We start from the raw sequence: 129,984 nt of genomic DNA on the forward strand, positions 1-129,984 counted from the left end.
AACTAAAGTGCAGGGGAGCTGGAGTATCACTGATCTAGTTCTTTAGGTAATATTATACACCCCTCTCCCAACTCCACCCACCCCCTTATCTGCAAGTTCAGGAATAATTGTTAAGGGCAAAGAACTCTCACATTTAATTTCCAAATTGATTTCTTTTATTGCCATTCAAAATCAGAGCACTCTGTAAGTTTCCAAAGGAAGTGACAAATGAACAGTTAAAGTCCTTCCACTGGTAGTTAGGAGGAGGCGTCTGTCTCTTATGTAGATCCAGAAGAATATGACCACCGAGTTTGGGCTGGTCATAGGCCAGTGTAAGAATCAAGGAAACATTCCTATCGCAGGAGGCTTACAGCACCACAAGTGGTCTGTGCTCTGGAAGCTGCCCCATCACATTAGGAGCTGGAATTTTAGACTGATTTTAAAATTTGGTGTGAAAAATTCAAGCAGACAGCCTTGTTTAAGTATAAATAAATATATTCATTCCCTGGACTTCTATCTCCCAGAATGTTCTCAAAACCTGCACATTTTATTGAAATAAAAGTGACAGTGAAATACACGAATGCTAAGGGTACAATTTGACAACTTTGACAAAGGTATACACCTGTATAGTCAATGCATCAATCAGGATATAATGGAACATTTCCATGGCCCAGAAAGTTCCTTCATGTACCCTTACAAGCAGTCCTTACCTCCTTCCACCCCAAGACAGATCCACCGTTAACGCTTTCTATTCGTGGGGTATTGTCCGTACTTGAAATTCCTATCAATGTCAGTCTTTTGTATCTGGCTCGGCATGTTTCTGTTATTGCATTTCAGCAATTCATTCCTTTTTATTTTCTAGTAGTAGTCCATTTTATGGACATCCTGTATGCTTACCCATCTGCCAAGAGATGGACATAGGGGCTGTTTCCAGCTTTGGCTATAGTAAGTAAAGCTTCTGTGGACATCAGTATGCAGGTTTTAGGAGACATGTTTCCATTTGTCTTAGATAAATACCTAGAAATAAAATGGTGGGTTCATAGAGTAAGTGTATGGTTAACCTTGTAAGAAACTGCTAATCAAGCCTTTTAAAGTGGTTGCACCATTTCCACTGCTCAGCTGTATATGCAGTCTGTATTCTCACCAATACTGGGTCTTGTTGGGCTTTTGAATTTTAGCAGTCCTAGTGGGTATATAATGGTATTTGCATTGTGGTTTTGAACATACCTGTTTAATTTTTAATTTGCATACAGTGAAACTGACTTTATTTTGGTGAACAGTTCTGAGTTTTAATGTATGTTATAGATTCATATAGCCACTGACACCATCAGGATACAGAAGGGTTCTATCACCTGAGAAAAGCTCCCTCCTGGTCTGCCCCTTCATAGTCATAATCTCCTCCTACCCCAGCCCCTGGTAACCACACGTGTTATGTCCCTGCCTATGATTGTGCCTCTTCTGGAATGTAATATAAATAGAATTATGCAGTATGTATGCTTTTAAAACTGGCCTCTTTCAGTCAGCAGGATACCTTTAAGAGTCATCCATATCCATATCCAATCTTCATTTTCAACTTTTGGCATTTATAAAAGTTCAATAAACGTGTAAAGGCAGTTATGTGAACACAAGGTACATTTCTTTATGGTAAATACATAGGAGGGGGATCGTTGGGTTGTACGATAAGTGGACACGCTAACTTTATAAGAAGCTGCTAAACTGTTTTGGACTGGCTGTGCCATTTGCATTCCTGCTGGCACGGATTCAAGGTCCAGTCACACTGCAGTCACCAAGCATGTGGTGGTGGTTTTATTTTGCTCCTTCTAGTAAGTGTAGAGCGGTAACTTCCCATAGTTTGAGTTTACACTTCTCTAACTGCTAGTGATAATTGAGCCTCTTTCCGTACTTACTTGCCCTTTGTAGGTGGCCTTGGGTGGAAAGTCTGTACAAATATTGTGTTCATTTTAAAAATTGAGTTTTCTTACTATTGAGTTTTGATAGTTTTTTTTAATATATTCTTGATTGAAGTCATTTATTTGATAAATGATTTGTAAATATTTTTTCCTGATGTAGGGCTTTTTCCCCCCATTTCTGTAACTGTTCTTCTCAGAGAAAAAGTTTTCGATTTTGATCTAGTCCAATTTACTTTTTCATGGTTCATGCTTTTGGTGTTATATCTAAGAACCTTCACCTAATCCATGATGACGGTTTCCTGTCATCCTGTCTTATAGTTTTATATTTTACATTTAGATCTGTGATCCCTTTTGAGTTAATTTTTGTATAAAGAGTAAGTGATAGTTCAATTGGAGTATATATATGTGTCCAGTTCCTATTCCTTTTGTTGAAAAGACTACCTTTTGTATTATTTTTTAACATTTGTCAAAAATTAGTTTCCCATGTTTTTGTGGGTCTGTTTCTGGACTCTATTCTGTTGCACAGATTTGTGTGTCTCGCCTTTCTCCAATATACACTGTCTTGATTGCTGTAGCTTTAGAATCATTCTTAAAGTTGGGTACTGCAAGTCTTCCAAATTGGCTCTTTTTCAAATTATTTTGGCTATTCTAGTTTCTTTGCTTTCCTGTATATGACTTCTTTGTTTTTTAGTTTTTATTGAATTTATTGGGGTTACATTGGTTAATAAAGTTCTGTAGGTTTCAAGCATGCAGTTCTGTCACACATCATCTGTATATTGTATTGTGTGTTCACCACCCTAAGTCAAGTCCCCTTCTATCTCCCTTTTACTCTCCTGTACTCCCCCAGCCCTTTCCCTCTGGTAACCACCATGCTATTATCTGTGTCTATGAGGTTTTTGTGTGTCTGTTTTGCTTAATCCCTTCACCTATTTCACCCAGCTACCCTGCCCCCTTCCCCTCCGACAGCTGTCAGTCTATTCTCTGTATCTGAGTCTGCTTCTATTTTGTTAATTTTGTTCATTAGATTCCACACGTAAGTTAAATTATTTGGTACTTGTCTTTCTCTGACTGCCTTATTCATTTAGCATAATGTTCAGTGTTCTCTAGGTCCATCCTTGCTGTTGCAAAGGATAAGAGTTCCTTTTTTTTTTTTTTTACAGCTGAATAGTATTCTATTGTGTAAACGTACCACACTTTTTTATCCCTTCATTTCCTGATGGACTCTTGGGATGCTTCCAGGTCTTGGCTACTGTAAATAATGCTACAATGAACACAGGGTACATATATTCCTTCAAATTGGTGTATCAGGTTTCTTTGGATGTGTTCCCAGAAGTGGAATAGCTGGATCATAAGGCAGATTCATTTTTAATTTTTTGCGGTGACTCCACACTGCTTTCCACAGTGGCTGCACCAGTCTGCATTCCCACCAACATCCTTGCCAACACTGTGTATTTATTAATTTATTGATGATAGCCATTCTGACAAGTGTGAGTCAATATACCATTGTGATTTTTTTTTTAAGATTTCATTTATTTATTTTTAGGGAGGGAGAAGTACATTGATGTGAAAGAGAAACATTGATTGGCTGCCTGTCTTATGGGCCCTGACCAGGAATAAAACCCGCATCCCGGGCGTGTGCCTCAGTGGGGAATCAGACCAACAACCTTTCCCTTTGTGGGATGGTGCCCAGCCGACTGAGCCACACTGGTCAGGGCTCCCTGTGATTTTAATTTGCATCACTGATGATTTGTGACATCGAGCATTTTTTGTATGCCTGTTGGACATCTGTATGTCCTGTTTGGAGGAGTGTCTGTTCAGGTTCTTTGCCTACTTTTAAATAGGATTGTTTGGTTTTTCATTGTTGAGTTGTGTAAATTTTTTATGAATTTCCTTATACAATTTAGAATCAAATATCTGTCTATAACCAATCCTCCTGAGACATATTTTTTATTTTAGAATCAATTTGTCTACAAAAAAAGCCACCTGGAATTGTGCTAAATCTATGTATCAATTTGGGGAGAACTGACATCTTCACAGTATTGTCTTCTAGGCCATGAACATTGCTTATCCAAGTGGATTCTTTTTTATCAATAACAATTTGTATTTCCCATGTACTATACATACAATATATAATGTAGTTTTGTTCATGTTTTGTTAGTCCTTAAGCGCAGTATTTTTGTTATTGCAGTGGCTATTGCCTAAATATACAGAAGTACAAATGATTTTTGTATATCAGTGTTTCATCTTGAGACCGTGATAGAATTGTAACTTAGGATTTTCTACATATACAATCACATCATCTGCAAATAAAGGCAGTTACATTTTTCTTTCTGACAACCTTTATGCTTTGTATTTCTTCCTTGCTTACAGTATGATATTAAATAAGAATAATGAGAATGAACACTGTTGCCTTGTTCCTATCATAAGGAAAAAGTGTTGTCTTGCACCATTAAGTTTAATATTAGTTTGAGGAAGTCCCTCCTGATAGTTTTCTGAAAATTTTTATCATGAATTTTGTGTTTATAATTTTTATTTATTCTTTAACATTTTTTAATTGTTCAAGCACAGTTTTCTGCCTTTTACCCCCTCCCCATTTATCAAATGCTTTTCTGCATATAATGAGATGATTTTCGGGTTTTCTTTCTGTTAATAGAGAATTATGTTTATTGACTTTTCACTATTCCATTGCATTTCTTGCATAAATCCTGCTTGGTTATCATGTACTAACCACTTTATATTGCTGGATTCAATTTGACATTTCACAAAATTATGTGTCTATGTTGATGAGCGATACTGTCTTATTGAGTTTTTTTGAATTGACTTGTTGTAACAGGGTAATCTTGACCTCATGTAGCATGAATTGGAAGTGTTTCCTCTTCCATTATTTCCTGAAGAGTTTGGTTGGGTAAGATTGGTATTATATTTTCCTAAAGTGTTTGAAAGAATTTAGAGCTCTAGAGTAGCAGTTTGGGCCTGGAGTTTGTCGTTGTTGTTAATGGAAAGGTTTTAGTTACAAATTCAATTCTTTAACTGATACAGGGTTATCAGACTTTCTATCCTCTATTGTGCCAGTTTTGGTAACTTTGTATTGGTATAAAGTTGTTTATAATAGTCCCTTGTTAGTCTTTTAATGTACTTGTATATATATAATCTCTAATGTTCCTTTTTCACACACACATTGATAATGTGCCCTCCTTTCTCTTGTTTAGACTAGATGTAGTCTTAACTATCTTACTAGCTCTGTTTAAAGACCAGTATTCGTTCCATTGACTTTCTCGATTTTTGATCCCCTTTCTTTGCTCCATTGGTTTCTGATTTTATCTATATTATTTCCTACCTTCTTTGAATCTAATTTCCTTTTTTCCTAATTTCTTAACATGAAAGCTTAGATCACTGATTTAAACCTTTCTTCTTTTCTGTTACAAGCACTTAAACCTATAAATATTCCTTTAGGGTTTCACAATGCGTTTCAAGATTTTTGATATATTATGGCTTATATTTAGTTGAAAATATTTTAATTCCCTTGTGATTTCTTTTTTGCTCCATAGATTATTTAGAAATGTGATAGTTTCCAAGTATTTGGAAATTTTCTGGATATTTTATTATTGTGTTTATTTCTTTTTAAAGATTTTGTTTGTTTTTAGAGAGAGGGGAATGGGAAAAAGAGGGGGAAACATAGATGTGAGAGAAATAGGAATAGGTTGCCTCTTGAACACCCCCAACTGGGGACCAGGTGTGTGCCCCGACCAGGAATTGCACCAGTGGCCTTTTGGTTTGTGGGACAATGCCCAGCCCACTGAGCCACACCAATCAAGGCTACTATCTTTTATTTCTAATTTAATTCTGTGGTGATTGGAAAGTATATGTTGAGATTTCGAGCCTTCAAAATCTCTGGAAACCATCGTGTAGTCTATCTTAGTGAATATTTTATATGTATTTGACAAGAGCGTGCATCCTTCAGTTGCTTGGTAGTCTTCTGTAATGTCATTTATCTCAAGTTGAATCACAGTGTTGTTAAAAACTTGAATTCCTTATTTTTACCTTTGGTTAATTTATCAGTTCCTGAGAGTGTAATGTTTCCATTTTCCCCTTTAGTTCTGTCAGTTTCTCCTCACATATTTTGAAGCTCTGTCATTAGTTCCATACACATTTATGACTGCCATGTCTTCCTCACTGACAAATAAGATGGTAGTCATCTTGAAGTCAGCCTTGTCTGATATTCCTACAATCACACCAAACTTTCAATGCTTCCTGCTTTCATAATGTATCCTTTCCAACCCTCTTGTTTGCAAACTGTATATTCGTTCTTAAATTACATCACTTATAGGTACCAGATAGTTGGACTATTTTAACTAAACTTTATTTTTCAGAGTAGTTTTAGGTTCACAGCAAAACTGCGCAGGAAGTAGTCCCATCACCCTACCCTCCCAGCCTCAGCCACCATCACATCCCCCTCGAGTGCCACACTGTTACCATCAGGGAACCCACACTGACGTGCCCTGACCACCCCAGGTACATCCATAGTTTTCACTATGATTCACTCTTGGTGTTGCACATTCTCTGGATTTTGATAAATGTATAATAATACGCACCCACCATTGTAGGGTCATACAGTTAATTCACTGTCCTAAAAATCCCCTCTGCTTCACCTCTTCAACCCTCCCCCCTTTCTGATCCCTGGCAACCACTGGACTTTTCACTGTCCAAACTTACTTTTTCCAGAATGTCATATAGTTGGAAAGATTGGCTTTTAAAATTTAGTAATACACATTTAGGGCCTCTCATTTTTCCATGGCTTGTAACTCATTTCTTTTTGTCAGTACATAATATTCCCTTGTCTGGATGAATCCATTTAGCCATTCACCTGCTGAAGTACACTTTGGTTGCTTCCAAGTTTTAGCAATTATATAATAACTACTAAAAACATCCGTGTCTAGGTTTTTGTATGTATATAATTTTTCAATCCATTTGAGTAAATACCAAGAACAATTGCTGGACTGTATGGTAAGAGTGTGTTTAGTTATGTAAGAAACTGGCAAACTTATCTTCTGAAGTGGCTGTACAGTCCTGCATTCTCAGCAGCAGTGAATGAGAGTTCTGTCATTCTGCATCCTCATTAGTATTTGGTGTTATCAGCGTTTTAATGGATTCTCACCATTCTAATAGTATGTAGCAGTATCTCACTTGTTTTAACATGCAATTTCCTAATATATAATGTTGATCATTTTCTCATGCTTATTTGCCATCTGTATGTCTTTTTGGTGAGGTGTCTCTTCAGATCTGTCAGCTAATTTTTAATCAGTGTTCTTCTTCTTGAGCTTTAGGAGTTCCTTATATGTTTTAGCTAACAGTCCTGTATCAGATATGCTTTTGCAAATATTTTCACCCAGTTTGTGGCTGTCTTTTCATTTTCCTGAGAGTATCTTAACACAGAGCAGAACTTTTAAATTTTGATGAAGTCCAATTATCAATTATTTCTTTAGTCAATAGTGCATTTGGTGTTGTATCTAAAAGGTCATTGTCAAACCTGAGGTCATCTAGATTTTCCTAGATTTAACTCCTAAATGTTGTCTTCTAGGAGACTTACAGTTTAATATTTTTATATTTAGGTCTGTGATTCATTTTGAGTTAATTTTTGTGGAGGGTGTAAATCTATATTCCTCTTTTTTTTTTTTACCATAGATGTCCAGTTGCTCTAGCACCTGTTGAAAAGACAATCTAGATCAGTTGGCTCTGTTTTTGTGGGTTGGATCTTAACTTTTAAATGCCTTTTAATTCAAATTTAGTCCATTTCCTTTCATATAATTTTTACTATATATGGGTTTAAGTGGGCCACTTTGCTGTTTTAAGATTGTATAATTTTTTTTCTTCCTATGTTTCTCCTTTCCTGTCTTCTAGTTTAAATGTCTAATTTCTCATTGTTTTTATATCATACTTATCTTTTTAGTGGTTTCTCTGTTCAGTTTTTAAAAACCCTCCTCCCCCCATTTTCACATTACATGTATGTATGATTTTATATTCAAGTTCACTAATCCTTTCTTCTACAATATCTAATAGCTTGTAAGAGTTTACTTTTTTATTTTATACTTTCTATCCTTATGAGATTCTTTATTCATGCCTTATGAGAATTTTTCCTGTATGTTCTTGAATATATTTAAAAAGCTTCTTTAAACTGCTGTTATGAAATGGCATATTATTGTGTGGTCTGTTTCTAATGACTGTTTTTTTCCTTGATCATGGGATACAGTTTTCTGCTTGTTACCTTAGCTAGTAATTTTATTGTATGATGAAGACTGTGGATAATACTTTGTAGGAATCTGGATCATGTCATCTTCCTTTAAATGGCATTGAATTGTATTCTCTACTAGAATAGGACTATTTATCTGAATGTGGTCCAGTATGGATCATGGGCTGGCTGCCTGCTTTTGTTAAAAAGAGTTTTACTGGAACATAACCATCACTCACTCGTTTATACATTGTGACTGCTTCTGCAAAACAGCTGAGCCCAGTAGTTGAAACATAAACCATACAGCTCACAAACTTCAATTATATACTTTGTGCCCCCTTAAGAAAAGTGTGCCAACCCCTGCCGGTACACTTCTCACATTTCTACTACGGAAGTGTTCAGTGGGGCCTTCCCATCTGGGCTAGCTTGAAACTCCAAGGGTTCCCCAGCCCTGTCTTAACTTCTGGTGTCACTGGTCAAGTTTAAGTCCCAGAGCATGTAGGTGATCTTTTGCTGGGTCTTAGATACTTTTCCTGTACATGCACATCTCAGCCTCAAATAAGTACTGTTGATGAGACCTCATGGTGAGACCTCTGCCTCCCTCCCCACAGCTCCCTTTTCTCTTGAACTGTATTGTATATACATTCCTTCTGCTTCAGTAACCCAAACTACCTCTTCAGTTCAACAGAACTGCCGCTCTGCCTGGGCTCATCCTCCCCTTGATTATGCCAGAAGATGCCCCCAGGCAGAAAGGATGATTGATTGTGGCCTTTAACGTTGTGTCTGCCATTTCTTGGGGACCACTCCTGTGCTGTCTGTTGTGCAATGCCTGAAAATACCTGCTGTGGATGGGGAAAAAAATGGGTTCCGTGGAAAACTACCTCACAGAGTGGTCTGATCATAAATTAGTAACTGGGCAGATCATGCCCCAGTCTTCAAGTTCTTTACCGAAAGGCTTCCCTCTTCCTTAAGCCCTGTCCGTTGTTTTTGTGCACCTAAAGTAACACACTTTTGAAATGCCCCTTTCAGACCCTCCTTCTACATCATGCGAGAGGTCGTCCAATCCCAGCCTTGCTTTCTCCCACCTTCATGTAATCTTCCTCATACTCCCTTCTTAATCTCAAGTGCATAACAGAAACTGCAAAACTTATTCTCATGCTCTCCCCAGGATATGTCATCAGTCTCCTCCAAATGAGCTCCTATAAAAATTCTCTATAGGTTTGGACATTTTTTACAGTGGCACTGCCCACATATATTTTGTTCAGGCTTAAAGCTGGTTTTGGTGAGAGGGCAAATTTGACACTAGTTACTTTGTTATGGTATGATAAAAACTGCTTTTGCAAAACCAAACATCTCAGAAAAGATTCTTCTATTCATGGCCTTTTATACTGACAGTCACTGAATTTTCTAAGTAATGGTTTTCAGGTTAACTATGTCCAATTCCCTTAATCATCCCACAAAGTACAAAACAGATACTAAGTAAGTCATTACAGGTTGATAAAGTACAACCAGGACAGTTCTTGTCCTCAAGTTCAGTCTATAAACAAGACAAACATCACACTCCCTTGTTCTACCTTTGATCTCTGGAGCGTGTAGCCTCAGGGCACATGGAACCAAAGGTCATAAATAGCAGAAGGCCAGATTGCTTTCTACTCCCCATATCCTCCTTATTAAGGGTCTAAGTGAGAAATGAATGTATTATGGGAGAAATGAGGTAGAACCCTGAAAAAATTAAATTCACGCTAATTTTTACCTTAAGATCAGTCAGTGGTTTCAGAAAATAAGTCAACTGAGTTGAGTTATATTTTTTGAATTTTTATAGCTATGTCTTTGACCTAAAAACTAAGATATAATCATGGACCATAACCTTTTCATAGATTTCACCCAGGGTTTCTTATGTCTAAACCTCTATCCAGTAAAGTTTGCTTTGTATTGATTTAGTTACCCTAAGTCCTATCATAACAGAAATCCATTCAGGGATTAACAACCAGTTGGGAAGCTTAGAAGACACATCACAAGCACTGAAGTAGCCTACTTACCTTGAGAGAAAATCATCTAGACCTGTAAAGAATTATTTTTAATTGTATTGTATTGATTATGCTATTACAGTTGTCCCAATTTTTCTCCCTTTGCCCCCTTCCACCCAGTACCCCCAACTCCCTCGGGCAATTCCCCCACCATTGTTCATGTCCATGGGTCATGCATGTAAGTGCTTTGGCTGCTCCATTTCCTATGCTGTACTTGACACCCCCACGGCTATTCTGTGACTACTTGTTTGTACTTCTTAATCCCCTCACCTCTCACTCTCTCCAACACCTTGACCTCTCATCTCCTTATCTTTAAACTTTGGCCTTTTAATTATGATGTGTCTTGGAATGGGCCTCTTTGCATTTATCTTGTTTGGGATTCTGTGCTTCCTGGACTTGAGTATCTATTTCTTTCATTAAATTAGGGAAGTTTTCTTTCATTATTTTTTCAAATCAACTTCCAATTTATTGCTCTTTCTCTTCTGCTTCCGGCACCCCTATGACGTGAATGTCGGATTGGTTAGAGTTGTGCCGCAGGCTGCTTACACTATCCTCATTTTTTTAGATTCTCTTTTTTCTTGTTCTGATTGTTTTGTTTGCTTCCTTATATTCCAAATCATTGATTTCAGTTTTGGCTTCATCCATTCTACTGTTGTCTCTCTGTAAATTGTTCCTTATTTCAATTAGTGTATCCTTCATTTCTGACTGCATATTTTTTATGCTGTTCAGGTCCTGAGTTCCTTGAGCATCCTTATAAACAGTGCTTTGAACTCTGCCTCTGATAGTTTATTTCCATTTCATTTAGTTCTTTTTCTTGAGTTTTGATCTGTTGTTTTGGCAGCCTCTCTGTATTTGCTTCTATGTATTAGGTAGAGCTGCTTTGCTTCTATGTCTTGGTAGTGTGGCCTAATGTGGTAGGTGTTCTGTAGGGTCCAGTGGCACAGCCTCCCCTCTTATCCATAAGCTGGGTTCTCAAGGTGTGCCCTTCATGCGGGCTGTGTACACGCTCCTCTTATAGTTGAGCCTTGGTTGCTGTTGGCAGATCAATGGGAGGGATTTACCCAGGCCAGTCAGCTGCAAGGACTGGCTTGTGACCATTGACCACCAATCTGTGCTCGATCAGCTGTGCAGGGGCAGGATGGTGGTGTTCCTGTGCCATCTGCAGCTGTCCGCTGGCTCCTGGGGTTTCCTGGGTGATTGCAGGCCAAGAATCAGCAGCCCCCACCTATGCTTTGTCCTGGGCAACCCTGCCTGAGCTATATAGCAATCTTAGATGGCTGCTACTTCTGCGGGGCTTGGAGATTTATAGGCAAAGCCATGCTATGAATCTAGGCTGGTGGTTTCAGGCTTGGGGCTCACTGAGGCCAGCTGCTGCTTGTTTGAGAGGATTTAGGAAATTGTAAAGCATGAGCAAAGGCCATTCATATGGAAAAGCAGCTTGGGTGGGTCCATAAATTGGCAGGGGTGGAGTCTCTGGGGATCTCTAAGGCAGGTCAAAGGGTATTAGCCAAGTTGATGAAATCTTAGATACAGCTCCAGTCTGCTGGCTCTGGTTGGGGAGGGCCCAGAAAAGGGAAAATGGCCTCTGCTTGCCTTGATGCTGGACACCTCAGCCTCCCCCTGCACACAGCCGGTGCCCCTCCATTTGCCACCCCGTGTCCAGAGCCCAGAGGAAGTGAGTCTGAGTAGGTGAGTCTGTGTGTGGTTTCTTTAAGAGGAACTGCTTGGGGCTCCAGCTCTTTCTTCCACCAACTGAATCCCTGCTGGTTTTTACAGCTAGAAGTTATGGAGACTTACCTTTCTGGCACTGGAACCCTGAGCTGGGCAGCCTGGTGTGGGGCTGGGATTCCTTGCTCCCTAGATATCCCTCCTGGACTTTTATCCACCACACATGGGTGTGGGCAGACTGTGCCCTTCCTACCAGTCTGGACCAGTGTGGTTTCTTCAATTCTGTAGTTGTCAGACTTCCATTCAACTCAGTTTCTGTCAGTTCTGAGTGATGGTGGTTCTGTATTTTAGTTGTAATTTTGTTGTGGTTGTGCGAAGAGGCAAGCCATGTCTGCCTATGCCATCATCTCCAGATGATGAACTTTCTCTCGAAAGTTCTCGAGAATTTTTATGAATTTGAGCCAAAGCTGACAACAAATACCTGAAAGTAAAATCTCAAATGCTCCAGCAAATAAGTTTGAAGTTTTTTTAAGCATTTGAAATGAAAGTAAGAATGTAAGGACAGATGTTACATGAGGGTGGGTGAAAGCAAGGCAGGATCTGGATGACAAGATTATGAACTTTCTCAAGGGTGCTTACACCTTCCAGGAGTAAGCAAATTACTTCTGACATTCAAAGGTGTGTTAACTTAGATGTACAAAAACAATTAACAGGCCTACTTAAAAACTTTTCAATAAAGAAGTTATAGGCCTGGGTGTGACTACCTACCTTACCTTCCCAGTTAGGAATTTATGGTTTACTATAGCACCCCTATTTTGTCACTATGTCAAACAAAATTGAGAATGAGTTGTTAGCCCTGACTGGTGTGGCTCAGTTGGGTGTTACCCTGCAAAGCGTGAGGTCGCCAGTTCAGTCACTAGTAGGGCACATGCCTGGGCTGCAGGTTCAGTCCCAGGTCAAGGCACGTACAAGAGGCAACCAGTCAATGTATCTCTTTCACACTTCTCTCCCTCTCTTTCTCCTACCCTCCCCCCTCTCTAAAATAAATCTTTCCAAAAAATGAGATATTTAAGGTGAGAAACCTTTAACCTTATTTTAAACAAATCTGAGCTTTTCACAGGGAGTATCTAATTCAGAAGAAAAATAGGTGGCTTTGCTACACATCTAACTTGTGTTTGAGTTGTTGGCCTTTGTGTAAAGGCCACCATTCTGTCCCACTGAGCTGTAAGCACCTGACCAGGAAACAAAGCCTCACTCTTAATAACAGCCCAAGATGTGCAGGTTCATGAGGTTTGAGGCAGGAGCAAACTTTGTTTCCCTTAACAGTATAGGTCAGTTTGGCAAAAGTAAAGGACCAGATAGCCCATGGTCTGTCACAGCTACCTGATTCTGCCATTGTATCATGAAAGTAGCCATAGATCAGAGGAGATCCAGCAGCTGCAGGAGCTCCTGAAGCTCTGAGCTGTGAAAAAGAGGAAGAAGGACAAGTAAATACTGTCCCAAGTTTGACATCTTTGCTGAGACGCAACAGAGTCTGTACCTGACTCTGTGCATGCACAGTGGCTCCCCAGGTGAGAATGAAGAACCAGAAACCTCGTCTCACTCCCTTTGAGACTCGCTGACCACACAGAGCCCAGGCTGAGAGTGGATGGGGACAGAGTGAACCCCTGGGACACCAGGGGTTTCAAGCTCCTCCTGCCTGAGAGGGTGAATGGGAAGCAGCAGGAGCTGCTGTGTTTCCTCCTGGACATAACACATCGCCACAAGGAGGAGACCGGTGAACAGGACTGAAACAGGCCCAGAAGGCCTGCAGTGAGCCAAGCAGGAGGTCCACAGAGGGCCCCAGACCCTGGCCCCAGACTGACCGGAAGTTGAAAGGGCTTCACCTCACTTCCCTGGTGGAGCAGGAGGAGAGCGGGGAGAAAAGCCAACAGCAGTAACACTAACAGGCAGCAGCTGAACCACATCAAGGAGGGGAAGCCAGCTGGTCCCGCAGAGCTGGCCCGCCCCATTGAGCGCAGCAGCAGTCTGGTGCTGGCTGACTCCTCTCAGGCCAGAGACAAGAGCATGAAAAATCGGAAGAAGGGAGATGGAGCCAGCAGCTCACTCCATGAATGTCTCTCTGCCTGAGGATATGGATGAGACGAAGAGGAAAGTGAGTATTTCAAAAGATTCTTCTTGGATTACCAGATAGACCTGCCAAAGACTATCAACTGGTCCGATTTTGGCTTGGAAAAAAGCCGCCTTTACTGCCCAGTGAATGAGGTCCACCTACAGAAGGATGCGTGGGAGCTTGCCTAGGCCATGTGGCTGGGGCGCTGCACCTGGGACCCCGATGCTAACGTGCTGCCTGGCCATGTCGTCAGCTTGTGCGCATGTAGTCTGTGAGCCTTCAATTACAGCTCCCACACCATTGCCACCTCCGCCTGAGACCTAGGTCATGGCCAGAAACGAGTCTGATCATTCTTGTGGCTCTGTCACCTCTGAATCTTGCCTGCCTATCACTCAGCTCCCAACTTGGTTAGGCAGGTACCCATCAATCTCCACAATCTACTGTGAACTGTGTACATGTTGTGCTGTGTGCGTCTGATCCCCCGAGTTGTAGCCAGCTTGTACGAAACCCTTGCAGAGAGAGGAAACTCAAAAACAAAATGCACCCCAGTACTCACCCAAAAAAGGTATAGGTAATATGAAGATGAATGGGTATGACTGTGTCCCATAAACTTCCTTTACAACACAGGCAGCTAGAATTTGGCCCAAAGACTAGAGTTTGTGGATCCTTGGTGAACATAAATATATCTAAGCTAACAAAAGTTTAACTGTGTTTTCAGTTTTATAAACTTTTAAAGATCTTGAAAAAATGTCTTCCTAGTTTGTAACTTGCCATTTTTGAGTAACACTCCTTTCTTCTATTGAGATAATAGAACTTTAGGCACCTCACACTTCCCTCAAGTGACTGAAGTATTAAAAAGGACTGTTTCTACATACTAACATAATCAGGTAGTATTTTGTCTTCCATACCTTCACAGTGAAACTTCTCTTCTCTTCACAGATAAACATTACATGTGACGAGTGGTAAAAGGGAACACTGATCTCAAGTGGCCTGGAGAGAAAAAGCACTGGTCAACATCACGTGGACAGATGCTCAGTGTTTTCCAAAGATGGTGTTGAAGTAGTCTTCCTACTGCTTTGCTTCACTCAAAGTTCTTCATAACATGGGCTGCATGAAATCAAAGCAAATTTTCGCATTTCCTACCACAATTGAGAGTGACAAGCAGCACACAAGTGCAGAGAGCTTTATGTCAGATGAGATATTTCAACCTAGGATGCCTTCTCAAGTTATCAGTGAGGAAGTGAAGGGACTTACGGAATCCAAAATCCTGGTCTTCGAATTTGCACATCGCCTGTCCCAGGAAATCTTGAGTGATGCCTTGCAGCAGTGGGCAGATAGTAACACCAAGTACGGCGACATCCCATTCATTGAGAGTGAGGGGCCTTGATGCTGTAGAATTAGGACACCTTCTTGAACTGTGGATAGAGTTGGTGCTAGTCTAAACACATGAAAGAAAAGCAAAATGTTGTGTGAATAAACACTGATTCCATCTGAATGTAAAAATCAGTCTATGGTCATATCAAGGGTATAGGAATACCTAAAGTGAAATGTGTTTTAAGTCATTCTATGGTAATAGCAATTTCTGCCTGCTTGTTCTTGGATTGTAGTCACTTAAAGGACTAAACAGAGGTCCTGTGGCACCACGCTAACCAGCTGTGTCACATACAGATTCAGATGGTACAGCATCACCAAAGAAAGAAATATTTAAACATGTCCATATTTCCAAATGGTTTAAAAACACTTTTAAAATAATGTTAATTTACACCAAAACTGAGATATGAAAAGGATTGTTCTTGAAATGTCTTGGCAGTGAATGGCACTCAAGCCATAGTGATTAGCAGTAGCTTCTGTTTGTCCAAACCATCTGTGTTAAGGAACCCTACTTAACACAAATGATCAAGCATTGGAAAGCAACCCACATAGAGGAGATCCACCTTGACCCTCAGGGCCCTAAGCACAGCTGTTATAGATGGCTCACACTTCTTGTATTAGGCATCTCAACAAGACACAATTTATAGAAGTCATGGCATTAATGTTTATCACATTGAATTAAGCCCAGTGATATATTAATATAATTATACAAGCAAACAAGTTTGGGAACCTTTATAAACAGCAATCCAATAAATTTTAAAACAATAGAAGCACTAGCTGGCAAGGTAAAAAGAATCTGGTCTCTGTGCTGAATGTGTATTAAGCTTCGCTATCTCAGAGGTGTGGAGGGTCAGTTCATTTTGTTTGTTTATGGTAACAATGCCCACACAGGGCATTTACAGCCATACACTATACTATTGTCATACACTACACTATTGTCATAAAGTTGGCCTTGTTAAAAAACAAGAATTTAGTGCTGCTTGAGATCACTGGTGACAAAAAATTTAGGCGAGAAGTTACTAAGATGTAACTTGTAGGAAGATTGAGAATCAGTCTCTAGAATTATCTTTACATCAAGATTTTGCCACACATTGAGTTTAACTGGAAAGGGAATTATTTAAGCCCATTTGCATTAAATCCTTTTATTAAGATACAACAGACTCTCATCACTGAAATCTAAAGGCAGAGAAAGAGGAAGGCTCGTGACCTCTTTGAAGAAATAAATATGCATTTGGCCTTTTAAACAGACAGAAATGCTACCTCTAATTTTAACAATTATACTTTGAAACCCACAGTCAAATAGAGTGAATTCTCCCGAGTTACTGGGCAAAGAAAATTCTTTGAATTGAGTGATGGGCTCTTTCGGTTGCCTTCAGACGTTTGGTCATTCAGCTTTCCCTTCACCTATCCCCCAGGCCATCTTAACGACTGAGAAGATAGAAAAACCACCACCCCTGTTTATAGAAGGCTGAGAACAGAAAGTTTCCTAAAACTGCAAAAACAGTTTTCAGTACCATCTTGATATTTCCAGATCATCAAGAAATACTTAGGTTTCTGAGTGTTAATACTGAGTCAGACAAAAGCCTAGATGTTGCTGTTTTTCCTTCATTTTCTCTCACATCAGAACACTTTTGCTGCAAGGTCATTTGTAATACATATTACGGGGAGAACACAAAGCCATATAAAAGCAGCACATTGCACTAAAATTTTCAGCACGCATTGGGAATAGCCTACTGGGTTTTAGTTACACCTAATTATTTTAATCTCAGTTCCTCCTTTGCCCTGGGCTCCTCCAGGGGTGTGGGATGTCTTTCAGCTCTGAATCTGGCTGGCTGTGTGAACTCTGTTGCCACCCTCTCTGACACTGGCAGTACAGTTTTGTCACCAAGCACTACCCCTCGTCCCTGAATCATTGGAACAGAGTATAATATCTTGTGACATACAGGGACTTACCTTATATTGGACATGTATGCCACATACATCAAACCACGGATGAGGAAGTACAAGGCTTGCGTGATCCGTGTAGTAGTGGATAAACCAAGGTGGGAGCAGGCAGGAAAAGTCCTGGATAAACAGATTTGTACTGCACTGGTAGTCATCAAGATCTAGTTTGGCCTTGATAAGAAAGATAACATCTTTAATAGGATATTCAGCTTCTTTCCCATCTTCATATTTAAACGTTGGACTTCATTTCAAAAGTCTTGAATGAGCAGTGAAAGAGCAAAATGACTCTTTCAGGGAGAGAAATATAAAACATAAGACTGAAAGTCTTATTAGCTGCTGGGAAGGGAAATATTTGTTCCAACTTATATCACAAACAGACGAAATAAGAATAACGGGCAAATGTAAGGGAGAGGAAAACCAGGGAAAGTGAGCCCAAGAAACGGCACTAATGCCAAACTCCATCAGAAGACGCACTGCAAAAACAAGTTTCTAAGTTTTTGACAGGGAAAGGACACAGCAGCAATTCACCACACTGACACACGCCCACCGCTGGATCCAGTACAGGGCCAGGTGAGAGGCTACCGTCGAGACAACCTGCAGGTGGCACAAAGTCGATGCAGCAGATTGTCAGAGGAAATGTGCCAGTTCCTCATTCACACAGACTCACATGACCCCACAAGCCTGCTTCACCGCCTCTTCCCCAGCTCAGTGACCTTTCAGTTACAGGCCCGTGACGTGCGTCCTCCACTTTCAGTTGCCTTACCAGTTCTCTGCAAACTACCTATGGTTATTATGGGTACCTAAAGCACAGTTTTGAAGGGTATGAAAATGATCATAGTCCTAAAGAGTAATTTGTGTCAAATTGCCTTACTAGTATGAAAAATAGACACACTGAATGAGCAATGCATGATACTTCTATATCCTACTCAGTATCACTGACATTTTATGAAATGGGGGAACTATATACTTTTGTATTATACAGTTTTAGACATCGAAGGTTAATTTAAAAACAAAGTTCTGACAAATATACTCTTTGCTTGGTCATAATGCCCTCATCCAGTATGTGCGTGACCGAATGGGACACGTCTTGCCTGGGGCACTGGGCACAAGCTCAGACGCACTCCCTTACTCTGCTAAACTCAAGCATCCTTAGCAAGTTCTCTTCCCTGTCAGACTAAACTATGGAATGGTGTATTTTTTCCAAATATTTTTGTGAAAACACTTTTTCGTAACTGTTCAAATAAAAATCTAGTTGCAATTAACTAGCTATGAGTTCTTATTTAATTTCAGGAAGCCAATGCTTTTCAACAGTGTACTTTCAAACCTTTCACATAGAGAACTTAACATTTTCTGCATTTCTAACAAATACTAAGTGACTAAAAATCACCTTTACAAGAAATTCTGGGATCATCCAGGTCCAATTTTGGAGCTCTAGTAATGTAAATGTAAAGTAAATGTAAATGTAAATGTAAAATGGCCATTATCATGGTGTCTTTATTCCAAATCTGTTCCTAAATTTTTTGGAAGAAAAATCTTTCTTTTTTAATATATTAAGAACAAAATTTAAAGCAACTCCTCCAGACCGCAATTTCCCCGTCTATGAGAATGGTACAAGATAAAATCTTTGAGGTCATTTTCAGTTCTGCCATCTTTTGTTCTTACAAACCTGAAGTTCTCTTAGTTTCTGAGGGGTTCATGATGAAGTAAAAACTATAAAAGTCACAAAATAGATGATAAACTGATCTTTAACATAAAAGTATTCTTACCTAGACTTTAAGGTCCCAAGTCTCAAACACCTTGCAGTTTCCTGTGTACCTTTAAAAAACCTTATTTTGTCAACAGTACCAACTACTGAAGGATTTACTTCACTTTAAAGTCCTCTTTTCATTTTCCCCTCCTAATCTGAACTGTGTGAAGACAAGTTAACAGTTATCACATAAGTTTGATTTAATTCAGAAAACAGTCTATCATAGCAATTAGAGTTTCCTAATCCATCATTCTGCCAGATTAGCGAATATCTCGAACAGCAAAAAAATAATGCTTTCGCTTTCACCACAGGAAGAGATTGTGGTTAACTTAAGAAAATGCCAACGCTGACTTAATAATACTGAAAAAACAAGTTTATAAAAATCTTTCTTTGCCTGAGATTTCTAATGTTACAAAAGGAACACTTCTGCTATAGTAACTCATGATTATTTTTAACCAGATTTATATATCAAGAAAATTCTATGAAGCATTAACACAGTATCCAAAAGTATTCCAGGGTTTTTATTTTTTATAATCTATACATAGATTTACTTAACATAGAAACCACTACCCAAAGCCAAAACATTAAGCTCCCATTTGCATTAGATCCACTAACTCAAGAGTCTCTAGAGACCTTCAAATTTCCCATCTTCTAAAACTGGGGTTGGCAAACTTTTTCTGAAAAGGACCAGACAGTAAATATTTTAGGCTTTGCAGGTCTTACAGTCTCTGCTATAACTGCTCAAAGCAGCCAAAGATAATGTGTAAATGGATGAGTACAGCTATGTTCCAATAAAGCTTTTATTCATGAACGCTAGTATTTGATTTCATGCAATTTTCACAGGTCATTAAAAATTAGCCTTTGATTTCTTTCCCCAACCATTTAAAAATGCAGAAACCATTCCCAGCTTGTGGAATATATAAACAGGCAGCAGGCCAGATTTGGGCCATGTGCCATAGTCCGCTAACCCCTGCTCTAAAATACCTTCCGAATCCAGTCACTTCAAAATTTCAAATCATTGCTTCCCAGAGATTTGAAGGAATTATTCAGATCTTCATCGGTGACCTCTTTTAGAGTGGCTGGTTTCCACTTTGGACTCTGGTCTTTATCTATTAAAACTGTCAAGTGAAGCCATAAAAAATGTTAGTTTATTTCCTTCTGGTATTGCCAGATTTTAATTTCTGAATTGACAAACTCCCTTGCACTGGGCATACTTTTCTATAGCACTTTTCTGAAAAGTGTGAATTTTTATGTGTGTGCTATTTTTCTTATAAATTAAGCCCCCACAGATTTTGAAGGGATGGCAATGTAGTGATGATGAGCACATGGTTACTTTCTAACCTGCTCAGCCCGACGGATGTCTCTAGATTGAATACAGCCTACTGAACAAATCCAGTGCTTTAAAGCCTAGAACTCTTTTCTCCTTCAAACAAAATAGTAAATGAAATCTCCCTCTCATACAACAGCTAAAACCACAGTTGATGTGGTGTTTAAAGGGAAGGCGGAAAAAGGTGGAGGGCACAGATCTGCCTTCTAATCTCCACAATAAGCTGAGAGGAAAATTACTTGAAGTAGAGGAAAGAGGGGCTTTGGCAGAGTTAAATGTGGACACTGCCATTCTGCTGAGTCCCCAAGTTCACATAGCTCTGCGTAAGAATACCAGACCATCTTCAAGGTTATCATGAGAAACCCTACGCCTCCTATTTCAACACAGTCATCATTTAGTGTGGCCATATAGTAACCCCACAGGATTAAAGTAAATGTGAGGCAATCTGTACACTCTCCTTTAAAAAGGGAGAGGAACGTCAGTTTCCCGGCGGTGACAGTACACTATAGTTACATAAATGCTGCCAGGGGGGAAACTGGAAAGAGGGTATGGGGGATCTCTCTTTAACAGCCATTTTCAACCCTTAATCTCATGGCACACATAAACTGATTATTAAAACTCTATAGCACACCAAAAAATGCAACTATTTTCTGACAGCAAAAAACATAATTTTGATTCATTAACACTGGAGAGATATCGAGTTGGATGTTGTCATTTTTTTATTTGACAATCTTAAGGGAAAAGAGGTCAGGTATTTCATGTTTTAAAACTTCTTGTAGCATACCAGTTGAAAATTGCTGCTCTTTCAACTTCATGTAAATCTACAGTTACCTCAAAAAAAAAAAACTTTTTTAAGGGAAGGGGGCTCTATTTACTTAGTATGGTTGTGGTATGGGTATTTTAATCATGCTTAAAATGTGTTTAGTTCTTGTGAAGAATGAAAATTATTTAAACACACAAACTCTACAGTGAACCTAAAAAACTACGTTTTGCATTAAAGGCTAAATAATTAAAGCAGCAACCTGGGAACCGAGGGAGCAGGCTGTCTCAGGAAGGAGAGGGAAGGGAGCTTCGTGCATAATTAATGTGGACGCGGAGATTTCTCAGGTTTGGCTGCCCAACTTCAGGGTTCTAGTATCGTCAGATCGAACGCTGATGTTATAATCCCTGCCAACTTGAAAATTTTACCTTCCCTGAACAGTGTAAGTGAAAATCCTAGAACATTTTTTCCTACAAGGATCCCTTTTAAGCCCTTTGGCCAGTTCTCTCTGCCTCTCTGACAGTCCGCTGCAGGGCAGAAGGACAGGGAATAATAAAATCTAGGTGTTATTTTACTTCAGACTAACAGAAAAGTCTGCCTAGCATGGATATCACAAGTTCTTACCCGGTAGGCAGCTCGGGTTTTTCAGGAGGTCTCATCAGACACCCACTCAAATTCCAGCTGGTAGCTTTCTAGCCCTAAGATAATCTTTTTATTTTCTTCTACAACCAAGAAGTTTGTTCAAGATGTTACAAGTAAAACTTTTTGACAACCACTCATCTAACTTGCTAGTTTATTTTATCTAATTGGTTAATGTTATTTTATAATTAACAGATGGAAGCAAACATTTGGTTATGCAAAACATCAGTTTTACCCAGAATAAGTACTGCATCTGAATAAAAAGGTTATGCGGAAAAATGAGGTAATATACTTTTTCTGTATTAAAAAGCTTGATAAGAACATGCATTGTGTATCAGAACTTTGATGCTGTTCGGTTTTAACTCTTGTTCTTTAAAATCACCAACAGTATACCTAAAAGGAAGTCTGAGAAGGACCTGCTGTAACAGTTAGTGAATACTTGGGCAACACAGCTCACACGGATCCTCCGAAAATCAGAAAACTAGGCTGATCCACATGCAGTTCGAATTTGCTGGAAATTAGTGGGGAAAATGTATTTTTCATTTGGTTCCTATAAAATGTACAGTTATCTCCTCTGACTCAATTCCATGTGTCCTCTGAAAGGATTTGAACCCACTGCCTATTTCTGATACTGTATATGCCACAGATTAAGAAAATTCCACGAATAGTGATCAGTGTCCAGCGAAGCTTCTACCTCAGAGAACATAACCTTTTATAAGTGATCAATAGAAAATATGTAAGAAAATTAGGTATGCAAAGTACATGCATAAAACATGCAACAGAAATAATAGCTATTATTTTTAGGGATATGGGCATATACAAAAAAATTATTGCAAATTTGCTAGGAACAAAAAAATATCAACCACTTCACTTGCTTTTTCTAAATATGCTGGCTCTGAAGATGATAACCAAAAAGAAATTAATAAAAACATCAGCAAGTTTTACTAATGATGTCACATGGTTTTTCTCCACGTCAGAGTTTAACTGCTCAGGTACAGGCAAGGAGGTGGACGGGGGCTGGCCACCCACCGCCAGGCTTTGCCAGGTCTGCACAGAAGGGAGAGGGAGCGTAGAGGACCTGAGGGCTTTTTGCAAAGGAATAAATGCACCTTTCAAAGGCTTCAGCAGCCAAATGAGTTTATGAGCTCATACTGTCTCTGCATGTGACTATTAGAAGCAGGATTGCCTCTTACCTAGAAATCAGGGAGCTGTGACCAAGTTAGGGGAACTTTTAAAAAAAATATTGGATCCAAAGATTTATCTTCCCTTAGATGCCAGTTGGTAAGATTTTTAAATACTTCACAATCTTTACACAAGTCTAATTTACACTGATAAAACAACTGTCATCTTTGATTAACAGCATATACTCATACATTCTACTTCTACTGCTCTCCGGGAGGGGAATAACTGTCGCTTACCTGCCCTAACGCCTTCTTGAAAGTCATGTCCTCTCTGAAAGAAAATCAAGATTAAATGGAGAGTTTCTAAGTGTCCTTTTTCTTGGTGATCTCGCTCTTCAGCCTCCCACTCCCGTGGCCACACCCTGAACCACGACAGCAGAGACTGGACCAGCTCTGCCACCCACTCTGCTCACCGCCCCATCTTTACTTGCTCAACTGGCTCCATGCTGCAAACCCCTCGTCTGACTCTGGGCTCCACCGACCCCACAACTTCCTCACCATCTGTTCTGGCTTCACTTTGCTCTGCATCCAGCCCGTTTCCCCAGTCCACTGATGTGGTCGCTTTTCCTTGAAAATGTCCTCATCTCCCCCACACCTTTTTCTTCCTTTTACTCTGTCCTGGCAAAATTCCAACGTCAGGTGAACCCTCCCAATTTGACTGTGCCAGCACTCGAGTAGCTAAATCTTGCATCAGTAAAATCGTACAACCGTGACTTGTTTCATTTAAAATTCATGAGCATAATCTCAAGCATGGAAAACGGCTCAACAGTCCATGTTTTCTTCCCCACTCCCCAAGATAATGATTTAAACTATCTTCTGTCTCCTCAACCTGCACCCTAGCAAACTCTGCTCTCACCACATTCTTAGCTAATGAGTTAACCTCCTACTTCCTTAAAAAAAAAAAAAAAAAGCCCTAACACGCGTCATTCCCTTCTTCCTACCACCAGAAAGCCTGCAGCCCAGCTGCAGCCCCTGCACCATGAGGTCCCTTTCCTGACGATGGAAGAAGGGACCATCCCCCTTCAAAGGCCCGCCCTCCCCTGCATTCACATTCCCTCACTTCCTCTAGGGCTTTGCTTAAGAAGGTTACCATCTCTTTCTTTTCCTGGCTTCATTAATGTAGGCAGTGTAACTTAGTGGCCAAGTGCATGTCAGGGTTCACCTCCTGGTTCTACTACATAGTAACTATGTGACTTTGGCATACTAAGTTCCCTAACTCCCAATTTCCTGAAATGGCAATATCAATACATCCATCATAGGATTATCTGGATCCCAGTACAGTGCCTGATACAGAGTAAATGTTCAGTAAATGTTAACTATTATATGTATTAGTTCATCAACATAGTATGCATTCTCTATTGGATCACTATCAATCATTTATAAATGCGTTCTGTCTTCCACCAGACAAGATAGAGAACCTCACTTGATTCCAGTCCCAGCTGCTACACTATCTCTGCTTCACCTCCCATTTACTCCTTTCCTCTCCCAGTTACCACACTACAACTTCTGCCCCAACACTCTGCTGGAACGGCTTGTCCAAATCACCGTAACTTCAGTAGGTCAGATGCCTATATCCTCATCTACTAGGTGCTTCAGCAGGACTCTCTCTTCCTTGAGACACTTTCGCTTTCGTGACACCTCACTCTCCTGGTTCCCCCACCTCTGTCCCTCCTCATCTGTCGCTGCTCCTCCAGCCCACTTCAAAATGCTAGAGCCCCTTGGGGCTCAGATCAGTGCTCCCTTGTTTTCCTTCTATATGACCTTATCCATTCTATACTCAACACATCAGCAACTGAGTGGTCAATTCTGTTAAAATATAAGATCATGTCATTCTCTGCTCAAAACATCCAATGGCTTCCCACTCTACTCAGAAAAGTCAAAGTCTCATAAAGACCATCAAGGCCATATAGCTCCATGCAGCCCAACCCCATTCTCTCTGACCTCACCTCCCTCTCACTCATCAACCACCCCCACCCCACCCACCCACCAGGCCTCCTCGAGGTCTCTAACACAGGCAGGCCCACACCTGCATCTGAGCTCTCAGTTGCAGTGCCGCGGCCTGGGTGCTCTTCCTCCAGACACTTGCACAGCGCACTCCCCCACTTCTTCCAGGTTTTTATGCAGCATCTCAGCCAGGTCCTCTCTGGTCAACCCATCTACAGTCTCATTCCCCTTCTCTACCCCGATAATCCATATCCCCTTTCCACCTACATTGTTCTCCTTAGTATTCATAATCAGTGTATTTTACACGTTTATCTATTTATGATCCATCTCCCCCAGGACAGACTAAGTTCCGTGAGGGTTGGGATTTTATCTGTTTTGTTTACCTGTGTATTTTTGGTGCCTCAAACAGTGCCTAGTATGTGGTAAGTACTCTAATTTGTTAAATAAATAAGTAAATCTCTGCAGGTTTTTAAAATTCTGAGCTCGTGTCATTGAGATTTAAACCTCTAAGCCACTCTCAGACCTCTGAGCTCCAGCTCCTAAATGCATTCTCTCCCTCACATCCATCATCAAGGCCCATCAATCCTGTCTCCTACATTTGCCTCAAATCCATTTATTTCTCTCTGTTGCCACCAGCCAATTCTACGCCACTGCTATTCTGCATCTGGATTATTGCAATAAACTATCTGGCATCTACATTCACTCTTGAGTCCCTGCAACCCCATCTCCATTTAGCAGCATAATTACCTTAAAACAAATGGAAACAAATCACCACCTGCTGAAACCCAGGAGGCTTCCCAACACACTCATTTCTCACCCTTCAGGTCACAGACGAGCTAACACCTCAGAGACGTTTCCCTGACCTACCATCTAAAGCAGGTTAACCTTGGTCTCCTCACTCCCCTGTCTCTGCATCATTCCCTGTATCATCAACCCATTATAACTCTTTAAGAGCACTTACACAATTTGTAATTATATTACTTACCTTGTTTACTTGTTCTTTATAGTCTCAGGAGACTATAAATTCCTTAAGAACAAGGGCAGTGTCATTCTTTCAACAACATAACACTTAGCACTGTCCCTAGCACACAGCTAACACACTTGCTGAGAGAATGAAGGCAGGGGGAGTCCGTCAATCTAGGCACTGCACTAAGTGTACCCTGAAAAACACGGACCCTGTGAGGCACACCAGACAGTGGCCAAGAATGCAGAGCCTGGAGCAAAACCACCTGCTTTCACACTCCATGTCTCTCCACCAGCTTTTGCAGGGCACTCGTCTGTAAAATGGAGACATTAGAGCACCTATCCTTCTAGAGACAGTGTGAGATTTATTAGAGAGAATGCACGTTAAAGTACCTAGTATAGTACTTACTCATAATAACAACAGTCCTCAGCTGCCAGGAGTGACTTTAGACACGATTAATAGAGATTTATGGTTAGAGGAACTACTTTGAATATCTTAATACCTATTTCAGCACATGAAAGTCCATTAGGGATCTTTTTTCTAGTTATTAAAGAAAATATTTCCTTTAGGCCATATAATAATCTAAGGGCCCCCTATACATAACACAAAAGGGATGATTCTGCTTTTGAAGAATTTATCATCTGCAAGAAGAAATCACTATGACTCTGAAATGTTTCATGAAATCAACAATATTCCATGTGATTACTACCTATTTTAAGTATTCTTACAATGGGACTTTCAATGCTAATCAATTAAAACATGTATCAGACTAATAATGTCCATTTGTCATTATACATACACACAAGTATTCCTTTTACCAGTGATGGAATTCTGACTTAGAAAGTTTATGCCTTTTGTCCAAGGTCAGAGACCATGCCTGAAACATGGTTAATTCCTATTTTGGATTCCTTATAAGGTTAGAGGCCTTATACTTACATACTAATGTAACTGCTGTTTCATAAAGGCTTAGTAACCACCTGAGAGCAATACCTCCACATGCCTTAAGCTAATTGGCCCATTGTGTTTTCATAGAGTATATTTATAGGTAATTTCAATTTTCTTATTTTTAGTTTTCTGTATTTTACATGTTCTACAATGACCATATATTATGTTCATAACTGTAAAATGATAATACTTTTGAAAAAAAGCCTTACCATGCAAGCTTGACTCAGCCGATATTCCATAGTTAATACTTCTGGCAAGGTCAGTGAAGAACCCTCTATGAGTTGCCTTAACGTGATCTTTAGAGATGTTGGAGACATTTTATTAATTACCTGTTAAGAAAAAATTTTTACTAGTTTTAGACCAGTAGTTCCTTTATTGTCTACAATAAACCAGCTGAGTTTATTGGTTTTTTGATATAAACCATATTAAACTTTGCTCCTTAATAGCAGTTTCATATGACAAAAAGTTCTACAAAAGTGAGATTACGCCTTAGGCTAATCCTGCCAAAGCACCAAATAAACGATTTCTAGTCCATCATGATAAGGAAACAGATCGTACTACCAGTGGAATAAATTCTACACCTATAACCTAAGTAAAAAGATAAATCTACATTTTGTAGCGTACCTGATGTAAATTATGACCCCAACTGGCTAAGCAGAGATTTTGCTTAAGCAAATGTAATCATGCACATCTCAGAGACCACTAATATATCAGAAGACATTTCAACTTTACAATATAAAGGCAGCAAAGGGGTAGAAATACAGTAGCTCTCCCTTCCTGTTTCGTGACTCTAAAATGTCTCAACTTCATCTTCAACTATAAATAAATCCTCTTACCTTAAAAGTAAAGAGAGAAAACTATTCAAGGTATCATGAGGTGCTCTTCTCTAGTATTTAAACATTTAATAAAATAAGGGTTATAGGCTTAACGCCTCAGCTCCAACGCCAAGTCACTGCCTGTTCAATTTAAAGGTGCTGGTACCAGTGCTCCAATGCATGTGCTTGGCTGCTGCAAGAGGCCCATTCCATGCTGTGTAACTCTGACGTTTGCCCTTTCCTTTATCATTGGAATATACAGTTTGCAGGAGTATTGCTGAGTGAATATCTCAAAGATATACATTTCACTTTTGAATTCAAAGAATTCCCCACATTAAGATTCCAGATTCTTTGGAACATCCTCAAGTTGGGCACACAGATTCAGAGAACAGACTGAGTGGATAGGAAAGCATCTTAGTTGTCAAAGCTTAACTAGATGATTTTGCACAGAGACATTTCAGGGGAGATCAGTATCCTACCTACAGCCACATGCTGCTGGAAAGAAGAGAGGCATGACTAAGGCTTTTTGTATCTGGTTCATCTTCGCAGGAACTCACTCTTCTGCCCTTGGTGCAAATGGACAGCCTCCTATAAGGCCCGAACAGCAATCCTACTCCACGTTCGTGCCTTTTCAATTGCAGGCCAAGAGGACGACAGCACAGCGTGTCTGCAAACTGTGCCAGGAGGCCCTCCTTTCCACGGGCAAGAAGGACAATGGGTCCATTTTGCTAACAAAACCACTAGTTTTTATCTAGCCAGAATAATGTCCATTATTATCACAGATGAAATCCTGTAGATACCTCACTTACAGTGCTAAAAGGTGCACTTCAAGAAGTGACAGAGCCACCCTCTATCCTGCCAAACCACCCGCAAAGCCCATGCTGCGACAAATTTCTTTCCAACAGTGTACCACGGGTACAGTTACTGCCAGTGTCCTCATTTCTGGGTTCGGCACTTTACTATCTTACAATCCCAAAACATAACACTCCATCTCTTGCTATCCTTCTTTAGTGGGCTGCCAATTCATTTCATTTTAAAAAGCCAGTTAAGGGCCCCAGTTGCCTGCTTTGTATCACACACACATACTAGGTAAAAATGGGAAGAAAATTTCAATCCAAAAGGTCCGCTGGCTCAGACATTTGGTGAAATAAGTTGACGCTTGAACAACATTTGAGTTAGGGCACCCACCCCACCATGCAGTTGAAAATCTGCATGTAAGTTTTGACTCCCCCAAAACTGAGCTACAGTTGGCTCTTCCTATCAGCAGGTTTTGCATCCACAGGTTCAACCAACTGTAGGCTGAAGTCAGTGTTTCCAGTCTGCGCTTGGGAATCTGCTGACGCAGAGGGCCAACAGCGCTGCTGGCCTGCTGGGACCAGAAGCCTTCCTGATAAACAGGCGGTTAGCACGCATTTTTATATGTGTTATATATCATATTCTTACAATGAAGTTAGCTAGAGAAAAGAGTGTTTTTAAGAAAATCATGGGGAAAATACATTCACTGTATTTACTGGAAAATACTCATGTATAAATGGACCCATGCAGTTCAAACCTGTCTTGTTCCAGGGTCAGTTATAGTAATTAAAGATATTTTCATCAGACAGACATACAGGGTGTAAGTAGGTTTACCGTTGTTTGTATGGAAAATAATACAATAAGAAATTATAAAAGAGTAAACTGTTTCCCACACAACTGTAAACCTGCATTTGCCCCGCCCCGAATGAGGAGAAACAGGTGTACTGACAACCCAAAGAAACTGCCATTTCCAACGACTCTACGGGTACTGGCAACCGGGCAGAGACGCAGGTTTACACTCAGAGTCAGAAGGCACTGGGTGGAGTCCCAGCAGCACCACCTCCTGCGTGATCTGACTTTCCTCCCTTGCAAAGTGGAGATGGTCACACCACCCACTTCATAAACAGTATGGCAACATAGGATAGTGCACCGTGTCAGAAACCACGCAAAACAAGGATGGGATGGGACATTTATTGAGCACATTTTCCTTATCTCTAAGGCAAGTACTTTCACACATAGGTGTCTTTTACAAATGAGGAAACCAGACTCAGACATGAATTTGTCCAAGGTCACACACAGCAGGAATCCAAACCTGAGCCTGCCTACTCCAAAACCCACCTCCTTCTGCTATAGGAGCTATAAAAGTAGTCAAGAATGTCAAAGGCAGAAGAAAAGTAAAAAACAACAAAGATAAAAAGTAAAGTGTGTCAGGTAAGAAAGAGAAAAAGTGAATAAAAACTTAATTTTGATGGCAAGGGGAAGACAAAAAGATGGTAGCCCAAGAAAGAGTCAAGGAAACGCTTTTCGTTAGGGTTGAAAAGTTTGAAAATAACACTAATGTGCCACTAACTCAAGAACATAAAATCGCAGATACTCAAAGTCAGAGATGCTGGCGCAATCAGTTGGCAGGAAAGCACAGAATGAGAGCACAGGGGGATGTGTCCCGTGACAAGGAAGTGAGATGCAACACAGGTCAGAGGAATCAGAGGGCACGACAGAAGAGAGTTACAGTTGCTCATATAAAATAGCTTCGCTCACGAACGAGGGAGCACCGAGACTGTTCTGAAATGTTAGGACTCGAGTCTTTAGCTGTGGTAGAAATGTGTGTGGATATATTCCTGCACCCAAACAGCCTCTCGAACACGGCTCTACTTTTTGGCAGAACACTGGTCAGCGTTCTAACCACTTTACCTGACACTTTAAATTTTAATTGTCTCCTGTATGTCAAAGAGCCATCTTTTTCCTTTAGTTTTTATCAAATGGTTCACATTCTCATCTCCATTCAACAATATTACACATCTATTATGCATTAGACACTTCAGGAAGACAATAATAAACAGGACATGGTCCGTGTACTCAAAGAGCATTTTCAACAAAAGAAAAACTCAGGATACTGCCTCTGCCTCTCACCTCAGGAACCTACCAGAACACCCAATAATACACAGTCTGACTTGCATTATCAAGACAAAAACAATACCCAACAAGACTACTGGCACAAGCAGAAAAAGAATATTCAACAAGCCTATTGATACTACTAGAATTCTATCAAGGAGAGCCAAGGGGTTGACAAAGGGCTATAGAGACAGTTCGCCCCAGCCCTGTCTCTGATTCACTATGTAGTCTTGGAAAGTGATTTTTTTTCTTTATAAAGAAAGATGTCATTTATAACCCTCTGAAAGTCTAGGCTCTGCCCTATGTAATCACCCCCCCCAAAGTAACTAGCAGCTAGGAATTAATGTATACTTATATTTTACTTTTTAAAGTGCATTAAAAATAGAACTGATACTGACTTAAAGAGTGGGTAGAGACAGGGAACAGGAAATGAGCACAGGAAACTAATTAGAGAAAACAAATTGGCTTGTTCTTTACATAATAGAATACATAAGGGTTTAGGATAAATACAAATGGCTGTAAATTTGCTCTCCTCTGAAGATAGGTTACAGTATATTTCAGATCTGCTAACATGCTATGAGATGAACTTTCTAACCCTTCCATTAAAAAACCAAATTCATCCTGGCTGGTGTAGCCCAGTGGATTGAGCGCAGGCCTTTGCACCAAAAATCTGTGGTTTGATTCCCAGTCAGAGCACATGCCTGAGTTGCAGGCCAGTTCCCAGCAGGGGATGCACAAGAGGCAACCACACACTGATGTTTCTCTCCCTCTCTCCTTCCCTTCCCCTCTATAAATAAATAAAACCTTAAAAACCCAAATTCACTATTTCTAAAAACTTTCTCTGAACTACTAAAAATGCCATTGAGCAAAAGTTTAAGCAAGCCACATAGTAGCCACTTAAAAAGTACACAATGTAGTTTCCACATTATAGAAGGAAGAGGGAAAGGATAAATTATTTGTTCACATTACACTGCAAAAATTGCTCAATTTGAACAGCAGATATTTTAATGCTTGCAAGGCACAAGAGAAATAAATCAGTGCAAAACAGGTCAAAACAAATTACTTGTAAGAGTATAGAAATAATTGTTAGAAACAATGTTTTCTACCAGAGCAAATGGTTATTAGAAAATAAAGATAAACTGAGGGATGCTATAGAAATACCTTATACCACTGGATTTATTTTCTAAAGGAAAAATCTAAAATAGTATATCCAATCACTTTTAAGTCCATAAACACTTAACAGTTAAATGAGCAGGTATCAAAACCCCCAAATAACAAACTCCTGCTTTATATTATAGTTGGTTAATGTAAAGAGTTTATAGTTAAATCTATCATTTCTGCTGCCCCCGACCTTCTGGACACCTTCTCCACAATTTGACAGGTACCCTCAGTGTCGGTTTTACTTTTCTAACAGATAATATTGAATAAACATTTTCTGTTTAGGTATCCCCAAGGTTTTATGCACTATCTATTCCCCATAATAAATCTTTCTTCTTAGAGTACCTGGAGCGACTCCGTTTTCTACAACAAGAATTCTCACCAGTAAAGAACCTGAAACTATAAAGGGAAAAAAATAAAGGACATGGGGCTGGTAGATCAGGGAAAGTGAAAGAGGAATTAGTAGCACCAGTCAGAAAGCAGTAACTATAGGTACTACAAACATTAAAAGATATCATGAATAACTTTCCAATAAATTTGACAATTTAAATGAAAGTGTCATATGCTTTGAGAGATAGTATCAAATCTGACCCAAGAAGCAAATACATCTAAATAGTCCCACATCTATTTTTTTTAATTTGTAGGTACAAACCTTCTCACAAAGAAAACTCTAGGTCCAGATGGCTTCATTGATTAAAAAAAATTAACAGAAACTCTTCCAAAAATTAGAGAAAAGGGGACCATTTCCCAACTTGTTTTTATGAATCTGGAATAACCTAATTATCAAAATCTGACATGGAAATTACAAGAAAAATTGTAGACCCATAGCTCTCATATATAATGCAAAAATCCTAAACAAGCATTAGTAAGTCAAATCCAGCTACATACAAAAAAGAACAATACATCATGATCAAATGGGGCTTATCTCAGGAATGCAAAATTAGTTCGATATTTAACAAGTAATCACTGTCCCTGAAAAAGATCCCTGGCTATATGATCACTTGATCTTCGACAAAAGGTACCAATGCAATCCCACATCTTGCACAGAAATTCTTTTCAACAAATTGTGCTAGAACAATTTTATAACACTATGTGAAAAAATTAACCTGGACTCCAGGGTTTTTATTAAAAAATTAATTTGAGATGGATCTAGCTAGACCTAAGCAAAAAAGCAAAAACTAAGATCTTTTAGAATAAAGAATAGGAGGATATTTTTGAAGTTGGGAATAGGCAAAGATTTCTTAGGATACAGAAAATACACATGAAAGAAAAAATAAGTTAACTTAGACTTTTCTAAATTAGCAGCTTTTGATCATCAAAAAGTTAATTATTGTAATGTACCCCATTAATGAAGGTAAAAGAAAAAATCATATGATCATCTCAATAGATGCAGGAAAAACACCTACGATAAAATCCAGCAGTTATTCAAAATATTACATGCATCGCCCCAACACACCAAGGTTGTAGGCTCAATCCTGTCAGGACAAACACAAGAATCAACACAGAAATGCATAAAAAACAGAACAATAAATTGATGTCTCTCTCCCTGCTCCTTCCCTTGGTCTCTTTAAAAATCAATAAATTAAAAAAATGTTTTAAATTATATAAAATGGCCCTGGCTCGTATAGTTCAGTGAGTGCCAGCCCACAAACCAAAGGGTCGCCAGTTTGATTTCCAATTAGAGCACACGCCTGGGTTGCAGGCTGGGTTCACGGTTGGGGTTGTGCAAGAGGCAACCACACACTGATGTTTCTCTCCCTCTCTTCTCCTCTCCCTTCTTTTCTCTCTAAATAAATAAAATCTTTAAAAAATTGAATCTAAAAAACAAATAAATGAACAAATAGGCAGAAATAGACTCATACATACAGAGAACATTTTGATTGTTACCAAATGGGAGGGAGGGGGTGAAAAAGTGAAGGTCATGATTAAGAAGTACTGATACAAATACAAATTAGTAGTAACAGAACAGTCATGGGGATGTAAAGTTCAGCACAAGGAATACAGCCAATAATATTTAGTAACTATGTATGGTGTCTGCTGATGGGTCAGAGATTGGGATGATCGCTTAGCATGTTATGTCTAATCATTGGGGTGTACACCGGAAACTAATAAAATATTGCATGCCAACTATAACTGAAAAATAAAAAGTGATTAAAAAGAATGTTAGCTAATATGACCATATTGGAAAGCAATCTGACAATAACTAAGATGAGTGTACACACTGCTAAACTAATTTAAAAACGAAGCCATTAGACGGAGGTGACGTTCATGCATTAGTGGCCCACAAGCAAACCAAAACCTAAGCATATAATGATTCAAGGTTAAGAAACTGAACCTAAGGACGATCAACCACGAACAGCCAACTAGGCTTTCCCAAATAATCCACCCACTTAAGTTGTACATAACTAATCAAATAATTGCTTTGCTTTGTTTCTACTTCTTCTCTATAAAAGTCTTTCTCTAGCTTCTCTCGGTGGTGCTTTCCTAACCACTTTTGGTTTGGCTCTGCCTGATTCCAAACAGTTTGTGCATAAATGAACTATTAAAATTTTTAATATGCTTCAGTTTATCTTTTCTACAGTACACATGACGACTCTGCAGTACTAGTCCTGGGTATATATAAAAATGTGGATCTGTGTTGCCAAATGATGTAGACAAAAATGTTTATGGCAGCACTATCAGTAAAATCCTGAAAATAGCCCCAAAGGCTATCAACAGTAGAAATGAATGAATAAAACATGATATATCACACAATGGTATACCTTATAGCAATGAGAACAAAGTAACTACTGCTATATCCAACATGGGTGAATCTCACAAATATAATGTTCAGCAAAGACACACAAAACTATAGACTTCATTTACATAAAACTTGAAAACAAAAGCTATGCTGTTAAGTCAGGGTAATGGTTGCCTCAGGGGAGAGGTAGTCACCGGGAATAAACACAAGTGGGACGTTGGAGTGCTTGATAATCGATTCTGGGTGTTGGTTATACTCACGTTGTAATATTTTAAAGATTTTATTTATTTTTAGAGAGAGGGGAAGGGAGGGACAAACAGAGGGACAGAAATGACTGGTTGTCCCTAGCATGTCTCCAGCTGGGAACCTGGCCTGCAACCCAGGCCACGGTGCCCTGACCAGAATCAAACAGGTGACCTTTCAGTTTGTGGGATAATGTGGATAATGTCCAACCCATTGAGCCACACCAGAAAAGGCTGTAGTGAAAATATTTGAGCTACACATTCAGGATTTGTTTTTCTGTACTTTAAAAATGAATTCTTAAAATACACTCATAAAAACTGATTTCAAGCACTTTAGCAAAACATAAGGACCTTCACAGTCTGGCACTAATCTGCTCCTGGGCCATATTTCTGAAACTTTACATCTTATTCCTGGCTCTGCATTCTCCAAATATTTGTCCTCTGAGTATGTGCTTTGCACTGTCTTGACTACCTCTTGACACTCGGTCTCTCAGTCCCATCCTTTATTTTCTGTTCAGACATCTCCTCTGTGAAGCCTTTCAGACTCACTCCGGTCACTTTCTGGATGCCCACAGTAACTTGTCAAATCTTCTTTTAGCGTCACTTACCATACTCTAATAATATGTGTATGTGTATAATATGTATATGTGTTTATGCTACTAGGGTGTGAACTGCCTGAGAACGAGTGCTGGATTTTCATTTTTGTGCCTCAGTGGAAACATGGTGCCTTATTCATGTATCGGACCTCTGTGACATGTGCCCGGAAATACAGAAGTGAGCTTCTCAAGAGCTTACAGTCTGCCAAAGATAGCACTCAATAAAGGAAAAGGACAGAAGATACCTAAAGGAGCACATAATAGGACAGGAACAAGCATTTTATTTGTTTAATAATTAGCTTTACTAAGGTGTCATTTACCTATGATAACATCACTCTCTTAATGCATATTTCTATAAGCTTTTTCCTCCTGACCCAAACCCAGCTTTATGAGTGATGCTGGAGTCTTTAAAGACCATACGGTGCCCCTGGACGGTTCCCCAGGGCGCCGAGGACTGCCTCCAGGTGTCGGGGACAGTACTGTGTAGCACTTCCACTGGAATGATGTAAATAAAGCTTAGGTGTACACGTTTTCAGGAGGACAGACTAACACCTTGAGACAAATACTGGACATAACACCAGCTCTCAGCAGGGACTGGGTTTTTGGCCAAGGTGGGTAACTTGTAAGTGATTAGGCACTGAGGCTGCAGCGGCCGGTGGCGGGAGGCGGCATGTGGGCCCGAGGCTCTGCTTGGCCCTGTCCTTCCGCCTCCTCAATCATCTTCAGGATGGTTTCTCTGTGCACACTGCTAGCCACACTGGCGTCATCTGGTCGCATCATCCAGCAGATCTGGATGGCGGACAGGGTACAGGTGGCCGGCAGATCAGTGGCTGGCGGCTGAAGGAGAGGGCAGTGTCTGGCCTAGTTCTACAAGTTTTGACAACTGTTTACAGTTGTGCAACTACCCTCACAATCAAAAATAGAACAAGAGTTCTTCTCTCCTCAACTCCACCCCTAGGAAACTGATCTGTTTTCTGTCCCTTAGTTTTGACTTTTCTAGAATTTCATAAAAATAAAAGCATATAGTAGGTAGTTCGTGTTTGTCTTTTTTCATTGGCCTTTAAAATTCATAAAGTTTCTGAGATTTATCCATGTTGTTTTATGTATCAATACCTCATTCCTTCCTATAATTAAGTAATATTCTACTGTATGACTATATAGTTGAGTAGTATATACTGTATGACAATCTGGAAGAAGATCTACGAAAGAACAATGAGAACCCATAAAATAAAGTACTACGAGCCCTGGCTGGTATATCTCAGTGGATTGAGCGTGAGCCTGTGAAGCAAAGGGTCGCCAGTTCGATTCCCAGTCAGGGCACATGCCTGGGTTGCAGGCTAGGTCCCCAGTAGGGGACTCAAGAGAGGCAACCACACATTGATGTTTCTCTCCCTCTCTTTCTCCTTCCCTTCCCCTCTCTCTAAAAATAAATAAAATATTTTTTAAAGTACTATGAAAATTTTATAATTATAAAGAATTTACAACTTCATATATATGTTAACCCCATTATCCTATAGTGGTTAGCAAAAAAAACTTCAAAAACCTAAACAAAGGATAAAAAAAGAATCCTGTGTTTTTATTTGATTAGAAAGTATGTTGAACAACCTCTTTCCCCACAGACAATCCAGGAGACGAAGGAACCTCTAAGACACAGAGTAGCTGGTTGCAACCTGGAACGGAATGTAGACTGAATTCTGGGGACCTGCGGAAAGAAGACGGATCCCTGAAGGTCCCCTACGGGGGTTAGAAGCAGTGCTGGGGGCTTACGGAAACAAATATTGGAGTCTCCTTAACATATTTTTCAAACATTTCTTTCACCTACGAACCTTTTACCTAAGCACTAACAACTATATTCTCCTTCAGGACCGTGTTTTGGTGTGTTTCTCACTGACATAATTAAAAGCAATCCTGTATCTAAGTTCTGTCAAGGAAGCTTCGATGGGAATTTTTTGATTCCCACCTCATGTTACTTGCAGCAGATACTAGTATTTTGGAGTCATGTTCATTCACTAGAGCTAAAGATAAACTGAATAAAAATGAAAATTTATCCTTCAATGAAGGTGCTGACGAGGATCCTAGTTGTGATGAGTGGCTTGCCAAGTACCCTTTCCTGGGTGCAGAACAGTCATGTTGCCAGAGGAATGGAAGGAAAACTGGAAGACCATCTGCATCCTGTCTCAGTGTTTTTAAAATAGCAGGTTAGTTGCATATTTGTACTGCTTTAAAGTGACACCATACAGCCTGTTAGGTAAAGTGCTGCATGACTGTTTTCCAATGGAATTGCTAAGTGCATACATAACTGGGCCATACTGCTGAAAGAAAAACAACAGAAACACTAGTTTTTATATTGCTCTGGAAACAAGAGAATCAATTTAAAGTCAGAATCTTGAAATATAAAATGATTATCTATGTTTATGCAAACATTCCTAAAAGTAGTTAATAATGACATTAATTACTTTTGTGAGTTCTACCTATTCTATTTTTTAAAGATTTTATTTCTTTATTTTTAGACAGGGGAAGAGGGGAGAAAGAGAGGGAGAGAAACATCCATGTGTGGTTGCCTCTCACACTCCCCCTACTGGGGACCTGGCCCACAACTCAGGCATGAGCCCTGACTGAGAATCGAACCAGTGACACTTTGGTTTGCAGGCCAGCACTCATCCACTGAGCCACACCAGCCAGGGCTCTACTTATTCTAATGTATACTTATCCTTAAAAGTTAATAGAATTCTAATACTGAGTAAGAAGCTAAGAGATAAATTAACTTGGGATTTCCTCTTAAGGATACAGTAACAATGTTTTTCATCTTTACAGGAAAGACCTTATCTAAATTTTCTTGTCAAGTTTCCTGACAACTAAAAGGCTATAATCACACCAATAAAATGAAAAATAGTACCAGATAAAGACAAACTAAAACAACTTTTTTATTAAGTGTAAGTATATATGTTTTTTCCTTTTATTTGTCTAGAAATCTGAAAAACGACGTTTCATAATCATATGAAAGCTCTAAGATGCCAGTACCGACGTGCAGTCCATTAACACAAAGTCGCTTTGCTGCTGTGACCAGTTGAGTCGCACTGTGGAAACGACCAAACTGTACCTAACAATGGGAAACACTGCCCAGGACTCAGCTATGGCTGTAGGTAGACTCTCTCGTTAGTTTAAAAAGGATCACTTTTTTATTATTATTAAGCCCATTGCTTAGAAAAATTATATATTGAGCTCCTGCATTTTAATAGGACTTAGATGATCACAACAGCGATATATTAATTACAAAGTGACTACCCTACAGTCACCCGGCCCTTCTAATAAAAACGCCCCTCTGTCTCCCCCACCGGACAAGGCAGACACTGGAGATGAACCACGCTGGCTGAAGTCCTCCACTACAGTTAAAGGACCTAAAAACGGCTTAGCGTCACCTTCAGCATCCAGCAGGTAGACAAGACACTTGGGCTTTGGTAAGGTTTTGTGAAACTACTTTCTGAGTTTCAACCAAGTTCAGGGGGAAAAAACACAACAACAACAACAACAAAAACTGGGCTATGTGACACCGCGGAGCTGACACCCCTCAGTGAGGCTTCCCTGCCACAAGAGTCCTCCATGCTCAGGACATAAATGACCCACACATTACCTTTAACTGCTCTAGGGCAAAAGATGACCCGTCCCGCTGCAAATTTTCAATAATCTGTTCCACAGTATTGGCGGAGAACCAACTATAAGAAAGGAAACACGTGATTTCACCAGTATAATATTTCTTCTTTCTGAGACAGCAATGAACCTAAACATAGGCATCCCCTAAACTCCATTTCAAAAATGAAAAATTTTCCAACCTATTTTACAGATGAAATGATGAAATAAAACACTGCTTCTCTGGGTAAGCGTTTTCAGTGTATCTTCACTAAAATAAAATAAAGCCTAAAGTTTCTCCTTTGCTCTCTCTTGCATCCATTATTTATAAATAAATGATATCTTAACTGCGAAAAACTGAGGCCTCTAAAACGTGGAGATAGTTGTCTTATTTTCCAATAGCTTTTCTCTTCTGTGTTCCTTAAGCCAGTCTGTCAATCTCTCAAATCACTGCACAAAACCATTTGTAGATGGGCTTGGTAAGACCTTCAGAGAAGATGACTTTACAAAGATAAAAGGTAAGTTAATTCAATTATTTTCTAGTCTCTCTACTCCACTTGAAAAAAAAAAAGATTTTTTTAATATAATGGATGTTTCCCCTGAAAGAGTGGTCAAGAAGCTATTTTCAAAAGTAAGTGAAAATAAAAGTACTAAGCTATTTGATTTCAGAATTAGGTACATTATCAAACACAGTGTAATTACAATGTTAGCAAATTCCAATTAATATAGAATTTCCAAAGAAACAGACATGATTGAGATCTCTCTTTAAGTACCTGTTTATTTTGTCCATGTGTTCCTCAAGTATGAAAGACTTGCCTTGATCAATCTTGGACTGTTTGAAAAGAAAATCTTTAATTTGAAGTAACATAAATCCACTTAAAAATCCTTAATAATTTTATATTTAATGATACACTTTGTGACACCTTCACTCAAATTACACCCAACTGCCTCATACATTACTACCATATGTTCAAAATTCAGACATATTTATTTCCGACTAGCACTTGAAAGTGTCAAAAGCCAAAAATGTTCTTGTATTTTTATTTTCATATCATTACATACATTATGTTATCATTAAAATGTGTCAATGAATTTAAGAACTGTAAAGGGCCTGAGAAGTCACCCTGCGCAAACTCCCATGTGATGTGAAAACTCCTGCCACGTCCCTGGTACCCCTGGCAGCGCTGACCTTCAGGGCAGACAGGAGGGCCTCAGGAAGAAACTCAAAAGTGCTTGAAAACTGTAATTAGAACTTCTTTAAAATTCTGAACCAAAAATAAGCCTTCTCCTACTTCTAGTTCTGGTTAATCCCTCCTCTACCTTAACCTTCTCACACAGTGCAGTTTTGGCCCTCACAGTCCAGGGCCTTCTTATGCACAAATTCCAGTTTATCAAGGTCACTGTTAGAGTGTGGAACACATACCTTTGCTGCAGGTGTAGCTGAATTTTAAGAAAATACAATAGGACTTCACATATCCTTGTTTGTTTTGGATACAATGCTTTTATAAATAGAACTAATTCTGGGTTAGTTTTGGGACAATCCTATTAAGCTGCTGATTTATAGTAAACATTACAACTTTTTTAAACCTGTGCCATTGTAGGCTACATTTTTCCTATCCCGTGCTTAAGAATTTGGTATTTTGGACTAAAATCCAAAATTTTCACTCATCTCTATTGTGATACTGTGATTTAAAATCAGTATCTACTTCATCTTTCATTCATAGCTCACAGCTCCCCAAACCCCTGGAATAGCATAAGCAGGGCATCTTTTGTTTTAATAGCTGGTCTTTTGTCTTCAGTTCCTGAAATAAATGTGAAATGGGTGTCTTGTTATTTTTAATAAGCCCCTTCCAACCACACCACTGTTTATGTTAATGAGGTGACTTTTGGAAAGCCCCAAAGGAAGGGGGCTGGTTGCCAGGGGAACCAAACTTGTATTAAAGAGCTGGAAGTGTCAGTCCCATCCCCCACCATCATCACCCCCACCTCTCCACTTCCCTCCTGTCACCTCCAACTGGAAAGGAACTGAGGATTGAACTCAATCACCAATATCCAATGATTTTATCAATCATGCCTGGGTAATGAAGCCTCCATAAAAACTCAGAAAAAAAAAGTTTGGAGAGCTTTCAGGGTTGGTGACCACAATCACATTCAGGGAGAGGGTGCATGGTAACAGAAGCTCCTGCACTTGACACCCTTCTAGACCTTGCACTTCATCTGGCTGTAATTCATGTCCTTTTCTACATCAGTTACAATAAACTAATAAATGTGAAGTGTTTCCCTACTTTTGTGAGCCATCCTGGGACATGGGACTGCCATCTGAAGTGGGGTCAATCTTGTGGGACTGGGTCCCTAAGCTGGGTGATCTGATGCTAACTCCAGGCAGCCGGTGTTAGCATTGACATGCATTAAAGGACGCCTGATGGCGTTACAGAGAATTGCCTGACGGGTGGAAAACTCACACCTCTGGTGTCAGAGTTGAATGTGGCAGTACAGTGCAAGCAAAGAAAAACACATGAATCTATTAAATTTCACATTTGTTGCTATTAGATCCCGCTAAACTCAAAGGGTTGTTTTTAATCCATAGTCTTTTACCTAATTTGATTTATATTTTTAGTTTGAAATCAGTTTGATCCAAAACGCTGTCAACAATCTCATGCAAATCTCGGGAAAAAAACTGAATAAGACAAGGCTAACATGACTTTTCTTACAGACTAATTGCTACAGATTTAACAGAACTCTTTGGTAAGGCTATTCAACCCCCACACACTGGAACCCAACCCATGTTTACCCAACTTGCCAACATGAGAGGCTGTCAAGTGCTGGGCAAAACCCTGAAGAGATCCTCACATGCTGTGTTCATATGAACTGCACTGAGCATTCAAGGGCCCTGTCTGTGGGGGACAGTGAAGGCTGGCATCATATGGCCAGAACCTGCGGGGGCTGAACAGGCGCTGGCTAGATAAGGCGCTGAACCACAAGCTTCAGCTGAATGTGACTATAACTACTGCAGAAGACATATGTACCAGTTAGATAGCCTGGGAACAGAACAATCTGTGCCTGCAGCATCTCCCTAAATTTGCAAAACGTCCTTGAGCGATATCTAATCCACCCTATAAAATGAAGCCGGAGCCCAGGTTCAGGGCTCACTGTCTCTCCATCAGAGGACAATGTTCCACCTGGTCCCTGTTTCTCCCTAAACTATCTGTGTTGTTTTTCTTCGTCTCCTGTGGACCCCTCTCAGGTACCCCAACTCCACACTGGCTGTGGCACCTGTCCATTGGTACTCGTATGTGCTTCACTTCTGGGTAAGTTTTTGGTATTATTTCTCTAAATATTTCCACCACTGAACCTTCTTGTTATGAATTCCTAGTAAGTATGTATTAGGCCTCCTGGAATAATACCTCTAATTTGCCTTTCTCTCCAATTTCCATTTTATTATTCGTTTTGTTCTCAGAGTTTCCCTCAACCATTAATTTTAATCTAATCCATTGAAGATTACTCTCCCCCCACTTGCTATCCTATTTTAAATTTTTTTGTTCTTTGATTACTTCTTTGCATGACAGCCATTCTTATTCATATATGAAATATTTTCCTCTTATAACAGTTATACATTTTTTCTTTTTAAAGTTTCCTTCTCCCTGCATCGTCTGCTTCCTTCAAGTCCCTTTTTTGTTCACTTTGGTCAATCTCTGTTTTTTTATGCCTGGCAATTCTTGTTTTTCTGTGTAAAGCACTGAAGTTAGGAAGCTTTGTATGTGTTGACTGCAGTTACAGGACTGTCAATTGTCTAATGCATTGAAGATGTTCGGGCAAGGACCTGGGTATTGCACTAAAGACTCCTCAGATGTCAGTATCTACAGGTTTTTTTCTTTTTCTTCTAATACTGCTTGAGAGTAGGATGATGCTATGGACTGGATGTTTCTGATCCTTCCCCAAAATTCATGTTGGAACCCTAATCACCATTGTGATGGTACTTGGAAGTAGGGACTTTGGGGGTTATCAGGACAGGAGGGCAGAGCCCTCACGGAGCCTGTCTGCTGTTCCCTCTGCTGTGTGAGGCTACCGCAAGGCGGCTCCCACTCGCAAACCAGAAAGAGGACCCTCATCAGGAACCTACCGGGTTGGCATATTGATCTTGAATTTTCCAGCCTTCAGAACTGTGAGAAATAAGTTTCTGATGTTTAAGCCACCTAGTCTATGGTATTTTTGTTATAGCTGTCCAAACGGACTAAGGCAGATGGTATGTAATGGTTCTAGGAGCCACCAGGGAGAGAGGCTAGAAGTCTTCCCATTAGTATGTTTCTTTTCAGGAGATCACCTGACCTGCCCCTGACCCAGCCCCAGCCTGTCTGATTCCATCTCTTTAAGGAGTCTCTACTCTCCTGCCAGGATATGAGAAGGCACCTGCTTAGAAAAATTTGCCAAGATCTTCCCGTTTTTCTGCCTTATTCCACAGCCCTGTCTTCAGAGTGAGGTGGTGCCTTGCAAAGGGTCTACAGCAACAACTGGCTTGCTTCTTGTTGGCTTCCCCCACTAAAGGATAAGATTTTAGTGTTCTCTCTCTAAGGTCACTGCCCTCATCCTTTCAAGGTTCCAAAATATTGGCGACTCATGCCTGCCACGGTTTCCTCTGCTATTCTATTTGTCTTTGTGGGTTCATGACCATTTTATTTCTTATTACCATTTAAGTGGGTTTTAGGAGACAGCATACATTCAATCCGTCATGTTTAACAAGAAGTCACGTAGCATTTTAATAGATTCTTGGCTCTTAAAAGTAAATTTAAGTTAGATAACATGACTAATTAAAAGTAAACACTGCAGTATACTGCATTATATTTATTTATATAGCAGAGTTTCACTTTAGCATCTCCCCAAACAATGTCACCATTGAACATCCAGTACAGAAATGCCACAGTGTATTGCAAAAAGCCCCTGCAAGGACCAATCACAACACTGTGCACTGAATTTCACAAGCAATGAGAAGATAAGCTGTGTAGTTGCACAGCAGTATATTCTTAGACAGCTTTTGTAACAATCCTTCCATCAAGCTTTGAAGTAAATAAATCTCAGTACATTTATTTGCATCTACAAACCATAATGTTCATCAATTCCTATTTTTCAATCACCCTTCCCTATGAATTAAAATCCGAGTTTAGAATATCATATACCTTTGTATGATACGTTTCTAAGACATCTGCAATATTTTCTTTTGAAGGAGATTTCAGGGCTAACAAATCTTCTTCTAACATGCCCAACTAAAGGTAAAAAAAAGAAAAAAGAAAAAAAGGTGGGGACAGATTTGAAACACCACAGTAACACAAAAACAATTTTTTAGAAATCTTATATTCTTTTTTTATATTCTTTTTTAAAGCTCCTGTCTTAAAATCATGATGCTTGCTCTCTTCGGCTGAGTTAGACAAGGACATGTTCGCTGAAGATGTGCACACACATCCCCACGCAGCAGATGTTGCCTTGCAAGATGTGAATAAAGCTGGGAAAATGACAGAGGACGAGTAGAGACACTCACCTTTGTTTCCCTCTAGTTACTGAGCACTTGAAGTGTGGTAATACAACCAAAGATCTGAATTATAATTATTTTACCTAAAATTACCATGTGTGACTAATGACTACTATAATCACACAGCTCTGTATCATAGCCACACCTGAATCTCCGTTTACACCCCTCACATACGTCTCCTATGCTCCGCCAAATGGGGCTTTTTACTGTTCCAAAACATAGCTAATGCTTTCCTGGCCCCATGTGCTTGCTTATTAAATGCTTCCTCCATCCAGAATGCCTTTTCCTGACCATATGCATCTTAAAACCCAGCTGAATTGCAACTCTTTGAGAAAACACCCAGTCCTTCAAGTAAGCCCTTCTTCCTTTCAGTAACTGCTGAGTATTGTCTTTACACTTGCCATATTTTACTCTGTTCTATGAGACAGACTGTTATTTACATTTTGTACCCACTCCTGTCCGGCCCCACCCCCAGAGTGTGTTGTGCATTACTCGTTTCTGTTATCCTCCACAGACCCTGGGAATGGCAATCTACTCACTGCAGGTACTACGACCAGGCTAGCTAACGAAGAAGGAGAAGGTTGCCAATCAGTTCTCGGCCACCCTAACTGAAGTCCACTATAATCAAGAGTGTCTCCTCGGAGTAGATAATGGAGTGCCCACGTTTGTTTCCTGTTACAGTTCAAGAGAAGGGTGAGCTAGTCACCTGCTCAATGTGACTGAGGATGCCATAACATGGAACAAGATCTGAAACTTCAAGCAAATGTGATGGAAGGTACTTGTAACAGTGCAGAGGGACCGTCTTCAACTTTGTCTACTTCATTCATTCTTATAGCATTCCTCCTGCTATCCCAAAACACCCCTCCCTCGGGAGCAGATACTCATTTGGAGATCTATATGCTTCCTGAAAAGCTGAGGTCACCCCACAGCTACAGGGACGGAGCACATTAGCTAGGATAGGCTATGCAGTATATTCCACCCACCCATGTGGTTCAAGGGTGATATAAACCAGTCCAGTCAGAGTGAGCTAAGTCAGCTGAAGCAGAATAAATCCCAAACATCTTTCTGGGAATTCTGAGACAAAGTCACCTTGGACTGGCTTTTCTGTTACATTTAACACAAGTAGTTTCAACTACTGTGATAAAACTGGTGCCCCTATTTTAGAGATGGGAAAATGCAACCTAGGATTTAAATCCAGACTGGCTGGCTACATATTATTCGCCACTGTGCTAAGAAAATTGGAACACTGTTTTTTAAAAAAGACAAAGTAACACTGTCCCTTGCAACAGATATCCTTTAGGAAAGTCTTTAAGAGCATAATTTACAAATGCACCAGGAAAACCAAAAACTAAAAGAAACTTTCAAAATGTTTTTATGAAATAAAAGGCTAGCCCTGGCTGGTGTGGTTCAGTGGACTGAGGGCCAGCTTACAAACCAAAAGGTCGCTGGTTCGATTCCCAGTCAGAGCACATGCCTGGGTTGTGAGCCAAGTCCCCAGTTAGGGCCAGTGAGAGGCAACTGATTGATGTTTCTCTCACACACTAATGTTTCCATCTCTTTCTACCTCCCTTTCTTTCTCTCTAAAAATAAACAAATAAATATTTTTAAAAATAAAGCCTATCTTTTATATATATAACTTTAGATTTTATATAGTAGACTTCCCTAAAGTATATATCTTTTATAGAATGTAATAATTCATTAAAAAAACATTCACTGATGGCACCAGACAAAACAGCTCTGAATCTAGATAAAATCACCTCCATTTTGTGTATGAAAAACCTGAAGCCCTGGCTGGTGTAGCTGAGTGGATATGGTTCACCAGCCTGTGAACCGAAAGGTCGCTGGTTCAATTCCCAGTCAGGGCACATGCCTGGGTTCTGGGCCAGGCTCCCAGTAGGGAGTGTGCGAGGCAACCACACACTGATGTTTCTCTCCCTCTCTTTCTCCCTTCCTTCCCTTCTGTCTATAAAATTAAATCAAATGTTTTTTAAAAATAAAAGAAAATGAAAACTGGAGAACTTAAGAACCTCCCCTAAACTCCAAGAGCTTTAAGCAGCAGGTCCAAGATTCAGACTCATATCTACCAAAGGCCTATGATCTCAACCACTCACACCGCCCCCTGTGCAATATGAGTTATTCCAACAACATCAAATGCAACCATCCAGGTAATTACCTTTTCAGAATCTACAAAGTGTGTAGCAATCCCTGCTGCGTGCACATCTCTTCCTTTCAGCCTGAATCCTGTTAATGCAAGTAAGTAACCAAGTTTTCCTTGAAGTCTTGGCAAAAAATAACCTCCCCCGACATCAGGGAATAGCCCTGTAATTAAATAACAACAAGATAACAATGATTCAAGCGAAGGATACGAACATAACTTTCTTTACTTCAGATCATATTGGTATCGAAGGATGCGCACCTGTGAGGAAACTGCGTGAGGCCAGGCCAAGACCATAAAGAGGGAGTACAGACGAGAGTACGAGGAACCACATAAAGCTGGGAATAGTCCCTGTTCCCAGCAGTCAGATTAGGAAAACTCATGATTCATGCAGCACTGAGTAGAATCAAAATGGAAAATAATTTGCACTAGCCTGATTCTCACACAAGAGTCTATCAATTCCTTCAACAACAATATAATCTGAAATGTATCAAAATAAGATCATGTAAAAATTATGAAAAAAAATTTTTTATACCTATTGCAGTTTCTGGCATTGCAAAAAGAGACTTTTCAGTAGCCACTCGGAAGTGTCCATGAACTGAGACTCCAACTCCCTAGGGAAATAAGACAAAAAAATGTTTTAAAATACTATAAAAAATAAAAACACACTCATACACTCACAATATTATGGACCAAGTAAATTATATTCCACAGGAATTTCTTTCAGGAGACAGACTGAGGAGAAACCCTAAACCACACAATCTCAGAAAATCTTATCAGGTAAAACAACATGTGGGTGTCCCTGGTACCTGGGATAGATCTGTTTTTAGCTCAGATGTTTTCACTCAGTATTTTCGTGTTACGCTTCGTGTCCTCTCCCTCAGGTGCCTCTCGTTTCAAACCAGATGCAGCATCAGAGAGCACTGACTTCTCAGAGCTACTGAGCGTTGCGAGTGGAACCAATCTTCAAAAAGACACAACCAAGCTATTCTGGAAAATTCCAGTAGCTTTAAGTAGAATACTAACACATTTATTCATATATTTTTATCAAATACAATTTGCAACATCATTTTTTCAGATACAATGGGGCCAACTACATAACTCATTTAAAATGGTTACTAAAACATTTCGGAAATAAAATGAATGGCTGAAAATTCTGTCTCTGTTGAATGTCACTGAAAAGGACAAATTTAATGACCATCTCTCAGTAGAAACATATTTGAATGAACATATTTGAATAAACAGACATTTGAATAAAATAAGAGGTATGCAAATAAAGTATCCAAATTTATGTCACATTATAACATACATTTCCTATGTTCTTTTCACACTGTTCAGAACTTTTATTAGATTCAGTTCTCACCCTTAACCCTTTCTACCCAATCACACAGTTAAATTAGTTAAAACAGAAAATGTTTGAAACAGTCAGGCTTTCAGAGTTCTGTAAGAGTGAGCTCAACAGAAAGGGAAATAAAAGGTTATCAGGTCTTCAGGTGTCTCTCAGATGGTTCAGGAAAAAAGTATTCACAGACAGATGTGGGAGAGAGGAAGAGAGAAAGAACAAACATGGAAAATGAGAACAAGGAATGTGGATAAAAGATATACAGGAGGTTTTTTACGCTATTTTGCAACTTTTCTGAAAGCTTGAAATTGTTTCACAATAAAAAAGTTTTCAAAAATTAAAAATAAATGTCTCAAAGAGAACAGAGCCTACAACCACAGTTAAGAAAACAAACTCAGAAAGGTATTCGACAGGGTGATGTGGTAAGCGCTTCCACAGAGTCACGGGTTGAAGTTCTAATCAGAGAGAATGTGTAAGCTCCTGCTCCGAATGAACACTGCATCAGCATCAGAGAGAATGTGAGAGGCTTTCCTCACCATCATTCAGTCATAAACGGTGCATTATTTTCTAACCTGTAAAATTAAATACCACGAGTTTCTTCATGTATCTCTGGAGTGCTAGCAGCGTAGTCAGCAGGTCCACAGTAACAACAAGTAACTTTACTATGCGCCACACATTAATGTTCATACTCTAAGACTGCACATAATAAAATTAATATATTAACTATATAAATACTAATGTATTTGCATAGAGTAATATACAGAGATCAGTAGGAAATACATTTTTTATCCCACAGTAAATGCCTATACCAAGGTCTGTCCAGGAAAAGGCCAGCCATGGTTAATATAACAAAAACAGTTTGTGTGACATTAATGTAACCTGGCAACCAAGGAGAGTGGACTGGAATGCACATATTTAAACAATGACAACTTCACTGTACTTGTAAGTAGGGGCAGAAGACATTGCTAAGTGAGCATGTGTACTGTGTGGCCATCACATTCAAAATGAGCAAGTGGAGCAACAAATCTGCATCAAATTTTGCCTTAGGCTTCAACATTCCTCCACAGAAACTATTCAGGTGATTCCAAAGGCTTTCAGGACGATGCAATGAGTGCAGTACAAATAAGTGTGGCACAAATGCTTCAAAGATGGTCAAGAATCTATTGAGAGTGATCCACATTCTGGAAGGCCTGCAACAAGCAGAACACCTGAGAATGTTGAACGCGTACAGGCTGCAATCAACAAAGATCAGCAACTGACAGTGTGAGAACTAGAAGCTGATCTGGGGCTTCCAAAAATACCGTGTCCAAGATTTTGACGCAGGATCTTGACTTGAAACATGTTGTAGAAAAATTCATTCCATGGCTTCTGCTTACCAGAGCAGAAGGAACATCATGCTATGGTTGTTCATGACTTGATTTAAACTGCTGCTACCAATAAACCACATTTCCACAAGGTCATAACCGGAGATGAATCATGGGTCTACAGCTGTGATCTGGAAACAAAGGCCCAGCTGTCCCAATCATCCCAATGGCAGTTGCCTGACTCTCCACGCCTGAAGGAAGAAGAAGGCCCCAAAGTTGCAGCAAGATCAGGACCACGTTAACTGTGTGTTTTGATTGGGAAGGTGCTGAGCATCACAAGTACGTTCCTCCAAGCCAAACAATCAGTAAGGAGTACTACCTGAGTGTTCATCATTTGAGAGATGCAGTATGGCAAAAATGGTTGCTCACAGCTACGGACAACTGGTGATTGGCAGCTTCATCACAACAATGTGCCTGCTCACGCACTGTATCTTATGCAGAGTTTTTGGCAAAACATCAAATCACCCAGGTGACTCGACCTCCCCACAGACCAGATTTGGCACCCCATCACTTCTGGCTTTTCCCAAAACTAAAATCACCTTTGAAATGGAAGAGATTCCAGACTGTTGATGAGATTCAGAAAAATACAGTGGGGCAGCTAATGGTGATTCCAACAAAGGATTTTGCAGATGTTTTTAACAGTGGAAGAGACGCTGGGAGAACTGTGTGAGGTCCCAAGGTGCCTACTTTGAAGGAAACTGGAGTGTCATTGTCCTGTGTACAGTGTTTCTTGTATCTTGTATCTTCTTCAATAAAGGTCCCTTTTCCACATTACATGGATACTTTCTGGGCAGGCCTCATGATTCACATTATTTTTGAACAAAAATTATATTCAACAGAAACAAATAATTGAGGCAGAAATATTTATATATAACTGTCTGTCATTCTTGAAGGTACCATTTTACTTTAAACAAAAGAACCAGGAAGATATTTGAAACTTTTTAAGAGAGTAAATATTAATTTTCATTATAAGGAAAAAAACTGTTAACGATGCGTGGTGATGGATGTTAACGAAGCTTACTGAGGTAATCATTCCACAACATACACATATATCAAATCATTATGTTTTACACTTAAAACTAATACAATGTTATATGTCAATTGTATCTCAATTTTTAAAAAGGGAGTAAAAATCTGAATTTCACTGTCCAATCTAGATACCTGGAAATAATCCTTGCCTCCTTCTCTTTATCCCTCATATTCAATCCATCATCAAATCCCACCAAGTCATCTCCTAAATATCTCCCTTGCATCTATCTAGTTTCCTGCCCCTTCATTATCTCCAACCCAACATGGTGCAGATGGAGTGGAGGCAGGGTGAGGATGGCACAGGGAGAGCAGGGGTCCGGCCACTTTACCAAGACCCTAGGGTGCTTTTACAGTTAAAAACAAAACAAACCAGAATCCTGACCAACCTGTCTATAGGAAATGGCCAAGGAAAAAGGAAAAGAACTTCTATAGATCTGATCTTTAAAGTTAACCTGTAAGTCACAAAGTTGCCAAGACTACCCATTACCCTAGAAAGTCAAAGTTCTATTTCCCACAACTCAATACCTTATAAGAGCAATTATCAACCAATGTGCCACAAGAATTTTTAAAACATGCAATACCTGACTATTTAGTCAGGGGGACTGACCTCTTTCTGCTTAGATGTCAAATAAAAAAAGTGACAAGAGCCAACACAATAGCCACCCAATGTGAACAAATAAAAATTATACCAATTTTTAAGTCGAAATAATGTTTTTGGGTGTGCCACAGGTTTTTAGTAATCAGTTATGTGTGCATGAGGTGAATAAGGTTGAAAATCGCTGTTTTATAATGACGGTGGGGACTGGGGGTGGCAGCAGGCAGTGAAGCCAATTTCCCGTTAAGGAAATAGAAGCACTTCCCAATTCTGTATTTAGATATCCCTGGGCTAAAAGTCAAGGGGGGAAGAGTGATGAAGTAAATGAAGAATAAAGGGTTCTTTCTACCTAATAAGAGAGAGCAGGGTGAGATGGAGTTGAACACTTCAAGAATATCTGTTAAAGGTAATTCATTGCATTTTGAAAAATATAACATCATGCTTACTAGGAAAAAGGTTCACTGTGAAAATAAATGACTCCAAAAATTTACTATGAGAAATCCTGCAACTAAAAGCAATCCTAACTCTCCCCTGATATGGCAGAAGGAAATCTAATTAGAGAGAATCCCATGGAAGAAAGGGAGACCTGTCCCTCTCTATCAAGGAAAAGAAGACGGCCACCCACAGGTGGAGAAAGTTCAGCGGTGAACACATAAAAATGATGGGCATAACCACACTCTCCATACACTTAGAAACCCAAAGGAAATTTCCTGTGTATTCCTCTTTTCAGAGTTCCTCTTCTGTTACTAATACTTCAGTCCTAAAGGAGTATAGTTTTCACATCCTTTTTTGTCTGATTATTCTTCCTCTTGTCGAAGAAATAATAAATGGAGCCCCTTTAAACTGGAGCTGGAGCTGCCATGCCAGAGGAACTGCCTTGCACCTCTATGCCTCAAACTTTTGGAACATCAAAACAGCAAAATAACTTTGGGATTGGGCCTAAAGCAAAAGTGTGTTTGCAAAGATAACAAGAGAGCAGATATTACAACCACAAGACTGATGACTATAGGTTTGAAAAATTTTTTAATTGTTTAGAATTAGCATCACTGTGTTATGTTTTGGGCACCAATAGAAATGCCTTCCTTCTGCTGATGTAATTGCTCCCCTTCCCTTTCTCATAAATAACCATTACCTTCATTTTCTAATCAGAACATTATTTGGGCTTCTATCTGAATCAATACTTCCCAAATAGCTACTCTTATTCTTTTTTTAATCTCAAATAAATGCCTGTTGCCTCTCACTTTGACAGGCCCTTTTATTTTGTGATTGTACTGCAGTTCCTTTCTTTAGTCTCTGACTGGCCAATTTTATCATAGCACATCCACTTCCAGTCTAGTTTCATCACACTTATGACTGGCAGCTTCCACCCTAAACCTGCAAAGGATCACAGGGCTCACCTCATATATGACATTCCTGTATCTGAAATCAGATCACCTTGATCTACACAACCAGGCTTAGCAACAATATTGTCTATCGACAGACAAGCACACTACAAGGAAAAAAATTACAGGCTAATGTTCCTGATGAACACAGATGCTAAAAATCCTCAACAAATTATTAGCAAACCACATTCAACAATACATTAAAAGCACCATATACCATGATCAAGTGGAACTTATTCCTGTGATGCCAGGATGATTCAAAATATACAAATCATGGAAAACAGTATGGAATTTCCTCGAAAAACTAAAAATGGAACTGCCTTTTGACCCAGCAATTCCACTGCTAGGATTACATCCTAAGAACCCTGAAACACCTATCCAAAAACCCTATGCACCCCAATGTTCACAGCAGCACAATTTACAATAACCAAGCGCTGGAAGCAACCTAAGTGCCAATCAGTAAATGAATGGATAAAAAAACTATGGTACATTTACACAGTGGAATTCTATGCAGCAGAAAGAAAGAAGGAGCTCCTACCCTTTGCAACAACACGGATGGAACTGGAAAGCATTATGCTGAGTGAAATATGCCAGGTATTAAAAGACAAATACCATATGATCTCACCTTTAACAGGAACCTAATCAACAAAACAAGCAAGCAAGCAAACTATAACCACCAAAGACACTGAAATTGAGAACAGGCCAGAGGAGAGAGGGGAGGGGATTTCAGGGGTAAAAGGTGAAGGGTTTGCAGGAACAATTATAATGGTCACATGGACAGTAACAAGCTCAGGTGGAAAATGGGAGGGAGGTGGGAAGGACTGGGATGATGGGGAGGAGTGGGGGGAAAAGGCAGAAAACTGTACTTGAACAATGATTAAAAAAGTTAAAAAAATAAAAATTTAAACAAAAAATATGAAATCAATGTGATGTGACTATATTAACAAAATGAATAAAAATCATACAATAATTTCATACAATAGATGCACAAAAAGCATTTGACAAAATCCACTATTCTTTTATGATAAAAACATTAAATGAATCTGTTATATAGTCGTGGACCATATCACTAGGTTTCTGTCAATGACAGACCGCATATACCACAGTGGTTCCATAAGGTTAAAATGGAGCTGAAAACATCCTGTCTAGTGACGCTGTAGCACAACACATTAATGTGCTTGTGGTGATGGCATAAACAAACCTACAGTTGCATGAAGATGTAGCACACGCTACTAGGTACAGTACATAACACTTAATAAAGGTGATAAAGGACTTGATAAAAGTCAACACTTGATTAAACACTTAATAATTAACACATTCTACTACAGCTCACATATTAATGATTAGAATAAGAGAGTCTGCTTACCCCACCCATTGTAATTCCATGAATAAGTGCAACATACGGTTTCTGGCAAGAAGCTAAAAGAAACAAAGCTGTAATTAGTTACAATGTTTAATAATTCTTTTTTGTTCTTCAAAAATTACAGGTCACATGAACTCTATTTTCCCAAGGAAATTTTAAAGGCTTTTTATTTATTTATCTTTAGACAGAGGGGACTGGAGGAAGAAAGAGAGTGAGAGAAACATCAATGTGTGGTTGCCTCTCACATGGCCCGCAACCCACACGTGCCCTGACTGGGAATCAAACCAGCAACCCTCTGGTTCGCAGCCTACACTCAATCCACTGATCTATACCAGCCAGGGCATCCCAGGGAAATTTTTGCAAGAAATATCAAGGTAGACTAAATGTATGGCTTGTAAAATGTTCTTTTTAAAATGTCAGTCCATAAACAATCCTGATCATCTGTTCATTATCATATAACAACTCTACACTTCCATGAAACAAATGAAAGCCTTGTTTAATTCAGCTGTACAGAAATATACTTAACTACTCTGTAAGCCACTGATGTTCATATACACAGTTGTACTTTAAAGAACATAATTTGTTTCCTAAACATCTGAAGTAGTAGCTGGGTTCAAAGACAAGTGTAGCCTAAAGGAAAAAGCAAGGACTGGAAGTCAGAAGCCCCAGACTGTAGTCTCGGCTTTGTCATTAACTAGCACTTCAACTATATTCAATAAACATACTGACACTAGGCAGAAATATACATATTTACATGTGTGTACAAACACACAAGTTATGTGCATGTCATTAAGTGCAGAGCATATACATAATATGTAGATAAGTTTCCTCATCTATTACGTGACAATATATGGCCTCAGAAGTCCCTTCCAGCTCAAGAATTCTATAAACTTTTACTCTCCCTTTCCCTTCTGATCCTCGCTGAGAGGGAACTGCTCACAACAAAAATGTAGAGCTGAACTTCTGTTTGTTTGTTGCCAATATTACTTCCTTACCTAAGACAAATATAAAACTGCAGTTTTGATCCATCTAGCATTTCTATAAAATATTTTCAGTTTATTAAATAGGCTACCAAAGCACAAATCTAACTTCATATTCACAAGGACATCCACAGCCTTCAATTTTGAACTATAATTCCCTAGAAACTATGGAAAAAAATTTTTTACTTAAAAATTTTTATTGATTGACTTTTTAGAAAGAGAGAAAGAGAAACGTTGATTTGTTGTTTCACTTATCTTATGCATGCATTTATTGTTTCTTGTATATTCCCTGACCAAGATCAAACCTGCAACCTTGGTGTACTGGGAACGATGTTCTAACTAGCTAAGCCATCTGGCCAGGGTGGAAAGAATTTCTCTATTGATTATAGATACATATATTTCAGATATAAAATATAATAATAACTGATGCAAGACATGAAGCCAGAATTTGTCAAGTTCCTTATTGACTAAACTGTCATTACAACATAGAAAAATATACTTATTTTTCAGATTATAAGACACACTCCCCCGAGCCCCAAATTTGGGAGAAAAATGCAGCTGCAACCCTGTTCCTGCCTCCTGTGATCCAGCTCCACCGCCGCACCCCCACTCCCCAGCAAGCTAGGTAAGCTACATTTGGAGTATAAGATGCACCCCCATTTTCCTCCCAAACTGGGGGAGTGGAATGTTCGTCTTTTAGTCTGAAAAATACGGCACCTTGAAGGCTTTTTTCTTTCTCTCTGTACATTAATATTTTACCAAACTCTCTTTTCAAACAACTTAGAGCTCTGTTTTTTTCCATCTCCTTTTATTTAGTACGGATCTACACTGTCAAAAATAGTAACCTCTAGCTAAAATTAGCTATTTTAATTACTTATGATTAAATAAAATGTAAACTTCAGTTTCTTAATCACACGTGCCTCCTGTCAAGTGCTCACTAGCCACATGTGACTAGTGGATGTCATGTTGCACAGCACACACACAGAATATTTTATCACTGCAGAAAGTCCTAATGGCCAATACTGGTACACATTTATAGAATGAAGAAAACACTCTAAGTAAATTTGATAAATACAATTTTAGACTTAAAGGAGTGAGAAATGCCCATTCAATTAGGCCACAAGCAAAAATGGAAAACACCTCTTTCTCCCACTCCTACTCCAAAGACATAGAAATTCTAGAAAAAATAATGCATATCCAAGTTCAAAGCAAAACAAGGGAAATCTCTACATGCCAGAAATAAATAAGAAACTCAGATCAACAGCTGAGTAGAAGCTATAGCCAAAATTATGAGTGTATTTGATTTTTCAGCTGGGAATAAATTTTGGGCCACATACCTTATGCAATGAACTACCCACAAAAAGCTTCATGTTAGGAAGAGCTATTCAATAGGTAAAACATGACTAGAAAAACTCAATTATAAGTTCATACCAGGAGAAGAGAGAAAAGTCAGAGAAACTAGATAGATGCTGAAGAACTGGATAACGACCACTTCCACCAGCACATCTGAACAAACAAAATGAAACATCCCCAACAAATGTGGAATCAAAGTAACACCCATAACCTAGTAAAAAGTGTCTACAAAAAGATTACACTAAAGAATGAAATTCTAATGCTTTCACATAGACATCAAAAATAAGACAACACTACAATTATTGAACATTATATTATAAAAGAAGTCCTAGTCAAAATACCACAAGAAAAATCATAAATATAAAAATTGGGACCCAAGAAGAAACACACCAAGGCACATCATAGTTAAATTATCCAAGATTAAAATGAAGGAGAGAATCCTAGAAGCAGCAAGAGCTAAGGGCACAGTCACCTACAAAGGAGTTCCCATCAGACTGTCAGCTGATTTCTCAAAAGAGACCTTACAGGCAAGAAGGGGCTGGAAAGAAGTATTCCAAGTCATGAAATCCAAAGACCTACATCCAAATTGATCTATCCAGCAAAACTTTCATTTAGAATGGAAGGGCAGATAAAGTGCTTCTCAGATAAGATCAAATTCAAGGAGTTCATCATCACCAAGCCCTTATTATATGAAATGTTAAAGGGACTTATCTAAGAAAAAGAAGATAAATATGAACAGTGAAAGGACAGCAAACACAGTTATTAAGAACCACAGCTAAAATAAAAGCACACTAAGAGGACAGCTAGATCAGGAGCAGAACCATAGAAATGAAGATCACATGGAGGGTTAGCAATAGGGGAGTGGGAGAAGGCGAAGGGGGGAGAAGGTACAGAAAATAAGTAGCATAGATGGTAGGTAGAAAATAGATAGGAGGGAGGGCAAGAATAGTATGGGAAATATAGAATCTAAAGAACTTGAGACACGTGGGCATAAACTAAAGGGGGGGAATGGTGGGGGAGGGGTGTGCAGGGTGGAGGGGAATGAAGGGGGAAATAGAACTGTAATGGCATAATTAATAAAATATATTTAAAAAATAAAAATACAAAAAACCCAAAGTAATACTATTTTTTCTCATAAATATATACTAAAAATATGGAGTATGGTCTAACAGGATGAACTACGAATTAATGACAATGGTTGCTTCTCAGGAAAGATAAAGGTTGTTTCTGGGGAGAGAAAGAAATAGCACTGAGAAAAGCAACAAAGTAAGCTGAACTATCATTTTAAAACTTGTAGCCCCGGGTGGTATAGCTCAGTGGATTGAGCGCCGGGCCTGCGAACCAAGGAACTGAGGTTCAATTCCCAGTCAGGGCACATGCCTGGGTTGCAGGCCAGTTACCAGCAGGGGACGCCCAAGAGGCAACCACACATTGATGTTTCTATCCCTCTCCTTCTCTTCCCCTATCTCTAAAAATGAATAAATAAAATCTTTAAAAAAAACGTGTAGAATTACCTTTCTTTTATATAAATTATAAAACTTCAAGCAAAAATAAAATACTGATGTCTGTTCATTCTGTGCCAGTGGGTACACAAGTACTTATTGTACTATGTCCTATAATTTAACATTTAAAACACATACTTGGTAAAACTACTGTTTCACTTCCAATCAAATCTGGAACATCAACTATAAAGAAATTTTCATCCCAAAATTCTGCAAGTATTAGGAAATGATACTTGATTTTACAGAGAAAACTGGGACTCAAGTTTTTTTCCCCCAAGAAAGCCAGCCACAGGATCAGAATCATGTTTTCATATTGACTAAATAACAAATAGTTCGTAAGTACAGCCTACTAATATTAATAATATTAAAGTGTGAACTGTTTTGGAATAAGCAATCTGAATAGCCTAGTCAAATTTATTTATACCTGAAACATACTATATAAAACATTAAATAAGAGTGTCCGTTGATTGCATTTTTAATAATTCATACTGTGGCTGCTTTTCTTGATTCCATTTTCAAAGCACTGAACAGAGCACACATACCAATGGCATTGTTTAGTATATATTCTTCTCTGAAGAAATTCTGAGTTATCTTCTGGTTTCCCTTTACGATATCTGAGATTGTTAGCAAAAGAAAAAAAAAAGAAAGAAGGATTACAAATTTTTTAAAAAGTGTTTTTCAGTCAATTACAGTCAAATAAATAAATTTAAAATATAATACTCAGTACCCAGAGAAACTCTAGAATGATCTGTTAATGTCTTGAACTTGCCCATGCCACATATTATAATTAGCCCCAGATTCACAATCCAATGTCAAAACTTCAAGTTAAGGGGAAAAGGGGGGAGGGATTTGGAGGAACAAATAGGAAGGACACAGGGACGAGAACTAAGGGGGGTGGAAATGGGAGGGAGGTGGGGAGCAAGGGGCGGGGGAAGCTGGGATGGGAGAAATAGACAAAAAAACTGTACTTGAAAAATAACTAAATAAAATTAATTAAAAAAATTCTTAAGAACTTCTCACAAGTTGTTACACTTAAATTAGAAGTTATATATTGCTACAAAAAGCATTTTCTTTTAACTGTTTTCTGTAGCACCTGAATAAACATTTGCTGGATATACATTTTCTTTGGTAATATATCTTAATACAAAGTATACATAGAGAAATATATGTATTCCATGTAAATACTTGTCACATTCATTTCACCATACACATTTACTGAGCACCTACTAAGTATCATGCTCTGTTTTAGATGCTGTAGATAACAAGATAGCAGTATGAAATGGCTGTCTTGAAGTTCAGACTAATGAGAAAGAAGATTACTAAAATAGTCTTAGTGCTATCCTCACTATAAGGCTGGGTGCTGTGAAAATGGACACGGAAGTCTTTTTTTTCATCAATTTTTTAAAATTTTAATTGATGTTCAAGGGAGAAGTTAATTTTAAAAAGTCTTCCCAAGCAACTCGCAGCCCCAGCCTTGTGATTAGTGATGATGCACCAGGTTATGACCTAAATTTATTCTGTATACCTAATCAATACACTACGGATTTGGAAACAGTGTTCATTCCTCATGGACTGATTACAGACAGGACCAAACGGCTTGCCCAATACATGATGAAGGGGATGGGAGGCCATCACATTGTAGCTCTCTGCATGCTCAAGGCAGGACTGTAAATTCTTTGCTAATCTACTGGATTACATCAAAGCACTAAACAAAAATAGTGACAGATCCAATCCTATGACTGTAGATTTTATCAGACTGGAGAGCTACTTTTAATGACCAATCACCAGGAGACATAAAAGTAATTGGTGGAGATGATCTCTCAACTTTAACTAGAAAGAATATCTTGACTGTTCAAGATATAATTGACACTGGCAAAACAATGCAAACTCTGCTTTCCTTGGTCAAGCAGCATTATCCGAAGATGCTCAAGATTGCAAGCTTGTTGGTAAAAAGGACTCCACGAAGTGTTGGATACAGACCAAGCTTTGTTAGATTTGAAATTCTAGACAAGTTTATTGTAGAATATGCCCTTGACTATAATGAATACTTCATGGATCTGAATATTTATGTTATTAGTGAAAATGAAAAAGCAAAATACAAAACCTAAGATGAGAGTTCAAGTTGAGTTTGGAAACATCTGGAATCCTACTGAAATCACCAGTTATCAAATGTTCTAGTTCTGTGGCCAGTTGCTTAATAGAGCTTATTGTATGTATCTTCTCAGAATTTTGTTTGTTTGTATTTTAGGAAAGTACAGAGTGATTGAATATTATTAATTATACCACAGTATGTTTAAGAAAAGTAAAAAACAGCCAGGTTTTGTATCAATGACAGCATCTAAGAGATACTATTATGTCCTGGAATCAATTTAGTTGTGTTTCAGTATTAACTGCACTTTTTCACTTGTTCAGATTATTTTCGGTGACTCTTTGTCAACAGTTTCTTTTAAATACAAATCAATTACTTCCAAAAAAAACTTTAAAAAAAGAAGTCTTCCCAGAAGACATATCTGAGCCAAATTTGAACAATAGATGGATATTTCCTAGAAAATGATGGAGGCGAAGATTTGAGCAGAGAAAGGAGTACCTACGTAGGCACACAAGCACGAAGGAGCAAAATCAAGGAGAACGGTAAAAGGCGGGGCTAGAGGTATAATAACATAAAGGAAATATATCTTCTCAAAAATGTTGCTACAGCATACTACTTACTTACTGCCTGGCTTAACTGAAAGGTGCTCAGTAAATATCTTGCCACGTCCACTGCCACGTCCACTGTTGGATCCCTCTCTCCGTGACAAGGTCCTGAGAGGGGGTGTAAGACTTCAAGGAAGCAGTTTCCAACCTAGTGGACGTGGCATGGAAGGCCTTGCAATACCTATTGTGATTGTGCTTGCTTTGGAGATCATGACCTTTTTTGCTTTAATCATTATAAATACCCTGGCAGTGATTCAGATAGTGTGCCTGGACCTTTCCCGGCTCAATGAACAGAATAATAATATCATACTAGAACGTCAGGGAATATAGGCACAAGGAAACAATCAGAACAATCTGAGAATTCAAGCTTAATCAATAACAATCATTAGAAAAACACCCAAGATAAGATAGAACACTCTAGGAAATCAAGAGATAATCTCACTGCTTTCTTAGAGAGAATCAAAGTACAAAACATGTCTATAAAAGAACTCCTAGAGAAACTTAAAAGAAGTACCCTTAAAAGCCCCCTGCAACATAGGAACAGCCCCTCCTTTACCTTGAATAGGAATATATATCAACTAGACAGGCAAAGTAATAACAAAAGCTAGTTAATTATTACAAACTAAACAGTCACTAGGGAGTCAGAATTTATGGTACACAGAAAAAACATTTTAAGCAAAAAAAAGGTAGATAGCTAAGTTAGACATCACAAGGGCTTTATAATAAATCTCCTATTTTCTCTACTCAGTCTAGCGTATCCTTATGCCCTATACCAAATTCTGAGAAACTTTAATATACAATAAGATATTTTTAACTGTCTGATTAATGGCTCTCCCAGTTAAAATAATTTTTAACTAAATCTATGGGAACTTTTGTACTTTTACTGATTACCTTTGTATTGATTTTTTTCTGCTTAAATGATCATGTTATACTGCAAATATTAATCACAACCTGGAATGAAAATTATAAAAACCTGCTTGTACTTGCAATAAACGGAACAGAGCTTCACTGTCCTTTGAGGCGTGTTGTCGTCTGTTACCCAGCGCCGACGCCTTGCCCTCACCTGTGGGACCCCCTGACCCGCTGCGGCTGGACCGCGGCAATATCTGAATTAGAAATACTATCATATGGTTTCATTTCTGTTGCAATTGCCTATTACTGAGTGTTCACATCTACTATATTCTTACTGCAGTCAATGTCAATGCTACTGTCAGGCCATTCTCTTCCATATACATACTACAAGCTCGTAGGCCTTTTACTATCTTTTAACAGTAAGAGAATTATCTATTAAAATACAAATTAAATATATAATATATGCATGTTTCTTCTTTTATGAGAGTTATGCAAAAATTGTTGACTATTTATAGAGTTTTAGACTAACTCTAGCACTCTGACATTATCTTCCTTTAAAATGTTCTACATGTTGACTGACTTTTTTTTGATTTTTAACATCTTTTGTCATTCTGAAGCTCTCCCTGATATATGCCCCTCCCTAAAAAAACCCTCAGTTGTCTTTTATGCAGTCCTCATCACTACTTCCCAATTCAAAAAAGGAGTATAAATTGTATTGTATGATGAAACTCTTTTACCTAAAAAATCTTCTTAAATTTCCTTTATGAATGTCTTATTCATATCAATCTTCTTACCTAAAAAATCTTCTTAAATTTCCTTTATGAATGTCTTATTCATATCATAGAATGTCTTATTCTAATCAATTGTTTCCATATAAAGTAAAATTAAATGATGTTCATAATATCATTTAAAAATTTTTTGACTGTCCACTTATCATCTTGAACTATGATCTTTAAAGAAACTAAATATCCTGGAATTGAAGTCCACTCCTTTATTTCATGTAAATTAGGATAATCCTAGAATTTGTGACTGTATTTCCAAAGATCAATATGAAGTTAGGACTTTCTACAAAAATAGCTCACAGTCAGAAGCAGCTAAAATCAATATCTAAGGCTCTGCCCATCCTTAAATTGACGAGATCATAAGCTCAGCTCCAAAGGAAAGGTTAATTCCAGACTGAAAAACAATGTTTTAAAAATATTCATTTTGTGGGCAAATAAATTTCAAAAGCAATTTAGTTGAATCAATCTATGCTATCAAAAAATTTTAAACTATAGTTTTAAAACTTAATTTTTTCTTTCAATTTAATAAGACATTTGAAGTTCTGTCCTGAATCAATCTAGTTTCTGGCTATTCCAAATGTAATGCTTTACAAAAACTGGTAAATTTAGTAACTAGATCAACCCAAACATGAATGTCTTAATACAATACAAAATACAAATATACAAAGTAAAAACACAAGGAAGAACCATGCTTGGACCCTACCAACTCCATAAGAAACAAAATATAAAATGTAAAAGAAGTTTTTAGTATATATAAAATATTGACAACCAGTTGTGATAACAAGTACATGACGTTGGTCCTGAGAACAAATAGTTCACCTCTTTTGCCTTTAACAGTTAAAAGTGTAAGATAGATTGACCTAAACAATGAGAAAGATTTACTTATATCATATTTATTTAAACATACATAATATATTTAAAATGTATAGGAAAACACTATAATTAAGTACATTCTGGCTTTAGAATCATGAACAGTGGGAAAGTACAGGCAAAGCCATGGAAATATGTGAGAGCATGTCATGCCTGGAGAGTGGCAGGTCACTCAACAACCTGGCCAGACTGTCAGAGTATGTGACATACTGAACTGCTTACTCTAAAACAGAAAGTGGGCTCACACACCATAACTGGACATTTCGTGTGGGATGACTCAGGGAAAGAGTCGAGATATCTGAAGGGCATGTGTATAGTATTGTTTTATTTTTTAAATCATTTTTTATTTTCCAATTACAACTGACATACAATATTATATTAGTTTCAGTGGTGCACCTCAGTAATTAGACGCTGTGTAACTTACTAAGTGATCATCCCGATAAACCCTCCATTCATCTGACATCTCACAAAATTATTAGATATTACTGACTATAGTTCCCATGCTGTCCTTTACAGCCCCGTGACTATTCCGTTACTACCAACTTGTGTGTCGTAATCCCCTCACCTCTTCACCCATTCCCCCAACCCCTCTCCCATCTGGCAACCATCAAAATGTTCTCTGTATCTATGAGTCTGATTTGTGCAGTTTTTTTAAATTCACTCTTTCCTATTTTTCTAATATAAACTACAAAAGATAAGTCTTTAAATACTTCCTTTTTCTAAGTTAACTATACAAGAATATAACAAAACAAAAAAATTCTAAAAGGTAACACAAACTATGAAGTACTACAAAAATACATTAATACTTTATCTGTTCTAATGAGGGGGAAAAACATTTGGGCAAGAAGAAAACAGTTTTTACCTATGATATCACCCCCAGCACAAAAAGCCTTTGTACCAGCTCCCTTTATAATGATCAGGAAAGTCTCAGGATCTTGTTCCCACTTCTGAAAGGAAGATGGCATAAGCATATTATAACTACACAACCCATTAAACAAACATCCATTTGCACAGCTACACATATATACATCTCTATGTGAACAGACAGATATGGTACATGGCTAGGCTACTTTTGCCCCACCCTGAGTATATACCCATACACATAAAGCATAAGCTTTATAACACATACCCAGAAGAATGAATCCCAACTTCATTTTCTTTCCTGACATAAATTAGAGGCTATTTCAATAAAGTTACTGGATGACTATATTCTGTGATCCAAATTTAATGATGGTATCTAAAATCTTGGCCATGACAACTTTTAGACCAAGGTAAAAGAAAAAAAAAATGGTGAGCACAGGCCTGTGAAGCAAAGGGTTGCTGGTTAGATTCCCAGTCAGGGCACATGCCTGGGTTGCAGGCCAGGTCCCCATTACGGGACACGTGAGAGGCAACCACCCATTGATGTTTCTCTCCCACTCTTTCTCCTTCCCTTCTCCTCTCTCTAAAAAATAAATAAATAAAATAAAATTTTTTTAAAAAGAAAAAAATATGGGCTTAATAATAGTACATATTACATAAGCTTAGAAACCTGGCAAACAAATCAAACCAAAGATTGTTGATAAACAGAGCAATAATCTTTTTCCACTGCGGTAACATACGGCTCTTTCCTATTAAAAAATTTAAAGTAACAGTAACACAGATCAAATCTTGAAGTAATGTGAGATTAGTAAGGACAGCTAATAATTAAGTAGGATGAAAGAATCAAGAGCCAATGTCAATTCTAAAGACTAGAACAATGGACCAATAAAAAATTAGTTAACTAGAGACAGAAATACTAACAAGGGCTCTATAAATTGAGAATAAAAATGTAAATGCACAAGGAAGAAATGTAGCTGGACAGCTGTAGTTGTCCAAAAGGTAATACGTGCCCTAGCCGAGTAGCTCAGTTGGTAAGAGCGCCGTTGTAATGTGCCGAGGTTGTGGATTCGATGTCAGAGCATATACTAGAAGCAACTAATGAATGCATAAATACGTGGAACAACAAATCAGTGTGCCTGTCTCTGTCCCTCCCACTCTCAAATCAATAAATTTTTTTTAAAGTACAAAAGGTTAATGCAATACTGGACTATACTAGTAGAAATATGGCCTTCTAACATGGAAGTTTCTTCTTTCTTCCACTCTGATCCAACTCTAATCTGGAACACCTGGTTTATTTCGCTGTATCACTTTAAAAGACATATGAGGGCCCTGGCTGGTGTAGCTCAGTGGATTGAGCTCGGGCCTGCGAACCAAAAGATCACGGTTCAATTCCCAATCAGGGCACATGCCTGGGTTGCAGGCCAGTTCCCAGCAGGGACCAGTTCCCAGCAGGCGATGCATGAGAAGCAACCATACACTGATATTTCTCTCCCTCTCTCCTTCCCTTCCCTTCTAAAGATAAATAAAATTTTAAAAATAAATAAATAAAAGACATATGAGGTATTCCAAACAGACATAGCAAAATGGGAGAGAGACTCATCAAATAAACTAAGAAACAGGTGACTAGGACAGAACTAGATTTTGTGTAACATCTATGTGGCTGACTGTATTAGGTACACTATTTTACTCCATCTTCACCATCCTATGATTTATTACCACCTCTACTGCACAGCTGAGGAAAGACAGACAGACACACAGTGACTGGCACTCCCAATCTACACGGTTAATAAACAGAAACCCAAGTTTCATACACAAGTAGTCCACTGCACTTGCAGTTCACATAGAAAAGCTTATGGCCTTCTCTAATAAAGGCTGCCCAAGCATTTAAAAAACAGTTGTCTTTAAGTCAAAAGCTGTCATGTGGAAGCACATTAGATTTGTACATTCATACCCCCAGAGACAGAACCAGCATCACCAGTTAAAAGGTCAGAGAAATAAGGAGTGGCAGAACACCAGAGGAAACTTAGAGCCATGTAGAAGTGGAAGAGGCTGTCTCAGGAGGCAATGAACTCTCCTTCACTAGGGGGGCTTCGGGTTAACCACACAGGGAAAGGTCTGAAGACTCAAGAATGGATGGGGCTTGGGAGCTGATCCCAGACAGTCCAGTGGTTCTACAGGAGACAATGCCAGAAATGTACTATTAAGATAAACATTTAAAATAATCCATGTAATTGCTTTAGGAAAAGTACACACCTTTAACTGGGGATAAATTTGCCGGATCATACTAAGATTCAGTGCATTTAGTTTCTTTGGTCTGTTCAGTGTTATCACTCCTGCGCAACCTCTTCTTTCCAATAGTACTTCTTGCTCTGCATCTGTGTGGCTGGACATTCTCTGTGTAAACATATGATGTTAAAATTCATTAAGTTTTTTCACAAGCCAACATCAAAACATACACATAAAATATACACTTTTCACACAATGTCAATAGTAGCTAATCAAATGGATAGCTAAGTACATTTGACAAAGATTTCTAAAGTAATTTAGATTCCAAAACAAACTCTACATACCTCTTAAATCTTTTTGTTTTTATTTCCAAGTGAACTAAGTCAACCTGAACTATAAAACCTTAAATCTTCTGATTTATTACTACATACCAAGCAATATTTTAGGTACTTAGAAAGTACAAATGAACAGAGAGCAAGTAATTAAGACTACAGTAGTTACCGACAATCTGGGGGGAAAAAAGATGATACTTGAACTCAGCCTTCATGTATATCAAGAAAAAGGAGGGTGAGAATTGTAGGGAATAGTACATGCAAAAATACAGCAATGAATATTTGAAAATATTAAGATGTTAAACCTAAGCAGAATGAAGGATGGTTGAAGAAATGAGTGATGGGTACGTAGGAAGGAGAAGTAGTATAAAGCCAGATTATAAAATGACAGACTTACATGTCATTTAGTTATGAAGAACTTGCCTAGTACACTTACATAAGGGCCGCACATACCGTAACTTAATCACCAGGTCTCACTGCTCATGTAGTACAGTACTAATATAATACCTGGAAGTCACATGTTTTAAACTACACAGCCATTTCCCAGGTCTCTGCTATATGCAGCTATCAGGGCTAATGGCACAACCTACTTAACACATTCCTTTAAGGACAATATTTTAAACTTCACATGGGAACAACATACAATATAAAATTGAAAGTCAGCTTCAACTGGAAATTTTTAACTGGAGAATGCATTCTTATGAACAGATATCTAATAAAACCTTAAAATCCATATTTTGACAGTATTAAGCAGTATCTTTATACAATGTTTAAGTCCTCCTTTGTATAATCATGTCGTATATTTAATGTTGGAGTTAATTTTATTAACATTAATTACCAGAAACAGTAGTAATTTATATTCACTTAAAGGGGTTACAAAAACGGTTATTAAACAATAAAAATAATTGCATCTTTTCAAATTAAAACAAAACTATATTTTAAGATACATATATTTTTTAAGATCTTATTTATTTTTTTTTAGAGAGGGGAAGGGAGAAAGAGAGAGAGAAATATAAATATGTGGTTGCCTCTTGCGCCCCCTTCTGGGGACCTGGCCTATAACTCAGGCATGTGTCCTAGACTGGGAATTGAACCAGCAACCCCTTGATTCGCAGGGTGGCACTCAAGCACTGAACCACACCAGCCAGGACTTAAGACATATTTTAAAACAAATTCACAAGTATCAAGAAGTTTGATATCCTCTGATATCTGGAGTATGAGGAAATACATACTGCGGGAGCATAAACTACTACTACTACAACCTAGGAAAAACAGCCTGACAACACATATTTAAAAATATTTATTTATGTTTGTTTGTTTATTTTTAGAAAGAAGAGATGGGAAGGGAGATCAGTATGAGACAGAAACATCAATTGATTGCCTCTCGCACGCCCCCACAGGTCCGGGCATGTGTCCTGCCTGGAATCGAACTGGCAACCGTTCCCTACTTGCCCATCACTCATTCCCTGTGACACCCAACCACTGAGCTACACCGGTCAGGGCTGACGACACATTTTTTTAAAGCATTATTTGAACCAAGTCAGATTCAGCCAAAACAAAAAAGTTTTGTAACTGTTTTAATTGAACAATTTAACATAAATTATCACCCGGTGCCAGAAGCAATCTTTTAAAACTCTATTATTTGGTTTCAGCTCAAAAATATTGAGAGCAAAAAAGATTCTCCTTCTGATTTTATAGCAAGGAGGCAGGGAGCTGAACCAGACTACAGATTATCGACTTTTGGTGACCAGAAAACTGTCACAGGGGCTCGCTAACAGGCCTCATAAAATCTGGAGAGGTGCCTTCAGAGAGACAAAGGACCAGAATATTTGAACATCTCAGGCAGAAGCCTTTAGTAAAGTTAAGTCGAATTTTTGATTCCTTGCTGGAGGCCAAGTGTAGGCAAATGTTATAGTATGAAGCTCTGGGAGTCAGAGGCATGAAGAGTTCTCGATCCGGCTGTCTTTTCCTCTGGAATCCAATCAGGCTCCCCAGGGAAGACTGGAGAAAGCTCCCCTGCATGGTGCTGGGTAGGGGAGGGAAAACACATACAGCTAAATCCTCCCCCTCACTTTCCATCCAGAACAAATGACTAAATCTGCAGGGAAGTGAGGAGGGCAACGGAGGCCTACGGGCTGACAGAGAAGGCCCAGGTGGATGCCTGCATATGCAGCGGGCTGTATTACGGGACAGTAATACTGAATCTGAGGAACCCGCCTGTTCACAGCAAGCTGTAAGCAAGCCCTAAGCTCTGTCCCAGAGGGAGACTGACAAATGAATCTTAAGTGAACTGCACATGTATGACATAACCTCACTGAAGTGACTGCAGTGGTAGTGGCAGTATAGCCGACCTAATAGTGATTTGATGGGCAACTGTAAGGATAAATACAAAATGAACTATACATCAGCATCGTGCTCTAGTTGGTAAATTCGTTTCTCATGGGGGGTGGTTAACAATTCTGAGGCTGCTTTGCATGCACACTGACTGGAATTCAACAATCAACAGTGAGAACCACTGTCGGGAGGACAGGTACAGATATGCAGTAGGGAAGGCTAAAATGAACCCTCTTTGTGGTACTAAATTAAAGTCAGAGACATCGGTATGAACTCATGCTTACACACACACACACACAGAATAGAGAAACAATTATAGACATGTATGTACACACGGATTAGGATACAGTGTGTATGTGTGCCACTATACATACATTACCCTAGCTCTATCCCCCAAGAGAAAGCTATGACACCCCAGTAGCAAAAAAAACTCCCGGAGCTTAGCTCTTGATTTCTAAACAGCAGTCTCATATAAAGAAAACCAGGGCTCCTTAGAGAAACAGCTGATTCCACGGCTGGGACATGGGAAACCCAGGAGGAGCACAAGCACATCTGTAGTACCACGTCTCCGAATTTCCCCCTTTTATAAGAACAACAGTCATACTGAATTGTCCCAGCAATCTTTACTCCAGTACGACCTCATCTTAACTAATTAAATCTGCAACGACCCCATCTGCAACTTGGTGGAAGAAGCCATCTGTCACATGCCCTGAGGTTTCCCCACAGTTCACTGCTGGGCATGCCATGAACCCAAGGGCCTGACCAGTCTTTGCTTGGGTCACTTTTCAGGGTTGTATTTGCTCCAGTAACTGAGGAAAAGGTAAGACCTGACTCTGAGAGTAGGGACAGAGAGCAGGCTTGCTTACAGCTTGCTGGGAACAGGCAGGTTCCTCAAATTCAGCACTGCTGTCCCGTAATACAGCCCACTGCATATGCAGGCATCCATCTGGGCCTTCTCTGTCAGCCCCGTGAAACTTGGGGAGCATGGAGGCGATAAAAACGTGATGTTCAATGCTGCTCACTGTGCACTAATAGCAAAGTCCTTTGTCTCAAACTCAAGAGTTTCATGTCCACTGCCAGCATGCATGAAACAGTAACAGGCTAACTGTTCGCTTGTAACTGGGGTAAAATCGAACCCCAGACCCAAAGTTGTCCAGTTAGCCCAAAAGCCCTCCACCTGCCCATTCCAATCACAGCCCTCTCCCTCCCTACAAAAGCAATAACTGTCCTGATTTTTACAATAAATTCAAAATGTGCATCCATAAACATAATCTGTCCATTTTTTAAAATTGGATATATCTTTCAAGTCCTTTAATCTATAGGTGCTCCCTCCATCCCTTTGTTTTCCTCACAACTTGTTGAAAAAAAAACAGGCCATATAATCTGTAAAATTTCCCAGTATGGATTTTGCCACATATGATACATATTTATTCTTAACAGCTATGTATTCTTACATATCAATTTATCAGTTCCCTACTCATAATTTCCACTTTTTGCTATTACAATGATGCACAAATATCTTTAAGCACAGATCTTCAAGCACTTAGGCCAAGCATTTTTGCAGGACATTTACAGGGGGTCAGATTTTGAATAAAGGATATAAGATCTTCTACTGTTAATGCCACTAGAATGATAAGAATGAATGAATGAATGAACAGATTTGTTCCTACTTCTAAAACTCATGTCCTTCTACAAACCTTCAAACTACTGATTCATTAATCAAAATCATACATGCAAAGGCCAGAAGGGAAAAAATGGAAATCGCCACTATATGTCATTCATGTGCGCTACTTAATTCTACAAAAAGTTAAAGCTCTTTTCAGAAAACATCACAAATTTTTAACTAAGAGCTAGAAAAGTTTCCTATGAAGAAAATTTATCATATTAGGAAAGATTACAGGGACTAGAGTCAGAAATTAACTTCTCGTACAATCCAAAGTGTGTGGGGGGTGGAGGGACAGAAAGGGTAAAGAGAACAGAGAAAGGAAAGAAGAAATGTTTCTAGCCCAGAGCCAGAAAGATTTAATGTGAAAAAGTAAGGCTTTCTTAAATCTTTATTATGCATCCTGAAAAGGATCAGTTTATTTATATTTTGAATACTTTCTTAAGCAATTAGAAAAAACTTTTTAAAAATATATTTTATTAATTATGCTATTACAGTTGTCCCATTTTTGCCCCCTTTATTCTCCTCTGCCCTGCACCCACATTCCCCCACCTTAGTTCATGTCATACATATAAGTTCTTTGGCTTCTCCAACTCCCATACTAGTCTTAACCTCCCCCTGTCTATTTTGTACCCACCATTTATGCTTCTTATTTCCTGTACCTTTTCCCCCATTCTCCACCCTCCCACACCCCACTGATAACCCTTCATGTGATCTCTATTTCTCTGGTTCTGTTCCTGTTCTAGTTGTTTTCGTTTTTTCAAGTTCAGTTGTTGATAGTTGTGAGTTTGTAGTCATTTTACTGTTCATATTTTTTAACTTCTTTTTCTTAGATAAGTCCCTTTAACACTTCATATAATAAGGACTGGATGATGATGAACTCCTTTAGCTTTACCTCATCTGGGAAGCACTTTATCTGCCCTTCCTTTCTAACTGATAGTTTTGCTGGATAGAGTAATCTTGGATGTAGGTCCTTGCCTTTCATGACTTCAAATACTTTTTCCAGCCCTTTCTTGCCGGCAAGGTTTCTTTTGAGAAATCAGCTGATAGTCTCATGGGAACTCCTTTGTAGGTAACTGTCTCCTTTCCTGTTCACCAGGGTGGGGCAACCCATGTTGGCTGCATTGTGGTGCTGTATGTGGGGGAGGGGTCCGAGAGGGAACAGTGCCACTTGCCCGACTCTCAGATGGCTTTCACAGTCACTTCCTCTGCTACCCACAAGCAAACTGGATCCATCTGGTGCTGATCCCCAGGTGGGTGGGTTTGTGTATGTTCTAGAACCCTGTGGGTCTCTCCAAAGAACTCTCCTGTGAAGCTGGGAATTTCTCCCACCACTGAAACCCCCACACGTGTTTTCAGTCAGAGGTTTTGAGGCTTTATTTCCCCATGCTGGAACCCTGGGTTGTGCAGTTATCTTGCTCCCCAGTTTTTCCTCCCGATTTATCTGCATGCAAATGTGGGACCACCCAGTCCACCAGCCACAGCCTCACCTAGTCTGCCATCCGCCACCTGGCTGGTGTAGGACTTCCAGCCACTGCTGTCCCGTGAGTCCTCTCCTCCCTGTCTGCCTGACTCTGCCCCTCCTACTGGTCTGGATGAATGTTTCTTTAACTCCTTGGTTGTCAGATTTCCATATGGTTCGATTTTCTGGGAGTTTGGGGGTTTTTTGTTTTTAAATTTGTTGTTGTCCTTCTTTTGGTTGTGCAAGGAGGCACAGTGTACCTACCTAAGCCTCCACCTTGGCCGAAAGTCCCCCCAAAAACTGTTCTTTATTTTAACTTACTAGTTAAGGTTTTCCATGGGCACTATGCTAAACAGTTGAAAAACTTTGCACTTAATCCTCAAAACAACCCCATGAGTCAAGTACTAGGAGTTCCTCTCCAAGATATAGAAACTCAGGCCTGGAGAAGTTAAGTGACTTGCCCGGAGTCACACAGCTTTGGGGCAGGACCAGGACTCATTTCAAAGCCCACGCTCTAATCATTATGCCTCCTACACTGACTCTCCCAATCATCTTCTTCAAACTATATACCGTATTTTGCCGTGTATAATGTGCAGTTTTTTTTTGCCAAATTTTTTCAGGGAAAAATAAAGATGCACATTCTACAGGAGTACAATGACTACATACCATGGGTAGTATAATCCCGTGTGTAATGCACATAAAAACGTGGGTGTGCATTATACATGGCAAATACAGTAATTCCACCCATTTTAACCCACTACAAAAGTCTTCTGCAGTCCTGCAATGACTGGGTGACCCATCATTTCCATCCATTCAAAGGAGAAATGGGAAAGACACTTGCTAACATGTCTGGACACCAAGTACACACGGCTCTGTGCTAAACTGAATGCGTGAAGTCTGCCCAAACAAAACCCATGAGACCGTATGACTTGGAATATTCACTCTGCTGGAACATGGAACTGCTCTGGCAAAATCCACGGCAGCATTTCCCAAAGTGTGCGAAAGGGATGCTCGTTTCTGCTATGTGGAAGGAGAAAATGGCCTCTGGTCAAATCCGTTTGGGAAAAAACTTAAAACAATATAAACAAGTTTCACTTCTGTAAGACTTTCCATTTTTGATATGCAAATATACGATGTAAAATTTTAAAATATAATAAGCAGAAAATTTCCTACTCGATTAAAGAGGTTGTATGTGTGTGTATTTTCATGCACTATCTCTTGGGACTTATTTTGCAGACTACATTTTTGGAAAACACTTTACAGCCTTCACAAACAATCTGAGACATGAATGACCCTTTCCTTTGAGGAAAGTGCCTAACACATAGCAGGTATCTCAAAAATGTTTAGTTAGTTTAATAAATAACCCATCATTGTACCGATGCAGTTTTGCTGTAACAATGGCCCAGGACAAGCTTCACACTGTGGACACCCAAGTCCCAATCTTCACTAAGCATACACCTTCCACTGTAACTGACATCCACTGCCACTGAACAGGGTTGCGACTCAAAGACATGCCCAGGGAGGTATTCTACCATTAGCAGAACATGATCCTTTTGATATACTTTGCTGACATTCCTCTTTATCCAGTCTCATGTCCTTCCCATTCCTAAGATTTTTATCAATTTCCAGCCAACACTGACGAATGCCATTTAAATTATTATAACACAAATATGACTCAAAGCACAATTCTTAGCATCAAAAGCATTTAATAATGCTAATTACTCAAGCATCAGTTGAATAATTTCAATATGGATCAGTAAATTCCTCTACGTATCAGTACTTTAGGGTCCTGCAAATCGTCCTTAGCTGTGCTCTATTCCCTCACCTTGTGTGAGGGTATCTATTTTCCACCTACAGTTATTACCTGCAAGTAGCCGAATCAAACCTGCACCTGTATCTTTACTGCTCCAGAGGCCCAGGCCCCTATTTCCAAACGAATGCCTACTACACAGGATTTTCTTATCACAGGAGTTAACTACAATACATGGCACCCAAAACTCAACTTGTTAAAAACCAAATTTACCAAAAATCTCTAACAAATCTGCCTCTCCTATCCTCCCCAGTTCTCGTAACTGTCTACAGTACTGCCACCAGTGGCCTATTTCCATCACTTTCTCGTTATTGTCTGTATTATTAGAAGGGTCCCAGAGGGACTACTTGGGATACAGCCTCTGTGCTTTTGAAGCACGGGTAAAAGCCAATAATGGGACTGCCAACCATTCAGCCTTCAATCTTCATAAACTCATTGCACTTAGACTTAACTGAGAATCACTGTGCCAGAAGCTGCAGCGTGAAGAAGGTTCAGTCTATGGAGCCAGAACACGTGGATTCAAATTTCACCTCCTATTTTTCAGCTGTATGACATTAGGGCATATTACTTAGCTTCTCTGTCCCTCCTCCAGGTCTAATCCACTAAATAGGAATAAGACCATAATCTTTTAATCAAAAGCCCTTAATTCCAGATGTGTTTCAGAATTCAGAAATTTTTCTAGATTTTGGAAAGGTAACAAAGTACATATTATATACTATATGAGACATCCCAAGATGAGTCTAAATGTACACTCTAATCAAACACTTCTGCACCAAACCATATATATTTGCACTAGTTAGGATAACAATAAAAATAGCTTCAAGTCATATTTTGTCACCAAATGCAATCACCACAAACTTTTGGTTCTGAGGTTTCAGAACTGCAGATAGAACCCACTGAGCTAATACGTACCAAGTACTTAGAATAGCACCTGGCATACAGTAAGTACTACATCAGAGTAACTTGTCGTTTTTATACGCAAGGTACTTTTCAGGCTCTATAAAGGTGCCTTAGTCTGTTCAGGCTGCTATATCAAAAATACCATAGACTGGGTGGCATACACAACAAAACATTTACGTCTCACAGTCCTAAAGGATGGGAAGTCCAAGATAAAGGCATCTGCATATTCGGTGTCTGCTGATGTCTCATTTCCTGGTTCATGGATGGCCACCTTCTCACTGTGTCCTCCTTCACAAGGCCGTAGAGATGAGGAAGCTCTCTAGAGTCTCTTTGTAAGGACACTGATACCATTCGTGAGAGCTCCACCCTCCTGACCTGTCCTCCATGAATTTGGGGGTGACACAAACATTCAGTCTATAGCAGAGATATAAATATGAATAAAAACTATTTTCCTTGCAATGTGATAAAGACATCTAAGCTCTAGAAGGGGGAACTATTAGTACAATGGTAGTTAACATGTATAAAATTATTATATGCTAAGAACTAGGCTAGATTTTTAAATGAAGTACCTTTATTATTCATAAACACTCTAAGGTGGATATCATTATCCCCATTTTGTATGTCAAAAAGGAGGGTGAGAAAGAACAAGTAATCTGCCCAAGGTTAAGTAGTGGACCCATTAAACCAGGCATTCCAATTCAAACTTGACTAACCATGCTCTTATCCACAACCTTATGGCACCCCCCACAAGTTATATTTGTCAAGTCTTGACACTATAATATTGGGAGCCATGATGTGCCAAGGTCAATGACACCTGCCAGTATTTCTCTGCTTCCCAAACAATCACATTTTAAGTTTATACATAATAATCTAATAATGCCAGCAACACAAAATACAAACTTACCAAATGATGCAGTGTGATATTAATCCTTTTGAAGGAATTAAACCTGAAACAAATGTAAGCAAACATTTCATCACCACTAAAATAATGACTCATTCATCAGAAAGAAACAATTCAGTGAAGAATGTGAGAAAGAGGGAAGGAACTTCAAGGGGTTAGTCTTAGCTTCTTGACATTTAAGAAGATACTGTCAAGCCTTAAATAAAAAATTACTTTTCTAACCTAGGTCACATATAATCCCCAAATACACACTCGACAAAGAACAGACAACAGGCCTCACAGCAGGAACTGCTGATTGGCAAATCAGTTTTGCTTGCTTTTTATAACTTAGGTTCGGAACTTGTGAGGGGCTAGAAATGCCAGAAGGAACAAAGAGTAAATGACCATGTCCTTTTGAACTTTGCCAAAGCCATAGGACAAGACACTAACCTACAGCTATCTCGTTGGTCCCTGTCAAGGCTTTGAGTGTGATTTCAGGGAACCCACTTAGCCAACACCAACCACAGGATGAACAGAAAGCAGACCCCCTATGGCAAGCCCCAGGTTATCTTCCCAAACAAAAGAAATTGGATCATACAACTAGAAGACAGGAAGCAAGGCATCACTCACTATTTTTAACAATAGGTGTTTTTAATTTATTTTTTTATTGATTATGCTATTACAGTTGTTCTATTCCCCCCTTCATTCCCCTCCACCCTACCACCCCATCCCCACCATTACCCCCCCTTTAGTTTATGACCATGTGTCTCAAGTCCTTTAGATTCTATATTTCCCATGCTATTCTTGCCCCCCCATCTATTTTCTATCTACTGTCTATGCTACTTATTTTCTGTAACTTCTCCCCCCCTTCTCCTCCTCCCACTCCCCTGTTGCTAACCCTCCTTGAGATCTTCATTTCTATGTTTCCACTCCTGATCTACCTGTCCTTTTAGTTTGCTTTTGTTTTAGGTGTGGTTGTTAATAACTGTGAGTTTGTTGTCCTACAATAGGTGTTAAAAATAGAAAATAGACCTTGCTCCAGTGACTCCAGAGGACAATGTCAATCTCAACTTCCAGATCCCCGAAGGGTATCAACACCCTCTCTTAAGTGGAACAAGTTGGGGAGTACGAGATACTGTGTGGCCTGTGACCCAGCAGCATATCTCTTAAGGCATGTTCTCCTTTGTACTATAAGCATGGACTCCAAGGTTTTGGAGACGCCCAAGTTGAGTGATAAAATCTGGGCTGTGTGTTTCCTCTTCATCTCCACCAGATGGCAGTTTTGGAGCCAATGGGAAGGAAAGAAAAGGCCATAAATTCAGAATTACTTAGGGACTCAATACTCAAATATGAGTATGATGAATAAGAACAAATAGAAGCAATACAACTATGTAAAATCTGACAAGGAACTTAGTTTTCTATTGATCTGACAGAGAGAGAAACATCAATTTGTTGTCCCACTTACTTATGTACTCACTGGTGGCTTCTTGTACCTGCCTGGCCAGTCTGAACCCACAACCTTCACATTTGGGAGCAACACACAACCCAGCTACCCGGCCAGGGCCAGTTGCAGTTTGGTTTGTTTTCTGTCTTGATCCAGAGATTTTTGTGACCTGTGAATGCCGTGCTCTGTGTGTTGTCATTGTATTTGGTAGGTTTTTATTAACTTTCAAGTGAAATAAAATTCTGTCTCACAAGTAAAACTGGGACTTGAAGCCAAACCTGGTTTTCTTGCTGTTTCTAAGTTGCATGAAATTGCCAACCTGACAGCACAGTCTTTAACCTTGAACTGGCATTTTGGCACTGGCCTCATTAAGGTATTCAAAGTTATTCTGGTTTAAAGAGAAAGGACACATGGACAAAACCAAAAAGGGGTAGGACCAAGGGTGGGAAGTGGGGATGGCTGGGATGGGGGACTGGTGAAGGGAAAATGGAGACAACTGTATTTGAACAATTAAAAAAATGAAAAAGAACTTTGCCTTTACATTTTTTGATACTTAAAACCTCCAAAAAATATAAAATTATGTTGAGAAAAGCTGTAGAAATGGTGCTGCAGGGTAGGGATAGTTCAGACTTTAAATGTCTACATGAAAACCTTGTTTAGAAAGCATCCCTAACTCTGTCTTCTCTGCACTGGGAGCAGCTCCTCTGCCACAGCCCACCCCTCGTCCCCTGAAAAGTACACCGGTGCCAGGTTTGACTCCACCCCCTCCTTGGTCGGGAGCACCTCAGTTACGGAGCCAGTCACTGTCTGCAGTGGTGCTAAAACAGCCACACTGACAGAGAGCCTCAGGGCTTGGCGGCCCTGCGTCCTGCAGCCTCACCTATTCCTGGCCACAGCTTCCAGATCAGTGCCATTTCAAGGGACATCAGCCAAGCTCAGCGAGGTCAGAGCTGCCACCGTAGGACGCAGTAGGCAGGCTCTGGAGCAGCAGTGGGAACTGTTTGGAAGCCTCATCGTTGGTTGCCAGGGCCCCTTCTCAAGCAACAGCTCTTTTCCTACACCATTCAGGACTTTGACCTCTTAGAGGTCATGGGCTCTTTGCCTGATGGTGGCCTTTCTCATCCTCTCTGCCATGTGAAGGAGGCATCTCCACCTCCCATGGTTCTGTCTCCCGTCCCGTATCTTGTATGTCCCTTTCCCTATAACTCCCCAGGCAGCCTGGAAAAAGTGGTAGGTTCAGGGTTTGACAGAGAAGACAAATAAATACTGTATTGATAAGAAAAAAGAAAGAAAACATCCCTAAGTAAGGTAGAATCTATCACTTCGGTTTAATTTTTATAAAGTGCTGATTTTAGTGACAACTAGTCTGTGCTTTGGAATCATTTGGGGGAGTGTCAAACAAAATACCTATGCCTGTGTCCCACCTCCAGAGCTTATGATTTAATTGGCCTTGGATGTCACCTGTGCCTTGGCATGTCCGCAAGGGTCTCCAGGTGATTCTAATAGGCATACAAATTGTGGAATCACTGGACAAGAATATTGCACTTGAGGCAAGCAAGACGTATTCAAAATATGCTAATCTGGGAATGAGGCATGACTGATTTAAAAAACGAGTGATTTCCCTGTCCCCCTTTTTTGTAGTATTGATTAATTAAAATATAATGTAAATAGAAAGTAATATAAATTCTGTAAAGTAAGTTGGATTACAAAGTTTGTTATTGAAGATTTTAGTTATGTATTTTTAGAAAGAGGAAAAGAAGGGAGGAAGGGAAGAGGAGGAAAAACATCGATGTGTGAGAGAAATATTGATCAGCTGCCTCCCCCACACCCCCAACCAGGGACCTGGCCTGCAACCCAGGCATGTGCCCTGAGAATCCAACTGGTGGTGACCTTTCAGTTTGTGGGATGATGCCCAACCCACTGACCACACCAGTCAGGGTAGATTACAATTAGTTTATAAATTCAGTCACCTAAGATGTGGTTACAAGTGGTAACAATGGTCATACTGCCCCTTTTTTTGAATGCCTGATCTGCACTACTGCCCCTCAAATAATCTCAAAGTATCCTTGAAAAATTGATAAATTGGCAAGTTTTCAGTCCTATCAAATAGTCTATGTACTGACACATGTGCAGTGCTTATCAAGCTGCTGCTACTGATTCCAGAGTTAACATCTCCCCGTACACCTTAAATTTCATTTTTCTTTGGCATGCCTGCCAATACAGTCTAACTACAGTATTTTCATACGCATCTTTCTCATTGTACTCGAGTTTCTCAATGGCAAGAGTGATGTATTTGGAGAAACTTTTTCTTTCTTTTTTTTTTTTTTTAAACATCAATGTATGGTTACCTCTTGTGAGTCCCCTGCTAGGAACTGGCCTGCAACCCAGGCATGTGCCCTGACTGGGAATCAAACCGTGGTCGCGTGGTTCACAGGCCCGCGCTCAATCCACTGAGCTACACCAGCCAGGGCTGGAGGAACTTTTTAAAAAAGGCCAAAAACATACAGATACAATTTGATAAGTTTTCACAAACTGGACATACTCATTTCACTGGCACCTGGATCAAAAATCAGGACAGCACCAGCATCCCAGAAGCTGTCCTCAGGCCCCTCTAGTCACTCCCCTTTCCTACGTTCCTTTTACTTATTTAATTATGAAGTCCTCAAATGTGCTACTTTGAGGTCCGTATCTCAGTGAACTCCTGCATGTCAGTCCTGTAACCACCTTCTAGACAGACAATTCCAACACTCGGTGTGGCCTCCAGGATGCCCCCTCCCAGCTCCTCCCCCCCCATCACTCTAACTTGTTACTACTGATCACTTTTGCCAAGCACGTCTGTATTCCTAGCCTAACAAACACTTTTAAAACAACAAATTTAAAAGTGTCCTGTACTTACTGTTTTGTAGCCTGCTTTCTTTTTGTAACTTCTGTCATGACTATTTTTCTGTATCTTTCATATTATGTATTTTTAAATAAGTATTTTATTGGCTGTGTAATGTTTGTGTATAGATGAGTTTTAAAAATATTACTATAGACTTCCACCAAGATGGAGGCATAGGTGGATGTGCCGTGCCTTCTCACACAACCAAGATTAGAGAAAACTAAATATTAGCAACAGAAAACACAGCCAGAACACGGAAAATTGAACTTTTCGGAAGTCCGTTAACAACAAATTCTTCAGCCTGACCGGTAAGGGGCGAAACCAGCGGCTGGCGGAGCAGGGTTGCACAGGAGGACTCGGCCAGACACACTCAGGCCCACAGAATCCAGGCGCAGGGTCAGACCTAGTGAGCGACCCAGCGAGCAACCAGGCGAGCGACCGCGGGGGAGACAGCCGGCCCGGGACTGCGTGTTGACTGAGGTCGCGCATTTTTGCGAGGGTGGACAGGCGAGGGAGTGGGCGGTTGGACCGGGCCGGCAGGTCCCCACGGCAAGCGGCAGTGGAGGGCGCCGCCATTTCCCTGCTCTGACCCCACCTCCACATACAGTGTCATAACCCAGCGACTCTGAGTGGCCCGGCCCAGGTGAACCACCTAAGGCACTGCTCCTGCGCACCCAGCTGTGAGAAGCGGCAGAGGGGGGTCGCCATTTCCCCGCTCTGGCCACGCCCCCACATACAGCGTCACAACCTAGCGACCTGGGAATCCAAGGCACCGCTTCTCACACTTAAAGGGCCCGAACAGACCAAGAATGGCGCAGGAGGATCTCAGAGCCCCAGAGCCAATAAATCTAAGCGATGAAGAAATAGCAAAACTCACAGACGCACAGTTTAAAACATTGGTGATCAGGATCCTCACAGAACTGGTTGATTATAGCCACAAATTAGACAAATATATGAAGGCGAAACTAACTGAAATGAATGGAATTACACAGGACACCAATAGCAATGAAAAGGAAACTGGGACTCAAATCAATGGAGTGGACCAGAAGAAAGCAAATAATGGCCAAACAGAAAAGAGTCAAGAAGCAAGAATTCAAAGAAATGAGGAGAGTCTTAGGGACCTCCAGGACATCTTTAAACGCTCCAACATCCGAATTATAGGGGTACCAGAACGGGGAAAGGCACAGCCACCAGTGGAAAACTTATTTGAACAAATAATAAAGGAGAATTTCCCCAATCTGGCAAAGGAAATAGACTTCCAGGAAATCCAGGAAGCTCAGAGAGTACCAAAGAAGTTGGACCCAAGAAGGAACACACCAAGGCACATCGTAATTACATTAGCCAAGATTAAAATGAAGGAGAGAATCCTAGAAGCAGCAAGAGCTAAGGGGACAGTCACCTACAAAGGAGTCCCCATCAGACTGTCAGCGGACTTCTCAAAAGAGACCTTACAGGCAAGAAGGGGCTGGAAAGAGGTATTCCAAGTCATGAAATCTAAAGACCTACAACCAAGATTGCTCTATCCAGCAAAACTTTCATTTAAAATGGAAGGACAGATAAAGTGCTTCTCAGATAAGATCAAATTCAAGGAGTTCATCATCACCAAGCCCTTATTATATGAAACGTTAAAGGGACTTATCTAAGAAAAAGAAGTTAAAGAAACATGAACAGTGAAAGGACAACAAACTCACAGTTATTAACAACCACACCTAAAACAAAAGCAAACTAAAAGGACAGCTAGATCAGGAGTGGAAACATAGAAATGAAGATCTCAAGGAGGGTTAGCAACAGGGGAGTGGGAGGAGGAGACGGGGGAGAAGGTACAGAAAACAAGTAGCATAGACAGTAGATAGAAAATAGATGGGGGGGCAAGAATAGCATGGGAAATATAGAATCTAAAGGACTTGAGACACATGGTCATAAACTAAAGGGGGGGTGATGGTGGGGATGGGGGGTAGGGTGGAGGGGAATAAAGGGGGAATAGAATAACTGTAACAGCATAATCAATAAAAAAAATAAAAATTAAAAAAAAAATTACTATAGCCCTGGCCGAGGTGGTTCAGTGGTTAGAGCATCATTCCATAACCAAAGGGTTGCAAGTTAGATTCCTGGTGCAGGCACATTCCTGCCTGGGATGCAGATTCCTTCCCCAGTCTGGGCGTGTACGATGCCCAGACTGGGCATGCACAGGAGGCAACCAATGGATGTTTCTCTCCCTTCTTTGCTTTCTAAACACAATTAAAAAATGTGCTTGGGTGAGGATAAAAAATAAAATATTACTGTATTGTTAGATATTAGCTTCTAGTTTACTAGTTCACTTGGTCAGATTAATCTCTAGGTTACGTGCAAACTGGCTGCTTGGAGCAGTACTCAAAGTGTGGTTCCATGACCAGCACCATCAACATCCCCTGAAAACCTGTGAGAAATGCAAAGTGTTGGCCCCACCCAGACTTACTGAAAGGGAAATTGTGCGGTGAAGCCCAGAAATCTGTTTAACATGCCCTTCAGGTGATTCTGATACATGCTAAAATGAAAAACAGCCGTCTTGGAAGGATAAGAAAGTTATCGTAGAAGATTTTTACAATCAATTACCCAATAAAACACACACAGGCTTACAAAATTAAACAACTTTTCATGAAACTGTTTAAGAAGCTAAATTGTTGGGACCACCCCACCCCCATGGGTGAGGGACCCCCTGAGTGAGGGACCTTGGGACCATAAGCCACTAAGAAGACAAAGTTTAGCTCCCTGGCAGGGGCACCGCCTCTGCCCCCTTTACTTCACCCTGCCTGGCCCCAAGCCTGACCAGTTAGCCAATGATGGGTAAGATTCCTCAAGGGAGGGAGGACCTAAGACAGGCACAGTCACGAAGGGGCCCTCAGGAAAGGGCTTTGGGGGCTGTAGAAAATGGGGGTGATGGACCCTTGTCCCTTGGCTTTGACATAGCCTGAGTCCTCATTCTGTCTGCAAGAAGTCTCCTAATCTCTTGACCGCCTTACTTCCCCTGTCTGACTTAAGCCTGAAACAATGACAGAGGGCGGTGCAGCCCTGGGCAGGAACAGGTGGCTCCCCAGGGTGATCAGGCCTAAGAAGGAATGCATGAAATCTTGTAACACCTGCTTTGCTAAGAATGCCCTCAATTTTCTGATAAGGGTCCAAGCATGAAATGAGTTTGTTTCCCAAAGTTTTACAGCCCTTTAGCTAACTGACCCTGACTCAGAATAAGCCCTGGTAGTTCTTGTAAGTCATCTATTGTTTGATCCTTACTGCCTGACAATGACTGATGAGCTTTACCTGTATTCCTGTGAAAACTGAACCTAGTAAAAGCCCATTGAGGAAAAGGCTCTGGGACCTTCTCCTTTGAGAGATCGGCCACCTGCCCTCCCCAAGCAGATCATGACTTGGTAGACTTATTCTCATCCATGGCAGATGGGGGGAGGGGGTGGCTCTGCGGGCGGAGCCTCCTCCCCGCACTAAATGAAGTTTACTGCAGCAGCAGTAGGCAAGGTATTAAACAGAATGTGAAATGTGACTAGCGAAAAAAAATCAAGTACAAGGTAAAATAATTCAAGTATGAACTGATGAAGTATAGCAATGGTGGTGACAGAAATGAATGATTTTATTAAGAGTTATTATGAAGTAAAAACTCAATAAGGAAAGAATTATGCCAAAAACGACTCCAGATTTCAAGTCAGGAGCATATAAAATGTAGGTACTGAAATGGTTGGGAAGGAAACTAGCTGGTTTGTAGGATGAAATATGAATTTCATTTTGAATTTCTTGAGGATGTAGTGACATAAGTAAAAATATTCAACAGGAAGTGGGAAAAGAGAATAGAGCTTGAAAAAAGGTGACAGCTGAAGACAGATTAGGCAGGCACATTCAACATCACTGAGGCAGCTCAATGAAAAATATCTGAGAAATAGGCTGCAGTCCAAAACTAGTGGCCTGGAGTCAGGCTGGGTCTATAAATGTGTTTTGTTTGGTCAGCAGTGTTTTAAAACTACAATACAAACATTTAAAAATAAAAAAATATTTCACCTAAAAATGCAATTTTCCAGCCTCCCAGAAAAACTGGTAGTTATGGAAACCCCAGGTCCATATTTTAGAATGACAACAATGCCTGGAATTGAGAAGCTGCCTCCTTTAGACAGAGCGCTGCTTCCAGCCAGCCAGCAACACTCAGTGCTTCTGCCTCTGCCTCTGGGTGACTCCCAGCACCGAAAAAACATGGCAGAGAATCAAATACTGAGCCTTCAGAAACAACTACATAGAAGTAAAATAAACAGGCAGCTCAAGAAGCAAGAACCAAAACATGTAGTCGAGCAGAAGAGAAGATGGAGAATGCAATGAATACTATTAACAACTTAAAGATGAACCTCTTTGAAAAAGTGCCCTGAACCCTTCTTCCTTTTTCTAACCCTGGCTCTCTCATAATTGTACTTTTCCTTTAAGACACTTATCAGAGTTGATAAGTGTTACCAAGTATTACTTTTGTTTAAATATTTTCAAACTTCAAGGGTCTTACATATGAAACAAGACCATCAAATAGTCCAGGTTGGCTATAGTGTAATACACCAGCCTCGGTGTGGGTCCACACCAGCATCGTGGTTGCCTTCAAAGGGCCAAATGTAATTTCAACTCCTTAATAGTTAAGTAGTTACATTTATACAGTCCTAAAATTATTACTAATAGCATTTACCTAGAACAGTGCCTCCCAAGAATAAGAACATAACAAAGTATTGCTGAATTCATGAAGTACATTGGGCCAAATCTTGAAACCCAGGCTGGGAATTTTTTAGTTAATTCTGAAGAAAGGAGTGCACCTTATTTAAGGGCTTCTGAGAAGAGGAATGGCAGGCGCCAAAGGGAACTTTAGCCAAGATTAACAGGGCAGTCCTGTGCAGATTCAAAATGGGAGAGGTCAGTTAACCAATCACATTTCTGAAAAAAATTGACTACTGATATATTTAAGGAGATTGCTCAAATTCTAATCAGCAGGAAGAGATGAGGATTTGGAACATGGGAGAACTCAGATAACTTCAGGAATCTAGAATGATAATGCCAAGAAGTTGAAAGTGCAGATGCTGAATAAAGGTTGCATTTTTGTGAAAATTTATAATGTGTTGGTCAAAGTTCATTTAGTTTTTTCTGTACGGTGGCTCTAGTAGTGCTTAGTTGTCTTTAACTTCATTATCAACAATTTTGTTAAATTGTACTGTGATAGCTGTCATCAGCATGCATTTAAAAAACTTATCAAAATTGGTGAATTTTTCTGCAGCCATTTTAATGTTGAAGATGGAAAGAAATAAGCAGTATTTTTGGTATATTATGCTTCATTATTTCAAGAAAGGTAAAAACACAACTGAAATACAAAAAAAAACTTTGTGCAGTGTATGGAAAAGGTACTGTGACTGATCAAACATGTCAAAAGTGGTTCGTTAAGTTTCATGGTACTATTAACATTTTGGCCAAATAATTCTTTGCTGTGGGGCTGTCTTACACATTGGAAGATGTTTAGCAGCACCCCTAGCCTCTTCCCACCTGAAGCCAACAGCAGGAGATAGCCGACATACTCAAAATATCAAATCCATAAAGTTATTGGTGAAAATGAAAAATGTCTTTGTAGTTTATGGAAAAAACTCAACAGATTTTTTGGCCAACCCAATATCTGAAGTGGAAAATGAGGCAAATGGGTGTTTCTGACTAGCACTACATCTCAGGATAAATCAAACTTAGAATATACAAATTTGAGAGTTATCTTTAAAGAGCGGCGCTTTATTTGGGCACAGTAACAAAAAATGTCCGAGGGCTGACATGACACTGCTAGTAGGTACGTAGTGGAGAGGGGTGGGAGGAAATCAAAACAGAGCAGGGGACAGAAGGAGGCCGGAGTGCAAGAGGGATTACCCAACAATGTCAACCGCAGCACAGAGACCTTATTTTTTCCCAGTAACACTCCCTGTGATGCCCTATTTCTTAATGTATTTGTGGGTTAGACTGTTGTAGTCTGAATGACGTTGGGATTCACTGTCTGCTTTGCTAGGATAATACCCACTCCAGAGCTAAAGCCCCAAACCTACTCCAGAACTCACCCAATGAGTCTTCGTTCACCTTGAAATGTGGGGTGGAATCAAGCCAACCTGAACTCTGGGACTGACAAATTTTTTCCCAAGTCAGTTAACTTTGTTAATAAACGTGACTTACCAATTTATTTCTCAAATAATTTGGCATTTGCCCACAAATTCAAAAAATCAGCAGCAATGGCATGTATTGATTTTCTTAGTATCAACCAAGTCTCTCTATCTGTGAGCTGTTTAGAAGCACGGGCACCACTAATTTCAAGGTATTTTTAAAGGAAAGCAATCCTTGGATTTCTCTTCAAATATTTATTAAGAATTGGGTCTGCGGATACAATGTTATAAAGCAACAGCCATTCCTCTTAAGTAAAAGAAACATTCCCAGATATCGCCCTCCCTCAAAGACTGAAAAACCCAGGAATTTCTTGCTGCTGAGGAAATGCGGTGGATGGTATTGCACGGGGGCGGACAGCAGGCTTCAAGACTCGGGGTGCGGCCTAACTTCCTAAAATGACTGCTCCCAGACGTCCTCGGCTAGCTCAAGCTGCACGGAGCAGCACTTCCAAAAGTTACACACAACGCTTGCACACCTACTCCAACCCACTCTTTGTTCCTGCCACAATGGCCTGGAACCATCCGACAGAGCCGAACAACAAAGGCACACCTAGAGCGCAGGTGCAATCACTAGGAAGGCACGTGCGTTTGCTAGCTGCACGAAACATGATACGAAAATGCTCCAGGTTGAAATCCTACAGGTCCCTCAAACTACACTCAGCTGGTAAGAAAGGAAGAGTTTGGGGTCAGAAAGGAAAGAAAGCCCTGTGGGGTCAAGGCTGAGTGAGATCCAGAGTGGCAGAAACAGGAGATGCTTCAAAGAAGGTGCCAGAAGGAGGAATGGCGAAACACGAAGTCCGGCCGGGGGCGCTGCGACAGGGACAGGACTCGGGTCTGAATGCCGTGTCCCCAGTCCCGACACTTTTTCATCTCCGCAAGCGCAGCCGATGGGCCTAATCTGCAGCTCACTCTCTGGTTCGCTCACTCTCTGGTTCGCTCACTCACCTCCCAAAGAGGCCCGACATCTCCCGCTGCACAACCACCGAGCACTCTCGACTGCGCACCCAGACGGTTCCTGACGCCTCACTTCAGCCCCGCCCAGCGCCGCCGGAAACAGATGACGAGTCCTCCAAGCAACCAGAGCGGCCCAAGGCGAGATTTTTACCCTACCACGCTGAGGGGCGGAGCGAGAGAAATTGCTTGAAATGGTCGAGGGCGAGGGCGGGGGATCTGGTTTGGGAGGCAGAGGGAATGGGTGGGCGGCAGGGCGGCACAGGGGGCGGGGCGAAGGCGGGGGCGGGGCAGGCCGGGGGCGGGGCAGGCCGGGGGGCGGGGCGGGCCGGGCTGGAGCCACTTGGCCAAGAGCCGTTGCGTGCTAATTGGGAGGAAAGAGTTCTCTTCCAGAAGAGAATTTGTCTGAAAGAACCCAAGTAGCCTACCTAGATTTGGCGTGTTAAATCTGACTAAAGGAAATTGACATGACAAAGTCTTATGGAATTTTAACCTTTTTAAATTAAAAATGTAAATTTAATATTCTTTTCTTTCAGGACTCAAACAGATGAACCAGTAACAGGAGGACATCGATGTAGTTTATTCCTAATCCAACATAGCAGAACTCCTTTCACATTAGGATTGGGGTATTTCCAGTTTGATCCACCACTCTTCTTCAATAACAGACAAGCGTTGTCTCGTTAAAAGCTGATACAGTGTATGTCTTCACCAACTAAGCTAAAAGTTACTCTAGATTGAAGTGTAATTATTCAGAAAGTAGCTTACTTTTAAATGAAAACAAGAGTTAACTCATCCAGTAGAATCCACTGTTAGATTGATTCAGAAAAAGGTCCCTCTGCATCCGGATACACCCAGATGTCCGGCAGCAAACATTTCATCACCACCAAAATAATGACTCATTCATCAGAAAGAAACAATTCAGTGAAGAATGTGAGAAAGAGGGAAGGAACTGCAAGGGGTTAGTCTTAGCTTCTTGACATTTAAGAAGATACTGTCAAGCCTTAAATAAAAAATTACTTTTCTAACCTAGGTCACATATAATCCCCAAATACACACTCGACAAAGAACAGACAACAGGCCTCACAGCAGCAACTGCTGATTGGCAAATCGGTTTTGCTTGCTTTTTATAACTTATGTTAGTATTGTGAGGGCCTAGAAATACCAGAAGGATCAAAGAGTAAATGACCCTGTCTTTTTGAACTTTGTATTCCACAATAAGATAACATCTGTATCTCTACCTGCTATTGAAAAGGGGTAGAGGGAACCCTGGCTGGTGTAGCTCAGTGGATTGAGCATGGGCCTGCAAACCAGACAATTGTGGTTCGATTTCCACTCAGGACACACGCCTGGATTGCAGGCTGGTTCCCAGCAGGGCACACACCAAAGGCAACCATACATTGGTGTTTTTCTCCCTCTCTCCTTCCCTTCCCCTCTAAAGATAAATAAATAAATAAAAAAATTTTTAAAAAAGAAAAGGGGCAGAAGGGCAAGTAACTGGGAGAGCTCCTCTGGGACGGATAGAGGAGCTACAGAGTGAGAACCCGCACGTGGTGACTGAGACAGCCCTAGCCTATGGTCTGGTGGGGGGAAAAAAAGGCCTGCATAATGATAAATTATTCTCTCTCAGATAATTACTGTGTTGGAATGTTAAATTCAAGGTATTGACTTAAGACGCCAAGATACGATAAATATCAGTTATCAAACGAGCTGTGAGATAGACCACAATGCAATTTTCAAGGGATATATTAAGTTTAGTATGTCCTTAAACCTCTGACTCATTTCAAGGATGGGAAAATTTAAAATGTTATGAAGATGATTTTAGAAATAAGAATTTCATAGAATACTGTGGATATTCTAGCTAAATACTTTGTAGAAAGTGTCACTAACTGGATTTGAAGAACAATTCATTTTTTTAATTTGCAACTCAGTTTTTAAACAGATACGGGACAGCACTGTTTGACATCACCGTCTGACTCTGCCAGCATGTCTCGTTCTGTGTGCACAGTAAACAAACTAGTCGTCTGATCCAGCATGTTTTACTGGAAGAGCTTGCCTCAAGATCCAACTCTTCCCTGTCCGCCTAACTTCGTGTGTGTGCAACCTGTGTCACACAAGGCCTCCGGCTTAGTTTAGTATCCCCGGCAAATAATGTAGCCCAAAACCTTTTTCAAAAGTGTTTGTATCACTTTAAATTAGGATTTCTAGTTGCAGACAACCAAGAGAATGGAAAATATTTTTTGCATACGATATATTTGATAAGGAGCTTGTGTCTAAACTATGTAAAGAACTATTACAATTCAATCATAAAATAGACAAATTGCCCAATTAAAAAATGGAGAATGGGCCCTGGCTGGTGTAGCTCAGTGGATTGAGCACGGGCCTGTGAAGCAAAGGGTCACTGGTTCAATTCTTAATCAGGGCACATGCCTGGGTTGCAGGCCAGGTCCTCAGCAGGGGACACATGAGTGGCAGCCACACATTGATGGTTCTCTCCCACTCTTTCTCCTTCCCTTCCCCTCTCTCTAAACATAAATAAATAAATTATTTTTTTAAAAAATGGAGAATGGGGTTGGTGAGGCAGCGGTAGTGGCTGCTCAGCGGGTGGGTTGCTGGAGTGAACGAGCACATTGTGGTGGAAATGATCATGCTCAAGTTCAAGAGTGTGGCCACTATAAATAAACCAGAACCTATAGAAATAACATTCGAAGATTTTGATGGGGTCCTCTATGATATTCGAAATCCTAACAGAAGCAAAACCAAAGTGACAGTCAGGAACTTCAGGCAAATGGTGCTGATGAGTTATTAAAGAGAGTGCATGGGACTTTCTCGGTAAATCCAGAATCAGGATACAATGTCTCCATGCTATAATACCTTAAAAATCTACCTGCACCCAAGAATTCCATTGTGCATCAGGCTGGCATGTTGAAACTGTTAGCCCCAGAATTAGATAAAAGTAGCCAAGAGGAACAAGGAACCCGAGGCAGGCTCCAGACCCAGCAAGGAAGATAGAAAATACAAAGAGTGCTGAACAAACAAGATAACCGCTTGTGCATCACCTTGTCTTTGCAGAAAGTCTTCCACTGCTGCAAGCAGAAAGCATAGCCATGTGTGTTCTCTCGAGATAGCCAATCGCTAACGGCCACGTCCGCTTCTGTGTTTGCTTGCTTGCTCACCCCACTAAAAACCCTAGGCTGTAAGCGCCAGGCGCGACTCTCATTTGCAGCCCTCTGGGCACCGTGTCTCCGGACACCTCGAGAATTCGCTCCTGCGCAGGTAAAGCTTTGGCCAATAAAGTTCCATCTTAAACTCCTGAAAGTTTCCGACCATTTGTTGCTTGCGTTGGTAGATGCTATAAAACGAAATCATTTTGACTCTGTCTTTGAAAAATACTTCCAGTTCTAAGAAGGGGGCAAGGAAGGAGAGGATAGAGCAGTTACTCCCTATAGAAATAATGAGACCATGTATATTGAGTCAAAAAGGACAGAGTCACAGTAGTCTTCATCAAAGTGTTTAAGAGTGATGACAATGCTGTCCTTTGAAACAGGAGTCCAAAGAAAGACACAGACCACAGTGCCCCTGAGGTCCTCTTCAGTCACAGGAACCTCCTCTGGAGCTGTAAGACACCAGTGCTGCTGTGGGTGACAGCCCTTGTGCTGTTCCCTCACCACACCAGTGCCAGTGCTCAGGACAGCACCATCAACCTGACCCATACATTTCAAAACTAGCTGCACTACCACATCAAATGGTCTAAAGCCAATATTCACACACGTCTGCGGGCAAAAACATCCCAATTCCTCAAGGTGCTAAACCCGCAGACCCAGATGCTGAAAAAATAGAAATGAAAATAATCATCCTACTAACTCTTGGGAACAAAAAGTGGTTGGCAACTGAAGCCTGCAACACTTATTACTGGATAATTGTAGCTTTTAATGTTGCACCTCTTCAGATTCTTAGGAGATTCTCCATTTCTATTCCATTTTGTATGTGTTCAGAAAATAATCTGCAAAAGCAAGCCATGCTTAGAACTTCATAGTCCCCAAGAATTTTTTTAAAGAATAAAAAAAAAATGTGCAACAGATCTGAATAGACCATTCTCCAAGAAGATATACAAATGATCAAATGATTCATAGCCTTATGAGATGATGGTCCACATGATTAGCTATCGGGGAAGTGGAAATCAAAACCATAAGGTAATCACACCCAACAGGATGGCTGCAATCAAAAAGTGTTAATAAGTGTTGGTGAAGTGATAATAAGTGTTGATGAAGAAAGGGAGAAATTGGATTCCTCATACAGTGCTAGTGGGAGTGTCAAATGGCGTAACCATCTCAGAAAATGTCTGGCAATCTGTCAAGTGGTTAAACATAAAGTTACAACACAACCTAGCAATTCATTTCCTGAATGTGTATATCCAGGAGAAATTGAAAACATAATCCACACAAATGTTTATAGCAGTATTATTTATAATAGCCTAAAAGCAGAAATAACCTAAAAGTTTATCAAATGATGGAATTTTTAAGAGATATTTCATACAATGAAATACTACTATTTGTCAATAAAAAGAAATGAAATACTGATTTATGCTGGAAATGAATGAACCTTAGAAACACTACACTATGTGAAAGAAGCCAGGCACAAAGACCATATACTGTATTACTCTACTAATATGAGTGCTTAGAATAAGCAAATGTATGGAGACAGAAAGTAGACTAATGGTAACCTAGCATTTGAGAAGAGTGCTGGGATAATTGGAGGGTGACAGCTAAAGGATATAGGGCTCCTTCTGGAGTAATAAATATATTCTGAAATGTATTATGGTGATGGTTGCATTATCCTAAAAGTATTCATTGTTTACTTTAAGTGGATGAAGTGTATGGTATGTATATATGTTATATCTCAATTTTTTAAAATAGAAATCTGGTTACTCCACAACCTCATCAACATTTTGTGTTGTTGGTCTAAAATTAAAAGATTTTAGCCTGTAGGTGTGTATTGTAATTCGAATATCCCTGATGTCTAATGATATGGAGTACTTTTTCATGTGCTATTATCTTTTTTCGTAAAGTGGCTATTCAATTTTTTTGCCCATATTTAAATTGAGTTATCATTTTATTGTTAATTGATGTAGTCATTATTGATTGCTGTTGCCAATTACCCCAACATTTAGCATCTGAAAACATTTATTACCTCTCACAGACTCTGAGGCTCAGGAATCAGGGAGGTCAGGGAGATGCTTAGCTGGGTGGTTTTGGCACCCAGTCTTTCCTGAGGCTGTAATCAAGGTGATGGCTAGAACTGCAGTCATCTGAATGCTCAACCAGGGGAGGCAGACCCGCTTCCAAACTCACTCCTGGGCGTGCTGCCAGCCTTTGGTTTCCGGCCTCCTAGGCCTCTCCACAGCGCTGCTCACAATGTAGCAGCTGCCTTACTCTAGACCGAGTGATCCAAGAGAAGGAACCACTGAGGCAGAGCCAGTATAGTGTTAGTATTTTTATAACCTAACCTCGGAAGTGACAAACCATCACTACTGCCTTACTCTGCTGATCACGCAGACCACCCCTTGGTGGAAGAGGACTACACGGGTATGAGTAGTATGAGGTAAGGATCATTGAGGGCTGTTGGAAGGCTGACTGCTACTCTTGAACTTTTTTTCCTTCCCCCATTACCGACCAGTAATCAGTGCATACTAATGATTCCTCTGAAACATCTCTCAAATTTGCTCTATCCTCTTAACACTTCAAAATACCTAAATGGCCACGTGTAACTCATTCCAGGTCTAATTTCTCTCTCTCTCTCTCTCAACCACCATATCCTTCAATTCACTGTTTTACTGACAACAAATCTTCCAAAGGATACCACTTTGAGCAATTATTTGGCTGTTAAATAACCTCACAACTGTCTACAGCTGGATTGTTCAATACTACACACATATGGCCATTGAGCACTTGAAATATGTCTAATGCAACTAAGGAAGTGAGTTTTTAAATTTAAAATTAACAACTGAAGCAGTACAATCTTTTATATTGTTTACACATTAAAATGGTATTTTAGATACACTGGATTAGGAAAATATATTATTAAAATTTACTTCACCTGTGTTTTTATTTTTTTAATGTGTCAATTACAAATTTCTAAATGACATAGGTGATATTATTATTGAACACCAGTGGTCTGTAACATTATCTATCACAGAAGTAAGGTACTTAACAAATTAAAACACAGTATAATCAGCATATAAGAGATCTATTTCTTCTCTCCCTGGCCTTTCCATTCTCTTGTTGGCTTAAGATTTCAACAGAATGATTTGGAAAAGTGGCACATAAGAGATACAATGGGTGTAGTTTAAGAAAAAAAATTTAGTTTGCGTGTAAGAAATTTTAAGGAACCCTCTTCAAGTTCTATCTTGAATGCTTAAGAAATTAAAAGACTTTTAGTACACTATACCCTAGGAAATTAATTTCATTTTCATACTGGCCACATAGTGTACAAAAGATTATGAAATTGTTAACGATTCTAAAAATAAAACTAGGCAAACATTCCAAAGCAAAACACACAAAAGAATAAGCAATCAGGATGTAACATTTGAGATAACAAAGTATGCAACAAAATGATTTTATATACTAAAGAATATCGGTGGGAACTCAACAATAAGCTGATTTTAGGGCCTTCCATAGATAGCTAAAATAAACAGGAAAATATTCAGGAAAGCTTACAAAGGGAAGGAAGTGACTCATTGATAATACCTTTGCTCCGGAGGATAACCTTTGTACTGAACAGCACAGAAGTCTACACCTCATCAGCAGGCATGAGGCTGGGCAGTTTGCTTGCAAATGTTCAGTGGCAGGGCGGGGAAAGGCAATGCAGTGTCCCTTCCCTGAACTTTTTGCTTTCAGATTCCAGCCTTTAATTCCCTTGAGCTGGAAACTCAGATTTTAAAGATCCATAGGCTTCCAGACTTTGATTATATTTTACATCTGGCAAATCCGTAAGCAGCACTCCTGTGAAAAGTTCAGTGGAAAAAACAAGATAACTTGCATTTTATGAAGTTTAACATATATATACTCTGTGTGTACGTGTGTGTGGTGTGATACAATAAAGAAAATTATTCAGGCCTAGTGAAACCTTGTTAGGGAAAAGCTTATACACCCACGTATTGCAAAGTGACTATAAGTATATCTGCATGACTTGTTCTAGAAGTATATTCTTTGATTTAAATAGCTACTTGTTGTCCTCAATACTATATTCAACTCCCCCTAGTTCATATAATTTAGTAAATTTGCACTTTAACTTAAGAAAAACTCAGAGTTTTAAACATTTTATCACAAATGTTAAGGATTCCTTCCCTAAAACTTTAAAAAATATCATAGACATGCTTTGTCTTCATGAGAATGATTTCATCTTTTTTAAGGCAAGTATTGATGATTTATATTAGTTAGTGACTTAAAAGAAACACAAAAGTAAGGTTGTGCGGTATGGTGCTAGGAATCTTTTACAACTAAGTCAATTCAAAGCCAGTCCTTGTGTGGGCAACCTACGCTTCGCCCTATTTGTTAACAGCCTAATCTCCCCTGCTCAGGTCATCTTCACAAATGCCTAACAAAAGAGATGCAGGGAGCAAATGCTGCAAAACTCACTTTAATCCAGTGAACTACAGTCAAAACCAAGTTCAAGTTCCCAGCAGCTGGTGTCACTGGCAGCCATGCAATGTTGATCTGTGTAACAACTGGAGACTGCGGTGCTACTTTGTTGTAACAGTAAAGGCTGAAACTGCTACCCTTCCCCATGTAAAGGCCTTGGCTAACACGTCATTAAAAATCACATTTCAAGGGAATATTTAATACATGGTGAAATGCTCATTGATGATGATTAAACAACAGTTTACAAATATGTTTAGTAATATTTGTAAAAAATACACATATTACACAGAAAGAAGATGGAAAGTTATACTCTAAACTGTTAACGGTTATAGTATTTGAGGTGGGTTTTCTTTACATTTTTTCACATTTTTAAAAAAGTTTCCACAAACTTTTCTTTATAATGCATTACTTTTATAAGGAGAAAGTATCAATTAAATATAGTTAATAAATTTTATTTGTAAGTATGAATATTTAAATATTTTTAAAAAGTGAATTTTGGCAGAGAGCTGTCCTATTGCTATTAAAAAACGATGCCATTGGCACAGTAGCCCAAAGCGGGATGAAGAAAGAAAACAGAGGACCTGGAAATAAATGTGGCCTAGTGCATAAGTGAAGTTAATACATGATACACTGGTCATTAAGGATTAGTGGGAAAAGGATGTTTGTTTAATAAGAATATAAAAAAATTAGCTAGCAATTTGAAGGGAAAATCAATTTAGAGCTTCTCAAATAACTTCCAGATTATTAAAGACTTAAGTGTTAAAAATCAAACAGAAAAAAATATTAGGAGAACTGTAAGAATATTGACCTAATATTTTGGTTTAAAACGATATAGGCATAAAAAACAAAGGTCTGTAGATGTAACTATGTAAAACATTTTTAATTTTGCCAATAAAAATCCTTCAGTAAAATTAAAAGGCAAACTAATACAATTATTCACTACCCAAATGACAAAGTGTTGCCGTACTTACTATACTGTTATTTGAATTCAACAAGATAAATAGTGAGACTACACTATTGCTAGTCTGAGAGCTCTGGGGGGACGAAGGCATAACTGGATTGTTTAATGTTCATATCCATTAGTATAACACTTAGATACAGTACAAGGAATTAATGTGTATTGAATAAAGAGAGTGCTGGTTAACCGCGAAAGGCCACTATAAGTGGGGGCAGGAGGAGGAGATAGGAAATGAAAATGTCAAGCAGAAGTGTAAAATATCCTTTCAGTAAAAAAAATGCAACTAAAACTATGACAAGAAATTAGGAGAGTTTTTTTTTGTTCGTTTGTGTGTATTTGATAATAGATGCTGTAATGAGACAGGCAACATCATTCAGAGTGTGGAGAGTTTTGAAGGACCATTGGTAGTCATATTCTTGACCATGTAGCTTTAGAATCTAGCCTAAAGAAATACAATAGATATTTGATATTTTTGAAGGATACCTCTCCTAGACTCTTGGACTCTGCAAATCAGTGTTTTTTTATTATGTTCCAAGGAGTCCTAGGGTCTGCAGGCAAGTCTCAAAGATGAGGAAGGAGGTTCCCTTAACCTTGCATGTAACTTTTATCTCATTTATATATTAGGTCTGATAGAAGAATATTTCCTTAAAGATTCCACTAAAAACATCAAAATTTGAACACCACTGTCCTGCACTATATGATTTCTTCAATAAAGTGCAATGGAGTGTTACTTCTCTAAAAGTACCAGAGAGGCGAAGAACACTTGCATGTTGCATTCTCAAACACTGGCCTCAACAGCAACTCGAATTCCGGCTTCAGGAAACTTGTAAATTATTCTATCATTACACTGCAAGTAGTCAAAACCTCAGATGTAAAATCTGACATTAGCCAGGGCCTGTTGCGTAATAAATAGAAGACTTGTGTTCTATGATGTCCGCCAGTGTTCTTTACCATATCAGTCAGTCCTAACAGGAGCTTCCTCTCAGATGTTTCAACAGAGGAGATTTCATTGAAGGAACTATTTACAGAAATGTTGGTTAGATTTAGAGTTTGGGTTGGGCGAAGGGAAATAACCCTATACTACCCATGACCAGAGACGTGGAGGTATTCAAGCTCTTACAACAGCAAGAAGCTGTTACCCCCACTAGGGCTGAAGCAATAAGGTGAGGAAGTCCAATTAGCAGAGCAGTGAAGGGGGAGCTGCCTGGCAAGAGACTCAGAGAACAAAAGCAGGAGAAAAGGTGGGAAGAAATACCCCAACTTTTCTCCTTTTTCCCCCTCCAACCAACCTATTGTTAATGTTACCCTACTGGCCAATCCTGCCTGGAAGCCAGCTGGCAAGGGAGCCCAGAGAAAACAATCTAGGGAAGTTCTGCCTTCCGAGACACAGTCGAGCAGAGAAGTACAGAAAATGGTTCTGGCAGAGAGCAAGCTGAAAACAGCCAGCATGTTTATAATAGTGGAATACTGAGCACCCAGGTGCCCGCTACTAGAGGAACGCTTAACTAAATAATGGTATTCATCACTCTCTGATTAAGTAATTAATGGTGCTCAAAAGACCTTTATCTGTTTTGGGAGCACAGAAGAGTGACCAACTTCATTATGGGGTCAGGGGCAGAGAGGAGATTCAGAGAAGATTTTTTCTCAGATTTAAAGTTAAGGTGCTTGGTGGTCGCCTAAGCAAAGTTTCTTGTATCTTTGTTTTATATAAAAACAATGAACATTCAGTCTAGGAAACACACACAACAGTAAAAAACCAAAATCTACAGTCTCACCCCCCACCTCAAGACCACTATCAACATCTGAATGTGTTTATGGCTTTTAGATCTTATTCTATGAATGCATACACGTGATTATGTTCTATTTGGGATGATAACACATTCTTTTGTAAACAGTGTTTTTCCACTCAAACCACAGACACATTCTCATCCAATAACTATCATCCTGTAACATATAAGAACATTTAAAACCTTAAAAAACTTGTCCCCTCCCCTCTGGTAACTAATTTCTGTCCTCAGACACTTAGTTTGCCCTGCCTTTTGGCAATTACCAAATGCACCGTGTGGTGAGCTTTTTTGTAGTCTACTCCTTCACACACTACTGCTCTCAGGCCCATTTCAGACCACAGCCTGTTTTTCTACAGCCCTCAAACTAATAGCTTTCATGTTTTTTTTTAAAGATAAAAAGAAAAGGACACACACAAAGAAGAAAAGCAACAGAGATGTATGCGGCCTGCTATCTGGGCTTTTATAGAAAACATTGTCAATCCCTGCATTATGAATTCCAAGAAATGCTATTTTTGAGTCAAAGGATGTGAACAGTTTTTGAGGCTTTTACTGCATTCTGCAAAATTGCCCTCCAGAAACACTGAAGCAGTTATGTCCTTCTCAGCACTGCCTTAGTCATCCTCTATGAGCTCTGTCTCCAGGATCACTGGCCCAACACGTTAATTAGCTCTGAGTAGGCTTTTGTTCTCAGTCAACTCCATGGTGCATTATCGTTTAAAGTTTTCACTTCCCTTAAAAATAAGGTTGGCCATTTTCTTTCTTGACTTTAATTTACATTTTTGCCCATTTTTTAAAAAATCAGGGTATTTATATTTTTTGTAAGACCTCTGTTAAATAAGGATGACACTCTCTTGTCTTTCATATATATGCAAATTTTTAAATAATTTTTGCTTTATTTGATAAAAAGAAGTTAAAAATTCTGGAGTCAAGTCTGCCATTTTTCTTTAGTAATTTTCCCCTTTATTTCTTGCTTACTTTTTAAAATCCTCATCCAAGATTGTGCTTATGGATTTTGAGAGAGAGAGAAAGACATCGATGTGAGAGAGAGAGACTGATCCGTTTGCCTCCCCTTATGTGCCTCATCTCAACCTCCACACCCCCCACTGGGGATGCCAGAAGAGCCCTGTGGCCTGCTGGACAAAGCTCAACCACCTGGGCCACGTGGCCAGGGCTATTTCACGCTTACTTTGAAATTATAGGCAATTCACTTACATTTTCTCATTGCACTACTAAGTCTTTTTAAGATTTTAAGTCTTTTAATCCTGCTCAAATTTATTGTCTGAGATAAGGCTTTTGAAGTGTGAATAGGTGATACAATGTGAACCCTGGAACTATATTGCAGGGTTTAATTCGGCCTCACTACATACTACGTATTTTAGTAGATTACTTAACTTCTCTAAGTCATAAAACTATGACTTTATTTATTTATCGTTAGTTCTTTATTAACTAACGATAGTAGTAACACCCACCATAGGGTTGATGGAAGAATGTACAGCTATATATAAGACACAAAAAGCACTTGGCAGAGTGCCATTAGCTGTTACTATAGTAGTAGGGAATATTTCAGGCAAAAGGAATAACACGTGTAAAGGTAGAAAGTTATGAAGCAAGTTTGTGCGTTTAGGAAACTAGATGTGGTGTGGTAAAATGGGGTGTCAAGTGTGAGGGGCAAGGCTGGCAGGTCAGAGGGGGAGATGGCCTTGAAGTCCAGGCCTAGGACTTCATATTGATATTACCAGAAATTGGAGCCAAAGAAAGCTTTTATGCAAAGAAGAATGAAACGTGTGATGTTGGATGAGCTCTGTGCTAAGGGAGTGGAAAACGGACTAGATTCCGAACGTTAATCATATTGCTGTGTCGGAAAAGCAGCAGCAATCCATCCTCCCCTCCCCTAATTCCCGCTACAGCTCTCGCGGCAAATTCTTTTTCTTTCTAACTCTCCTGATATTTGCCTCTTTATTTCTAAATATCATGCTTAAACTATTTTTTTTTAGCCTTTAAACTTCCTCTATTTTGTCATCATAGATATGATTATTAAACTAATTAACAAACAATGACTCAGAAGAAAAGAGCTGGAAGAGCCCCGGGTTACAGACCACAGAGCGGCCTGGGAGCAGACAGCCGACTTCGCCTTGGGAAATGTCAGGTTTTGAGCACCATTTCCTGCAGGGGACAAGTCCAGCATTGCCCCAGGCTTCTGTCTTGGTAGTTCCTCACTGCTCAGAGGACCAAGTGTTGACAGATCAGCAGGCAGCCTGGGGCGGGGAGGGGTTGGAAAGGGCAGGTAAAGAAAATCTGCCAGCTAGAACTTTAAACAAAGCCTTCCAATTCCATGCTATGGAAGGAGTTACAGACGTATTGGGCTCCTCAGCACCCCGGTGGGAGGGCCCAATCACTCCTGCACGGCAACCGCTTCTGTTTACCCCTTTCAGACCTCACCATTTCCTGGGTGTGCCATGGAGTGGGCGTATGAATCACTACTTTACAAGGCCTGTGCACTCCTAGTCTACAATCGACCTGCTGGGCTGGCTGCCAGGCCCCTTTTACCGAAAACTTCCGTGGCCTTTTAAAAATTTCTGCTGCTCCCCACCCGCCGTATCGTCCCTCATTCCCAGCCTCACTCACCGTTTAAAGCCACCTTTAAGGATACTGGATACCACCATTTACAGGGTTGCAGAGGAGTTCCTACCAATGGCCCACTTACTGTCTAGGTGGCACTAGGCCCACACCCTGTAAGGCAAGCACCCAGGGGACACTGCTGTGTTTGAGGAACAACAGGCACACTTGACATTTCTGTTAGAACAGTGGGACCTGGTTGCCTCGGGCAGGAAGTCCATCTTCACGGCGGTCAACTCTCTTTCAAACCCATACCCCGCCCCCGCAAAGAGCACCGAAGAATGGAGGATTTTTAAAACTGAATTTATGGGCAGCTACGAGAACAAAGAAACGGGGGATTCGGTGGATTAAGTGACCGCAGAGCCCTTTTCTTCCTGGCCCTGCCCTCTGAATCATCCTGCTCCACTTGTGACGTCGCAGACCCCTGGCTCCTGCGGGCGCGGATGCCCTCGCCGCCGGGGAGACTCGGGCGCCACCAGCGGTTCCCCGCAGCGGCCCCGGGAGGCGCCCGCTGGAGGCCGAGGGCGCGTCAGGGCCCCGCGAGGCAGAGGCAGGGCCTCGCCCTGCGCCGCGCTCCCTGCCCCTCGCCCGCGGCCAGACGCCTGGCGCCCCTCCGCTGTCCTCCCGCCAGGTCACCTCCTCTTTCTCCGCATTTCCCTCCTCCTCCTCCCCCGCCTCTTCCGTTTCTAGAGGGAAAGGCTGCAGCCTTCAGGGCTCCGCATCCGCGGCTTAGTGAACAGGTTTCCTCCCCGCGCTCCCTCGCCCCGGCGCCGCCGCTCCCTCCTCTTGGGGTCTGCTCCCGGGTGCAGGCGAACTGCACCTTCCGATCGCCTCCCGGACCGCAGGTGAGTAAATCCGGGTCCGGAGGGCTGCTCGCCTCTCCGCCCGGCCTGTGATGACCTCGGTCCGCTGCCCCCACGCTGCCGCCGGGCGGAGGAGATCGCGGGTCCTGCGGCTCCCTGGGCTCTGCGGCATCAACCCGAAAGGAGTAGCCAGTGGGAAGAAGGGGTCGCGAAACACTTTGTTTTTTTTAATTGATCATTAGAGTTTCTAGATCGAAGCTGATCTGACAGTTGTCGAGCGCAGTGGCTCAGATTCAACAGGTAGATGGCGTAGCTGTCAAGCGCCCCTGGGTTTTGCTTTGGAAGATGCTTCTCAGTGTTCAGAGCTCTAGGCTGCTGCTACTGACCCACTAGACCATTAGATGGGTGTAAAATAAGCACGATGGGACTATACTTAGAAAAGTCTGTACCTCCCTGCTTTTAATTCTCTGCATTATGAAAGGCGGTTTTGTGAGATGTGCATAACGGTGTGGCCGGAGTAGTAGGTGGGAGAAAATAGGTAACGTGGGTTGGGCCCAATCATGTACACTGTTAGATACAAAGAGTAGGAAAGTCCCTAGTTTATTCAATATATCCATGTGGAATACATATAAACAACCAAGGAGTATATTTTAGAGATTTCCAGTTTTTAAAGCTTATTTTATTTTAATTGATTTGAGAGAGAGTGAGGCAGAGACAGATCAATTTGTTGCTCCACTGATTTATGCATCAGTGGTTGATTCGCTCACATGCCCTGACAGGAGCTGGAACCCCAACATGGGCATCTGGACACCCACAGTCTAACCAACTGAGCTACCTGGCCAGGGCGTTAAAGCTAGTTTCAAAGGTGAATAACCAGGCGTCTGCCCACTGTGTGAAGACATTTCACTTCAGAAGGACCCTGGGTTAAGGCTGTATGGATGTTCCACTTAAGTGCATCCCATATGTTGAATAAAACATTTTTGACCCCCTTCTTGTGATGCCTAGCTTTGAAACCAAAGACATTGATAAGGATCAGCCTTGCTCAGGGTGACAATAGTCTAATGATGAAAATAAGCCACTGAAGTGATGGTGACCTCATTTTTACTTTTTAAAATAGGGACTATCAGGGGAAAGTAAAGGCAATGGGAGAGTTTATTTTTTCAATGCAAATATTTGTTTTTTTTCTTATTTGGAACCTACTTTACTTTTAAGCTTTTCTCAGTTTTTATATACTACCCTTGAAGTTAGTTCTTAGTCATGAAGAGGATTATATAAAGTTATGCTTTACTTCTTGCAGAGAATAAGCCTCCATTTCTTCTCAAGCTTTTGGGCTAAACCACCACTTGCTTGGAAATTGCAGCTCAGTCTCATGTCATTTAATGTAAAATATCTTATTACAGATTGAATTAAAGCTATACTTGGGGTAGTCCTGAAAAATAAAAAAGAATATGCCTTATTTGACATATAAGGCCTTTGGGGAAAAGGCCTTATAAACTTATTTATTATACATGTATTTCCCCCTTTATAGTATTTCTGCTCTGATAACAATTAGAAAATGTCTTATTTAATTTCACCTTGTAGATAAATTGCCTAAAAGATAACTACGTTATATAAAGTGATTAATAAAAATATATACCTTCTTCTTTTATTAAAGATGAGGGTGGTCTACATGAGAACCTTTTCTGGATATGTATCTTTACAAATGTTTTTGTTACAACACAGGGTGGGGCAAAAGTAGGTTTACAGATATGAGTACATAAAACAACATTTATTATGTATTGTTTTATTTTCCATACAAGTGTAAGCCTACTTTTGCACCATGTTGTATTTTGAATTTTGTGATGAAGCTAATAAAACTCTCTTTTGATTTGTTTAATTTTTGGTTTAGAATTTAAAAATAAAAGCAGAGTTGACAGTATTTGCTTCCCTCTCATGATTTTAAACTTCACCTGGTGGTAGATAATAGCAGCATAAAAAGACCCCCAGGCTGCAGCTTGGGAGTTTCCTGATTCAAAATTTCTAAGGGAATGAGGATACTTGTCCGGGCTGGTGTGGCTCAGTTGGTTGGAGCGTCATCTCATAAACCGAAAGGTCACGGACTCAATTCCCAGTCAGGGCACATTCCTGGGTTGTGGTTTGATACCCAGTGGGGGTGTTTGCAAGAGGTGACCATCGATGTTTCTCTCTCACATTGATGTTTCTCTCCCTCTTTTCCCCTCTCTAAAATCAATGAGCATGTCCTTGGGTGAGGATGGGGAAAAAAACTTAATGTAGGCCAAAATAATAACATTTTAAAAGAACAGACCAACATAAACAAAAAAGGCAACACTGCCAAACACAAGTGGAAAAATAACTGTTGCTGGAATGAATACCTGACATAATCTGTTAGCATTCCTGTATATTTTCTATTTAAAAAATTTCAAAATGGACTTGAGGACTAACAACACTCTAGAACCTGGTTAACAGTGATCAAACTATAAACAATATTCAATGTGAAAGAGTCTTTTTACAAGCCACACATCCGTGTCTTTTCTTTCTGCTTCGAATTATACTAAATTTGTATTTTTAACAATATTCTTTCTTACAGTTAAGAGGTTATGCTGAATCTTTTTTTTAATTATTATATGTGATTTTGGGATTCATTTCTGATACCATGGTTGTTCTACAAACATCTCTTAGCATACTAACGTTTAAGCATATAATTGGAGCATAGCAGATAGAAAACTATCTAAATAAAGTGTTTCCATTTAATGAATATGTTACTAACAATGGAGAAAAGGGTAAAAAGTGTCACTATCAAATTTTAAAAGTATATTTTTATTTTTTAAGATTTTATTTATTTTTTAGAGAGAGGGGAAGGGAGGAAGAAAGAGAGGGAGAGAAGCATCCATGTGCAAGAGAAACATCGATTGGTTGCCTCTCACACACCCCCAACTGGGGACCTGGCCCACAACCTAGGTGTGTGCCCTGACCAGGAATCAAACCTGCGACCTTTCAGTCTGCAGGATGATGCCCAACCCACCGAGCCATACCAGCCAGGACTTAAAAGTATTTTTAAATGGAATACTTTTTCACAACTTTCAAATGGGTTCTGGGAAGTCTTTGAAATATGTACCTTGTACAAGTATTATGCTAGTGCAGAATTCTTATTATGTATTCAACTTACCTTTCTCCAGCACTTAATTTTTGCTACGAAAATGACGATATAAATTGACCCTTAGCTGACCGTGGCCAGCATTCTTAGCTGCAGTATCTATATGGTTCCCTGTTCTGCTCCTAAGTAAACCAATGAGAGACAGCTGACTCTTGTACCTGCAGTTCCTTAAAATTTCTGAAGACACTCCCTGTTTTTCAACCCAGATCTACTAAATCAATATCTCCAGGGAAAAAGTAAAAAAAAAAAAAATGATGTCTTTAACAAGCATTCCAATTAATTCTTGATCTCATTAATTTGGAAAACGCTTCTTTAGCATAAACTTGCATTAATAATCGACCAGAGCAGCCTGTGAGGACAGAAGACATCTTTGTAGTCTATTTCTCTGCGCAGCGTCGGTGAGCAAAAATGTGGGCTAATGTGGTCTGTTAGTAGCCTTAACAGAGTTAGGGTGAGGTAGCCTGATCAGCTTAGAAACTGCATATATGTCAACACTATTTGAGTGTTAGGAAGGGGGGATAGAGGAATGTTAAGATTAAATGGGTGGATTGAGTGGATTTACATATTTCATATTTAATGTCCTTATTAACAAAACTAAAGTAAACTTTATATTTTAATCAACTAAATTAATCTTGTCAAGATAGGCCACCTCTAACCCTGGCTGTTATGGCTTGGTGGGTTGAATGCCAGCCTGTGAACCAAAGGGTCATCGGTTCAACTCCCAGTCAGGGTGCATGCCTGGGTTGCAGGCCAAGTACCCAGTTTAGGGGTGTGCAAGAGGCAGTGATCGATGTTTCTCTCCCACTCTTTCTCCCTTTCTTCCACATTTTCTGAACATAAATAAATAAAATCTTTTTTTAAAAAAGATAGGTCACCCCTAGATGACACAGCATAATTTCAGAATCTGAATTGTGCTTTTAAAAAAATGTGATTCAGTTGCTAGTCATCTGCATAATATATATAGACTTTTATATAAATAAATATGGGGCCACATGCTTAACATCACCTGGGTAATGCTGATAAAATCCAAGTATGATAAATAATATGATGAGGATGAATTCTGTATTTACAAAGCTAAGAGGAAATTCATTAGCCAAGTTTGAACACCTCCAAGGTATGTGCTAAGAGTCTTGAGAACCCACACACATTTAAACCTCTTGCCAGACAGAACATAAATAAGCAAACTAATGTGGACTGTGTTGGAGAGCTGGGGTAGAGACCTGGCCTGCCTCGATTCGCCCAGGGTGAAGAAGGGTCAGGAATGGCCCCCGGGGGAGCCAGCTGCTGAATGGATGAATGGACTCTTCACGCGTGCAAGCACGTGCACACACACAAATGCTCTCTTTAAAAAAAAATTATTGAATTACAAATATGTACAGAAAAGTACGCAAGTCCTAAATGTATATGGCTTGAAGAGTTTACAGTCAACCTACCCATGTAACCATCATTCAGATCCAGAAGACACAGTGGTGCAAAAGAAGGTTTACAGTTGTGAGTGTGCGAAATGGGGTTTATTGTTGTATTATTTATTTTCCATATGCACAATTGTAAACCTCCTTTTGCCCCACCCTGTATCATCAGTGCCTAAACCCCCTTCCTATTCCCCATCAGTAGCCTTGACTTCTTTTCCCAGGGTACCAACCACTGTGACTCCTAACACCTTCAGTTAGTTTTCCCTCCTTCTGAGCATCAAATAAGTTAAATTGCACAGCACATTTCTTTTACTCAACAGTATTTTTGTGTGTAAGTTTTGTCCATGTTGTCACCTATAGCAGGAATTGTTTCATTTTCACTGCTGTATAGTATTTTCTTATGAATATGCCACAGTTAATTCCATTTTATTATTGATGGTTATTTGGTTTATTTCTAATGGTAGATCACTGCAAATCACACTGCTCATAAATATCCTGCACTTGTTTCTTAATGCATATGTGAATCAATTTCTGTCAGGTATATAGCTACAAGGGAAATTGCTGGATCATAGGTTTTGCTTCTATTCAACAAATTACAAATAGTTTTCCAAAATGGTTGTACCAATTTTATTCACATCAGCAGTGTATCCTTACCCAAACTTAAAATGTTCAGTCTTTAATTCTAGCTATTTCACTGAATATGCAGTGGTATCCTGTTGTGATTTCAAGTTGCATTTTCCTGATTACTAATGAGGCAGACTATCTTTCCATATGTTTATTGGCTGTTTAAACATCCTTAAACAGATATTCCTATGAAATATCTGTTCAAGTTTCTTGCCCTTGAACCGATTCTGAGAAGGTAAGTAGACATTAGGTAGAGAAAGCAGAAGGCAGGCCATTCAACCAGAAGGAAGAGCATGTGCAAATGAATGATCTCTACCGAGCATGAGAGTAAATGGACAGATAGTGGGAAATCAGCTACTAAAGTGCTAACTTTAATCAGAGGCTATGGAATGATGACAGCAATATCACACAGATCAAAGGAAAGTAACACCAGAAAGGTACAGGCAGTCCCATACTGTACTATTTAATGGATTCTGGGAAATGTTGGACAGTCAAATATCTGAAGGCTGAACAAAGCTTATATATTAGAAGGGCAATTTTGTTTCCAATGAACTAAAAGATAGTATTTGTAAGTCCCCAGTAATGCTTATGATACAATTTCCGTCTGGCCTAGGTAACCAGGTGAGCAGATAAGCATCTCAGGTTGATATTGTGGGAAGCTACTGTTACCACTTGCACTTCATTCATCCCTGGTTGCTCCAGAAGTTGAACAGATTGAGCCCCCAACATACATTATATGTGCCCACTTATGTTCCCCTCCCCTTCAGCTTGGCAGTCTGCATTCATTAAACTACTCCCTAAAGCAGGGGTCCCCAACCCCCCGGGCCATGAACCAGTACTAGTCCCAGGACCTGTTAGGAACTGGGCTGCACAGCAGGTGCGTGGCAGGCAAGAGAATGAAGCTTCATCCCACACCCCATCACTCACATTACCATCTGAGCCTGCCTCCCACAAAACTAGTCCCTGGTGCTAAAAAGGCTGGGGACCACTGTCCTAAAGCAGCCCTAAGTACTGGAGCAATAGGGAAGGAGACCAAGGTCTGTGTTTGCCCTGCAATGGCAATTCGAGCTAAATGGAGCCTTGGGCCTGCCCCTCACGTGTGCCCACCTGAGACTCCAGGACAGCTGCACCCCCTGGAGAGAGGTCACCACAAACACCTTCTTGCCAAACACCCAGGTGTTTCCTGGAAGTCCTGCCTTTTCCCTCAACAGTGAGGTCAGGCAGTGCCACCATACAGTAGCTTCAAATGGCCACTCCTTAGAGCACAGGTGGCAAACACAAGGCCCACGGGCCGAATCTGGCCCTCCACCTTGTTTTACCCAGCCTGGCACCTTGTTTCTACCCAACGGTAGCGCCGAACTCTCACTGTTAAGGAGTAGTTATATTTATACAGTCCTAAAATTACACTCGGCCCTTTGAAGGTAATCGCAAGGCTGATGTGGGCCCTGGTGAAAATGAGTTTGACACCCCTGCCTTAGAGAATGAGTGAAAGACTGAATTCAGGATGTGAATAGTGGAGGGCGGGGGAGGAGTCACTGTTTAAATGGCAAAAATGTGGGCTCTGTAGAAGCAGTGGATTATCTTCAGGAAGAAGGGAATGTGAGCGGAAATGCTTTGACCCACTTGCCTATTCATTAGAGAGCAGCCCTAATTTGGTGAGGGCGCTATCTGTGCTGTCACACTTGTGGCTGTGAACAACGAAAGGGCACGGCCAGCTTCTGGAACAACCAGGCTCTTCCCACACCACCTCTGGCCCTAGAATCTCCACAAAATTTCTTGACAAAATATCCCCTTAAGGGCCTTCCAGAGCCATCCACAGGTGGCCCGCCATGAAGCCATTGCAGTCTCGCAGCCTCCAGGAGCCAAGTTTCCACCCAGACGCCCAGAAACGAAGTAATCAGATCTGGCCGGCATAGAGGAACTTTATTCTGGGTCGTTCCGAGAATCGCAATTAGGTCCCAGCCTTTTGGATTTAATAGACTAGTAAATATTCAAAAAAGATTTCAGTGACCCATATAAAGTTGCTGCCTCTTGTTTTCTCAAATAAGAACACGTGACTGGGGTTTCTGTGAAGTCGTGTTTAATAGTCATACGTGTCATTTGTTATCTGCGACATGCAAGGCTGTGTGCTGGGTCCTTTTCCAGAAAGATCTCATTTGATCTTCTCAATGTTTCTGCACGGTACGTGCTGCCTTCGTATTACAGATGAGGAAAGAGGCTCAGAGAGGGGAAGTAAATTACCCGATGCCACACAGCTAGTCAATGGCAGAGCCAGGTTTTGAACCCAGGTTTATCCGATTCCCAAACCTATATCTTTCCCACTCTACTGTTCATCACATCTAAAGTATGTATAAATTGTTCAGATGTGGTTTTTAAACTTCTGGTGTCCCGATAAGAGGATGAAATGCTCAGGAATTAAAAGAGTTTTATCTTTGTAGAGAGATTTGGGCTTCCAGGAAGTCTTAAGGGCCTTTCCTCCTCGTTTTTAACTGACCTTCTTCAACTTAGTAAATATTTCTCCAACTGAATCTGAAAATCCCACAAACACTAAAGAGACTTTATATCTGACATTGTGATAGATACACATTTTGGTCCGAGATAGTGAGGAATATAACTTCTTTAAACCTACTCTGCTCACCTGTGATTTAGAATACATTGGTACAAAGTAAGGTTTAGGAGAGCTTGCTTCAATGTTTGTGGGATATTTAATGCTTTGGCTGTTAAATAATTCCACGTGGGAAAGATTGCCTCCCAGTTAAACTTGTTGACCGCATGAGTGAGAAAAAGAGCCCTACTGCATTTTTACTGTTTCTCTGGAAAAAAGACAAAGGAGCGGGTTGTGTTAGCATTTGCTAAGATTATCAGGTCTCTCTGTTAGGAGAGGTGTATTCCCTAGAATTTGTATGGTGAAGTATTGAGCCTACCCCTCAATACTTGAGAATGTGACTGTATTTGGGGCTGGGGCCTTTAAGGAAGCAATTAAGGCTAAAAGTGGCCACATGAGAGAGCCCTGATCCAACCCGACTGGTGTGTTTATAAGAAGAGGGAGGGATACAGGGATGTGAACGCAAAGAGGAAAGGCCAGTTAGGACAAAAAGGAAGGGACCATCTGCAAGCCAACGAGGAGAAACGAAAACCTACCCACACCCTGGTCCTAAACTTCTGGCCTCCAGATCTGTGAGACTTGAATTTCTGCTGTTTAAGCTCCCCATTTGGTGGTATTTTGTTATGGCAGTTCTAGGAACTAATAAAATAGGAATTAGAAATTCAGCCTGAGCTGGGCCCCTCCCTCACCACTGCTGCCTGGACAGCCTGTGAGGCATCAGTAGAAGAGGGTGGATGAGCCTTTACTGTCCGGCAAAGATGGTTTGCAGTAGGGCTGAGGATCAGCTGGGGCCCAGGTTCTTCTGAGAGAAGGAAATAAGGTGTCCACTAAATAGTGGTTCCTAATAGTCAAACTAGTAACAGCTATTAGGTGTGTGTTCTCTTCTCTCTGCCGTACAATGTACCTTATAATAGTAAGTTTATGATTACTTATCCAATAATTACTCACTTCTTTCCTTAGTTAACTGCTAGTAATTTATGAAATAATTTTATTAGCCTGAATATTGGCCAATAGAGCAGGCTTCTGCCAGCTTGCCTGGGCTTGAATCTTGTCGCAGCCACTGCCTAGCTGTGCGATTTTGGGCAAATCATATAACCTCCTGTGCAAATCATATAACCTCCTGTGCAAATCATATAACTTCCTTTCATAAAAAGATTAGTCTTTTTATGAAATGGAGAGATTAGTGCCTTTTTCATAGCGTTGCGTGAGAGTTAAATGGGTTAATATAGGTAATGTTCTTAGAAGGATATAGTAAGTACCTAATAAGTGTTAGATCTTATTTTAACTTGGTCCTGTTTCTACACATAGATAAGTGATAGCAGAACCACCGGACCTACATGGTTTCACCGAGACATCTGCCACCGGGTGCCACACTCCTGACTGCCGCAAAACTGCCAGTGGAGTGTTTGATTAGAATAAGCAACCTGAAGAACAGTGGCTATTAAATTTCTGTTTAGCATCATCTACAGGCTGACAAAAATACGGATTTCTGGGCCTTGTGTCCTGAAATTGATTCACTAAGGAATGGGGCCCAGGAATCTGTCTTTTAAGTAGGCACATTGGGTAATTCATTCTGATATGGGGAGTTCTTAGTACACTCATTAAAAAATACTAATCAAAAGGAATTCTTTTGTATTCAAAGCTATTAAATTATGGTAAATGTCATAACCTACTAATCATGAGTTCCTAATAATTTTCATTCTAAGGTATTTGAGGTGTTTGAATAAAATTTAGGTCAATAATGAGGTGTAAGATTGCTTTTAAAAATCACCTAAAAGGCCCTGACTGATGTGGCTCAGTTGGTTGGGCACCATTCCACAAAGTGAAAGGTCGCTGGTTTGATTCCTGGTCCGGGCACATGCCTGGCTTGCAGGGTCAGTCCCCAGATGGGGCACTTAAGACAGGCAACCGACTGATGTTTCTGTCTCTCACTGATGTTTCTTTCCCTCTCTCTCTCCCCCCTCTAAAAATAATAAATAAAATCTTTTAAATATCATCTAAAAGATAATTTCCACAAGTGTTAATAAGAGCTGCTGCTAAGCCTGAAGAAATTCTGTACTTGATGTAGTCCTCAGTTTCTCTGTAGACAACCTCAAGTTGCACCATACAAGGCCAGGGTGAATGGCTCACTACTCCCCGCAGGGTTCTGGTTTGCCTGAGTCAATTGAGCTGAGGACAGATGGAGGGATACACAGGATAACAGAACAGCTTACAGAGGAGTGCAAAGAATGGTGGTTAGCTTTGTTCGGAGAAAATGGTCCACTTAGTCAAAAAGTAGCAGGCTAACTAGGCAAATTAATTAGAAAGCTTTGCATCTGGATGCTAATAGCTATAAACAATTTTTTTAATGGCGCTGGGACCCAGAGAAAGGTAACTAGCTGAAGAAGTGCTGGGTTCTTACAGGACGAGGTTCCCATAGCATGGCTGGAGAAAGCTTAGTCTCAAACTGACACTGGGCAGTCTGGCAGGAAGCTGACTAAGTATAATATTGTTGCCTAGTGTCCGAACAAAGCGTGATTAAGGTCGAACTCTGGGATTACTCTGGAACTGAAAACCCTGATTCATATTACAACAAATTCCTAAAATCTGTGTACCAGTGTAACAGGGTACAGAGTGGGGGTTTCCTGAAAATAGGAGAAAAAAACCCACAACCTGGATTGGAGGAAGGGGCAGTGGGGATGATACAGTGGTCAGGATACTTTGCATAACTACGGCAAAGCAACAGCTGTGCCTGGACAGAAGGAAGAGGTCTGCTCCCAAGGTGAAAGGTGTATGTTACTCTGAGAGCATCTGGGGACTGGTGACCTGGGGAGGGGAGAGCTTATATAGCTCCTGCCCTAGAGGCAGGGGGGCATATGCCTACCTCAGAAGTCACTGGAAACTCTTGCCCTGATTAAAGTTGGTGGCCAAAAGAAGGTAAAAGATATAAGGGAACTGGCAAAAATGGCACGTCATAGGAGAGGCCAGATATAAGGTCACATAGAAGTTCTGGGCCAAGCATTTAAAATGAGGATGGGCTGAAAGAGAAGGGGTCCACTCTGCCGTGAGGTCCGGTGTGTGAGGGAGAGAGTCCTCCACGAGGAGAAGCCGTGCTGTCTGCACTGAGAGAGGACCTTCTTCTGCGTCTCTGAGGGACGCAAGAAGCCGCGCTCATCGGACACGTGCCTCCCTGGACCCCACCATGATCCAGCGTAACGTGTACATGTTTTCCTGACCCAGTACAGGAGGCTGAGAACAAGGTACCCCAGACCCTGAAGGAGACAGCTGCTGAAAGAGGTGGCGACCCTGAAACCCACAAGTGCACATTCCAGAGGGGATGGAGGTCTGTTATGGGACCAGCTGAAGAACAGATAAGGAGATGGGGAGCATCTAGGCGTGGTTTTGGCTTGTAGCCTTTTGGGGAGCAAGGGAAGTGCTGGTTCTCAAGGGGGAGCAGGGCTCCTAGCAGGAGTGCTCTCAGCCCCCACCCCAGGTTGGAATCTGTCAATAAAAACCCGTTTCCCTCACCACTAATTGTTGGGTCATGTGACAAGGTGCCACATGACCAAGCCCTGGTGTGCTTGGTTGCACCAAGGACTGCAGGGCAAAGCTGGCTTTCTTTCCCAGGGGTCAAGCTGCCAGGTGCGAGAATGGGCGGGGTGGCCCCTGCAGCTGGGAGCTGTGTGAGTCCCTCCCCTGTTGTCCTGAGGGCGCTGTAGAGAGTTCCTCGGGTGACCCAGTGGTGTTTCTTTTAGGGAAAAATTCATTGGTTTTAACAAAGTTGAGTAAAATAGATAATACTGATAGTGTTTATCTAGAAAACTTTCAAATTAGACTTCTTAAAATCTTCATGCTGTTTTTAAAATAAGCTATTAAGGTAACTGTTAGCTCATTGATTCTTTTCCCTCTACTTTAAATAATCTCAAAACAAAAGTCAAAATTATCAACATTAGTGAATAATATAAAATATTCTTGGGACTTGTGCATTCTGTTAAGAGGTATATATATATATATATATATATATATATATATATATTATATTCACAGGTTGTTTTTCCACTTAACATTATAGCACTAACATATTTTCATATTAAATATTCTTCAAAAACATGAGTTTAATGACCACATAGTAGTCTATCTTACATTTCACCAATGTGGAATATTATTTTCAACATTTTGCTATTGTAAATAATATTAATGCTTCTTTTTAAAAAATATTTTATTTATTTATTTTTAGAGAGAGGGGAAGGGAAGGAGAAAGAGTGGGAGAGAAACATCAATGTGTAGTTGCCTCTCATGTGTCCCCTACTGGGCACCTGGCCTGCAACCCAGGCATGTGCCCTGACTGGGAATCAAACCAGTGACCCTTTGCATATTAAGGCTTCTTGCACAGAAATATTTTAACTCAACTCTGACTTTCTTAATGGAAATTAAGGCAGGACTGGAGTTGCTGGCTACAAAGGTAGCGACATCTCTAGGGAACCTGACACATTTTTCTCAAATCGCCCTCTGGAAACCCACGGGTGGGCACACCCATTAGCAGAGATCGGCAATAGCTTCCCACACCTTTTCCAAGAATAAATGCCAGCTTCAAAACAGCCTTGTCTGTTTAATAGAGAACGAGGGTGTCTCATGGCTGTATTCACTTTCCTTTTATTACTATTGAGGTTGGACATATTTTTTCATGGCGATTGACCCATCATTTCAAGAAAATAGCATATTTTTATAGCAACTAGTTTAATTTAAACCAGCTATGACAATTCACAATTAACTTCATTGCATCGACTGCTTTATGTGGTACTAGTTCTCAGCCTTGTAATATCTCTGAAGGGAAGTTTTTAAAAAGTTTAGTGTTTGTTATGATAATAAAGAACATGGGCGGCTGCTGAGCCTGTGTTCTTGTGTAAACCAGAAGTTACTTAACCTCCCTAAACTCTCGTTTTCTTGACTTTAAGACAGGACCGATAATCCCCAACATAATTCTCACAGTAATGAAGAGCAATTATTAAAGCTTTCAAGAAAATGTAACTACTATTGAAAAATAGTAGTTCGGCTACTATTGAACTGTTTCTCTCCTAATTACCCAACAGGATATCAAGGTGTGATAGCATCTCTCTTAGAAGCCAGAACTCCTTAAATCCCAACAAACTGCAGGTGACACTTCACTTTATTACTTAAACTTTTTCTGACTAAAAGTGCAGCACAGACAGTGGGGCTTTTTCATGGGGCGGGGAAGGTGCCTGGGAGATTGCTTGGGTTGCGAGGCCAAGAGTTGCCTCAGTTTTGCGGAACACTGCAGGGCTTACAGTGCTTAGCATTTAGGAAGTTGCCCCAGAACTCAAAGGATAAATGCTCTCCAACCTCCCCCACAGGGTGAAAGGAAGAGCACTGCAAAGCTCCTGTGATCATTCTAAGGTCATTACAAGAATTTGACTTTCCTTTTAACGTCATGCTTGTGTGTTCACCTGTCCGTCCAGGGTTTTATAAATATGAACACCTAGAAGCCAATTCTTTGCTTAATGGGTTTTTGAGACTATAAATGTTTTGTTTCAAATTTTAGATGGTATCTGCTCTTCCACACTGAGGATGTGACTGTGATATACAGGGTGGGGCAAAAGTAGGTGCACAGTTGTGAGTGCACGGAACAGTTCCGTGCTATTCATCAGTTACTGCACTGTTGTCCCTTTGCACAGCTGGAAGCCCACTTCTGCCCCACTCTGCGCACAAGCCACGCAGCCACGCTGACCAGGCCGACTGACATCACTCTCTGAACTGCCTTCTCATTCACATTCTTGTATTTTTCCAGCTGACAGCAGAGGGTAGGTGCTGATTCCACCCACGGCTGCCACTGAAAAGCAAGGCTCAGAAATGTCAGAGATCCTCCGGGAGCTGCTCTGCGTGTCTGAGAAAGCTGCCAACATTGCCCGGGCATGCAGGCAGCAGGAAGCCCTCTTCCAGCTGCTGATAGAAGAAAAGAAAGAAGGAGAAAAGAACAAGAAGTTCACAGTTGATTTCAAGACCCTGGCTGATGTACTGGTACAGGAAGTTATAAAACAGAACATGGAGAACAAGGTAAGAAAGGTCACAGCCAAGGTAATTACAAAATATTTGCCCTTGTGGTTTCTGTTCTCTGTTAGAATAGCATGTCTTTTCTTCCCCCCTCCCGCTTCAGAATACAAGCACCTTGGATTTGAGTAAGCAAACAACAGTTCCCCCCACCCCTTGCTTTGACTACAATATACTAAAATATTCAATGCAGAAAAATTGAAAAATACATAAAAGCAAATAATGAAATAAAAATCACTCAGAAGTCTATTAGCTAGAAAGAAACATTTTAGAATAGAACTTTATACTAAGCTTCTTTTTAATAAATAGTACACATTCTGTGGAATATCAGCAACTGTAAGAATCCTCTTTTTCTCACCACTAGAGAAAACCACAGCTACGTTTTGGGATATATTGTTCAAGTGTTTTCCTTCTGTGTGCATGTATGTGCACGGCACATATTTATTTCAATAGTCATGACAACTATTATTTTATCACTGAAAGTTATTTCATAGCTTTTTAAAAATGTTGATGTATTAAGTCCCATCTTTTTGACATATTCATGTATCTAATTGTTGCATTGGTTATGGGCTTGTAGACTTAAACTCCCCCTTTATGTTAGTAGAATCGTTGGTTTATAACAAATAACAATTGTGATTCTAGATACCTTAAGCTGATTGGGAGAACCCTGTATTCATAAATAGTTTAATGAACAATTACACTAATAAGATGCTTATAAATGCTTAGTATGTGTGAGGCACTGTTCTAAAAGCTTATTATAACTTTTTAACTCATAACAATTGCATGAAGAATAAAATGTTATGTTAATTGATGGGGTGAAAAAAGACTGGCACAGAGAGGTTAAGCAACTTGCCTGAGGTTACACAGCAAATGAATGGCAGGGCCAGTTTTGAACACAGGCCACCTGACTCCAGAGTCTGTACTTTTTGCAACACTATATGGCCTTTTATATGATCTACTAATTACAGGTATATACTTTTGATTTAGGAGGATAGAACTTCATGACAAAAGGTACTATAAAATATTGGAATAGTATTTTATGAAATTCTCAAAATATTGGGAATAATTTAAAATCATTTAAGTAGATACTCGACCACAGGCAAGAAGAGAGAATAAATGACCCTTTGAAATCTCTACCAAGCATACTTTTTCATGCTCTATATTATCTGGCTACAGTATACTAAATGAAGCAAGTTTATTGTGATAGTGATCAAGAGAGTTGGTTGCAAGGGACCGTTGAGCAACTGGATGAGAAATGCATCAACATTAGTTTTTATGGGCTAATACTTGGCCCAGAGCACTATAACAAGTCCAGGCGATTGCTCAGTCAATGAGGAACATGCCAGGACTTATGAACAAATAGATGACGTTCAGTTTTGGCTATATGAAATACCCTTGTTTCATGACTGACAGAAGCAGGCCTGGGAACTGGGTCTCAGCCCTTACTGACTTGCACTGTTCTTCAAAACTGAACAAATAACAAGGGGTTGCAGGCATTATTAAAGCTCTTGGCCACCTGTGAATTACTGAGTTCAAATATTTAAAGCATCTCCTTCCTTTGTTCTCTGAGAACATCACACATATTATAATTCAGCACATATTTTGAGAAAAATTATCTTTACTATAGAGAAAGTCGGAAGCAAAACTATAGAGAAAGTCAGAAGCAAAATATATGTGAAAGCTTTCTGGTTATACAAAGAGAAGAAGACTTTTTCATCCTATATTGATGCATACATTATTGCTCAATAAAATATTTCCCTCTGCTTTTTTGCTACATCACCTTCCTACCCTGAAGGTGAATGATACTTCCAACAGGTGCAGAAAACACACCTGAAAACTGAAAACAAAAATGTAATGTTATTTGCTAATCCTTTCTATCTAGTCTCAAGTAATAATTTTATATACTTGATGAATAATATTAAATTGTATAAGCCACTAGTGTGCTGTTTAAAAGGAACAATTAAAATATTTCCTTTGAAAACATTCCTTAAGTAGATAGGAGTTGCCAGAAATACTTCTGCAAACTCAAAAGGACATAAGGACTTCTGAGGACAAACCAGACTTCTCCCATGACTTGGACTTTTTGTAAGGGCAAAGGAGCAGGAAAACACTAAAAAACTAAGTACTGAACCAAGCTGACCTCATTCTTTTATGCTTAGATTGATTTCTGCAATTGTAAAGTCCTAAATTTCAGATCTAATTGTGCTACTTACTGTAATTTGAAATACAAAATGGAAATCTATTCAGAATTGAACATGTAAATAGGTTTTATTTTTTTATTGTTTTGGTTTGTTGTCATGCTCTGAATTATTCAGTTTCCAGGTTTGGGAGAAAAAATTTTTGGAGAAGAATCCAATGAGTTTACTAATGATTTGGGTAAGTATACGAATCTTAATGTATTTTTGTAACTTAATTTAACATTTTCTATTTTAATTTTCAATTTACATTATAAAATCAATGGATGTTTGGAAACCTTTTATGTAAATGACAATATATTAATATTTGAATGTTAGACTTTATTCAGAATACTTCAGAATGACCTCAGAATACCAGGCCATTTAACTTAGGGAAATGTGGTATCTTAGAGTTACTTAACAAAGCCACACATATTATTTTAGACATAAATCTGTAGTATTTAAATAATGTATGATTTAACCTTTCGAAAACTTGTACAGTCCTTTGGGAACCTAATGGAAGTTATAGATGCCCCAGGAAGATGCACATCTGCACAGCTGTGCAGACAGTTCCGGGTCTGAGGTTGGACCCCGCCTGTGGCCCTGCTGGGGAGTCGTGCACTTGGCTGAGAATACAGAGGATGCCTTGCTCCTAAATCCCGTGTGATCGTGAGCAAATCGCGTCACTTCTCCCTGTTCTCTAACCTCTCAAAAAGGAGCTGGACTAAATAAAAATGATCCTTTTAACACCAGGTTTTAAGCCTTATTTAATTGGTTTCCAGTGTGCCAGATTCTCCTTTGAAGGACCTCCACGTTCCCTGTGGTATAGAGAAAAAATATCAGAATCACCATCTGATTCCTTTCAGAGAAATAAATTATTTTTAGTTTGAGCTTTTTGTTTGCTTCATGGTGGGAGATTAAAATTGTGAACTTTAAACACTAATCCTGTGACACAAAGTTAAACATCTAGGGGCACATTTATGAAGGAAAAACTAATTTCTAGATTAACCCTGGAAAAAATTTGTGTCTCTGCATGGGCTGTGTAAGCTGCAATTAGTTCTGTGACGCACAGAAGGCAGGAAAATCCCATTTAAATTTCTGAAGGTTAAAACACAAACCTGTGACTAATCTGTAACAAACCCTACACTTAGAGTTCCATGTGTGACTACTTCATAAACAGTTACTGTATTTTAATATTTTACTTACCTAGAATTATAGGGGCAAAAAGGCATTCCACATACATTTTCCTGAGAACTGCAGGAGATGATGGGCTTAGCATGTTCGGGGGGCTGAAATGTGGAGAAGGGGAAGGGCTGTCGGGTGAGACAGGAATAGATCATGGAAGGTTGTAGGAAAAAGTTTGGGTTTTTTTCAAACGCGATGCAAATTCACTGGAGAATTTTAAGCAAAGGCGTGATGTGAGATGACTTGCTCCTCTGAATGATCCCAAGACTTTACTGAGCCCCAGTAGCTGCTTAGTAAGTGGCAATGATCAGTATTATTATTCCTCAACTTATATACTCGAATTTAATTTGAATTTAACTGGACTGAGTTTAAGCGAGTGTTTCTGGTTGCTTCGCTGTAACAGACTTATACTGTGCTTCCCAAACTTTAATGGTTAGGTCAGTCACCTCGGGATTTTGTGGGTCTGGAACACGGCCGGGCGTTCTAAATTTCTGTCTTATTTTTAAAAGAACTCTAAATTTTATCTTTCAATTATAATCTACACTCAGTATCCTTCTACGTTAGTGTCAGGTGTCAGGTTGTAGGAGGAAGTGCTTCGACAATCATGTGCTTCACCAAGCGTTTCCCTGATACTCCCCCGTGCCCACCCAGCACCACGCACGGTTACGGAAGTAAAATTCACCCCGTTCCCCACACAGCACTTTACATCCCGACTGTTCTATAGCCACCAACTTGTATGAAGTTCTAAATTCCAGCTCCCAGGCGGTGCAGACGCTACTGGTCCTTGGAATGCCTCAGGCAGCTAGGCGTGTTTGTCTATATTCCTAAAAAGCCCCGAAGTGCCATAGTTCCTTAATATTTAAAAGTTTATGTTCTCCATTGCTGTCGATTTTTGTTGCTATTAATTGGCCTATTTTGGCCAGCCTCTTTCCTCACTTTTGTTGGGAGCTGGAAACCACGTGAACCAAGGGGCTAAGAAGCGTGTTTAAAGTGATGGCAAAGCACCTGAACTTGGTAAATTGTGGTTTCACTAAGAGAAGCAGCTGGGCTTACGTTCTGATTTCTAGTGTTTCACAGAGGAGAGCTGTTCTATGTATGTCATTCAGTCATATAGTTCTACTACATTTAAAGATTAGTATACTTCATCTTACACTTCACTGAGCATAAACATTTTTCATTAAAAACAGCATCATAGAAGAGGGTAGAAGCATTTTGAAGTGCTAACAAAAGCACCATTCTTTGCAATAACATATTCAAACACAACCAGGTCCCATATATATATTACAAAGTCACAAGGACTCAGGATTCAGGGGTCCTTAACTGGTCCATGAGGCCCCTCCAGCTGCATACGAAACAGTATACATATGCTCCTGCAGGCATTTTCCTGGGGAGAAGTTTTGATTCCTGGAAGCCATCCCTCACTATTCACATTATGGGCACAGGTGACCAGTAGGCATCTGTGACTTTATGACCCCCCAGCCCAGCGTGACCCTGGCAGTTAGCCAGGTTAGGAGCCCCTGATATGGACAGGCTGCTCCCACTCAATCTAAGTGCGCGGCTGTTGCACCCTCCCTGAACCCCGTGTTTCTCTCTCCCCCGCAACTCTTGAATTAATGACTTTTAGTTTGTCTCTACTCTAGGAGAAAAGATTACCTTGAGACTGTGTCCAACAGAGGAAGAAACGGTAGAACTTCTCGGCAAGGTCCTGAATGGCAACAAGTCGGCATCTGAAGCACTGGCCAAGGTCGTTCATCAGGATGTCGCCCTCACCGACCCAACTCTGGATTCAATAGAGATCACCATCCCACAGGACATTTTGGGAATCTGGGTGGATCCCATAGGTGAGTAGAGGACAGTGTGTTCGCTTTTATTAATTTGTTCTTAGCAATACTCCTTTTAGGGTGGGGAAGCTTAGAAAAATAAAAATTGAGTGTAGTTTAACTCTCCTGAAAGTTTAAAAAATTTTAAGCATTTAAAATGGTAAATTAAGAGGTGTGTGTGTTATGAGGTGCTGTTATACACAGCCGTGTATCTGTAACATATAACTGACTTGTGTGTTTGTGGCATCTGTGCCACATACAGAGTCGAATGAACTCATCTCTCAAAGGCTTCAGGGGCCAGACTGCTAACTCTGAGAGGAGAAGGACGTGACAGCAGCCGTACCTGACTGAGCAGACACGCCAGTTAAAGAGCACTCCACTTTAGCAGATATCTGCCATAGGGGAGCACACGCCAGATCTTCCGATTTTTCAAAGAGAAACTAAAATTCAGATTATTAAGTGAGATCACTCCATTTTTTAAGCACTGCCTACTGGTTCAATTAAACAAGCAATCAAAACCACCGTACAGGCCAAACAAAGCACAGCTCAAGAGATTCGTGAGCAGTTGTTTGCAAGCCCTACATAAACTCCGCCCATTGCTTATTCTTTTTGGTCACGATTGTGATAGAACCAAAATCTGAAGCTCATGACTTTAGAAGTGTAGGCCTCATCTCAAAGATCTGTAAATACAGTGCCCTAGGTATCAATTTTTGAAAGTTCCTTTTTTTTCCTTCCCACCTGCTGGGCGTGTTCGGTCCAGTACGACAGGCATCATTTGCTGTGCTGGGCAGCAAACTCCTCCGCCCGCCCCACTGTGCTGTGAGCCCCTCACACGGTGTCAGAGAAAGGCCTTCAGTCATGAGGAACGACACCGGGTTGGCCAAAAAGTCTGTTCAGTTTTTTTCTGTAAAATAAAAGACATTTTTCATTTTCAACAATAACTTTATTGATTTGGGTATTTTGAGTATGTCAACTATCTCCTGCTATTGGCTTCTAATGGATAGAGGCCAGGGTGCTGCAAAGCCTCTCCCAATGTGTAAGACAGCCCCACAGCAAAGAATCATTTGGCCAAAGTGTCAGTAGTACTAAGAAACTTTGCAAACTACTTTTGACAGGTTTGATCAGTCACAGCACCTTCTCCATACACTGCACAAATCTCTTTTTGTGTTTCCATTGTGTTTTTACATCTGGAAATAACACAGCATAATATACCAAAAATGTTGTGTATCTTCTTCCATCTTAAATATTAAAATGGCACAAAAATTCACCAATTTTGTTTTTAAAATGCACACTGATGTGACAGCTGTCACAATACAATCAATCTAACAGAATTGTTTCAAATGAAGTTAAAGACAACTAAGTGTTAAAACAGCCACCATATGGAAAAAAACTACATGAACTTTTTGGCCAAGCCACTAGAACATTCAGCCAATAGGTTATAAATGCTGACTAAGACTCTTTCCCAATTTTTTTTTTCACTTAAAGCCTCAGCACTAGTTAAAATTTCCGAGGACAGGGACCTCCCCTTCCTCGGTTCCATCCTGAACTGACTGTGAGCTAGCCCCCCCCACCTTCTGCCCAGCACACCCTTCACTGGGCATTACCTCGCTCAGTGCTGGCAGTCACCTGCTGGCACCCACCATCTCTTCAAAGAAACCTAGCTCCTCAGCTTCTTTTTCACATGAGCCCCATTAATTTTTTTCCTTTTGTGCTGCCATGGTTGTCTCTTTCCTCCTAATCTGAGTGACCACAAAGAAAAATGTACTTTCATCCCAGCCAGATTCCTGTAAGGAGGTTTCTTCATCCACATTGGGCTTGTCCCATGATTACCAAGAGCTCTAAACATCTCACCAGTTGTCCTGCGCTATTTGCTTTTTTTTTTAAAGATTTTATTTGTTTATCTTTAGAGGGGAAAGGAAGGAGAGAGGGAGAGAAACATCAGTGTATGGTTGCCTTCGTGCATCCCCTGCTGGGAACTAGCCTGCAGGGAACTAGCCTGCAACCCCAGTATGTGCCCTGACTGGGAATCGAACCATGACTGTCTGGTTCGCAGGCCTGCACTCAATCCACTGAGCTACACCAGCCAGGGCCTGCACTATTCGCTTTTAAATGCCTTCAACATGATGAGTATTTGAGTGCTTATTATATTCACAGTGCTATGCTGGATGCCACGGGAACCATAGACCTGTCCCGTCCCTTCAAGTCCCGTATAATCAGGAAAATCAAACACAAGTAGCTTTAAAGTAGAGTACAAGAGGTCAAATAACAAGTGACACCCAAAGGTAAAAAACAAACAGTGACTGTCTTAGTCCATTCAGGCTGCTATGACAAAATGCCACAGACTAGGTAGTCTGTAAACAACAGGAATGTGTTCCTCACAGCTCTGAAGGCAGGAATCCAAGATCAAGGTGCCACCACGGGTAGGGGAGTGCTGAGTTTCTGGTTCACACCCAGCACCTCGCCAGGTCCTCACCCGGAGGGAGGGGGCCCCAGGGACCTCCCTGGAGCCTCCTGTATGGGCGCTGAGCCTTTCATGAGGGTTCACCTTCATGACGAAGCACTAGCAAAGGCCCCACTGACTGACACCAGCCCTTTGGGGGGGTTAGAATTTTTTTTGGGGGGGGCACAAACATTCAGACCACATCAGTTAGTAAATTAGAAGGAAATTATGTAGGACAGAGTTTAAAGATATAGTCACTATTTTCTCAATAGTCGTTACCCGAATCCAAACAAATTTGTTTCATTTGCAGATTCGACTTACCAGTATATAAAGGGTTCTGCTGACACTGAATCCAACCAAGGAATCTTCCCCAGTGGCCTTCAGTGTGTCACCATTTTAATTGGTGTCTACGACATACAGACAGGCGTGCCCCTGATGGGAGTCATCAACCAACCTTTCGTATCGCGCGACCCAGACACCCTCAGGTAAAAGACGAACCCTTTAGGAATCTGGCGGTTTCTAGGGTTTACAGCCTCAGCCTTGCTTCGTGTCGGGATTACCACTCCACGTGACATTCCTCTGACCTGGTATCTGGGGAGTGTTCCTACTAAAAGTCTGCATGTTTGAGTTAAAGTTCTTTTCTTTGGCCTCATTCTATTGGCATAATTTTATTTGGAACTAAGTGCATGCTGGTAGGAACTTTTAAAAGAAATAGTATCTCAGAGAAATCAATGTTTTGCTGGAATGTAGCAATCCTGTTCCATTCCTAGAACCCATTCAAAACCAGACTACTACAGCAGTGGTAACACTGTATTCTAATACATTTGGAGTAAGAAAATTGCTATCACTACACAGCCAGTGGAACTTGTACACAATTTTAGGAGAAATTCAAAACAAAATGTGAAAATTAGAACCTGACTGTTGGGTGCTGCCCTTATAAATGTGCCAGCCTCCTCCCTTGTCACCCTTCCGGGGACTCGAGCGGAGGGTGGCCAGTGGCCTCCGACCCCACGGTCTGTGCTTTGGGATTGACTCCAGGGCATGGCAGGGTCCAGGTGGAAGCCAGCAGCTGTGCTCCTGTGGTTTCGGAGTTTTCACTGACATAGGTCTTACCATTTTATTTGTATAGGACTACTTATTTTTTACTGAACTCTGAGTTACTTTGGGCAGCTAAGAATTGTCTGTTCTTTAACAGTCATAAACTATGCCTCTGGGATTTTGACATTTTCGCTCTCCCCCTGCCTTCTTCCAAACTGAAAGTGTGTGTTATCTTTAAAAGGTCATTAAGAAATTAAAGAGAATTGGGACTGGATGCCGACAGAGTCATAGCCTAGAATTAGTTGACAAAATAGTGGCACAGATCCTGGAGTAATACTTAGATTCTTATATTCTCTAAGCCTCAGCTTCCTCCTCTGTAAATAGAGTAAGTTACTAAACATGCATAGTAAATTTGATATTGAGAAATGACAGGTGCCATTATTACATTTGTTGCCAAAAATTAGTCCATCTTTCTTCGTGTTAAAACCGAAGTGGAGCTTGTGAATAAGACAATGAAAAGGAGTTACCAGGTGAAAAAAAAACTTATGAGGATTGTGAACGACTTGCAGATTGAAAAAACAGATTATCTATCTGTTCATCTTTTTCCTTAGGAAACTTAAAATGCCAAAAGCAGCCATGAAATTGTGCTGTGTTCCTAGAGGCCCAGAAAGCCCACAGATACTTTAGCATCACCCTGGATGATGTGATGGTGCTGTAACAGTGAAAGCATCCCCATCTGCAACTGCACAGACAGCTGCATGCAAAGTAACTTTTAGAAATGAATTAGCTACTTGATGTCTAAGTCTAGGCTTAAGGGCACTGAGATTTGTTACATTAAATATTTTTTCATATCATGAAGTTGGAAGCAATATGAATAATGATAAACAAATGTGATAACCTACCTCCGCAAACTGAAAGTTCTGTTCCGCAGGTGGAAAGGACAGTGCTACTGGGGCCTTTCTTACATGGGGACCAACATCCATTCACATCAGCCTCCCATCTCTCGAAGAAACAGCAGTGAACCTCGCAGCCAACTGACTGAAAACACCAGCTCCTCGGCTGAACTCTCTCACCATTTTTCAGCTGTCATTAGTACAAGTGAAAAGGAGGCCGTCAAAGCTGCATTGTCACGTGTATGTGGAGACAGCATATTCCGGGCAGCTGGGGCTGGTTACAAGAGCCTGTGTGTTGTCCAAGGCTTTGTGGACTTTTACATCTTTTCAGAAGATACCACGTTCAAATGGGACTCTTGTGCTGCTCATGCCATACTCAGGGCCATGGGCGGGGGAATGGTAGGCTTCAAAGAATGCTTGGATAGAAATCTGGAAACGGGGCTTGATTTGCCACAGTTGGTGTACCACGTGGAAAATGAAAATACTAATGGAGTGGATCGCTGGGCCAACAGGGGAGGACTAATTGCATACAGATCACGCAAGCAGCTGGAGACATTCCTGAGCCTCTTCATCGAAAACCTTGCACCTGCGGATACACACACATAGATGAACCTTTTCCTCAGTGTAATTATAAACCAAACTGTGAAACTGCCCGACATCTCTGTCATTTGAAGATAGCTTTGTCCTATTGATGGTCAGTGTTCACCTTCCTCTTTTGAGGAGTATTTTTCCATTATGTGTTCATAATAATGTTTATTTCAATAAATAAACGACATTCATGCAACAATAGATGTGTGAAATCCTTATAGTGAATATTGTGCTATCAGTGTTGCTTAAAACATTTCATTAACCTGTTGAAGAAAGAGAAAGAAAACCTGCCCAGTTAGAAAAACTCCTCTAAACATCTGTGATAAATAAGCTGCTTCTGAAATAGGGAGAGCACAAGAGGGGGTTTGTGTTTTGTTTCCTGTCTTCAAGGGAAAGTCTGCAGCTTCAGCCTTTGGCAGAACATTTAGAACTGTGAATTTGATGCATCGTTTAGCCAAGTTCATGAACTTTCAACAGTATCCTTGTGTTTGCTATAGGAATTAAAGCTGGGAGCCTCCTGCTCCCCCCTCTCGCCACACACACATACTCACATGCTCTCACACCCTCTTTCACACATGCATACTGGAATGCTCTTACACATACAACTGTCCTCTCTAATTCTCTCTCACTAACACTCTCCATGCACACTCCATTTTAGTCGTTAAAGATAGAAGGGGACAGAGTAGAGGTTTCTGCAATTTTTGCACTGCAGTAGGTACTACACTTCAAAGACCAGAGGTAGAGCCCCCTGAGGAACCCAGGTCTTGGGAGCCACGCGTACTCTCCCCACTCCTCGCCCACACACACACCCGGCAACAGAGCACACTGTCCTGGAGAAAGTGAGAGAACAGCCTCGGCTCACCCTGCCACACACTGCACCACACACAACAGCCTTCTGCTCAGTTCTGGACAACACCCTTTTCGAAATGAATTAACCACTCGATATCTAACATGACAAGGGATATTTTCTTTTAAAAAAACTGGACATGGAGCTTGAAAAAAAGAAAATCAGGTCGAGTTAAATATACACAGTCCTCGTGTCTTCTAGCACCACTTACTGAACGTCCACAGAGCACCTCCTATTCTCTTCAGCAGCCCTGGGAAGGAGGTAGTGCTGCCATCTAGAGGCGTCAAAGCTCAGCTCTGACTTCTTTCCACCCTGCGCCCTCTGGGGGCCAAAGTATACTCCTGCAGCATCTTTTTTTTTTTTTGACAATTAAAAATGAAAATAAAGACAAATACCATATGATCTCACCTTTAACAGGAAGCTAAACAAAAAAATAAACAAGCAAGCAGAATAAAAACAAAGACACTGAAATAGAGAACAAGGGGACAGTGACCAGAGGGGAGAGGGGAGGGAATTTAAGGGGAAAAAGGGGGAGGGATTTGGAGAAGCAAATATGAAGGACACAGGGATGAGAACTGGGGTGGAAAGGGGAGGGAGGTGGGGAGCACGGGGTGGGGGGGGGCTGGGATGGGAGAAACAGGCAAAAACTGTACTTGAAAAATAACTAAATAAAATTATTGAGAAAAAAATAAAATACCTAACCAAATTTTTAAAAATGAACAAAAATAAGTCAGACTCTTTCTAATACTATTTTGTTGCATACATTAGATTCAATAATTTATTTAATAGTAGAGAACCATTACAGTGGGAAATATATAACTTTGATACTATCCCTAGGACAAACAGCTTTATCAATTTACCATACTAATATATTATAAGCTAGGTCATGTGTGTGGCAGATTGGGGTGCCAGTAATGTTCTATACCTCGATGGCAGATATACAAGTGTGTTTACTTGGTAAAAATTTATTGAGCTATACACTTAAGTTTTGTATATTTGCAATGGGTGTGTTATACTTCAATTAAAACATTTATAACAAAAACAAGCCAATGGGTGATATACTTGATGAGTGTGCATATTTGAACAGTTCTCTACTCATTTCATTAAGATAAATTCCTAGAAATAGAAATGCTAGATTAAAAATGGACATTTTAAACTTGGGGGCCTTTCGACAGCGGGTCCTCCAGAAAGATGGGTCAGGTGGTACCTCACCAACAGAGAGTGAGAATGTGTTCAGTACCCACATCCTTGCTGATGAAACATAGCATCAGTCTTTCAAATCTAGTAAATGAAAAAAAAGTAGATCAGGTTGTTTTGCTCTTCTTTGGAAATAATTATATGCTGATGATTAGTTGGCCAATTGTAAGTAATTAGTGAGGCCTACTATGTTCCTTAAGCTGTACTATTTTACCGTGAAAAGTAGATAAAAGTTTAAATATTTAAATTATAGAATGAATGAGCAAGTGTTGTAAACAAGCAAGTTTGAACTCAACACAAGCTTTAGAAGATTTGAGATGCTCGGACGTGGAGGGAACTACATTCCACCTACCGTGTGTCCTGTGGGCATCAGGCAGGCAAGTAATATCCATCCAGACGACCCCTCCTGGGATTCCAGCCATGACATCTAATTTTCATGATGAATCAGATGATCAATATCGGGTTTTTGAAAAATAGTCAAAACAAATACACCATGCTTAACACTTTTTTCTTTATCTACTTTTTCACTTAAAGATCTCATCCATTTCTTCAACTTCAGTTATATGTTGATCCCCAAATTTATAAAAGGAAAGATGGTCAAGAGGAGAGAACAAAGGAAGGAATGGATTGGCATCCGGTAAAAGCCCTAACCTCCTTTAAACTGCAGGGCCTTGTTTCCAGTTGCCCGCTGGCCATTTCTACCTCAACGTCTTTCCAGTCCATGAGACTCAGCAGCTCCCACAGCAATCGGCTTTCCCATCCCGCCTGCCATCCACCCCCAGCAGGCTCCTCTAGCCTTCTTACTTTCTGATTCTAGGTCTCTTCCATGTTCTTCCCTGCGGGAGAACTCTGGGTCTTGTTCCTATCCTTGAACTCTTCTTTCCTGATCTCTCCCCATTTCCTGGCCTCCAACTCATCTCCATCCTTTCATTGTTCAAATTCCCACTTTGGGCAGACCTCTCCTGATGCTGACCTGCTCTTGCACACACAAGCCCCATGTGGCTTTGAAGCGCCTGCTGGAGTTTTAAGAAAGCTGAGTGACTAGGGGTTAGGGTCTTAGCTCTGCCGCTGTGGGTGAGTGTGACTGTGAGGGGGCACTACTCCCTGGTGCAGTCTCCTCATTGGCAGGCGAGTCACAGGTTTTGTTCCAGGCCAACACTGATAACCTGATTCCTAGGCAGGCCCTCAATTCCTTTACAACCCTCTGGGAGCTTCCTACAGGCTCCTAGGCTTTAGCTCAGCACTCAAGGCCTTCTTCCTGCCTCCCCACCTCCCGAAGGAAATAAAGAAAGAAAAGCAGGTGAGATGCTCCCTAGATTTTGAGATTGTTAGCACTGAGCTGATTTTTGCTGGGTTTCTCAGCCTTTTACCCTGAGCACGCACAATTTAGGAATTGGAAAAGCCTCGAAGGGAAATGGCACGCAGAGCCCCAGGCTCCCTGCTCTATACCGCTCTTTCTTCTGGGATCTTAAGTCCTTAGGAACTGGCTGCCCGAAGTCTCTAAACTCCGATTTCTGTCTCCCCAGTGCAGTGAGACAGCTGTGAACTAGAGCTCTCCCCGTCTCCCTGTAGGTCCCATGATGTGAGTTTGAAAATAAGGTATGCAAAGAATTCTTAAATACACCACTAACCATAATGGAAAAACTGGAAATAAATTCACATCAATGGAAGAATGGTTAAAATAAATTATAGTCTATCTATAATGGCATTTGTGCAACCAGTAAAAAGGAAGAGTTAGGTCTAGATGCATTGTTATAAAAACATACTCATGGTATGCTGTATTGGTATACTGTGTTGCTAAGTGAAAAAAATAGTTTATAGAACAATGATCCAATTTTCAAATTAAAAACTAGTTTTATAGTTGCTAAGTATAAACACTAAACTACTCATGGTAAATGCCAAGGGGTAGGATTACAAAAGAATCTTCATTTTCTGTAACACCATACATTGTTTTCAATATACAACAATTACTTTTATAACTAGGGGAACCAGTAAAATCAAGTTGATACACCAAGTCCTTGGGAAAACAGTAGCATTTGGGCTACAAGGTATAAAGACGCTCTGGAATGTAAGTTTGATGAGAGTGGGACATTTTTTATGTGGTTGTGTTCTCCACACCCAGAACTGTGAGTCACAAAGTAAACACTCAGTAAATACTGGTTAAATGAATGAATGTGCCCCCAAATATTTGATAACATGTTTAGACACTGGAGCTAATTTCAAATATCTAGTTATCTCCAAAGGAGTAGGTGTATTATTTCCATAATACACCTAGTATTATGGAAAAAATGTAAGGGGGATCACTTGAATAGAGACATATACTTCTGCTCAAACAACATACATTCCTGAAATATGCTTTAATGTACTTCTCTGCCAAGACCACAAGTTCCCTAATACCGTGGCCTGTCCTCCCTGTGCTCTGGACCACTACATTTCAGCAGAGACGGAACTTTGAGTTCCTAATAAATATTAATGGAATAATTACTCAATTATGGATATTTCATTATGAGTGAAAATATGAGTGACTTATTTATTATGAGTGAAAAAAATGATGATCTGGTATTTAAGGAAGGAAACTTTTTTCCTATTTTATTTTAGTAAATTAAATTTAATCAAGTCAAATTTTAATCTAGGTAAGTGAAGATAGAATTATGGCTCCTTTCCTATTCTCTGTGTGCCATGTCATAATATTTTTAATGTAGAACACGCAGGACAACAGTGATGTTATGATCAAATTTTCAATAACAGCAACATAAAAACCTATGTTACTCCATAGGACATTTTGTTTTAAAGAGATTATAGAAAATCTGTTTAGCTAAAGAGACCCAAAAGTTAACAAATTCCCAGTTCACTCATTTTTATAAGAGACTCTCACACACAGCAAGGTTCAGTAATCTGCGCACAGTGAGGGAGCTAATGTCCGCAGGATGCAGGGTCCCACAGTGAGCAGCTGGAACGTTTTTAACAGTAAACACCGTTTCACTGAAGTTACATATTAATAAAGTCTCAGAGAACCAAATGGTCTGGCGGTGCAGACCAATGGGTTTGGCCGTGCAGAACAGTGTTTTCAACTGAGCTGCTGAATGAAATAGAAACCAAGGTATTACACCAGGTAAAGAGAAAATGATGACACTTTGGATCCCACGGTGACAGCTTCTCTAGAAAAGCACAGTGGTCATAAATACCTGTTCATTGCTTCCCAAGATAACACTCTGAGAAGGGTACAGAGAACTAGACAATGTTCAAAGGAAGTGATCAGATTAGTAAAGATTTTCTTGTTATTCTGAATGGTGTCATTTTTTTCTCCACCCTACACTGTTTTGTTTTTTAAAGGAAAATACTGAATTTGGTATTTAAATTTTGGACCTTTGCTGTATTCCATAAACCTATTAGTCTAATAATTTTTTGGTCTAATTCTTCTGAATTTTCTAGGTGTATGACCAAATGGTACAAATAATATGATTTTGTTTCTTCCTTTCTAGCATGTATAACCCATCTTTTATTTTCTTACTGCATTGGCTAGAAGTTCTAGAAGAAGGCTTCAGCAAGCTTGTGGAGGATGAGTGTTAAGTAGGTGGACTTTTCTGGCTCCTGAACATGTACAGATTA

The 129,984-nt window shown here is 40.2% G+C and overlaps 3 protein-coding genes, 2 long non-coding RNA genes and 2 pseudogenes across 13 annotated transcripts; 5 read left to right on the plus strand and 2 right to left on the minus strand.

Moving 5' to 3' along the window:
- Nucleotides 1-14,859: 14,859 nt before the first annotated feature.
- Nucleotides 14,860-86,794, minus strand: HIBCH (3-hydroxyisobutyryl-CoA hydrolase). 3 transcript variants are annotated; one of them, XM_053665211.1, is made up of 15 exons: nt 86,547-86,793; nt 75,107-75,149; nt 65,729-65,869; nt 63,477-63,561; nt 57,959-58,030; nt 53,585-53,637; nt 47,042-47,120; nt 46,525-46,670; nt 44,002-44,088; nt 39,604-39,662; nt 38,835-38,916; nt 26,955-27,074; nt 23,130-23,163; nt 19,970-20,103; nt 14,860-17,409 (listed from the first exon to the last, which is right to left on the minus strand). In XM_053665211.1, exons 1-14 carry the CDS (start codon nt 86,564-86,566, stop codon nt 19,988-19,990), a joined length of 1,137 nt encoding a protein of 378 aa, XP_053521186.1. In that variant the 5' UTR covers nt 86,567-86,793; the 3' UTR covers nt 14,860-17,409; nt 19,970-19,987. The 3 variants fall into 3 exon arrangements, with proteins under 3 accessions (XP_053521186.1, XP_037018863.2, XP_037018862.2); XM_037162968.2 differs by lacking the exon at nt 14,860-17,409 and having other exon boundaries at nt 19,486-20,103; nt 46,525-46,592; nt 86,547-86,794; XM_037162967.2 differs by lacking the exons at nt 14,860-17,409; nt 75,107-75,149 and having other exon boundaries at nt 19,486-20,103; nt 86,547-86,792.
- Nucleotides 15,026-18,500, plus strand: CUNH2orf88 (chromosome unknown C2orf88 homolog). The gene has a single exon (XM_053665212.1). It carries the CDS (start codon nt 15,026-15,028, stop codon nt 15,308-15,310), a length of 285 nt encoding a protein of 94 aa, XP_053521187.1. The 3' UTR covers nt 15,311-18,500.
- Nucleotides 21,820-39,111, plus strand: LOC119062115 (uncharacterized). The gene is made up of 3 exons (XR_005084923.2): nt 21,820-21,994; nt 37,264-37,401; nt 38,172-39,111. It is a non-coding gene; the product is annotated as an uncharacterized LOC119062115 (long non-coding RNA).
- On the plus strand, nt 58,160-59,524 carry LOC128627419 (hypoxanthine-guanine phosphoribosyltransferase-like; annotated as a pseudogene).
- LOC119062128 (actin-related protein 2/3 complex subunit 2-like) lies at nt 86,659-90,585 on the plus strand (annotated as a pseudogene).
- An 8,900-nt stretch (nt 90,586-99,485) lies between these two features.
- Nucleotides 99,486-124,532, plus strand: INPP1 (inositol polyphosphate-1-phosphatase). Of its 7 annotated transcripts, none has more exons than XM_053665133.1 (7): nt 99,486-100,395; nt 111,368-111,620; nt 113,934-114,199; nt 116,509-116,569; nt 119,193-119,393; nt 122,123-122,297; nt 123,782-124,532. In XM_053665133.1, exons 3-7 carry the CDS (start codon nt 113,996-113,998, stop codon nt 124,347-124,349), a joined length of 1,209 nt encoding a protein of 402 aa, XP_053521108.1. In that variant the 5' UTR covers nt 99,486-100,395; nt 111,368-111,620; nt 113,934-113,995; the 3' UTR covers nt 124,350-124,532. The 7 variants fall into 7 exon arrangements, with proteins under 7 accessions (XP_053521108.1, XP_053521111.1, XP_053521112.1 ...); XM_053665136.1 differs by having other exon boundaries at nt 111,368-111,470; XM_053665137.1 differs by having other exon boundaries at nt 111,368-111,424.
- Nucleotides 119,394-123,841, minus strand: LOC128627405 (uncharacterized). Its single transcript, XR_008391601.1, has 3 exons — nt 123,753-123,841; nt 120,111-120,276; nt 119,394-119,462 (listed from the first exon to the last, which is right to left on the minus strand). It is a non-coding gene; the product is annotated as an uncharacterized LOC128627405 (long non-coding RNA).
- Nucleotides 124,533-129,984: the final 5,452 nt, after the last annotated feature.

This window comes from Artibeus jamaicensis, unplaced genomic scaffold, assembly GCF_021234435.1.
Source record: "Artibeus jamaicensis isolate MK-2021 breed Jamaican fruit bat unplaced genomic scaffold, CSHL_Jam_final contig_391, whole genome shotgun sequence".
NCBI classification, from domain to species: domain Eukaryota; kingdom Metazoa; phylum Chordata; class Mammalia; order Chiroptera; family Phyllostomidae; genus Artibeus; species Artibeus jamaicensis.

Coding starts and splice junctions, on each gene's coding strand:
- CUNH2orf88 (XM_053665212.1), top strand. CDS start 15,026: ATGGGCTGCATGAAATCAAAGCAAATTTTCGCATTTCCTACCACAATT.
- INPP1 (XM_053665133.1), top strand. CDS start 113,996: ATGTCAGAGATCCTCCGGGAGCTGCTCTGCGTGTCTGAGAAAGCTGCC. Junction 114,200..116,508: donor AACAGAACATGGAGAACAAG/GTAAGAAAGGTC, acceptor TGAATTATTCAG/TTTCCAGGTTTGGGAGAAAA. Junction 119,394..122,122: donor AATCTGGGTGGATCCCATAG/GTGAGTAGAGGA, acceptor TTTCATTTGCAG/ATTCGACTTACCAGTATATA.
- HIBCH (XM_053665211.1), bottom strand. CDS start 86,566: ATGTCGGGCCTCTTTGGGAG. Junction 65,870..75,106: donor ATATCACACTGCATCATTTG/GTAAGTTTGTAT, acceptor ATGTTTACACAG/AGAATGTCCAGCCACACAGA. Junction 53,638..57,958: donor TATACTAAACAATGCCATTG/GTATGTGTGCTC, acceptor TGTTTCTTTTAG/CTTCTTGCCAGAAACCGTAT.